At 37.5% G+C, this 141,774-nt stretch overlaps 20 protein-coding genes, 1 long non-coding RNA gene and 1 pseudogene across 24 annotated transcripts in view; 6 read left to right on the top strand and 16 right to left on the bottom strand.

The window, feature by feature from the left end:
* The window catches only part of LOC131798682 (RYamide receptor-like), a 984-nt gene extending 43 nt beyond the window's left edge, over positions 1–941 (bottom strand). Inside the window, exon 1 of the mRNA XM_059116359.2 lies at positions 1–941. This exon is cut by the window's left edge and continues 43 nt beyond it. Coding sequence (XP_058972342.2) covers positions 1–941 — 941 coding nt within the window.
* A 1,829-nt stretch (positions 942–2,770) lies between these two features.
* Positions 2,771–3,616, top strand: LOC131798690 (RYamide receptor-like). The gene has a single exon (XM_059116365.2). The coding sequence runs from the start codon at positions 2,771–2,773 to the stop codon at positions 3,614–3,616; it is 846 nt and encodes a 281-aa protein (XP_058972348.1).
* A 484-nt stretch (positions 3,617–4,100) lies between these two features.
* Positions 4,101–4,814, bottom strand: LOC131791740 (neuropeptide FF receptor 1-like). Its single transcript, XM_059109120.2, has one exon. It carries the CDS (start codon positions 4,812–4,814, stop codon positions 4,101–4,103), a length of 714 nt encoding a protein of 237 aa, XP_058965103.2.
* Positions 4,815–6,204: 1,390 nt separating this feature from the next.
* Positions 6,205–7,228, bottom strand: LOC131791741 (substance-K receptor-like). Its single transcript, XM_059109121.2, has one exon. The coding sequence runs from the start codon at positions 7,226–7,228 to the stop codon at positions 6,221–6,223; it is 1,008 nt and encodes a 335-aa protein (XP_058965104.2). The 3' UTR covers positions 6,205–6,220.
* A 6,640-nt stretch (positions 7,229–13,868) lies between these two features.
* Positions 13,869–15,227, bottom strand: LOC131791746 (substance-K receptor-like). The gene is made up of 2 exons (XM_066173696.1): positions 15,139–15,227; positions 13,869–15,010 (listed from the first exon to the last, which is right to left on the bottom strand). Exon 2 carries the CDS (start codon positions 14,959–14,961, stop codon positions 13,948–13,950), a length of 1,014 nt encoding a protein of 337 aa, XP_066029793.1. The 5' UTR covers positions 14,962–15,010; positions 15,139–15,227; the 3' UTR covers positions 13,869–13,947.
* A 5,704-nt stretch (positions 15,228–20,931) lies between these two features.
* On the bottom strand, positions 20,932–22,566 carry LOC136283972 (RYamide receptor-like). Its single transcript, XM_066173585.1, has one exon. It carries the CDS (start codon positions 22,554–22,556, stop codon positions 21,465–21,467), a length of 1,092 nt encoding a protein of 363 aa, XP_066029682.1. The 5' UTR covers positions 22,557–22,566; the 3' UTR covers positions 20,932–21,464.
* A 6,298-nt stretch (positions 22,567–28,864) lies between these two features.
* Positions 28,865–29,905, bottom strand: LOC136284031 (RYamide receptor-like). The gene has a single exon (XM_066173769.1). It carries the CDS (start codon positions 29,861–29,863, stop codon positions 28,865–28,867), a length of 999 nt encoding a protein of 332 aa, XP_066029866.1. The 5' UTR covers positions 29,864–29,905.
* A 14,649-nt stretch (positions 29,906–44,554) lies between these two features.
* On the bottom strand, positions 44,555–45,498 carry LOC131798676 (neuropeptide SIFamide receptor-like; annotated as a pseudogene).
* A 1,386-nt stretch (positions 45,499–46,884) lies between these two features.
* Positions 46,885–47,868, bottom strand: LOC136283642 (RYamide receptor-like). Its single transcript, XM_066172827.1, has one exon. It carries the CDS (start codon positions 47,866–47,868, stop codon positions 46,885–46,887), a length of 984 nt encoding a protein of 327 aa, XP_066028924.1.
* Positions 47,869–51,019: 3,151 nt separating this feature from the next.
* Positions 51,020–52,332, bottom strand: LOC131791745 (RYamide receptor-like). Its single transcript, XM_066172826.1, has 2 exons — positions 51,906–52,332; positions 51,020–51,510 (listed from the first exon to the last, which is right to left on the bottom strand). Exons 1-2 carry the CDS (start codon positions 52,330–52,332, stop codon positions 51,020–51,022), a joined length of 918 nt encoding a protein of 305 aa, XP_066028923.1.
* Positions 52,333–54,890: 2,558 nt separating this feature from the next.
* LOC131798680 (QRFP-like peptide receptor) lies at positions 54,891–55,937 on the bottom strand. Its single transcript, XM_059116356.2, has one exon. The coding sequence runs from the start codon at positions 55,935–55,937 to the stop codon at positions 54,891–54,893; it is 1,047 nt and encodes a 348-aa protein (XP_058972339.2).
* Positions 55,938–58,005: 2,068 nt separating this feature from the next.
* Positions 58,006–64,237, bottom strand: LOC131798679 (QRFP-like peptide receptor). The gene is made up of 3 exons (XM_059116355.2): positions 63,723–64,237; positions 59,195–59,256; positions 58,006–59,067 (listed from the first exon to the last, which is right to left on the bottom strand). The coding sequence occupies exon 3, from the start codon at positions 59,016–59,018 to the stop codon at positions 58,011–58,013; it is 1,008 nt and encodes a 335-aa protein (XP_058972338.2). The 5' UTR covers positions 59,019–59,067; positions 59,195–59,256; positions 63,723–64,237; the 3' UTR covers positions 58,006–58,010.
* A 9,646-nt stretch (positions 64,238–73,883) lies between these two features.
* On the bottom strand, positions 73,884–75,091 carry LOC131793444 (RYamide receptor-like). The gene has a single exon (XM_059110861.2). It carries the CDS (start codon positions 75,089–75,091, stop codon positions 74,093–74,095), a length of 999 nt encoding a protein of 332 aa, XP_058966844.2. The 3' UTR covers positions 73,884–74,092.
* Positions 75,092–82,921: 7,830 nt separating this feature from the next.
* On the bottom strand, positions 82,922–83,959 carry LOC131793431 (QRFP-like peptide receptor). The gene has a single exon (XM_059110846.2). It carries the CDS (start codon positions 83,957–83,959, stop codon positions 82,922–82,924), a length of 1,038 nt encoding a protein of 345 aa, XP_058966829.2.
* A 2,154-nt stretch (positions 83,960–86,113) lies between these two features.
* On the top strand, positions 86,114–93,852 carry LOC131793430 (universal stress protein Mb2028c). The gene is made up of 8 exons (XM_066172825.1): positions 86,114–86,219; positions 86,949–87,029; positions 87,336–87,436; positions 87,971–88,163; positions 89,007–89,117; positions 90,871–90,951; positions 92,223–92,323; positions 93,490–93,852. Exons 1-8 carry the CDS (start codon positions 86,156–86,158, stop codon positions 93,688–93,690), a joined length of 933 nt encoding a protein of 310 aa, XP_066028922.1. The 5' UTR covers positions 86,114–86,155; the 3' UTR covers positions 93,691–93,852.
* A 2,623-nt stretch (positions 93,853–96,475) lies between these two features.
* LOC131793429 (octopamine receptor beta-2R-like) lies at positions 96,476–97,498 on the top strand. The gene has a single exon (XM_059110844.2). It carries the CDS (start codon positions 96,476–96,478, stop codon positions 97,496–97,498), a length of 1,023 nt encoding a protein of 340 aa, XP_058966827.2.
* Positions 97,499–98,202: 704 nt separating this feature from the next.
* On the bottom strand, positions 98,203–106,801 carry LOC131793425 (ciliogenesis-associated TTC17-interacting protein). The gene is made up of 12 exons (XM_059110841.2): positions 106,620–106,801; positions 106,438–106,505; positions 103,148–103,212; positions 101,659–101,779; positions 101,259–101,314; positions 100,745–100,834; positions 100,117–100,177; positions 99,898–100,001; positions 99,684–99,808; positions 99,243–99,322; positions 98,936–99,024; positions 98,203–98,663 (listed from the first exon to the last, which is right to left on the bottom strand). Exons 1-12 carry the CDS (start codon positions 106,640–106,642, stop codon positions 98,448–98,450), a joined length of 1,098 nt encoding a protein of 365 aa, XP_058966824.2. The 5' UTR covers positions 106,643–106,801; the 3' UTR covers positions 98,203–98,447.
* A 46-nt stretch (positions 106,802–106,847) lies between these two features.
* Positions 106,848–109,381, top strand: LOC136283841 (uncharacterized). Its single transcript, XR_010718945.1, has 2 exons — positions 106,848–106,948; positions 108,171–109,381. It is a non-coding gene; the product is annotated as an uncharacterized lncRNA (long non-coding RNA).
* LOC131793424 (tRNA-dihydrouridine(47) synthase [NAD(P)(+)]-like) lies at positions 107,379–116,272 on the bottom strand. 2 transcript variants are annotated; one of them, XM_059110839.2, is made up of 15 exons: positions 116,102–116,272; positions 115,016–115,688; positions 114,888–114,929; positions 113,808–113,897; positions 113,606–113,668; positions 113,277–113,393; positions 113,099–113,164; positions 112,557–112,673; positions 111,770–111,866; positions 111,263–111,341; positions 110,567–110,614; positions 110,239–110,326; positions 110,042–110,094; positions 109,770–109,898; positions 107,379–108,238 (listed from the first exon to the last, which is right to left on the bottom strand). In XM_059110839.2, exons 1-15 carry the CDS (start codon positions 116,260–116,262, stop codon positions 108,154–108,156), a joined length of 1,908 nt encoding a protein of 635 aa, XP_058966822.2. In that variant the 5' UTR covers positions 116,263–116,272; the 3' UTR covers positions 107,379–108,153. The 2 variants fall into 2 exon arrangements, with proteins under 2 accessions (XP_058966822.2, XP_058966823.2); XM_059110840.2 differs by having other exon boundaries at positions 115,025–115,688.
* A 195-nt stretch (positions 116,273–116,467) lies between these two features.
* Positions 116,468–118,600, bottom strand: LOC131793439 (BTB/POZ domain-containing protein 6-A-like). Its single transcript, XM_059110856.2, has one exon. It carries the CDS (start codon positions 118,593–118,595, stop codon positions 117,285–117,287), a length of 1,311 nt encoding a protein of 436 aa, XP_058966839.2. The 5' UTR covers positions 118,596–118,600; the 3' UTR covers positions 116,468–117,284.
* Positions 118,601–120,918: 2,318 nt separating this feature from the next.
* On the top strand, positions 120,919–123,174 carry LOC131793447 (uncharacterized). The gene is made up of 3 exons (XM_059110864.2): positions 120,919–120,995; positions 121,936–122,057; positions 122,671–123,174. The coding sequence occupies exons 1-3, from the start codon at positions 120,981–120,983 to the stop codon at positions 122,972–122,974; spliced, it is 441 nt and encodes a 146-aa protein (XP_058966847.1). The 5' UTR covers positions 120,919–120,980; the 3' UTR covers positions 122,975–123,174.
* Positions 123,175–125,350: 2,176 nt separating this feature from the next.
* Positions 125,351–134,968, top strand: LOC131793449 (tyramine receptor Ser-2-like). 3 transcript variants are annotated; one of them, XM_059110865.2, is made up of 2 exons: positions 125,351–125,454; positions 133,639–134,968. In XM_059110865.2, the coding sequence occupies exon 2, from the start codon at positions 133,685–133,687 to the stop codon at positions 134,894–134,896; it is 1,212 nt and encodes a 403-aa protein (XP_058966848.1). In that variant the 5' UTR covers positions 125,351–125,454; positions 133,639–133,684; the 3' UTR covers positions 134,897–134,968. The 3 variants fall into 3 exon arrangements, with proteins under 3 accessions (XP_058966848.1, XP_066029739.1, XP_066029738.1); XM_066173642.1 differs by lacking the exon at positions 125,351–125,454 and adding an exon at positions 127,752–127,806; XM_066173641.1 differs by lacking the exon at positions 125,351–125,454 and adding an exon at positions 131,558–131,906.
* The last annotated feature ends 6,806 nt before the right edge of the window (positions 134,969–141,774 follow it).

The following is a 141,774-nucleotide window of genomic DNA, read 5'->3' as shown; positions in this document are numbered from 1 at the left end:
TTAAGACCCTGGCGGTAATGTTCAATGAATATAAAACAGATACAGGGGTTTACAGCACAGTATGAGTACATCAAAAATCGGACAATCTGCGTGAAATAATGAAATCCACAAGACCATATCACTGTTTTGTCTGATGAATAGAAGTACACCAACCACCAGATACTGAGTGGCAGCCAGCCCATTGAAAATGCTGACACGATAGCAATAGAGGTCTTCCCAACGATTTTCGCTCTCTTTAAACGTTGTTCTCTCCCGCTGACTGATTGTTCGCCCGCAGTTTTCTGAGATTTGATTGTTAAAGCGATGGTAAGGTAAAGTATGGTGATCAATATTAATGGGACATAAAAGACGACGGCGATCATTGCCACAGTATAGTGTTTGAGGTACGGAGACCACAGCGGCGTACATTCCAGCCCGTCTGGATACTCTAAAACCTCAAAGAAGAACAGAATCGGGCACCTAACAACCATGGCAATGATCCAAGTGGCGAGAATGAAGAAGCGGCACTTGTTTAAACTGATCAGTGGGGAACGGAGGGGAAAAACTACAGTTCCAAATCGATCGACTGCGATAAGAACCAGACTCTGAGATGAAACAACAGTGGAGACTTCTATTGAGAAGGAGGCAAGCTTACACAATGCCTGCCCGAGAGGACCGCTGACCAACCAGGAGTCGCTGATGAATAATGAAGCTATATCACGAGGAAGCATGGAAATCGGATACACCAGATCTGACATGGCCATGTTTGCAATAAAATAGTTGACTGGCTTTTTCAGGGATTTCGTCTTGTAGACAATTATTCCAATAAAGATGTTTCCAACCAATGAAATTAGAGATATCGGAAAAAAGACAGCGATGTAAGCGATCCTTAGTACTTCGTAATCAAAGCAGGACGACACGCTCTGTGTTTCATTTACCACAGCAGTCTCATTCACCGTCATTCTTGGAGCTGAAATACTAGTTCTTCTTCAGAGCAGTCCTCAGGAAGCTACCTATATCCTCAGTAAAGAAAACAAAGCTGACTCACAGTTTTTACCGAGTTACTCTTTCAAAATAGCTGCATCCACTCTGTAAAACCAATCAACGTTTGGTCGTTTGGGGGAAACAATCTTATTCAGGTACGGATCCAAAAGTTATTCTCGACATATAAATTTCTGGAAGAAAGATGTTTTCGTCTTGTCACGAGCGTGCGACAAAGAAAAAAGTCTTAGTCCCTTTGCGGCATCCGATTATCGGTTTTTCCTTCGGCCAACAGTTCTCTGTCTGACTCTGAATCCTACCTATGCTTTATGAAAGAAAACACAGGTGATTGTTTACATATATACTGATAATATTAATGAATTCATAAATTTCGTCAGAGTCCTTAGTCGTATGCCAAGAGTTCTTAATTGAAAGGCTGCCTAAACCCTATTTAAATAAAGTAGAGACGACTGTCTACGTATACATTAAAAATTGATTAACTAAGTATCTTCAGATATCATTTTACTTTCAGTTAATTTCGACTTATAGTCTGTACTCAAAAAAAGATTTTGAATTCTATAATTTTTTCTAACCTTTTGGTATGATTGGTAAATGGTGAAAACAACAATTTTAGAGAAATGTATTTAAATATTGAAGAGTTTTAAGCCGTCATGCAAATTTCCTTGAAAATTCTTTGAGCTTTCTATGAGAAAGGAAGTTGTTCTAAAACAGAGAAGTTTAAGCGTGACGTTAACGGCAAATAGTATTGCAAAAGGCGACTATGCAACGTTTTTCCGTCTGCTTTCAGCTTTTTGCACTTTTAAACGACAAAAATTCGCACAAGCCGTGAACAAGATTAGCCTTCTCTTCTAATTTTACTCAAGATATTTTGGAGGATTACAGCAAATATGATATCTCTGTTGCTTTAATAGAATCGACTGCATACACTCATCAAGCTTCTGTGCTTCGGCGAGGCTAGCTATTCAAAATGTAAACATCGTCGAGCGAAAAATTTCAGTCCCCGCGGTGAAACAAGGAAGAACAAAAGGACGAGAGAGTGAAAACGAATAAATATCGGTTTTGATAAACCGTATCCCTGAACTTGTTTCAGGCAAACGATAATTTCCCCTTTTTTAACCAATCTTTGGCTCTGAACTCAAACTTTTAGTAAATAAAAGCAGAGTGACCGAGATTTTGAAAGTCATCACAAATATTAACGAGATTCAGTTTCGAGATCGGATAAAAGGTTTTGAGACTCTCGATTTTGGGAGGTATCCGATTCACATCGTCTGTCATTTTGTAGGGCATAACTCCTGGATCTACGTCTCGAGAAAAATATCATCTGTTTCCTCCAAACGTGCGGTCGTTCATTGTTGTACTTAGTGGATTTATCTTTTGAACGAACCTTCGCCAAAACTCACAAGAGATTCAGTCACGCTACAAAGACAAGGTATGCGAAGCTGTTTTTCTACTACTTTATACACGGTTTTGGGCAATGAATAACTCATGATACTTTTCAGAGACTGAATGAAATGTTTTCGGTTGACTCCTTTTAGAAACCGTGCTAAGCAACTGTTATAAGTGTCTTTGGACACAAGGATTCGTTTCTTTCTTTTGTATATCAATTTATAATTCTCTAAAACTGATTTCACCACTGATCGTCTTACTACTAAGTATTTTTATGAAGGTGGTAACAATAACTCTCATGTTAAATGTTATTTGTTAGTAATCAGCTTTGTTTTCTTTATTGAGAATATAGATAGCCTCCTGAAAACTGCTCTGAAGAAGAACTGGTATCTCAGTCCCAAGAATGTCGGTAGATGAGACTGTAATGATAAATGGAACACAGACTGTATTGTCCTACTTTGATTACGAAGTACTAAGGATCGCTCACAGTGCTGCATTTTTTCCGGTATTTCTAGTTTCATTAGTTGGAAACATCCTTATTGGAAAAATTGTCTACAAGAAGAAATCCTTGAAAAAGCCAGTCAACTTTTTTATTGTAAACATGGCCATGTCAGATCTGGTGTATCCGATTTCCATGCTTCCTCGTGACGTAGCTTTATTGTTCATCAGCAGCTCCTGGTTGGTCAGCGGTCCTCTCGGCCAAGCATTGTGTAAGCTTGCCTCCTTCTCAATAGAAGTCTCCATTCTTGTTTCATCTCAGATGCTGGTTCTTATCGCAGTCGATCGATTTGGAACTGTGGTTTTTCCCCTCCGTTCCCCACTGATCAGTTCAAACCAGTGCCGGTTCTTCATTCTCGCCACTTGGGTCATTGCCATGGTTGTCAGGTGCCCCGTTTTGTTCTTCTTCAAAGTTTTGGAGTATCCAGACGGTCTGGTATGTACGCCATTGTGGTCTCCCTACTTCAAACACTATACTGTGGCGATGATCGCCGTTGTCTTTTATGTCCCATTAGTTTTGATCACCATACTTTACCTAACCATCGCTATAACAATCAAATCTCAGAAAACTGCGGGCGAACAATCAGTCAGCAGAAGAGGACAACGTATAAAGAGAGAGAAAATCATCCTGAAGATCTCTATTGCTATCGTGTCAGCATTTACAATGGGCTGGCTGCCACTCAGTATCTGGTGGTTGGTGTACTTCTATTCATCAGACAAAACAGTGATATGGTCTTGTGGATTTCACTAAATTTTTTTTATTTATTGTACCTCTTTTTTATTTCGACTGATAACATAACGAGTGACGAAACCAATCTCTGAAGTCTGTTACATGCCATGCAAACGGCCCGGTCAAATTTTTTATAAATAAAAACAGATGATAATATTTACCTTACAATCATTAGCAAATCAAAAATAGATTTTTGATGGAGTTTATCAAGAAATTAATCCCTTTGTGGGCGTGAATAATTTAAGAAAATAGCTTGGGAATCAAACCAAGGTGTAATTTGATTAAGCGTTTGACCAACAGAGAAGCAACTGAAGAGATTTTTAAGACCTTGACGATAGTTTCCACAAATACGGCAATAACCCCAAAGAATTGAAAGCCACACGATGATATTGTTCTGACTGAAGAATAGAGGAACAACAGCCACCAAATGCTGAATGGCACCCCCAACATACTGCGAACACCAATACAATTGCAATGCACATCTTCAGAACATTTCTTTCTCTCTTTAACGTTGTTCTCTAACGTTGACCGATTGCAAGCCTATAATCCTTTTGGTTTTTATTTTTAAAGCAATAATAAGGTACAGAATGCCAATAAAAACCAAAGGAAAATAGAGATATATAATAGTCATCGCGGCAGAAAAGGTTTTTTTAAGTGAAGACTCTCCAACTGCCGCTTTCCACCGCCTCACACACGCCAGCCCCTCTGGATGCTCCACAACTTTCCAAGTAAACAGGGATGGGCAGAAGACAACCATAGCGATGATCCGAGTGGCGAGAATGAAGAACCGACAGCGCTTTGAACTAATCAGTGGGGAACTAAGGGGAAATACCACAGCTCCAAATCGATCTACTGCTATTGTAACGAGACTCTGAATGGACACAGCACTTGACACATCAACTAAATAACCAGACAGCTTACATAATGCTTGGCCAAGAGGACCATCGATCAGCCAGGTATTAGTATTCAACTGAACTAAAACCTGAGGGATCAGGAAAATAGGAAACAGCAGATCAGATATGGCGATGTTTGCAATAAAATAGTTGACGGGATTTCTCAGACCTCGGGTTTTGTACACAACAATTCCAATCAAGGCGTTTCCAGTCAGCGAAACAGCAAATACCAGACAGTAAGCAGAAGTGTAACTAATTCTTTCTACTGAGAGGTTGGAGCAACTCGCCATAGATTGTATTCCAGTTGCCGCCACGTTTGCTGACATTCTCACAACAAAGAGATAAGTATCTTCTTCAGCCGGCAGTTTTGCGACTCAGAAGATTACCTACCTATACTCTATTGACATAAAATACGCGTACAGCGGATTATTTACATAATTGTATAATAAAATCATATTCAGACCTGATTATCTACATAGAAATTAAGAACAAGTCTCAGTAAGAATCAAACATCTTGGGAAATGCAAATTTTCAACCCTCCTTCAAATTTTGCATGCAGTTAGGCTCTCAAGGGAGATGCACAAAAATGCCATTTTTAAAGGTTGCAGCACTCTTGTTGAAAAATCATAACAAAGTCCGAAATAAAAGATTTAATGAAATCATAATATCCACCTTCCAAACAACTCATTATCCACACGCAAATCACAACTCGTCGTCTCCAAAACTCTGGATTGCTTCATGTCCTTCAGGAAAAAGAACAGCGATTTCATCACCATTATTTTACATACCTTTCTCCCGGATATCTTTACAAACTTAAAGAAAGATGAGTATAACGCAATCTCCCAGTGATTTACACGAGAAGAAGTCAAAGGTCTCTTTGAGTTTCCCCTGAGGTGGCCGGCTCACCAGGAAGAAACAGGAGATCGTTCGGTCCAACTGAACGTTAGCCTGCGGGGATCACCAAGCTAATAACTGACAAGATTGTGCCCTTTGGTTCATCAGTGACAGCATTAATTATTTCAAATCTGTATTTCTCGGTCGTATAATATCCTATTACTTTGCGAATCATTTGCAACCAATCCTAAAGTTAAGAGAGTAGATCCGATTCTGAAAAGTTTGTTCACCATGATATTCACCTGAGAAAAGACTTTCTGATATTAAAAGAAAGTTTAAGGCAACTGGAGTTCTCGATGGCTTTGAGGCAGTTAATATTGGATCAAAAAATTTCAAGTAATAAATAGATTTCCTGTTTCACAGACGAGAAGAAAAGTGATGCTTCTTTATTTTATTTAACATCGTGTTTCCATTCTGCATTGTCATCTTGAAAGGGAATACTATTTCATATCATGACAATTATGGTAATGATACAAACTCGACTCAGCTACTGATAAACATTTTAGATGTCTTTTGTCCACTACATCATATGTGTCTCCTAATGTGTAACGTTTCGGTCAAAAGACTCCTAAATTTCAAATAAAGTCCTTAAATTAGGTGATCAGATTAATATAGCTCACAAAAACATTCGTTGTGCAAAAGTTCAAACAACGGTTTGACCTTTGAACAAAGCTTCTCTATTGACAAGTTTATTTATTTTTCGTTAATTAATGATTTAAAAAAATGTAACTTTCGAATCTTTAATTACCTTGCTGACTTTATCGTAATCTGAAACTAAAACACTCAGTAAAAAATTATTCCTTAGGTGAAATAAAGTTTTAGAGTCCTGGGGGTCACACTACGGTGCATCTCGATCAACGTCAGAACCAAAAGAAGAGCAACTGAGAATATTCTTGAGACCTCGACTATAATGTCCACCAAAGCATATACAGATCCAAGGGTTTATCGCACAGTTCGACTTGGCTAGAAATAAGGAAACAGACCAGAAGTAATAGAAGCCACAAGATGATGTTATTGTTCGGTCTGAGTTGAAGAACATGAACCAAACAATACTTAGGGGCAGCCAGCACAATGCAAACCCCAACACAATGGCGACGGACAGTTTAAGAACATTTCGCTTTCTTTTCAAGCGTTTTTCTCTTGTGTTAGTTGATTGCTCTCTTGGAATCTTCTGGGATTTGATTTTTAACGTAATGGCAGAGTAAAGTATTGTGATCAAAACCAAAGGGACATAAAAAATTACAACTTGCATCACCAAAACGAAGTTTTTGTAGGACGACGACTCTCCTAATGCGTCCTCCCAATCAGCCACACACGCCAGCCCCTCTGGAGACTCGACAACTTTCGAGGCGAACAGCTTTGGGCAAAAGATAGCCATAGCGATGAACCAGGTGGCGAGAATGAAGACCGGGCATCGCTTTAAATTAATCAGCGGGGAACAAAGGGGAAACATCACAGCTCCAAATCGATCGACCGCTATTAAAACCAGGCTTTGAATAGACACAATAAAGGACAGATTAGATGCATAGATACTCAGCTTACATAACACTTGACCAAGCGGACCGCCTATCAGCCAGGAGCGAGTGTATGTCAAAACCAATTCACGAGGAAAAAGGAAAATCGGAACAAGCATATCGGACATGGCCATGTTAACAATCAAGGAATTAATAGGCTTTCTTAGAGTTTTTGTCTTGAAGACAATAATTGCGATGAAGGTATTTCCAACCACCGAAACAAGAAATAGCAAGCAGTAAGCAAAGGTTTCACCGATTCTTCTCGCCGTGGGGTTGAAGCAGCTCGACATGGACTGTGTTCCATTCATCGTTGCACTCACGTTTTCTGACATTCTTGAGAGATCTGTTCTTATTCAGTCAGTGGTTAACTGGAGGCTGCCTCTACTCTTTTTAAAGAAAACACAGCGGATTATTTAGACAAACTTTAAAATTGTGTTATTTCGCTCCCTCCATGCGAACCGTCATACTGTATTCATTGGAAAAAATCGAAAAACAGTAAAAGAGTGCACTTACCTTATGAAAAAACCTCACAGTTTTAGCCGAACTATTCTTTCAAGAAAGCTTCATCCACTCTGTAAAACCAATCAACAATTAGTTATTTGAAGGAAAAAATCTTTTTCAGGTACGGATCCAAAAGTTATTCTTAACATAAAGATTTCTGGAAGAAAGATGCTTGCGTCTTGTGCTAAGGAAGGAATTGATGAAGTTTAAAAAGCGCAAAACTTCTTTCAGTTCTCGATCAACCATTTTCTTAATTCAGTCAAACCCTAATGTCCCACCTCTTTGATATCTCTGTTTATTTCTCATGTCAAAAAATAAACGAATGTTGTTCTTTCCATTACTCTCAATATATTTTCATATCTTTTCGTCTAATAACCATTTCAGGCATACTCATTCAAAATACACGTTAACTTGCTTTTGATTGTAAAAAAGAGGATTTTAATTATATGTTTTCGGGTCTTTAACAAGGCGGGGACGGGTTAAGTTTTCACGAACACAATGGTCATGAAAGAGCTGTGGCTACGTGATGTGTTTTGTCTTTATTAGCTAGAAGCTCCGTGTGATCAATTCGATCTTATTTCTATCTGATCCTTTTTCCTCTTGGGAAAATTTCAACGACAGCACTCTACAGAAATTAACGATTGGTTCATACGTCAGCGTGCGTTCATCGAGATATGAAGCACGCGGAAAGTTTGGAGAGCACAAAAGATGTGTAAGAGTTGGTCGAGGCGTAGCCGAGAGCAACTCTAGCTTCTTGAGTGCTCTCCAAACTTCCCAAGTGCTTCATATCTTGATGAACGCACAGCTGACATATGAACCAATTGTTTTATAACACTTTCAACCCGATGGAAAATTTTTTTCCTCGAGGGATTTGTTTGTTGACGTCATGAGCGTGCACAAAAGGAATATGAAGTACGCCCGCGCAATTGAATTTGAGTAGACAAATTTACGAGCTATGTTATAAAAAGGTTTACAAAATATGTACCTAGAATTATATATATATCAAACGGTCATTAAGCCATAATTATTCCAAATAATGGTTTAAGCCGTCATGCAAATTTCCTTAAAAATTCTTTGAGCTGCCAGTTAGGTATATACATGAAGTCGTTCGGTCTGAATTGACTTTTTTCTGAGGATTTTGAAGATGTTGGTTTACTTCAACTTTCTTGGCCGGTCATTTTGAATGAGCAAGTGCCAGAATACCAGTAGGCAAGATATCTGTGCGGATGATTTAAGTTTAGCGCTAATTGAAATAAAACTACGATTAGTGCTGGAAAAGATCAATCTTAGAAATTGAAGTTCCGTGTTCTTCTTGAATCATAATGTCATTGTTTTGGAATGACTTTCTAGATCATGTACATAAACCCTATTAACTACAAAAACAATAGTTACAAAACAACCTTATGGTAAATTGTCTCTGTAATAATAACCTAATAAATCGGTCTTTATCTTCAAACAACCTTGCATATTGCGAGACTACTTTTTGTGTAAACATTCCTTTCTGGGGATTTCCAACTGTCAGTTAAATTAGTAAGTCACTTTCTATTAAAGAATTTCGAAATTCTCTTAACGGTGACAATTTTTTTCCACGTGTTCCGGCCATTTTTGTCGCGTAAAGCCGCTCTGTCAAAATTTTGCATTTTCTTTCGTTCGGTTTAAAAAGCATAATAGCGAATGGAATATAAATAATTGAAAATAGCTGTCGGGGCTCAAACTACAAAAAGCATCTGGGTCAACCAGAAAGAAATCAGCTGAAGAGATTCTTAGGGCTTTGACAATTATTTCCATAGAAAGCGAAACAGATTAGTAAAAAAAATTAAAATTAAAATTAAATAAAAAAGTTGAGTGATTTCGTCTTGTAGACAGTTATTCTAATAAAAATATTTCCAACTAATGAAGCTAGAAATACCGGAAAAAATGCAGCACTGTAAGCGATCCTTAGTACTTCGTAATCAGAGCAGGACAACACGTACTGTGTTCCATTTTTCATTACAGTCTCATTTACCGACATTCTTGGAACTAAGATACCAGTTCTTCTTCAGAGCAGTTTTCAGGAGGCTATCTATATTCTCAATAAAGAAAACAAAGCTGATTACTAACAAATAACTTGCAAAAAAGGTAAGTATAAACGTGAGAGTTATTGTTACCACCTTCATAAAAATACTTAGTAGTAAGACGATCAGTGGTGAAATCAGTTTTAGAGAATTATAAATTGATATACAAAAAAAAAATAAAATAAACCCTTGTGTCCACGGACACTTATAACAATTGCTTAGCACGGCTTCTAAAATGAGTTGATCGAAAACATTTCACTCAGTCTCTGAAAAGTATCATGCGTTATTCATTGCCCAAAACCGTGGGCGAAAAAAAAGAAAAAAAAAGTAGTAGAAAAAGTGTTTCCCCTTCCTTATCTTCGTAGCGTGACTGAATCTCTTGTGAGTTTTGGCGAAGATTCGTTCAAAATCCAAATCCACTAAGTACAACAGTGAACGACCGCACATTTGAGGGAAACTGATGATATTTTTCTCGAGACGCAGATCCAGGAGTTATGCCCGACAAAATAACAGATGGTGTGAATCGGGTACCTTCAAAAATCGTGAGTCTCGAAACTTTTTATCCGATTTCGAAACTAAATCTCGTTAACATTTGTGATGACTTTCAACGTCACGTTCTCTCTGCTTTTTTTTTCGGTACCGAAGCCTTGTAATAGTCGAAGACCTCTGTAAAAAGGCAAACAGAGGAGCTTAAAGTTGTGAGCGACAAAAATCTGGGGAATTTAATATTGCTTTCGCTGGAAATTATAGCAAAGAAAATTCGATACATCATAGAATCGAACACTAAGGCAGTCTCCCATCTCTTCCTGTCATTGATTTCCTCCCGATAATCTGAACAAAGTGAAGGTAATAGTTTGGTATTGTATGGCTAAAATTGCTTATTTCTGGACCCATATTTTCCAGCCGCCACCCATGAAAAATTTTTGTCCTGACAGTATTTTTTTTCTATTTGCAAGAAAGTTTTTGACAGAATGCCACTACTGTTGTTGAATCTGTTCGATAATCAGTGTGTCTCTTACGTCAGTTAGGAACTATGTACATTTTATGGCCTTTCTGATACTGAAAAGTACACACAATTCGTGATGTATTCATGAATAAGCACAATATCATTGACAGTTTTTTTAATGACATGTTCCGGCCTTCCAGTGTAGGGAAAAGCTGCAGGTGTCCTATCTTGGGCTCAAAAAGTGAAATTGTAGTTAGAATGTACACAGACAAAATGAGCTGTGTTTTTCGTTTTTATTATTTGGTTCACCAAATATTGGAAAAGTGAAGAGACATCGAGCATTGGAACTTAGCCATCGGATTTGGAATCAGATGGGAATCCAATTTGTAAAGGTTACAATTTATTTTAAATAGCAAAGTATTCGGTCAACTTCTTTCAAATCTAATGGACAAACTGAAAGAGACCTCAAGCTCAGGTGCCAGCCCTGGAACTAAAGTGAAGAACAAGCCTTCCTTTGTGCTGTGAGTCAATTACTTGCTAACTGTGAGGAACCGATTAAATAATTTTGAGGCACTGTATACTCTTACCCTGACCTATCTCGACTTGCCACCTCCTCATCTGATTTTTAATATATGATTGGTCACAAATAAAAAGCACTTTGTGACCACTCATGTGTTACAAATCAAAATACGTCACGATCATGTTAAAAATCTTGTTTTTATTTCTTTTTTATGTAGACTGATAACATAGCGAGTAACGAAACCAATCTCTGGAGTCTGTTACATGCCACGCAAAACGGCCCGGTCAAATGTTTTGTAAATAAAAGCAGATGGATAAAATTTGCCTTACAATCATTAGCAAATGAAACATAGATTTTTGATGGTGGTTATCAAGAAAATAGGAAACAGCAGATCAGATATGGCCATGTTTGCAATAAAATAGTTGACGGGATTTCTCAGACTTCGGGTTTTGTACACAACAATTCCAATCAAAGCGTTTCCAGTCAGCAAAACAGCAAATAGCAGACAGTAAGCAAAAGTGTAACCAACTGTTTCTACTGAGAGGTTGAAGCAGCTTGACATAGACTGTGTTCCAATCGTCGTTACCGCCATGTTTGCCGACATTCTCAAAACGAAGAGGTAAGTTTCTTCTTCAGCCAGCAGTTCTGCGACTTTAAAGATTAACTACCTACGCTCTATTGACATAAAACACACACACAGCTGATTATTTACATATATAATAACATTGTATATCTGGACCTGATTGTCTATATAGAAATTAAAACTGTTTAATTTTATGAAGCACCTCCAGACCTTAATTAGTTTTAGTCTTAATTCGCACTCTGTCTCCAAAACTTCCCGAGATTAAAAAACTGCGTTATCATACATGTCAATAGTTACCCGGAATGGTATGGTTAAAAATATTCTATAATTGGTATTATAATGTTAAATTATAAAAATAATAAGAAAAAACCAATGTACTCGATATCAGTGATTATAACAGTTCTGAGAAATACGTCTTCGTATGTTAAGGAAATACGTGAATTATTGTCTCTCGACGGTTGTAACAGTCACCATGATGACTTTTAGGTGAAAACAAATGTATTTAGCTTCTGTCCGATTTACCTTCAGATTAAGGAAAGGAACCACCTAATTGCTTTCATGGTGTAGATTGGTCTTGCCTCCACCAATCTGTACTCGCCACCACCCCCGACTAAGGTTAGAGCAAATCTCTTGAAGTCGTAGCCTCTAACTGCAGAGCTTAAAGTAACAGTTGTAAGCAGTGAGAAAGTTTTTTGGTCAATGAGGGTTTGAGTTGATATCACTTTACATGCAGAGGATTGAGAGACTTTTTCTCTGCCATTTAAATTTAGCTCGTCAGCTCTACTCGTTGATTTTTAAGGTTCATTATCAAAGTGAACGTTTTGTTAGTAAGTCAACACGACTCTTTCTCCCTCGTCGACTCTCTGTCTGGGTTTGCAGCCTGCACCTGTTGTTTTGATGAATGTCTACAACATGAATTAAACCTAGTTTTGTTTTTTAGTGATGGCTATTGTGGCTAGTAACCAATCACAAAACAGCACTTTGCACAAGTGACAAAGATCACCAATGCCACACACTGGGTGTAGTTCAAAGATTTTATGTCCATTTACAAACCCAGTTTGAGTTCAATTTCGAACGACTTATCACTTGGAAAAAACTCTGGTACAGGAGGAAACATTTTCACAAAAATCATCTTTGCAGGCGACGCCAATTGTCGCTTGGACTTGTACCCCCCGTTATGTCACCGTACACATGGAGTAGTCATTTTTCCTATCATTTTTTCTCTCAAAATCATTTCTAAATGGTTAAGAATATATGAAAGTCATATATTTGAACTGCGGATAAAGACGTGAATGAAAGTGATCCTCGCAGTAATGTACACTACTTAGGCAGTAGTGGAAATAAGGCCTGAAAAATATTTCAGGCCTGTACGGGATTTGAACCCATGACCTCTGCGATACCGGTGCAGCGCTCTACCAACTGAGCTAACAAGCCAACTGGGAGCTGATGTTGGTTCTAAATAAACCCGTGGAGTGAGCCTTTTATATCAACTCATTGACTGAATTCGAAGGGATCATGTATCCTTTTCCTTTGCGAATCATTTGCAGCAAATACTAAAGTTAAGAGAGTAGATCCGATTTTGAAAAGTTTGTTTACCTTTATATTCACCTTATAACCGACTTTCTAAAATGAAAAGGAAGTTTAAGGCAATTGGAGTTCTCGACGGCTTCGAGGGAGTTTATTGAATGAAAAATTGCAATTAAGCTTTAAAATAGATTTCCTGTTCTATACACGCGAAGAAAATTGATGCTTTTTTTTCTGCCTTTATTTTATTTACCATCGTGTTTCCATTCTGCAGTGTCATCTTGAAAGGGAATACTACTTCAAATAATGATCATGACGATTATGGTAATGATGCAAACTCGACTCGGCTACTGATAAACATTTTATTTCATCTCTTTTTGTCCAATGCATAACATCACATTTGTCTTCAATGTAGTACGTTTAAATAAAGTCCTTAAATTAAGTGATCAGATTAATACAGCTCACAAAATAGTCATTGGGCAAAAGTTCAAACAACGGTTTGACCGTTGATGAAAGCTTCTCTATCGATAAGTTTATCTATGTACATTTTTATAGTAAGTGAGCTGACAAAGGAAGATAAGAATACTTAAAATGTGTTTGCAGTATTGGAGTGTTGCATAGAGGGAGTTATAACGTCTTTCTGATAACTTCTATATGCCATTTTCAGCAATAAAACAATCAATTTTTAACCAGAACCAGTCCTTATTTTGATATATCACGTCTTAAAAGACATCAAGCGGACAATTTACACCATTCCTTTTGATTAATCAATAATTCAAAAAAAATAAATTATGCTTTTTCAATAAGACGTTTCACTTTAAGATCTTTAATTACTTTGCTGACTTTTTCGTAGTCTGAAATAAAAACCTTCAGTAAAAAATTAATCCTTAAGTGAAATAAAGTCTTAGGGTCCCGGGGTCGCACTACGGTGCATTTTGCTCAACGTCAGGACCAAAAGAAGAGCAACTTAGAAGATTCTTGAGACCCTGACGATAATTTCCACCAGAACATACACAGATCCAAGGGTTGATCGCGCAGTTCGACATAGCTAGAAATAAGGAAACATACCAGAAGTAAAAGAAGCCACAAGATGATGTTATTGTTCGGTCTGAGTTGAAGAACATGAACCACGCAATACTTAGGGGCAGCCAGCATAATGCAAACCCCAACACGATGGCAACGGACAGTTTAAGAACCTTTCGCTCTCTTTTCAATTGTTTTTCTCTTATGTGAGTTGATTGCTGTCCTGGAATTTTCTGGGATTTGATTTTTAACGTAATGGCAGAGTAAACTATGACGATAAATACCAAAGGAACATAAACAAATACAACTTGCATCACCAAAGAGAAGCTTTTGAAGGACGAAGACTCTCCGAATGCGTCATTCCAATCACGCACGCACGCACGCGACAGCCCCTCTGGAAACTCGACAACTTTCCAGGCGAACAGGTCTGGGCACCAGATAGCGATAGCGATGATCCAAGTGGCGAGAATGTAGAATCGGCATCGCTTTGAATTAATCAGCGGGGAACGGAGGGGAAATATTACAGCTCCAAATCGATTGACCGCTATTAAAACCAGACTTTGAACAGACACAGTAAAGGACACATTAGGTGCATAAATAGTGAACTTACATAACAATTGACTAAGCGGACCACCTATCACCCAGGAGTTAGTGTATAACAAAACCAAATGATCAGGAAAAAGGAAAATCGAAAGAAGCAAATCGGACATGGCCATGTTAACAATCAAGAAATTAATAGGCTTTCTCAGAGTTTTTTTCTTAAAGACAATCATTGCAATGAAGGTATTTCCAATCAACGAAACAAGAAAGAGCAAGCAGTAAGCAAAGGTTTCACCGATTCTTGTCGCTGTGGGGTTGAAGCAGCTCGACGTGGACTGTGTTCCATTCATCGTTGCAGTCACGTTTTCTGACATTCTTGAGAGATTAGTTCTTATTCAGTCAGTGGTTATCTGGAGGCTGCCTCTATTTAAAGAAAACACAGCTGATTATTTTGACAAACTTTAAAATTGTTTTATTTCGCTCCCTCCATGCAAAGCGTCATACTTTATTCATTGGAGAAAAACCGAAAAACAGTAAAAGAGTGCTCCTACCTTACGGAAAAACCTTCTCACAGTTTTTATTGAAGTATTCTTTCAAAAGAGCTGCAAAACCAATCAAAAATTCGTCGTTTAAGGGAAACAATCTTTTTCAGGTACGGATCCAAAAGTTATTCCCGACATGTAAATTTCTGGAAGAAAGATGTTTTCGTCTTGTCACGAGCGTGCAACAAAGAAAAAAGTCTTAGTCCCTATGCGGAATCCGATTATGGGTTTCTCTTTCGGCCAACAGTTCTCTGTCTGACTCTGAATCCTACCTATGCTTTATGAAAGAAGACATAGCTAATTGTTTACTTATATATTGATAATACTAATGAATTCATAAATTTCGTCGGAGTCCTTAGTCGTATGCTAAAAGCTCTTAATTGAGAAGCTGCCTACACTCTATTTAAATAAAGCAGAGACGACTGTCTACGTATACATTAAAAATTGATTAACTAAGAATCTTTAGATATCATTTTACTTTCATTTAATTTCGACTTGCAGTCTGTACTCAAAAATTTTTTTTTAGGTAAGGAATAGAGTCAGTTGAAATAAGATTGTCAAGAACGAAAAATGATTTTGAATGCTATACTTTTTTCTAACCTTTTGGTATGATTGGTAAATGGTGAAAACAACAATTTTAGAGAAATGTATTTACATATAAAAGAGGAAAAACAAGTCGTTTCTAGGGAAGGTTGTTCAACTCAAGGCGTGATCTGAATCTAAAGGCAGACATTAATAAAGCACATGATAGAATGGCGAATACCGAAATAGAATAATTTAGTGATGTTGAATGACAGTTGACAGCTTGTCTCAGAATCATCACGTATGAGCAAACGATAATTTCCCTTTTTTAACCAATCTTTGACTTTGAGCAGTTTTCAGAGAACTACCTATATTCTCAATAAACAAACAAAGCTGCTTACTAACAAATAACTTTTATTAACTTTCATTAACTGCCTTAAGCCAAACTTCTTTTACTGAGTCGGATTTAATTTTCTATGAGGAACAGCTCCAAAAGATTTTTCCCATAGTAAAAAGTCCTTTCCTTACTCGCTTATTAACTTTTTTTCTGTCTTTATTTTGTATTTTTTTTATTTTACAAAAGCTGTAAGCAAAGTTGAATCCGATTCTCTTTCTCTCAGTAACTGGATTTAAGCAGCTCGGTACCTGTGTTCCATTCATCGTTGCGGTCACGTTCGCCAACAGCTCTGAACTCTATCTTTTTTAAAGTGAACGCAGTGATGATTTGCATAGATATTATTATTGTTCTAAATTGCATACGTTAGCTTCTCTGGAAATTTAATATCGACAGATGTACCCTGAACCTTCATTTTAATTAGCAAAAGTATCTACAATTGTAGTTTGAATAATTGTACTTTAAATAGAAATATCATTGGCCTCAGGAACATTTGTAGAAAGTTCCATTTTCTTCTGTTTCCGCATCTTGACGTGTATGTACAACGCTTTCAATACATATCATGAATTTGTATTTCAGTCACTTGATGATAATTGTTGTGGTTGTTTCTTGATCACTTATTTGCATACTACTTTCGTAACAGACGATTGACGAATGTCAGTTTCCCATCCAGGATAAGTCGTGAAACGCTAATATGAGCTAACAAAAGGCGAGGAATGTATCAAGTTATGCGTATCTTTTTTCTTTTGTGCACGAAAACAGCCCGGTAATTGAGGGACGGAAAACGGGGAAAAAGGAAATAAAACGAAAGCTGGCGGCTTCCTTTCCCTGCGAGACGTAATCTGAATTAAAAAGGAGATAAATGTTTAGCAAATGACTGGAAAGCAAAAGCTAAAATAGCGTTATTTATTGAATTACGTTTGACAGCTGACTCAATGTGATGGCGGCTTATAATAAGTGAAGGAAAATGTTCTATGATGTAGTACACACTATTTTAAAAGATTATAGAGAAACCAAGAGATTCTTTTGAGAAAAACCTAGTAAACTGAAATATTTGATTTTACTGTTTTCCATTTTCATAAACGACCGCATAAACTTCAACAAAACCACAAATGGAACGCAGACAACATCGTGCTTCGATCCTACAGCAAGAAGAATCGGATACACTGTTACTCACAGCCTGATCTCTGTAGTTTCACGAGAGAAGTTCACAAAGTCTGACGTTTCAGGCGTTTCTGCCTTTGTTGGTCCTGACATACGAAAGTTTGAAGAGAAGACAAATTTTAAGTCACCTCTCATTATACTTTGAAAATGAAACCCGGGTACCACCTGGAGCCTGTAATAAAAAAGCCATTTCGTCACTCTTGACATCGCATCGAACTTTCAATTTTCGAAAAAAAAGGAAAAAATAAAAAGACCAAAGCTATTAATTTAAGTCAATATCGGCATTCATTCTATTTTATCTTTTTTTTTATGTTTCTTTTTCCACCAGAAGCATTTGGGAAATTTTCATACAATTACACGAGAGCGAATTTCCGACACAGATGACTTTATTTCACAGATCTGACATTTTTTCGATTCTGACGGCCAAAGCGTAAAGGAAAAAGAACTTTTTAAAATTCGTCCCCCATTATGCTCTATGTCATCTGAAGCTTGTAATAAGAAGCGATTAAGTTTCGTCTATCTTTATTTGAACATGTTCACATCTACGAATACAAGAAATCCTCGCAGTGTAAAAGAATCCGTGATCTCTTTCATATCATTAACTAATCACGATTGCTCAACAATCTTGTACTAAATAAGTGAGTCATGGAACATTGGCAGCCCTTTCTCTCATTTCAATTAAGAAATACAAAATGAAACTTTATTGAAACTACGTCCGAGGAAACCTCCGCGTGCCATCTTTTATGCGCCTGCCTCCCCGCCTGTCTTTGCTGACTGTAAGCCTCCGACAGGCGAGATTCATGAAGAAATTGAGGAGAGGGAAGACAAGGAAACTTGATATATTGATTGTTACTAATCGAAATAAAGAAAAGAGATCTGAAAGACGTCAACAAGCGGACTCTATTTGAACAGAATTGTTTACTCAGTTGCAAGAGAATATTAAATGTTTATATTCTCTTGTCTGTAGCTTTCCTCTTTCAGATATTTTTCCACCCACAATATACGATTGAGAGAATCAAATATTTGATAATTGCGTCAGGATGTCGCCAGCATATCGCGTCCTATTTTTGAAACTCCATGTAAGTGTTTGCTAATGTTTTACCAGTATGAGCACCTGTTTTAACAAACGAGGCCAAATGGAAAGCTTCCCAAAAGCAAGCAATATATGATGCACAGTATATGTTTCCTCACCAAACAAAGTTGGTGATTGAGCGTTCGGAACTTAGAAAATTTGGATTAATACATCTGGTTTGATCGTATCTTCTATGAAGTGATTGATAAAATGATAAGTTTCTCCCTGTGTTCTGTATGGTATTTATAATATAATCCAAATGAAGATGATATTCCATATCCGACAGGAATTAAAACCCTTTCTAATGCACATGACTGTAAGATTTTATCAGATACTACTTGATTAATATGTTTTATTCATAGTTGTTTCTAATGCAACGTTGACAGAATTCCTTAATGCATATCAACGGTTCACCCCTAGGAAAAAATGTTTTTACGGCAACAGATTCGTTTCTAAACCCTGAAGTGTGGATGTTCTTTACTTTTCATAATGAAGTATTTAATTTAGTTTCAGTTCAGTTTACAAACAATTCTTATTATATTCCAAAGCGGCTGCCATGATACATTGCATCTTTATTAGCCCTGGCAACTCACTCAGCAGCCGAGGAGATTGTTAAGACCTTGGCGATAATTTCCACTGAAAATAAAACAGATGCAGGGGTTCATAGCGCTATTTGTTCGACTCAGTAGCAGAGCAACTTGCTCTAATAACTGTTTGAATCCACAGGACATTGTAGCATTGTTTTCATCTGCAAACATACGTACTAATACAAAAATACTGAATGGAATCCAGCATACAGCGAACCCTAACACAATAGCAATGGAAAGCTTCAGCGCATTTCTCTCCCTTCTCAAGCGCTGAATTTGAGCGTTCATTGAGTGTTCGCCTGGTCCTCTCTGGGACTTCAGTATCAAAAAAATCGCAAGATATAGAATAAACATCAGAACGAAGGGAATATAAAAAGATGTAATAAAAAGTGCCATAAAGTATTTTGTCACCGACGAGGAATCGTCAAAGACACGCATCCATTGCCGCACACACTTGTACTCATGATCATATTCGACCAGCTTGAACGCGACCAGATACGGGATGAATGTAGCCATGGCAATGATCCACGTGGCGAGAATAAAGAAGCGATACAATTTTGAACTGAAGAGCGGGGAACGGAGGGGAAATACCACAGCTACAAATCGATCCACTGCTATGAGCACAAGGCTCTGAATTGACACAGCAGAGTTGCATTCATTGTTGCGCTCAAGTTCGTGGACATTTCGAAGACGCGTTCTTCAGTCACCGTTAAAGTCAAGTATTATCTTATGGAAGTCACAAACACCTCTATTTGTATTACCGCTTGCTGTGGAAGTGATGTGAAAATTTGAATATTTCATTTTGATGATTCACACTGAAACCAATTATTTTAGGTCTTTATATGGGTTTGTTGTTGTTTCCAGTTAATAGCTGTTTTTAAAATTGCCGTCGGCAACCCTGGTGGAGCCGGAAAGAAGGAGAAATCTAGAAGAAAGTTTCACAGTTTTCTACGTTATCACCCGCTAATTCGTTACCAGTCGACGGGACACTTTTAAGACAAAATAAAAGCGCTTTAGGGCCTGAAAAAACCGAGTTCTAATTTTTTTGAAATTTTTCTTTTATGTGAATTGGTTTTTACACATAATAAGCTAAATATTTACGCCAAAAAAATTTCGTGTCATGGGCACTTTAACTCTAATTACCTAGAATTCTTTAACTCATTTCGGCAGGTGAAAAAGGAAATTGTAAAAGGGATGTTTGAATTTTTAAATTGTTTGGGTTTATATGGATTTTCCGGTTAATAGCTGTTTTTAAAGTTAAAAATAATCGACCTTAGCGCCTAGCGAGTTCTCCTTAACCAATTTTATGTGCATTGAAAGTAAGATTTGGCGCCTAAAAAGTATCGCAATGAAGCGCGCGGCAAAAACGATCATATTACATAGCTGTGACGTAGAAAACTGTGAAGACACGTCGGTAACTATGGTGGAGCCGGAAGTAGGACAAATCTAGAAGAAAGTTTGACAGTTTTCAACGTTATCACCCGCTAATTCGTTACCAGTCCACGGGACACTTTTAAGACAAAATAAAACCGCTGAGAGATTATCACTCTGAAGCATGATGAAGCACTCTTTACTTTTAGTGTTTGGGCTTAGCCTGTTAAAAGCTGCATTCTAGCAAAACTCTTAGTAATGAAAGTCACTTTCAAAACATCAGTATAATCTATCAGGGATCGCAGTTTTCCGCCGACAATGAATTCTCATATAAGTTCGTGGTTAAATCGACGTCGTGCATGTGCGTAAAACAAGGATCGCCTTATTTATTCGAGTAAACGCCCTAGGCGCTTGATACATTTTGAGACCTTCAGAGTGAGCGCTTATTCGAGAAGGGCGCTTATTTGATATTTTTCATTTTCAGCAAGTATTTAGTTTATTTCGCCACAAAATGATAAATAATAACAATACGCGAAAATGTACCATAGGCAGTGAATTTCGAGATTGTAAGGAAATATTTAATAGAGGCTCTCGATTGGGTTAACCGTTAGACTCCAACGCCAAAGCTTCTTCTTTAATTTATTACACTTTGCCGCTACAACGTTTACAGTTCCCTTTCTGATTAACTCCAACTCTAAAGCTCCTTATTTAATTAATAACGCGTTACCGCTACAACGTTTACAGTATTCCCTGACCAGTTGAAAATACATACCGGCTGTCTTTTTTCGGGTGCCAAGTCAAAAATTTCAGAAGCAATATAGCGAGGCTCTTCTAAAAGGGATTACGAACAGTTTCAACAAGTCAGAAAAAGAAGGCCAGAGTTGTAAAATGTGGAAAGTGTACTGTCACTAAACAGTAAATCAGTTGATGGATGGGTTAGGCCGCACTAGCTACTTCGCTAGAGTAGTTATTAGGGAGCTTAAGCATCAACGGCAGACGCGGACGGCAGCCGCAAGTTAAAAGTTCTTATTCCTTGCGGTCGATGAATTAGCGTCAAATCGCGCCAGATTTAGTTCCATTCTTTCTCCTGTTGCCGCCCGTGTCTCAAAAACGTCTCTGCTCAAATTCTCTATAAATAGGAATAAAGAACTGGTGGGCACGTTCAGCCACATCAATGCGCGGATAAATCCAAACAGCATGCAGAAGGCTGGGGAGAAAACGATAACTAAGCAGCTTCGCCTGTAGGAAAACAACCGATGAGATTCTTGAGACCTTGACGATAATTACCACTGAAGATAAAACATATGCAAGGATTTACAGCACAGTAAGAGCGCGCCAGAAGAAAGGCAATAGTTACAAAGTATCGCATGCCACAAGATGACCATATAGCTATGTTTGATGAATAAAGGGACAGCAAGAGGCAGATGCTGAGTGGCAACCAGCATACGGCGAACACCAAGACAATGGCAACGGACATATTAAGAACATTTCTTTCTTTCTTCAAACGCCGTTCTCTTGCGTTAGTTGATTGCTTCCCTGGAGTCTTCTGCGATTTAATTCTTAAGGCAATGGCAAAATAAAGTATGGCAATCAAAACCAAAGGGACGTAGCAGACAACAAGGATCAATCCTAGTAGGTAGGTTTGCCACGATAGGGACTCTCCAAATGTGTCATTCCACTGAAACACACAAAACAGCCCCTCTGGATACTCGACAACTTTCAGGGCGATCAAATATGGACAATGGACTGCCATGGCGACGATCCAAATGACGAGAATGAAGTACCGGCACTGCTTTGAACTGATCAGTGGGGAACGGAGAGGAAATACTACAGCCCCAAATCGATCCACTGCGATCAACAACAGGCTCTGAACTGAAACTAGAGTTGAGACATCTAAAGTGAATAGACTTAGTTTACACACCGCTTGGCCAAAGGGACCGCTGACAAGCCAGTAGCCGGCCGTGTTTATCTCTACAAGAATTATTGGAGGAAAGCTGAAAATCGGGAACAACAGATCGGAGAGTGCCATGTTGACAATCAAAATGTTGATTGGTGTTCTCAGAGTTTTCGTCCTATAGACAATTATTCCAATGAAGGTATTCGCAGCCAGCGACACAACAAATAGCAGACAGTAGGCGACGGTTCCTCCAATTCTTGTCGCTGTGGGGTTGAAGCAGCTCGACATGGACTGTGTTCCATTCACCATTGCTGTCACGTTTGCAGACATTTTTCGATACCAAGAGATCAGGTTTTTCTTCAGCCAACAGCCTTGCGGTGGGTACCTAAACTCGACTGGATGAAAACACAGCCTATCCATCTTATATAGATCAAACTTTCACATATTTAATTAATGAACATACCTAGGAAAATTCTAGAAAATCGACAGTCTTCACCTGAGACCTCTAACTAAGAAAAGTATGGTTGGAATCAGCTGTTGTCCGAAATTAAGCAATCGATATGCTTTTTCAAATATTGTCGGCAAAAGGGACAGTTTTCTCAAGTTTATAAGCAGGAGCCCATCCTATATGAGTTTATATAATCATTATCAATATTGTTCCAATGGCTCTAGAAATAGCCCAGCCAAGGATTTTTACTGATATAGAATAACGGTTGACAGCTGGTAGCGAAAAGATCTACAATCTTCTTTTCAATTCAGAGTTTACTTTCAATTATGTTGCCATCGAAAGTTTAATCCAGCCTGAGCTTACTCATTAATCTTGTTGCTCAGTAAAACTTGTTGGAGTTTTAACAAAAAATTTCACGAAGTTGTAATAAAAAGGAAAGAAACAGCCAGGACAATGCCGATTTCCTATATGCGAGAAAAATGGTATGGTTTCATAAGTCATCAGGGGAATTTGCAATAATTTAACAAATTTGCATGACAGAATTCATATGGCTTACGATGTAAATTTTTCCTTTAATCTTGTTTTTGTATTCGAGCAAAGATCATATTTCCGTAGCTTTAACCGACTTAAACGACCGCATACGCTCATTAACTGTCTGTGCTTCGGCGAGACCGTCTATTCGAAATGTAAACATCGCTGAGCGACAAAATTCAGTCCCCGCCGTGAAACCAAAGTACAGGTGATATGACTATCAAAGAAGAAAAAAAGGACGAAAGAGTAAAAAAGAATAAATATCGGTTTCGATGAACCGTATCCCTGAAGTTGTTTTAAGAAAAGGATAATTTCTCTTTCTTTAACCAATCTTTGGCTCTGAGCAGTTCTCGGAGGGGCTACCTTTAGTCTCAATAAACAAAACAAAGCTGATTACTAACAAATAACTTTCATTTACTTTCTTTAGCTTAACTTCCTTTACTGAGTTGGATCTAGTTTTCCATGAGGAACAGATCCAAAAGATTTATCCCACAGTAAAAACTCCTTTCTTATTCGCTCATTAATTTTTTTCGTGTCTTTATTTTGTATTTTTTTTTTTATTAAAGCTGTAAGCAAAGTTGAATCCGATTCTCTTTCCCCCAGTAACTAAATTTAAGTAGCTCGGTACCTGTGTTCCATTCATTGTTGCGGTCACGTTCGTCGACATTCAGCCAACAACTCTGAACGCTATCTTTTTTAAAGTGAACGCAGTGATGATTTGCGTAGATATTGTTATTGTTCTAAATTGCATACGTTAGCTTCTCGAAAAATTCAAGAATATCGACAGATGTACCCTGAACCTTCATTTTGATCAGTAAAAGTATCTACAATTGCAGTTGCCTGAGATGAAAGAGTTGGGAATGATCTCATTTGGATAATTGTACTTTAAACTGAGAAATATCATTGGCCTTAGGAACACGCATTATAAATTTGTGCTTCAGTCACTTGATGATAATTGTTGTGGTTGTTTCTTGATCGCTTGTTTGCATACTATTTTCGTAACAGACGATTGACGGATATAAGTTTCCCATCCACGACGAGTCGTGAAAAACTAATATCAGCTAACAGAAAGCGAGGAATGTGTCAAGTTATGGGAATCTTTTTTCTTTTGTGCACGAAAACGGCATGGTAATTGAGGGACGGAAAACGGGGAAAAAGGAAGTTTAAACGAAAGTTGGCTGCTTCCTTCCCCTGCTAGACGTGATCTGAATTAAAAAGCCGATAAATGTTTAGCAAATGACTGAAAGAAAAAACTGAAATAGCGTTATCCTGGCCTCAGGAACAGTTGTTGAAAGTTCCATTTTCTTCTGTTTCCGCACCTTGACGTGTATGTAAAACGCTTTCAATAATAAATTTGTGCTTCAGTCAATTGATGATAATTGTTGTGGTTGTTTCTTGATCGTTTGTTTGCATACTATTTTCGTAACAGACGATTGACGGATGTCAGTTTCCCATCCAGGATAAGTCGTGAAAAACTAATATCAGCTAACAGCGAGGAATATGTCAAGTTATGCGTATCTTTTTTCTTTTGAGCACGAAAACGGCCTGATAATTGAGGGACGGAAAACGGGGAAAGAGGTTAAAATGAAAGCTGTCTGCTTCCTTCTCCTGCGAGGCGTGATCTGAATTAAAAAGCCAATAAATGTTTAGCATATGACTGGAAAGCAAAAACTGAAATAGCGTTATTTATTGAATTACGTTTGACAGCTGGCTCCATGTGATGGCGGCTTATAATAAGTGAAGGAAAATGTTGCAAGATGTAGTACACAGTATTTTAAAGGATTATAGAGAAACCAAGAGATTCTTTTCAAAAAAACGCTGAGTAAACTGAAAAATTTAATTTTACTGTTTTCTGTTGCCATAAACGACCGCATAAACGCACTTATGTTTTCAAGTTGTAAATATTACTGAGCGACAAATGTCATGCAGTCCCGGAGGTAAAGGCAAATTATAAAGTGGCCGGTGATATGAGTGCTAAGGAAGGAATTGATGAAGTTTAAAAAGCGCAAAATTTCTTGCAGTTCTCGATCAATTTTTTTTTCTTAACTCGGTCAAACCCTAATGTCCCATGTACTTCTTTGATATCTCTTTTTATTTCTCATGCCAAAGAATAAACAGATGTAATTCTTTCTATTGCTCTCAATATATTTTCATCCCTTCGTTCAATAACCATTTCAGACACACTCATTCAAACAACATGTTTACTTCCTTTTAATTGTAAAAATAAATGATTTTAATGATATGTTTTCTGGTATATAAAACAAGGCGCGGACGGGTTAAGTTTACGCGAACACAATGGTCATGAAAGAGCTGTGGTTACGTAATGTGTTTTGTCTTTATTAACTGGGAGGCTACATGTTATCAATTCGATCTTATTTTTTTTCTGATCCTTTTACCTCTTGGGAAAATTTCAACGACTGCAGTCTACAAAAAAATGTTTACAAAATATGTACCCAGTTTTATATATATCAAACGACCATTAGGCCATAGTTATTCCAAATAATGGTTTAAGCCGTCATCCAAATTTTCTTAAAAATCCTCTGAGCTGCCAGTTAGAAGTCGTGCGGTCTCAAGTAACTTTTTTTCTGAGGATTTGTTTTTGTTTTTGTTTTGGTTTTTTTGCGGGGTCGATTGAGTTTTATCCCGACCTTTAAACTTCGTCTCAAAGAGATTATTCAAAAGTAGTAATAATGAGCCCATTTTTGTTATATACCAGCAGTAAGGCTGATATATTGTGTATCTGCACCAGAAACATCGTAAGCTGGTGAGCTAACAAACTACAAAAAAGCATCTAGGTCAACCAAAGAGAAATCAGCTCAAGAGATTCTTAAGGCCTCGACGACAATTTCCATAGAAAGTGAAACAGATTAGTAATGGTAATGATAAGACTGAGTGGAGTCCAATTCAGTCTGTAATCATACGAGTGATTAACAAAATCGAACGAAAAGCGAAGCGGGAGTCCGATTTGTTAATCATGAGTATGAGTACAGACAGAATTGGAAAACAAAAAGTGAAAACAACAATTTAAGAGAAATGTATTTACGTATAAAAGAGGAAAAACAAATCATTACTAAGAAAGGTAGTTCAACGCAAGGCGTGATCTGAATCTAAAGGTAAACATGAATAAAGCACGTGATAGAATGGCGAGTACCAAACTAGAATAATTTAGTGACGTTGAATGACAGTTGACAGCTTGTCTCAGAATCATCACGTTTGAGAAAGAAAGTTGTTCTAAAATAGAGAAGTTAAACGTGACGTTAACGGCAAATAGTATTGCAAAAGGTGACTATGCAACGTTTTCCGTCTGCTTTCAGCTTTTCGCAGTTTGAAACGAAAATAATTCACACAAGCCACGAACACGATTACTGTTATTCTCTAATTTTACTCAAGATATTTTGGAGGATTACAGCAAATATGAAAACTCCGTTGCTGTAAACGTCTTAAACGACCGCATACGCTCATCAACCTTCTGTGCTTCGGCGAGGACTATTCAACTGTAAACATCGCCGAGGGACAAATTTCAGTCCCTGCAGTAAAACCAAAGTGCAGGTGATATGACTATCAAAGAAGAACAAAAAGACGAAAGAGTAAAAAAGAATAAATATCGGTCTCGATGAACTGTATCCCTGAAGTTGTTTTAAGCCAACGATAATTTCCCTTTTTTTAACCAATCTTTGACTTTGAGCAGTTTTCAGAGAACTACCTATATTCTCAATAAACAAACAAAGCTGTTTACTAACAAATAACTTTCATTAACTTTCATTAACTGTATTTAGCCAAACTTCTTTTACTAAGTTGGATTTACTTTTCCATCGTAAAAGCTTAGCCTGTTAAAAACTGCCTTCTAGCAAAACTCTTGGGAATGAAGGTCAATTTCAAAACATCAGCATAATCTATCAGGAAGGGATTTAGCTTATTCGAGGCGGGCGTTTGTTTGATTTCATTAATTTTCAGCAAGTATTTAGTTTATTTCGCCACAAAATGATAAATAATAACAATACTCGAAGATGAACTATAGGCAGTGAATCTCGAGATTGTAAGGAAATATTGAATAAGTTATACTCCTCTTAGAGGCCCTCGATCGGGTTCACCGTTTGGCATAAAAATCAGCCAAAAAATTTAGGCGTTAGGCGGAAAAATTGACAAATTTTAACCGTTAGTCGCAAAAAAAAAATAAAAGTAAAATTTTCTTAGTAATCACAAAGAATAGAAGTTACACGTTAGCAGTAAAATGGCCGACATTTTAACCGTTAACCATCGCCTTTTGAAGAGCCTCCTCCTAGACACTTTTTTTTTGGCAAGCAGGGGGGTGGGGAGGGGGAAGCAGAAGGAGAGGGGAGGGTGCATAATCGAGGTGAGGCGTTAATCCAATAAATACGGTACTTGAGAGGAATAACTGTAATAACAATTTAGCTTATGAGAGAAAAACCAGTCCGCATAGCTTTTTTTGATGTTATTTATTTCATCTTGGATTTAAATCAGACTTTATTTTTTATCATCGCGTTATAACAGCTTATTGATCGAAAAAGATCTTTCATTTACAGGCAGAGTCCAAAATATTGAAAATAATTGTTATATAAACATTAGAACCGGAAATCCTGAAGCGAAAGTTCAAACAATTGTTGGGGCGTTTGAAGTAAACTAGCTTGCATGAGCAAACTAGACAAATGGTACCAAGAATTTTGGTTCACAAGAAGCTTCTTTTTTAATTAATTACACGTTGCCGTTACAACGTCTACATTATTACCTTTCTGATTAAATCCAACGCCAAATCTTTTCTTTAATTTATTTCACGTTGCCGCCACAACGTCTACAGTATTCCTTTTCTGATTAACTCCAACTCAAAAGCTTTAAATTATTACACGTTGCCGCTACAACGTTTACAGTATTCCCTTTCTGATTAACTCCAACTCTAAAGCTTCTTCTTTAATTTATTACACGTTACACGCTACAACGTTTACAATATTTCCTTTCTGATTAACTCCAAACCTAACTTCAACTGATTTCGGCGACAATTTCAACTACGACTAACAACCATTAACCAAAAGCTACGCACTTAAATCTCATTTGAAAGTGGGCAAAAGTAAATATATAGTTAAATATGAATAAGATAATGTCGCAAATTAATGACATTACAATTTGGGAGAGACGACTAAAGCTGACGTGTGTTTTAAGGAGATCCCACATTATCTCAATAATGCCTATTGTCACTTTGCATGAATAGTTGAAAATACATACCAGCTGTCTTTTTTTGGGCGCCATGTTAAAATTTCAGAAGAAATATAGTGAGGCTCTTCTAAAAGGGATTGCAGAACAATTTAAACAAGTCAGAAAAAAACGACCGAGTTGTAAAATGTGGAAAGTTTACTGTCACTAAACAGTAAATCAGTTGATGGATGTTTACGGCGCACCAACAACGTCGTAAGTGTAGGTATTAGGGAACTTAAGCATCAACGGCAGATGCGGACGGCAGCCGGAAGTTAAAAGTTCTTATTTCCGGTGATAAATACATCTTTTTGGTCAGTTCAATTTGGTACAAAATTCAAAAACAAATACCTTAAGGTCGATAAATTAGCGTCAAATCGCGCCAGATTTAGTTTCATTCTTTCTTCGGTTGCCGCCCGCGTCTCAAAAACGTCTCTGCTCAAATTCTCTATAAGTAGGGAGAAAGAACTGGTGGGCATGTTCAGCCACATCAATGCGCGGATAAATCCAAACAGCATGCAGAAGGCTGGGGAGGAAACGATAACTAAGCAGCTTCGCCTGTAGAAAAATAACTGATGAGATTTTTAAGACCTTGACGATAATTACCACTGAAAATAAAACAGATGCAAGGGTTTACAGCACAGTATGAGCACGCCAGAAGAAAGGCAATAGCACCAAAGTATTGCATGCCACAAGATGACTTCATAGCCATGTTTGATGAATAAAGGAACAGCATGATGCTGATGCTGAATGGCAACCAGCATACGGTGAACACCAAGACAATGGCAACGGACATATGAAGAACATTTCTTTCTTTCTTCAAGCGCCGCCTTCTTACGTTAGCTGATTGCTCGCCTGGAATCTTCTGCGACTTAATCCTTAAGGCAATGGCAAAATAAAGTATAGCGATCAAAACCAAAGGGACATATCTGGTAACAACAAACAATCCCAGAAAGTAACTTTCAAACGATAGGGACTCTCCAAATGTCTCATTCCACTGCCACCGACAAAACAGCCCTTCTGGATACTCGACAACTTTAAAGGCGATCAAATGTGGGCAATGGACTGCCATGGCGACGATCCAAATGACGAGAATGAAGTACCGGCACAGCTTTGGACTGATCAGTGGGGGACGGAGAGGAAACACTACAACTACAAATCGATCCACTGCCATAATAACCAGACTCTGAACTGACACTAGACCTGAGACATCAGAAGTGTAGGAACTCAGCTTACAGAGCACTTGGCCAAGGGGACCGCTGATAGGCCAGAAGCCGCCTGTGGTTAAAGTTAAAAACAACCGTGGAAAGAGGAAAATCGGAACCAACAGATCGGAGATGGCCATGTTTACAATCAAAATGTTGATTGGTGTTCTCAGAGATTTCTTCCTATAGACAATCATCCCTAAGAGGATATTTCCAAACAAGGACACAACAAATATCAGTGAGTAAGCGAGGGTTTTACCAATTCTTGTTGCTGTGGGGTTGAAGCAGCTCGACATGGACTGTGTTCCATTCATCATTTTGGTCACGTTTGCCGACATTTTTTCAATACTAAGAGGTCAGGTTTTTCTTCAGCCAGCAGCCTTGCGGTGGGTACGTAAATTCTACTGGATGAAAACAAAACTATCCATCTTATATAGATCAAACTTTCACATGTTTAATTAATGAACATACCCAGGAAAATTCTACAAAATTGGCAGTCTTCACCCGAGACCTAACCAAGAAAAGTATAGTTGGAATCAGCTGTTGTCCGAGATTAAGCAATCGATATGCGTTTTCAAATATTGTCGGCAAAAGGGACAGTTTTCTCAAGTTTATAAGCAGAAGCCCATCTTATACGAGTTTTTATAATTATGATCAATATTGTTCCGATGGCTCTAGAAATAGCTCAGCCACAGATGTTTACTGATATAGAATAACGGTTGACAGCTGGTAGCGAAAAGATCTACAATCTTCTTTTCAATTCAGAATTTATTTTTAATTATGTTGCCATCGAAAGTTTAATCCAGCCTCGAACTAACTAATTAGTCTTGTTGCTCAGTAGACTTGTTGGAGTTTTAAAGAAAATTTTCACGAAGTTCTAACTAAAAGGAAGGGTACAGGACAATATAAGGCCGACTTCTTATGTGCGATAAAAAATGGTATGGCTTCATAAGTCACCAGGAGAACCTGTAATAATTTAATCTTTTAGGTTAGGCATTGAGTCAGTTAAAATAGGATTGTCAAGAACAAAAATGGTTTTGAATTCTCTAATTATTTTTAACTTTTTGATATGGTTGGTACTGGTGAAAACGAGGAAAAACAAGTCATTTCTAAGGAAGGTCGTTCCACACAAGGCGTGATCTGAATCTAAAGGCAAACATGAATAAAGCACATGATAGAATGGCGAGTACAGAAATAGAATAATTAAGTGACGTTGAATGACAGTTGACAACTTGTCTCAGAATCATCACGAATGAGAAAGGAAGTTGTTCTAAAAAAGAGAAATTAAAGGTGACATTAACGGCAAATAGTATTGCAAAAGGCGACTATGCAGCGTTTTTCCGTCTACTTTCAGCTTTTTTGCACTTTTTGAAACGAAAAAATTCACACAAGTCACGAACAAAATTACTGTTATTCTCTAATTTTACTCAAGATATTTTGGAGGATTACAGCAAATATGATATCTCCGTTGCTGTAAACGTCTTAAACGACCGCATTCGCTGATCAACCTTCTGTGCTTCGGCGAGAACTCATCAAATGTAAATATCGCCGAGGGACAAATTTCAGTCCCCGCGGTAAAACCAAAGTGCAGGTGATATGACTATCAAGGAAGAACAAAAAGACGAAAGAGTAAAAAAGAATAAATATCGGTTTCGATGAACCGTATCCCTGAAGTTGTTTTAAGCAAACGATAATTTCCCTTTTTTTAACCAATCTTTGACTTTGAGCAGTTTTTAGAGAACTACCCATATTCTCAATAAACAAACAAAACTGTTTACTGACAAATAATTTTTATTAACTTTCATTAACTGTCTTTAACCAAACTTCTTTTACTGAGTTGGATTTAGTTTTTTATGAGGAACAGATCCAAAAGATTTTTCCCATAGTAAAAACTCCTTTCCTTCCTCGCTTATTAACTTTTTTTTTTCTGTCTTTATTTTGTATTTTTCTTATTTTATAAAAGCTGTAAGCAAAGTTGAATCCGATTCTCTTTCCCTCAGTAACTGGATTTAAGCAGCTCGGTACCTGTGTTCCATTCATCTTTGCGGTTACGTTTGCCGACATTCAGCCAACAGCTCTGAACGCTATCTTTTTTTGTAATTAAACGCAGTGATGATTTGCATAGATATTATTATTGTTCTTAATTGCATATGTTAGCTTCTCTAGAAACTTAAGCCTATCGACAGATGTACCCTGAACCTTCATTTTGATTAGCAAAAGTATCTACAACTGTCGTTGCCGAGATGAAAGAGTTGGGAATGATCTCATTTGGATAATTGTACTTTAAATAGAAATATCATTGGCCTCAGGAACAGTTGTTGAAAGTTCCATTTTCTTCTGTTTCCGCACCTTGACGTGTATGTAAAACGCTTTCAATAATAAATTTGTGCTTCAGTCAATTGATGATAATTGTTGTGGTTGTTTCTTGATCGTTTGTTTGCATACTATTTTCGTAACAGACGATTGACGGATGTCAGTTTCCCATCCAGGATAAGTCGCGAAAAACTAATATCAGCTAACAGCGAGGAATATGTCAAGTTATGCGTATCTTTTTTCTTTTGAGCACGAAAACGGCCTGATAATTGAGGGACGGAAAACGGGGAAAGAGGTTAAAATGAAAGCTGTCTGCCTCCTTCCCCTGCGAGGCGTGATCTGAATTAAAAAGCCAATAAATGTTTAGCATATGACTGGAAAGCAAAAACTGAAATAGCGTTATTTATTGAATTACGTTTGACAGCTGGCTCCATGTGATGGCGGCTTATAATAAGTGAAGGAAAATGTTGCAAGATGTAGTACACAGTATTTTAAAGGATTATACAGAAATCAAGAGATTCTTTTGTGAAAAACCTAGTAAACTGAAAAATTTAACTTTACTGTTTTCTATTGCCATAAACGACCGCATAAACGCACTTATCTTAAGTGCTCTGGTGAGGTCAGTTATTCAAGTTGTAAATATTACTGAGTGAAAAATGTCATGAATTCCCCGAGGTAAAAGCAAATTATAAAGTGGCCAGTGATATGAGGAAGGAATTGATGAAGTTTAAAAAGTGCAAAATTTCTTGCAGTTCTCGATCAATTTTTTTTTCCTAATTCAGTCAAACCCTAATGTCCTATGTACTTCTTTGATATCTATTTTTATTTCTGACGCCAAAGAATAAACAGATGTTATGCTCTCTATTGCTCTCATCCCTTCGTTTAAAAACCATTTCAGGCACACTCATTCAAAAAACATGTTAACTTGCTTTTATTGTAAAAAAGAGGATTTAATTATATGTTTTCTGGTATATATAACAAGGCGCGGTCGGCCGAGTTAAGTTTTCGCGAACACAATGGTTGTGAAGGAGATGTAGTTAAGTGATGTGTTTTGTCTTTATTAACTCGAAGCTACATGCGATCAATTCGATCTAATTTTTATCTGATCCTTTTACTTCTTAGGAAAAATTCATCGACAGTAGTCTACAAAGAAATGTTTGCAAATCATGTACTTAGAATTATATATATCAAACGATCATTAAGCCATAACTATTCTAAATAATGGTTTAAGCCGTCATGCAAATTTCCATAAAAATTCTTTGAGCTGCCAGTTAGGTATATACATGAAGTCGTGCGGTCTGAAGTGACTTCTTTCTGAGGATTTTGAAGATGTTGGTTTATTTCAACTTCCTTGGCCGGTCGTTTTGAATGAGCAAGTGCCAGAATATCAGTAGACAAGATATCTGGTTGTTTTTTTTTTGTTTTTGCTTTTTTTTTGCGGGGTCGATTGAGTTGTTTCCCTACCTTAAACTTTGCCTCAAAGTGATTATTCAAAAGTAGAATTAATGAGCCCCTTTATATTATATATCAGCAGTAAGGCTGATATATTGTGTATCTGCATCAGAAACATCGTAAGCTGATGAGCTAATAAACTACAAAAAAGCATCTGGGTCAACCAAAGAGAAATCAGCTAAAGAGATTCTAAAGGCCTCGACGATAATTTCCATGGAAAGCGAAACAGATTAGTAATGGTAATAGGACCGAGTGGAGTCTAATTCGGTCTGTAATCATACGAGTGATTAAAATTAAAATCGAACAACTGCGAAACAGGAGTCCGATTTGTTGATCACGAGTATGATTACAAACAGAATTGGAAAACAAGAAGTGAAAACAACAATTTCAGAGAAATATGTTTAAATATATAAGAGGAAAAACAAGTCATTTCTAAGGAAGGTAGTTCAACGCAAGGCGTGATCTGAATCTAAAGGCAAACATGAATAAAACACGTGATAGAATGGCGAGTGCTGAAATAGAATATTTTAGTGATGTTGAATGACAGTTGACAGCTTGTCTCAGAATTATCATGTATGAGAAAGGAAGTTGTTCTAAAATAGAGGAGTTAAGCGTGAAGTTAACGGCAAATAGTATTGCAAAAGGCGACCATGCAACGTTTTCGCGTCTGCTTTCAGCTTTTTGTATTTTGAAACGAAAAAAATTCACACCAGCCATGAACAAGATCAGTATTATTTTTTAATTCTACTCAAGATGTTTTGGAGGATTACAGCACATATGATATCTTAGTTGCTGGGGATGCTTAGAATGTAATATATATGTTAATGATCAGACGTTTTTCCTTACATCGAGTGTAGCAAACATATTTTTAAATAGAGTGAAAGAACCCGCGAGAGGAGTGCTACCTGAGGAAGACACTCAGGATCTCTGAGCAACAAAAATGTTGACAGAAGTAAACGCAACCACAAATGGAACACGAGAAACGAGCTGCTTTGATTCAACAGCAGCCAAAGCCGGTACAACCACAGTTCTGTGTGTGCTCTTCGTAGCTTCGCTGGTTGGAAACATATTGATCGCACTGGTAGTATACAAGACGAAAACCCTAAGAAAACCCATCACCTTTTTTATTCTAAACATGGCCATGTCCGATCTTCTATTTCCGATTTTCCTGTTTCCACGTATTGTGACCGGGTTGTACGTCGATTTCTGGCTGATCGACGGGCCTTTCGGCGAAGCGATGTGCAAAATATTTTCTTACTCTATCGAGGTTTCCGTTCTTGTGTCTGGTGGCTGTTGATCGTTTTGGAGCTGTGGTATTTCCTTTCCGTTCTCCCTTTATCAGTTCTAAGTTGTGTTGTTTCTTTATTCTCGCCACTTGGATCATCTCCGTCGCTATCAAGTCCCCAGAACTGTTTGCCTGGAAACTTATTGAGAATGGAAATGGGTTCGCTTGTAAGTTGCGATGGAAGGACGCGTTTGAAGATTCATTTCCCTATGAAAGCTTCATTTTAGCATTGAGTATTGTATGTTGGTATATTCCTTTGGTTTTGATCGCCATACTCTACGTCACCATTGTGTACAAAACTAAATCCCAGCGGACCCCAGGCGAGCAATCAGTGAACGTAAGAGAACAACGTTTGAAGAGAGACGGAAATGTTTTTAAGATGTCTGTTGCTGTCGTGTTGGTGTTCACATTGTGCTGGATGCCTACCACCATCCGGATGTTGCTAAGCCTCTATTCATCAGACAAAATTATGATATCATCTTGTAGTTTCCGATACTTCGAACATATCACCGTTTTTCTGGCTCAATCAAACTGTGCTATAAACCCTTGGATCTGTTTCATTTTCAGTGGAAATTATCGTCAGGGGCTTAAAAATATCCTCAGCTGTTTGTACAGGACTAATCGAGTTGAACTCCCTAAAGTTGAATTGAGGAACTATAGATGTAGCACTAACTTGTAAAAAACAAAAACTGAGAATCTAGAAAAAGAAAATAAAAATTCGAATGAAAGTAAAAGAAGAAGCAGGAGGAAAATGGAAAGAAATATAATAGAGTTTGATAAACTGGAGCTTGTAAAAACATTACAATAGTTTGGAGTGTAAATTAGAAATTCATTTTTAAGCCATAGATGGTTATAGATGTGAATTAAGTGAATGATCTACTTCTCTGTAATATCCCATCTGATCTGGCTTTATTTTTACGAACTCAGAAATATGCTCATACTCAGACGGCCCCGAAGAGGACGGAGCAAAACAAAAGGTCTAATGAGTAGAACAAATAGCTCAGTACGTGCGTTTTAAATTTCCTACAATTTTTTAGCTGTCCTCTGCAAAACATCAACGTGAAATGACCAAAAATTTGCGTTCACTGAGAACGGAAACCCCGACGGCAAATTTGGAACTCGATACCGCTCTCATACGTTATGCTGAAGTTGAGATGCGGCGCCGTTAGTGACGATAAACACATCTACCCATTTGTAGACTTCGCAAAACCCCAACTAAAAATATAAATTCATTTGTTAAACTACATGTTCTTGCCGCCAGGATTGTTTAAGGTTAAAACGTATTACGTTTTGAAATACAGCATGTAATCGAAGTTTCCCGATTCCAGTTCACATATTAAGATCGTTAGTGGTACGAATTGATGGTTTCAGTAATTTTTGTGTGGGATTTCCCACACTTTGTTAAGGCCCGCGAAATTTATTTCTTTATTTCTTTATTTATTTGTCCACGAGAGAGAAGTGCTTGTCACGTGGTTTCTATTTGCGTTCAGTGAGCCGTGAAGACTGGATTCCAGTCGGCGTTTTTTCATAGTGTATTGTACGGCGGCCATTTCTCTTCTCAGTCGTTGGGTTTTGGAGAACTTATTCGGAATTTCATATTTGTTTCTTGGGGATTTTCGTTTCCAAGGTAAGGATAAGTCATTTCATATTTTCACGGGTTCTTTGCGTGCTTTAACTTTTCAATTTTGTTGTGGGAGCTTCACGATTAAGCTCTCACGAAAGGCGATTACGTTTGTACACCTGGTTTGTGTTCTTTCTTTCATAATCTGAGGCGTTTGTTTCGTTATTTCTTCAGGTGTCTATAACAGAAGATTTTTTCACGTAAGCCAACATGCTGAAACGCGGCTTGTGTTCAGTGCAGGTTGCACAGGAGCTTTTACATTTTCACGAGCCAACATTTATCGGCTTTGACCTTCGGTGCGGGTTGTGCCAGATTGAAAGGAGTCATTGTACTCTTGCAAGCCAACATTTGTCGGCTTGAATGTATTTGTGCGGGTTGCGCTTCAAAGAGTCTCAGGGAGTCTCAAAGTGTCTCACGAGTGTCTCAAAATGTCTCACGAGTGTCTCAAAGTGTCACAAACTGAAAGAAACTATTGTTTGCCTTGAACTGTCAAGAGTGTTATCTATTTTAATAAACTGAGTTTCTAGTTAGTTGGATTGTTGTTGTTGCTCGCTCAAGCACACAAGTAAATATGGGGATCTCCATTGACCAATTCCGTTCAAGGATTGGATCTCATGAAGATTTACATCCTGATTTAAGTGAAAACTATGACCTCTCTGATGATCTCAACATTCCATCAACATCGCTGAATAATGAACCACTGATATTGAATGAATTACCTGATTTCGATTTTCATCAAATGGTCCAGACACCTGATAAAGAGCAAAAAGAATTTTTTATCACATTTTACATCAGATTAAAACCTCAGAAACCCCTTTCTACTGCTTCCTCAGTGGAGGGGCTGGTGTTGGCAAATCGCATTTAACAAAAGATTTGTATCAGGCAGTGCTTAAGTATTATAACACTAGAGCTGGTGATGATTTTCATCAGATCAAAGTTATACTATTAGCTCCAACTGGTAAAGCTTAAGGGTAACACTCTTCATAGCACTCTGGCCATTCCTGCCAATCAATCACTGAGAAATTACAAACAGCTTGATTCAAGTAGACTAAACACTTTAAGAAGTCAATTGATTTTTGTTGATGAAATCTCAATGGTAGGAAATGGTAATGGTAATTTGCAATACAGCTAAACAATAGGCTTAAAGATATAAAAGGCTGTAGAGAGGATTTTGGAGGTGTGAGCATAATTGCTATTGGTGACTTATTCCAATTAGAATCTGTTATAGATGCTTATATTTTCAAAGACCTCAAAAATGTAGATTTATGCTGTTCTTTCTCCCAGTTTATGGCATAAACACTTTAAAATGTTTGAACTTAAAGAAATCATGGGTCAAAGAGACAGCAAATTGTTTGTAGAATTACTTAATAGGTTGCGTAAAGGTAAACACACAGTAGCTGACATTGCAAAACTTAAAGAGAGCTATACAAGAAGACATCAACAACCCAATAGATGCACCTCACTTATTTATACAGAATGCTAAAGTAGATGAATTTAATCAAAGGACCCATAATGCAGCCACAGGAAACAAATTCACAATAAATGCTCAAGATAGTGTTATTGGAGCTATCTCTCCAGAGCTAAGAAACAAAATACTACGACAAATACCCAATGATCCAAGAAAAACAAAACAGTTAGCCTCAACCCTTTGTCTTGCTGAGGGTGAAAGAACACACCTTGTCATGAATGTACGAACCGAAGATGGCATGACAAATGGTGCTGGAAATGTTGTTAAACTAGTTCAGTTACATCAACAAACCAAACCATCTGGTATTGTATGGGTACAATTTGACCAGATGTAGGTCAGAAAACAAGGAATGAAAAAAGACATTTGTATGTACAAGGAATTGAACACACATGGACCCCAGTAAACCCTGTGACTACACAGTTTGCGGTAGGTAGAAACAGAACAGCACAAGTTGTTAGAAAACAATTTCCACTGCGTCCCGCAGCAGCAAAAACAATTCACAGGTTACAAGGTGATACTGACAGTAGAATTGTTGTGGATTTTAGTACCAGAAATACTATTCCACACATACATTATGTAGGACTCAGTAGAGTGACTGCTATAGAAGGCCTATATATTTCTGATTTGTGTGAAAGCAAGATTGCTGTTAATCCAGATGGAGAGATTAAGAACAACTGCAAAACTTAAGCTTTGCATCTCCCTCTCCATGACATAACATTTTCCCTTCTTAAACTGTGTTATCTTAATGTAAGGTCTCTTCACAAACACATAGAAGATATACATAAAGACTTAATTTATCTAAGTGCTGATATCAATATTTTCACAGAAACAAGATTTAATTCTCAAGATAATAATGACACGTATGACATTGCTGGTTATGTTCTCTTCCGTAATGATAACCTTAATTCCAGCAATGGATCAAGGTCTTATTGTGGTACAGCTGTGTACAGTAAAATCCCATACTTACCTGGATACCCCTATTGTCACAATATACATGGTGTTGAAATAACAGTAATTAAGTTAGCAAGTCTTTGGGATTGGATAATCATAGGGATACATCACTCCCCAAACGTGCCTGTAAGACAACTTTATGAAGCAATAACTGAGGTATTAAATAACATTTCACCAGACAACAATATCATTATTGGAGACTTTAATATAAATTGGCTTGTTGAAACAGACAGAAGACCTTTGTATAATTTACTAGTGAGGGATAACCATTACAAACAGTTCATATCAACTTATACAACTGACAACAACACAGTAATTGATCATATATATACAAATATATCTAACATTGATATACAAGCAGATGTTTTAGAAACATATTTCAAAGATCATAAAGCTGTTTGGGCCTCATTTCACGGTGTCCTCTAACAAATTACTTTATCATGATGTACATTGTTTTTAAGTTAAGAGAGCAACAAAAGAAAGCAGTAAATAGTTATGAAAAGAGTTGTTTCCCTTTTTTCAGAGGAATTTGTAATGAGAAACTCGCAAAACTATTAATAAGGAAATGCTGCTTATTCATTTGGTACCAGAACAGGCCTTTTAAAATTAAGTTTGAAGTCATCTTTCTAAGAGTTGTCCAGTTTAACAACCATTTACAAAAGACAAAAATAAACTACATAACACACAGTCTTGAAATTTCAAGGCAGCTCCTTCAGCATCTTGGCTAATTTCTAACTGCAACCTTTATTGACAACCCTGCATTAAACAATTATTCCACAGTTAAATCTGCAAACCCTCCTGAAATACTCCAGGATACCAAAAAAAACAACAACAAGCAAACAAACATATTAGTGAAGTGAGAAAACAACCACATGCGTGACTTTCACGTAATCTAAAATTCGTGATTGCTGCATTCCCACGTGCGTAAAGTGCTTGTAACTTATGGGAAACACACGCATGTTACACCAGAAAAACCCGCGTGTAGCAGAAGAGGCCGATTACTCGCAATTTCTCGTAGTTTTGAATTTCCCTTTTGTTTTTCAGAACACCCATATACCTGTACTTTTTTACACCGATGCGACAGAAATTAATTGGAAAAGCATTCCTTGAAATAGGAAGTCGTCCTGTATTTTCAGCGAAAAAGATCGTCAAGTGATCAAAGCAACACCGGCCAGATTATAGTCACGTGCTCGGCAACGACTTCTTGAAAGCGATCATCTTTCATTCTTACCATCAAAACAGTCACGTTTGCATAGAAGAATAACAAAACGAAACGATTACAACGGAAAGACCCAAATTGGCGTAGAAAGAAATAATGCTGCAAATTACCATTTTTTTTATGTCATGGGTACATGTTTCCGTGGGAATTTCTGTGTCAACAGCTTGCTGTCACTCACAAAGTCTTCGTGATTCTCGCTGGTCCTCGTTATGTTTAGCGCATGGACGATTCGAAGACCCTTCAAATTTGGTTTTTAAGTTGATCATAGCACTAATCTGAAACATTTGAAGTCCATTTCAATATAGTAAATGTCGAAACAGGCGTGTAAAGACAATAAATATCGCAACGATCAGTGCAATCATAATAGCGCCAGGACTTTGGACTTACTTCTTCGGAAGGATAGATCTCGAGTTCGAAGCCGACTAATTCCGACTAATTACGACTAATTACGAAGAGTCCACGCTAATTTGCATATCGCAGAGCGCCCATAAGAACTCGTTTCTACGCTATCGTGTATCCACGAGTTAAACAGTAGTAGCAGAATTTTTTTCAATGACTGTTACGAAAATATTTACTGTTCCAAGTATTTCCAGTATTGCCGTATAAACAAATAAATAGCCTAAGCCACCAAGAGGTAATTTATTTGTTGAAGACGATTACCAAACATTCAAAAACACCCCAAAAAGCTTCCAGGGAGGGAGGGAAAGGCATATTGCTTGATAAAAGTATAAGTTAATAACCCAGATCCCTCCTGTGAATCTGTATTTGTTCAAATAATTCCCGCGCAAAAATTACTATTCAGGCTGTTGATTCCAGGCCTAATATCACCCCTGTGGTACAGTTGACTCACGGTGAGCGACAGGTTTGCTTCCGCTCAAAAACCCCTTGCAAACACTTTGTCAATGAAATCCCACACAAGTACGCATTGCGGACCTATTTTTATTTTTCTCAGTGGTCATTTGGTTTTAAGACGTTTGTGAACTGAGCACGTCAACGGAAAAAGACCCCCCATGGATGTTTGCATTGAAAACGCCGCCTAATTACTATGTCTTTTGAAAGACCTGCCGATGAAATATGTCAAAGCCACGGTATTTACACATAATTTTTATGCACAGGGCTCAACCCTAGTTAGCAATTTGAATCCGATAAGCTTGTGCCTGATGGTACTTTGTTCACGAACTTCCTTTCAGCTGAGCGGATGATTTAAGTTTAGCGCCAACTGAAATGACTAGTGCTGGAAAAGATCAATCTTAGAAATTGAAGTTCCATGTTCTTCTTGATTCATGTTGTGACTGTTTTGAAATAATTTGATAATAAAAAACCTTTCATTCGCCCTATTTAACTACAAAAACAATAGCTACAAAACAGCCTTACGGTAAATTATCTCTGTCATAGTAACTTAATTAAGCGGTCTTTATCTTCAAACACCTTTACATATTTCGAGACTACTTTTCGTGTAAACATTCCTTTTTGGGAATTTCCAACTGTCAGCTCAATTAATAAGTCACTTTCTATTTAACGAATTTCGAAATTCTTTTAACGGTGAATGCTTTTTAATCAAAGTATTCCGGCCATTTGTATCGTAAAGCCGCTCTGTAAAAATTTTGCATTTTCTTTCTTTCGATTTAAAAAGCATAATAGCAAATGGAGATAAATAGTTGACTTAAACGACTGCATAAGCTCATCAACCATATGTGCCTCGGTGAGTCCATCTAGTCAAAATGTAAACATCGCCGAGCGGCAAATTTCAGTCTCCGCGGTAAAACCAAAGTACAGGTGATACGACTATCAAAGAGTAAAAAAAAGAATAAATATCGGTTTCGATGAACCGTATCCCTGAGGTTGTTTTAGGCAAGCGATAATTTCCCTTCTTTTAACCAATCTTTGGCTCTGAACCCAACTTTTAAAATAAGAACTGCATGAACAGACAAAGCAGCGTAATTTTGCTTGAATTAGTTAGTTTATATTGAAGTCCATTCAGACAGGAATACGCTTCTTGCTTTATGTCTTGTACATCTTTTCGGGGAGTTAATTTCACTAACTTGTTAATTTATTTTCGTCACCAAAACTCCCATGAAGTTTCTTGAGGTTAACATTTGATTTTTTGACATGCCGCTGAATGCAAATGAGCGATCAGTTTCAAGCGGGACCAATGAACCTTTTTATCATCATAGTTTTTTAAAAACATCAAACTGACAATCGACAAAGTTCACCTTTGTTAAGGCCTATTTACACGGTACGACTTTGTCGCATGCGACAAGCTTACGACAGGCCCACGACATGACTTAGGACAATTTACACGCGCACGACATTTTCACCTACGACATGCCAAAATCGCGTGCAATTCCACCCGTTTCGACCGCGGTCATTGTTTCAATAATTTGCAAGAGAAGGAAAAGAACCTCTTCCTCGCTCCGCAGTGATATCACATTCTCTGTTTCCTCATCTGAGAATGTATTTTTCGCTTTGGAAGCAGTCTTCGACTTTCCGGAGGCGACTTCCTCCGCCATTTTGACGCAAGAAAATTTTACCTTCCTCCCCTACTCAGTAGAAATTTGTCACAAAATACGTCATTTTCTATCAATTTCGGCTACGATTGTCGCAGTGTTTTAAAACATGTTTTAAAACATGTTTTAAAATCCTACGACATTTTTCGTGACTTGCACGACAGTCGTAAGCGAGTGGTAGGTTTGATTTACACGATACAATTCGTGTCGTAGGCCTGTCGTAAGCTTGTCGCATGCGACAAAGTCGTACCGTGTAAATAGGCCTTTATTCAACTAAGAACTTTTAGTAAAAATATATTTTTTTACTGTAAACTTGACTTTCCTTAAGTTCTGATTAAAACGGTCAGTACGAAATTTATCCTTGATTGCGACTGATGAGCATTTTATAGTGCGAGGCTTAGCTATGGCGGCGCAACCTGATTAGCCCTTAGCGCTATGGAGAAGCAAATGAAGGGATTTTTAGGACCCTGGCGGTAATGTCCAATGGAAATAAAACAAATGCAGAGGTTTACAGCAAAGTATGAGTACATCAAAAATTGGACAATCTCCGTGAAATATTAAAATCCACAAGACCATATCACTGTTTTATCTGATGAATAGATAATGTTTCTTTTTCCACCAGAAGCATTTGGGAAATTCTCATACAATTACACGAGAGCGAATTTCTGACACAGATGACTTTATTTCACAGATCTGACATTTTCTTGATTCTGACGGCCAAAGTGTAAAGGAAAAAGACATTTTTAAAATTCGTCCCCCATTATGCTCCATGAAAACTGGGTGTCATCTGAAGCCTGTAGTAAGAAGTGATTAAGTTCCGTCTGTCTTTATTTGAACATGTTCATATCTTTTCGTCTGTCTTTATTTAATTTGAATATGTTTATATTATATATGAAATCTTAATCAGAATTATAGGGGGGTAAAGTGTAAAAGAATCCGTGATCTCTTTCATCTCATTAACTAGTCATGATTTCTCGACAATCTTGTACTAAATAAGTGAGTCATGGAACATTGGCAGCCCTTTCTCTTCTTTCAATTAAGAAATATAAAACGAAACTACGTTCAAGGAAACCTCTGCGTGCCATCTTTTATGCGCCTGCCTCCTCGCCTGTCTTTGCTGACTGTAAGCCTCCGACAGGCGAGATTCATGAAGAAATTAAGGGGGAGGGAAGACAAGGAAACTTTATTTACTAAATGTTACTAATCGAAATAAAGAAAAGAGATCTGACAGACGTCAACAAGCGGACTCTTTTTGAAGAGGTAATTTAGTGTTAACAACTGGGTTGAAAACGTAAATTAGCCACCGTAAAGGGTAAAAAAGGGCTAACGCTCGAAACGTCAGCTTTTTTACCCTTTACGGTGGCTAATTTACGTTTTCAACCCAGTTGTTAACACTAAATTACCTGCTATACTCTCCCACCGACGCAGCACCACAGTTTCTTTAGAAACTTACCCCTTTATCTTTTCGAACAGAATTGTTTAATCAGTAGCAAGAGAATATTAAATGTTTATATTCTGTTGTCAGTAGCTTTCCTCTTTCAGATATTTTTCCACCCACAATATACAATTGAGAGAATCAACTATTTGATAATTGCGTCATGATGTCGCCAGCATATCGCGTCCTATTTCTGAATCTCCATGTAAGTGTTTGCTAATGTTTTACCAGTATGAGCACCTGTTTGAACAAACGAGGCCAAATGGAAAACTTTCTTACATTGTATTCTTACCAAAAGCAAGCAATATATGATGCACAGTATATGTTTCCTCACAAAACAAAGTTGGTGATTGAGCATTCGGAACTTAGAAAATTTGGATTAATACATCTGGTTTGATCGTATCTTCTATGAAGTGATTGATAAAGTGATAAGTTTCTCCCTGTGTTCTGTATAAAATTTTTTAATATAATTCAAATGAAGATGATATTCTATATCCGACAGGAATTAAAACCCTTTCTAATGCACATGACTGTAAGATTTTATCAGATACTACTTGATTAATATGTGTTATTCATAGTTGTTTCTAATGCAACGTTGACAGGATTCCTTAATGCATATCAACGGTACACCCCTAGGAAAAAAATGTTTTTATGGCAACAGATTCGTTTCTAAACCCTTAGTGTGGATGTTCTTTACTTCTTATAATGATGTATTTAATTTAGTTTCAGTTCAGTTTACAAACAATTCTTATTATATTCCAAAGCGGCTGCTATGATGTTACATTGCATCTTTATTAGCCCTGGAAACTCAAAAGCGGTCGAGGAGATTCTTAAGACCTTGACGATAATTTCCACTGAAAATAAAACAGATGCAGGGGTTCACAGCGCTGCTTGTTCGACTCAGTAGCAGAGCAACTTGCTCGAATAACTGTTTGATTCCACAAGACATTGTAGTATTGATTTTATCTGCAAACAAACGTACTAATGTAAAAATACTGAATGGAATCCAGCTTACAGCGAACCCTAACACAATAGCAATGGAAAACTTCAGCGCTGAATTTGAGCGTTCATCGAGTGTTCGCCTGGTCCTCTCTGGGACTTTCAAAAAAATCGCAAGACATATAATAAACATCAGAACGAAGGGAATATAAAAAAATTTAATAAAAAGTGCCATAAAGTATTTTGTCACCGACGAGGAATCGTCTAAAACACGCATCCATTGCTGCACACACTTGTACTCATGATGATATTCGACCAGCTTGAACGCGAGCAGATACGGGATGAATGTAGCCATGGTGATGACCCACGGAAACGGAGAGGGAATACTACAGTCCCAAATCGATCCACTGCGATCAACAACAAGCTCCGAACTGACACTAGAGTTGAGACATCTGTAGCAAAGGAACTCAGTTTACTCATCGCTTGGCCAAGGGGACCGCTGACCAGCCAGTGGCAAGCTGTGTTTATCTTTACAGAAATTTTAGGAAAGTGGAAAATCGGAAACAACAGATCGGAGATTGCCATGTTTACAATCAAAATGTTGATTGGTGTTCTCGGAGTTTTCGTCCTATAGACAATTATTCTAATGAAGGTATTCGCAGCCAGCGACACAATAAACAGCAGACAGTAGGCTAACGTTTCACCAATTCTTTTTGCTGTGAGGTTGAAGCAGCTCGACATGGACTGTGTTCCATTCATCATTTCGGTCACGTTTGGCCACATTTTTTCGATGCCAAGAGATCAGGTTTATCTTCCGCCAACAGCCCTGCGGTGGGTACTTAAACTCTGCTGGATGAAAACACAACGTATCCATCTTGTATAGATCAATCAAACTTTCACATGTTTAACTAATGAACATACCTAGGAAAATTTTAGAAAATTGACAGTCTTCACCTGAGACCTCTAAAGTATAATTGGAATCAGCCGTTGTCCGAAATTAGGTAATTGATATGCTTTTTCAAATATTGTCGGCAAAAGGGACAATTTCTCAAGTTTACGAGTTTTTAAAATCATTATCAATATTGTTCCAATGGCTCCAGAAATAGCCCAGTCGCAGATGTTTACTGATATAGAATAACGGTTGACAGCTGGTAGCGAAAAGATCTACAATGTTCTTTTCAATTCAGAATTTATTTTCAATTATGTTGCCATTGAAAGTTTAATCCAGCCTGAGCTTACTCGTTAGTCTTGTTGCTCAGTAGACCGGTTGGAGTTTTAAAGAAAACTTTCACGAAGTTGTAATAAAAGGGAAGGAAACATCCGGGACAAAGCCGATTTCCTATATGCGAGAAAAATGGTATGGTTTCATAAGTCACCAGGAGAACTTGTAATAATTTAACAAATTTACATGACAGAATTTTTCCTTTAATCTTGTTTCTGTATTCGAGCAAAGATGATATCTCCGTTGCTTTAACCGACTTAAGCGACCGCATACGCTCATTAACCTTCTGTGCTTCGGCGAGGCCATCTATTCAAAATGTAAACATCGCTGAGCAACAAAGTTCAGTCCCCGCGGTAAAACCAAAGTACCGGGTGATATGACTTTCAAAGAAGAACAAAAGGACGAAAGAGTAAAAAAGAATAAATATCGGTTTCGATGAACCGTATCGCTGAAGTTGTTTTAGGCAAACGTTAATTTCCCTCAGTTTTTTTAACCAATCTTTGGCTCTGAACCCAAACTTTTAATATAAGAACTGAACAGACAAAGCAGCGAAATTTTGCTTTAATTAGTTACTTTATATTGAAATCCATTCAGACAGAAATACGCTTCTTGCTTTAAGTCTTGTGCATCTTTTCGTGGAGTTAATTTCACTAACTTGTTAATTTATTTATAACACCAAACTTCCCTGTTGAAAGTACTCAGTTTACTGACTCTCCGAAGAAGAACAACTGAACTTGAATTAAGCGGTCAACTTGCATTGTGACCGCTGAATACAAGTTCGACTATAGTACCGTTAGTTTCTAAAGGTGCTACAATGTTGACATATTTTTCAACTGGCTGTGTGAAAATCAAACTCCATGCAAAGAAAAGTAACTTCTCCTCCGTGGACATCAAGACATCACCTAGATTTTATAGTGCGGAGCTTAAGCTACGGCGGTGCAACTTGATTATGGCGCCCTGGGCGCCGTAGAGAAACAACTGAGGAGATTTTTAAGACCCTGGCGGTAATGTTCAATGCATATAAAACAAATGCAGGGGTTTATCGCACAGTATGAGTACATAAAAAATCGGACAATCTCCGTAAAATAATGAAATCCACAAGACCATATCACTGTTTTGTCTGATGAATAGAAGTACACAAACCACCAGATACTGAGTGGCAGCCAGCCCATTGTAAATGCTGACACGATAGCAATAGAGGTCTTCCCAACGATTTTCGCTCTCTTTAAACGTTGTTCTCTCCTGCTGACTGATTGTTTGCCCGCAGTTTTCTGAGATTTGATTGTTAAAGCGATGGTAAGGTAAAGTATGGTGATCAATATTAATGGGACATAAAAGACGACGGCGATCATCGCCACAGTATAGTGTTTGAAGTACGGAGACCACAGCGGCGTACATTCCAGCCCGTCTGGATACTCTAAAACCTCAAAGAAGAACAGAATCGGGCACTTAACAACCATGGCAATGATCCAAGTGGCGAGAATGAAGAAGCGGCACTTGTTTAAACTGATCAGTGGGGAACGGAGGGGAAAAACTACAGTTCCAAATCGATCGACTGCGATAAGAACCAGACTCTGAGATGAAACAACAGTGGAGACTTCTATTGAGAAGGAGGCAAGCTTACACAATGCTTGCCCGAGAGGACCGCTGACCAACCAGGAGTCGCTGATGAATAATGAAGCTATATCACGAGGAAACATGGAAATGGGAAACACCAGATCTGACATGGCCATGTTTGCAATAAAATAGTTGACTGGCTTTTTCAGGGATTTCGTCTTGTAGACAATTAATCCAATAAAGATGTTTCCAACCAATGAAACTAGAGATATCGGAAAAAAGGCAGCGATGTAAGCGATCCTTAGTACTTCGTAATCAAAGCAGGAAGACACGCTCTGTGTTTCATTTACCACTGCGGTCTCATTCACCGACATTCTTGGAGCTGAAATACTAGTTCTTCTTCAGAACAGTCCTCAGGAAGCTACCTATATCCTCAGTAAAGAAAACAAAGCTGACTCACAGTTTTTACCGAGCTACTCTTTCAAAATAGCTGCATCCACTCTGTAAAACCAATCAACGATTGGTCGTTTGGGGGAAACAATCTTATTGAGGTTCGGATCCAAAAGTTATTCTCGACATATAAATATCTGGAAGAAAGATGTTTTCGTCTTGTCACGAGCGTGCCACAAAGAAAAAAGTCTTAGTCCCCATGCGGCATCCGATTATCGGTTTCTTCTTCGGCCAACAGTTCTCTGTCTGACTCTGAATCCTACCTATGCTTTATGAAAGAAAACACAGGTGATTGTTTACATATATACTGATAATATTAATGAATTCATAAATTTCGTCAGAGTCCTTAGTCGTATGCCAAGAGCTCTTAATTGAAAGGCTGCCTAAACCCTATTTAAATAAAGCAGAGACGACTGTCTTCGTATACATTAAAATTTGATTAACTAAGTATCTTCAGATATCATTTTACTTTCAGTTAATTTCGACTTATAGTCTGTACTCAAAAAAAGATTTTGAATTCTATAATTTTTTCTAACCTTTTGGTATGATTGGTAAATGGTGAAAACAACAATTTTAGAGAAATGTATTTACATATTGAAGAGGTTTAAGCCGTCATGCAAATTTCCTTAAAAATTCTTTGAGCTGCCATGCAGGCTATAGACATGAAGTCATGCTGTCTGAAGTGAATTTTTTCTGGGGAGTTTGAAGATGTTGGTTTATTTCAACTTCCTTGGCCGGTCATTTTGAATGAGCAAGTGCCAGAATACCAGTAGACAAGATATCTGTGCGGATGGTTTAAGTTTAGCGCTAAGTAAATTAAACTACGATTAGTGCTGGAAAAGATCAATCTTAGAAATTGAAGTTCCGTGTTCTTCTTGACTAATGAGGTCACTGTTTTGAAATGACTTTCAAGATAATTTACATAAACCTATCATTCGCCCTATTTAACTACAAAAACAATAGCTACAAAACAACCTTATGGTAAACTATCTCTGTCATAATAACTTAATTAATCTGTCTTTATCTTCAAATACCTTTGAATATTGCGAGACCACTTTTCATGTAAACATTCCTTCTCGGGGATTTCCAGCTGTCTGCTTTATTAATAAGTCACTATCTATTTAAAGAATTTCGAAATTCTTTTAACGTTGACGTATTAATCGACGTATTACGTCCATTTTTAACAATCAAATCTCAGAAAACTGCGGGCGAACAATCAGTCAGCAGGAGAGGACAACGTTTAAAGAGTAAAGCCGCTCTATGAAAAATTTTGTATTTATAGAATAGCGAATGGAAAATTAAAAAAATGAAATAAGCTGTCAGGGCTCAAACTACAAAAAACATCTGAGTCAACCACAAAGAAATCAGCTAAAGAGAGTCTTAAGGCCTTGACTACAATTTCCATGGAAAGCGAAACAGATTAGTAATGGTAATAGGACTATGTGGAGTCCAATTCGGTCTGTAATCATACGAGTGATGAACTAAATCGAACGACTGCGAAGTGGAGTCCAATTTGTTAATCACGAATATGATTACAGACAGAATTGGAAGACAAGAAGTGAAAACAACAATTTTAGACAAATTTATTTACATATAAAAGAGGAAAAACAAGTCATTTCTAAGGAAGGTAGTTCAACCAAAGGCGTGATCTGAATCTAAAGGCAAACAGGAATAAAGGACGTGATGGAATGGCGAGTACCGGAATAGAATAATTTAGTGATGTTGAATGACAGTTGACAGCTTATCTCAGAATCATCATGTATGAGAAAGGAAGTTGTTCTAAAACAGAGAAGTTTAAGCGTGACGTTAACGGCAAATAGTATTGCAAAAGGCGAATATGCAACGTTTTTCGGTCTGCTTTCAGCTTTTTGCACTTTTAAACGACAAAAATTCGCACAAGCCGTGAACAAGATTAGCCTTCTCTTCTAATTTTACTCAAGACATTTTGGAGGATTACAGCAAATATGATATCTCCGTTGCTTTAATATAATCGACGGCATACACTCATCAACCTTCTGTGCTTCGGCGAGGGTAGCTATTCAAAATGTAAACATCGTCGAGCGACAAATTTCAGTCCCCGCGGTGAAACAAAGAAGAACAAAAGGACGAGAGAGTGAAAACGAATAAATATCGGTTTCGATAAACCATATCCCTGAACTTGTTTCAGGCAAACGATAATTTCCCCTTTTTTAACCAATCTTTAGCTCTGAACTCAAACTTTTAGTAAAAGAACTGAACAAAATAAACAGCGTAATTTTGCTTGAATTAGTTACTTTATATTGAAATCCATTCAGACAAAAATACGTTCCTTGCATTTAGTAATGTACATCTTTTCGGGGAGTTAATTTCACTAACTTGCTTATTTATTTACGTCACCAAACTTCCCTGTTGAAAGCACTGCGTTTACTGACTCTCAGAAGAAGTACAACTGAACCTGTATTAAGCGGAACCATATTAAGTGGTTATCCTGTATTAAGGGGTAATGTCAAAGTCCACAATTTGCTTTCCCTTAATCGCTGTAATTTTCACCTCTATTTAACGGTCACGTCTATTTAGCTGCCATGGTCACCCAACGGCCTGTTTGTACTGTCCTCCACCTGTATTCAACGTCACTTAAAAAGGAACCACTAAAATAAAACTAAGAATAATCTTTCAAGTAAATTTTGATCCGTGTTTATCTCCCGAAATCAAAGTGGTATTTTTGAGCGAGATTCTGTACATTAGTTGGTCAGTTCTGACATGAAGTGGCGTTGTTTATAGTGTTTTTATGATACCCCTTTTCTGTGATGCCTGTATTAAGCGGTCAACCTGTACATAGCGGTCATCCCGCCTTTCCCCGTGAGTGACCGCTGAATACAGGTTCGAATATAGTACAGTTAGTTTCTAAAGATGCCATGATGTTGATATACTTTTCAACTGGCTGTGTGAAAATCAAACCCCATGCAAAGAAAAGTAACTTCTCGCCAGACATCAAGACCTTACCAGGTTGACCTTCCCTAAGTTCTAATTAAAACGGTCAGTACGAAATTTATGCTTAATTGCGACTGAATAGCATTTTATAGTGCGGGACTTAAGCTAGGGCGGTGCAACTTGATTAGCCCCGGGCGCCATAGAGAAGCAACTGAAGAGATTTCTAAGACCCTGGCGGTAATGTTCAATGAATATAAAACAGAAACAAGGGTTTACAGCACAGTATGAGTACATCAAAAATCGGACAATCTCCGTGAAATATTGAAATCCACAAGACCATATCACTGTTTTGTCTGATAAATAGAAGTACACCAACCACCAGATACTAAGTGGCAGCCAGCCCATTGAAAATGCTGACACGATAGCAATGGAGATCTTCAGGATGATTTTCTTTCTCTTTAAACGTTGTCCTCTCCTGCTGACTGATTGTTCACCCGCAGTTTTCTGAGATTTGATTGTTAAAGCGATGGTAAGATAAAGTATGGTGATCAAAACTAATGGCACATAAAAGACAACGGCGATCATCGCCACAGTATAGTGTTTGAAGTAGGGAGACCACAGTGGCATACATACCAACCCGTCTGGATACTCCAAAACTTTAAAGAAGAACAAAACCGGGCACCTGACGACCATGGCAATGATCCAAGTGGCGAGAATGAAGAAGCGGCACTGGTTCATGAGGGGACGCAAGCGGCCTCAACTGTAAGTAATTTTTAGAAATGCTAGGATATTATACAAGCATTCCTAACATTCCGAGCTGCGCCAGAGTGTCAAAATCTGTGCGTATGTCACAGAAATGTCACTGGGCCTAAAGTACGCCAGATAAGGGCGAAGAAAAAGTTTGGATATGTTTCTCTTTATAATCTACAATGTAACGCAAAGAAACCGGCCGAGGAATAAAGAAACTATTGATTGCGTGTGAAACAAAAGCATTAGCTGATGACATTTTGATATCAGGCATTAATTCATTTATCCTCTCATATTTATTTGCCCTCATCTGGCGAACTGATCAGTGCGGAACGGAGAGGAAAAACTACAGCTCCAAATCGGTCGACTGCGATAAGAACCAGACTCTGAGATGAAACAACAGTGGAGACTTCTATTGAGAAGGAGACAAGCTTACACAATGCTTGCCCGAGAGGACCGCTGACCAACCAGGAGCTGCTGATGAATAATAAAGCTACATCACGAGGAAGCATGGAAATCGGATACACCAGATCTGACATGGCCATGTTTACAATAAAAAAGTTGACTGGCTTTTTCAAGGATTTCGTCTTGTAGACAATTATTTCAATAAAGATGTTTCCAACCAATGAAACTAGAAATACTGGGGAAAATGCAGCACTGTAAGCGATCCATAGTACTTCGTAATCAAAGCAGGACAACACGGTCTGTGTTCCATTTATCACTAGTCTCATTTACCGACATTCTTGGAACTGAGATACCAGTTCTTCTTCAGAGCAGTTTTCAGGAGGCTATCTGTATTCTCAATAAAGAAAACAAAGCTGATTACTAACAAATAACTTGTAAAAAAGGTAAGTATAAACGTGAGAGTTATTGTTACCACCTTCATAAAAATACTTAGTAGTAAGACGATCCGTGGTGAAATCAGTTTTAGAGAATTATAAATTGATAAACAAAAGAAAGAAAAGAATCCTTGTGTCCAAAGACATGCACTTATAACAGTTGCTTAGCACGGTTTCTAAAAGGAGTGAACCGAAAACATTTCACTCAGTCTCTGAAAAGTATCATGAGTTATTCATTGCCCAAAACCGTGTATAAAGTAGTAGAAAAAGAGCTTCCCATACCTTATCTTTGTAGCGTGACTGAATCTCTTGTGAGTTTTGGCGTAGGTTCGTTCAAAAGGTAAATCAACTAAGTACAACAATGAACGACCGCACGTTTGGAGGAAACTGATGATATTTTTCTTGAGACGCAGATCCAGGAGTTATGCCCGACAAAATAACAGACGGCGTGAATCGGATACCTTCAAAAATCGAGAGTCTCAAAACCTTTTATCCGATCTCGAAACTGAATCTCGTTAATATTTGTGATGACTTTCAAAGTCTCGTTCACTCTGCTTTTTCTTTCGGTATCGAAGCCTTGTAAAAGTCGGAGGTCTCTGTAAAAAGGCAAACAGAGGAGCTTGGAGTTGTGAGCGACAAAAATCTGTGTATTTAATATTGCTTTCGCTGGAAATTTCATAGCCAAGAAAATTTGTTATTTCGTAGAAATAAACACTAACGCAGTCTCCCACCTCTTCCTGTCATTGGTTTCCTCGCGATAATCTGAACAAAGTGACGGTAATAGTTTGGTATTGTATAACTAAAATTGCTGATTTCAGGACCCATATTTTCCATCCGCCACCCATTAAAAATTTTCTTCCATACAGTATTTTTTTTTTCTATTCGCAAGAAAGTTTTCGCAGAAAGCCATTACTGTTTTTGGATCTGTCTGACAGTCAGTGTGTCTTATATGTCAACTAGAGGCTGTGTACTTTATGTGGCCTTTCTGATACTGAAAATTACACAAAATTCGTGATGTATTCATAAATAAGCACAATATAATTGACAGTTTTTTTAATGAAATCTTCCGGCCTTTCGGTGTAGGGAAAAGCTTAAAGTCGCATTATGAAAAGCTGTGTGTGTCCATTCTTGGACTCAAAAAGTGTAATTGTAAATAGAATGTGCACAGACAAAATGGGCTGTCTGCCTTTCTTTTTTTTTATTTGTTTCACCAAATATTGGAAGTGAAGAGACATCGAGCATTGGAACTTAGCTATCGGATTTCAAATCAGATACAAATTAGGAATCCAATTTGTAAAGGTTAAAATATATTTCAAACAGTAAAGTATCCGGTCGACTTCTTTCAACTCCAATGAACAAACTTTATTTTATTAGCTTCGCCAACTTAATATAAAATATACATGAACAAAACAAAAAATGTAAATGGTACAATACAGACAGGGACTCAGCAACAGCTTACGCCAATTACTGCAGGCCCGGAACACATAAAATTGAAATAAAAAATTGCAATAAAGATTAATGAGTAGTTAGTAGCAACAATCAGCGTTTCTTGTCAGTTTACGGGCTTTGTTGCAACTCGTGCAGGTAGACTTAAATGAGCGAGGATCTTCAGGGTCAATGATTTACAGAGTGATTGATTATAATAACTGATTAGGTGTGCCTTGAATGAACCGAAAGAGATAGTTACAGAAAGACCAATGTCATCAGCTAGAGCGTTCCATATTCTCACTTTGCGGATGAAAAAAGACCTCTGATGTGCAGCTTTTTTACATTTTTTGGGAACAAATAGAGTTACATTTGTGTTGCTACTGGATCCAGTCGCTCTTGAGAGGGTGCGCCTGGTCGGGAATAACAGTAGGGTTAACCTTAACTAGCTCAGTCACAGATTTAAATAAAAAAACTATATCTAGATACTCATGCCTGAAGGACACGGAAAGAAGGGTCAGTTTAATAGGATTCCTCGCAGAGGAAAGGCAAGTTGAGGATATATTTTGTAGCCCGGCTTTGAATCCGTTCTATCTTTCGACAGGGACGCCCTGAAAGAGACTTCAAACTCAGGTGCCGCCATAGAACTAAAGGGAAGAAACAAGCCGACCTTTGAGCTATGAGTCGATAACTTGCTAATTGTGAGGAACCGATTAAATATTTTTACCCTGACCTATCTCGACTTGCCACTTCCCCGTCTAAATTTTATTACACGATTGGTCACTATAATAAAAAGCTCTCTGTGATCACTCATGTGTTACAAATCAAAATACGTCACGATCATGCTAAAAATCTCGTTTTTATTACTTTGTTATGGCGACAGATAACATAACGAGTAACGAAACCAATCTCTAAACTCTTTTACATGCCATGCAAACGGCCCGGTCAATAAAAACAGATGATAATATTTACCTTACAATCATTAGCAAATCAAAAATATATTTTTGATGGAGGTTATCAAGAAATTAATCCCTTTGTGGGCGTGAATAATTTAAGGTAATAGCTTGGGAGTCAAACCAAGGTGCAATTTGATTAAGCGTTTGACCAACAGAGAAGCAACTGAAAAGGTACTTAAGACCTTGACGATAGTTTCCACTGAAAATAAAACAAATGTAAGGATTGACAGCACAGTTTGATCGCCTCACAAATACAGCAATAACCCCAAAGAATTGAAAGCCACACGATGATATTGTTCTGTCTGAAGAACACAGGAACAACAGCCACCAGATGCTAAATGGCACCCAACATACTGCGAACACCAACACAATCGCAATGCACATCTTCAGAACATTTCTTTCTCTCTTTAAACGTTGTTCTCTAACATTTACCGATTGCAAGCCTATAATCTTATTGGCTTTCATTTTTAAAGAAATAATAAGGTTCAGAAGGCCAATAAAAACCAAAGGAAAATACAGATATAAAATAGTCATCGCGGCAGAAAAGGTTTCTTTGAGCGAAGACTCTCCAACTGCCGCTTTCCACCGCCTCACACACGCCAGCCCCTCTGGATGCTCCACAATTTTCCAAGTAAACAGGGATGGGCGGAAGACAAGCATAGCGATGATCCGAGTGGCGAGAATGAAGAACCGACCGCGCTTTGAACTAATCAGTGTGGAACGAAGGGGATATACCACAGCTCTAAATCGATCTACTGCTATTAAAACGAGACTCTGAATTGACACAGCACTTGATACATCAACTAAATAACCAGACAGCTTACACAATGCTTGGCCAAGAGGACCATCGATCAGCCAGGTGTTGGTATTCAACTGAACTAAAACCTGAGGAATCAGGAAAATAGGAAACAGCAGATCAGATATGGCCATGTTTGCAATAAAATAGTTGACGGGATTTCTCAGACTTCGGGTTTTGTACACAACAATTCCAATCAAGGTGTTTCCAGTCAGCAAAACAGCAAATAGTAGACAGTAAGCAAAAGTGTAACCAATTCTTTCTACTGAGAGGGTGAAGCAGCTCGACGTGGACTGTGTTCCAGTCGTCATTACCGCCATGTTTGCCGACATTCTCAAAACAAAGAGATAAGTTTCTTCATCAGCCAGCAGTTCTGCGACTCTAAAGATTAACTACCTACGCTCTATTGACATAAAACACACGCACAGCTGATTATTTACATATATAATAACATCACATATCCGGACCTGATTATCTACTTAGTAATTAAAACTGTTTAACTTTATGAAGCACCTCCCGACCTTTATAGTCTTAATTCGTACTCTATATCCTTAACTTCCCGAGATTAGAAAACTGCGTCGTCATACATATCAATAGTTACCCGAAATGGTATGGTTAAAAATATTCTATAATTGGTATTATAATGTTAAATTATAAAAATAATAAGAAAAAACCAATATGCTCGATATCAGTGATAATAACATTTTTGAGAAATATGTCTTCGTATGTTTAGGAAATACGTGAATTATTGTCTCTCGACGCTTGTAACAGTTTACCATGATGATTTTTAGGTAAAAAAAATGCATTTAACTTCTGTCCGATTTACCTTGGGATTAAAGGGCTGCCAACTCTACCAAATGCAAGCTATTCAAACGGATACTGATGTGTAACGGGAAAATATACCATTGAGTCTACTGTTCAAACCCAAACTTAGCTGCTTACGATGTGACTAGAGTAAAAAAATAAGCTCACTTTTTTCCTCTGTTGCGAGAAAGCAGCTGGCTGACGGAAAGGAACCACTCAATTGCTTTCCTGGTGTAGGTTGGTCTTACCTTCACCAATCTATACTCGCCACCACCCCGACTAAGATCGAGCAAATCTATGGAAGTCGAAGCCTCTAACTGCAGAGCTAAAAGTAACGGTTTTACGTGGTGAGAAAGCTTTTTGGTCAATAAGCGTTTGAGTTGATATTACTTTACCTCCAAAGAATTAAGAGACTTTTTCTCTGTCACTGAGATTTAGTTCTTCAGCTGCACTTGTTAATTTTCAAGTTTCATTACCAAAGTGAACTTTTTGTAGGTGAATTTGACATGACTCTCTCCCTCGCCGACTTTCTGTCTGGCTTCACAGCCTGCACCTGTTGTTTTCATGACTGTCTACAACATGAATGAAACCCGGTTTCGTTTTTTAGTGATGGCTATTGTGGCAAGGAACATCAAGGAACATCAAATCGTCAACTCATTAACTGAAATCGAAAGGATCATGTATCCTGTTAATTTGCAAATCATTTGCAACCAACACTAAAGTTAAGAGAGTCAATCCGATTTTGAAAAGTTTGTTTACCTTGATATTCGCCCGATAACCGACTTTCTGAAATGAAAAGGAAGTTTAAGGCAACTTGAGTTCTCGACGGCTTTGACGCAGTTAGTATTGAATAAAAAAATGCAACTAAGCTTTTAAATAGATTTTCTGTTTCACAGACGAGAAGAAAAGTGATGCTTCTTTATTTTATTAACCATCATGTTTCCATTCTGCATTGTCATCTTGAAAGGAAATACTATTTCATATCATGACAATTATGGTAATGATACAAACTCGACTCGGCTACTGATAAACATTTTAGATGTCTTCTATCCACTACATAATATGTGTCTCCTAATGTGTAACGTTTCGGTCAAAAGACTCTTAAATTTCAAATAAAGTCCTTAAATTAGGTGATCAGATTAATATAGCTCACAGAAACATTCGTTGCGCAAAAGTTCAAACAACGGTTTGACCGTTGGACAAAGCTTCTCTATTGATAAGTTTATTTATGTACATTTTTATAGTAAGTAGGCTGACAAAGGAAGATTCGAATGCTTAAAATTTGTCAACAAGTCTCAGTATTAAATAGAGGGAGTTATCACGTCTTTTTTTGACGATCTGCAAATGCTACTTTTAGCAAAGACCAGAGTTAGTCCATATTTTGATCTATTATGCCTTAAAAAGACATCAAGCCGACAATTTACACCATTCCTTTTCGTTAATCAATAATTCAACAAATTAATTATGGTTTTTCAATAAGGCGTTTCACTTTAGAATCTCCAATTACCTTGCTGACTTGAAATGAAATGAAAACACAGTAAAAAATTAATCCTTAAGTGAAATAAAGTTTTAGAGTCTCGGGGGCCACACTACGGTGCATCTCGAGCAACGTCAGGACCAAAAGAAGAGCAACCGAGAAGATTCTTGAGACCTTGACGATAATTTCCACCAAAACAAATACAGATCCAAGGGTTGATCGCACAGTTCGACCAAGCTAGAAATAAGGAAACAGACGAGAAATAATAGAAGCCACAAGATGATGTTATTGTTCGGTCTGAGTTGAAGAGCATGAACCACTTAATACTTAAGGGCAGCCAGCACAATGCAAACCCTAACACGATGGCGACAGACAGTTTAAGAACATTTCGCTCTCTTTTCAAGCGTTTTTCTCTTGTGTTAGTTGATTGCTCTCCTGGAATCTTCTGGGATTTGATTTTTAACGTAATGGCGGAGTAAAGTATTGTAATAAAAACCAAAGGGACATAAAAAATTGCAACTTGCATCACCAAAACAAAGTTTTTGTAGGACAACGCCTCTCCTAGTGCGCCCTTCCAATCAGCCACACACGCCAGCCCCTCTGGAGACTCGATAACTTTCGAGGCGAACAGCTTTGGGCAAAAGATAGCGATAGCGATGATCCAAGTGGCGAGAATGAAGACCCGGCATCTCTTTGAATTAATCAGCGGGGAACGGAGGGGAAACATTACAGCTCCAAATCGATCGACCGCTATTAAAACCAGGCTTTGAATAGACACAGTAAAGGACAGATTAGATGCAAAGATACTCAGCTTACATAACACTTGACCAAGCGGATCGCCTATCAGCCAGGAGCGAGTGTATGTCAAAACCAATTTACGAGGAAAAAGGAAAATCGGAACAAGCAAATCGGACATGGCCATGTTAACAATCAAGAAATTAATGGGCTTTCTTAGAGTTTTTGTCTTGAAGACAATCATTGCAACTAAGGTATTTCCAACCAACGAAACAAGAAATAGCAAGCAGTAAGCAAAGGTTTCACCGATTCTTGCCGCTGTGGGGTTGAAGCAGCTCGACATGGACTGTATTCCATTCATCGTTGCAGTCACGTTTGCTGACATTCTCGAGAGATCAGTTGTTATGCAGTCAGTGGTTATCTGGAGGCTGCCTCTATTTAAAGAAAACAAAGCTGATTGCTTAGACAAATTATTAAATTGTTTTATTTCGCTCCCTCTATGCAAAGCGTCATACTCTATTCATTGGAAAAAATCGAAAAACAGTGAAAGAGTGCTCTTACCTTACGGAAAAACTTTCTCGCAGTTTTTACCGAACTATTCTTTCAAAAGAGCTGCATCCACTCTATAAAACCAATCAACAATTAGTAGTTTCCGATTATCGGTTTCTTCTTTGACCAATAGTTCTCTGTCTAACTCTAAATCCTACCTATGCTTTATGATAAAAAACACAGCTGATTGCTTACATATATATTGCTTAATACTAATAATTTCGTCAGAGTCCTTAGTCGTATGCCAAGAGCTCTTAATTGAGAAGCTGCCCATACTCTATTTAAAAAAGCAGAGGCGACTGTTTACGCAACATTAAAAATTGAGTAACTAAGAATCTTCAGATATCATTTTACTTTCAGTTAATTTCGACTAACAGTTTGTACTCAAAAAACTTTCTTTAGGTAAGGAGTCAGTTGAAGTTAGATTGTCTCCAAAAAAAACTGATTTTGAATTCTATAATTCTTTCTAACCTTTTGGTATGATTGGTAAATGGTGAAAACAACAATTTTTTAGAGAAATGTATTTATATATAAAAGAGGAAAAACAAGTCATTACTAAGAAAGGTAGTTCAACCAAAGGCGTGATCTGAATCTAAAGGCAAACAGGAATAAAGGACGTGATGGAATTGGGAGTACCGAAATAGAATAATTTATTGATGTTGAATGACAGTTGACAGCTTGTCTCAGAATCATCACGTATGAGAAAGGAAGTTGTTCTAAAATAGAGGAGTTAAGCGCGACGTTAACGGGAAAAATATCATTGCAAAAGGCGACTATGCAACGTTTTCCTGTCTGTTTTCGGCTTTTGCTCTTTGAAACGAAAAAAATTCACACAAGCAGTGAAACAGATCAGTATTCTTTTTTAATTTCACTAAAGATATTTTGGAGGATTACAGCAAATATGATATCTCCGTTGCTTTAAACGACCGCATACACTCATTAACCTTCTGTGCTTCGGCGAGGTCATTTATTCAAAATGTAGACATCGCCGAGAGACAAATTTCAGTCCCCGCGGTAAAACCAAAGTGCAGGTGATATGACAATCAAAGAAGAAAAAAAAGACGAAAGAGTGAAAAAGAATAAATATCGGTTTCGATGAACTGTATCCCTGAATTTGTTTTAAGCAAACGATGACTTCCCTTTCTTTAACCAATCTTTGGTTCTGAGCATTTCTCAAGAGGCTACCTATATTCTCAATAAACAAAACAAAGCTGATAAATAACAAATGACTTTCATTGACTTTCTTTAGCCAAACTTCTTTTACTGAGTTGAATCTAGTTTTCCATGAGGAACACATTCAAATCGTAAATACTCCTTTCCTTCCTCGCTTATTAACTTTTTTCCTGTCTTTATTTTGTATTTTTTTTTATTTTATAAAAGCTGTAAGCAAAGTTGAATCCGATTCTCTTTCCCTCAGTAACTGGATTTAAGCAACTCGGTACCTATGTTCCATTCATCGTTGCGGTCACATTTGCCGACATTTAGCCAACAGCTCTAAAGGCTATCTTTTTTTTAATTGAACGCAGTGATGATTTTCATAGATATTATTGTTGTTCTTAATTGCATACGTTAGCTTCTCCAGAAATTCAAGACTACCGACAGATGTACGATGAACCTCTCAGTTACTTGAGATTAAATAGTTAGGAAAGATCTCATTTGGATAATTGCACTTCAAATAGAAATATCACTAGCCTCAGGAACAGTTGTAGAAAGTTCCATTATCTTCTGTTTCCGCATCTTGACGTGTATGTAAAACGCCTTCAATACATGTCATAGATCTCTGCTTCAGTCACTTGATGATAATTGCTGTGGTTGTTTCTTGATCGCTTGTTTGCTTACTATTTTCTTATTTTACAGACGATTGACGGATATCAGTTTCCCAGCCAAAACGAGTCATGAAAAATAAGATCAGCTAACAAAAAGCGAGAAATGTGTGTCAAGTTTTGCTTATCTTTTCTTTGTTTGTGCACGAAAACGGCCTGGTAATTGAGGTACGAAAAATGGGGAAAAAGGAAGTTAAAATGAAAGCTGGCTGCTTCCTTCCCCTGCGAGGCGTGATCTGAATTAAAAAGCCGATTAAAGTTTAGCAAATGACTGGAAAGCAAAAACTGAAATAGCGTTTAACTTAACGTTTGACAGCTTATAATAAGTGAATTACGTTTGACGGCTTATAATAAGTGAAGGAAAATGTTCCAAGATGAAGTACACAATATAAAGGATTATAGAGAAACCAAGGGATTCTTTTAAGAAAAACCCTGAGTAAACTGGAAAATTTAATTTTCCTTTTTTTCGGTGCCATAAACGACTGCATGAAGGCACTTACCTTAAGTGCTTTGGTGAGGTCAGTTATTCAAGTTGTAAATATTATTATTACTGAGCGACAAATGTCATGCAGTTCCGGAGGTAAAGGCAAATTATAAAGTGGCCGGTGATATGAGTGCTAAGGAAGGAATTGATGAAGTTTAAAAAGCGCAAAACTTCTTTCAGTTCTCGATCAATTTTTTTCTTAATTCAGTCAAACCCTAATGTCCCATGTACTTCTTTGATATCTCTTTTTATTTCTCATGCCAAATAATAAACAGATATTATTCTTTCTATTGCTCTAAATATATTTTCATCCCTTTGTTTAATAACCATTTCAGGCACACTCATTCAAGCAACATGTTAACTTCCTTTTTATTGTAAAAAAGAGGATTTTAATCATATGTTATCTGGTATATAAAACAAGGCGTTGACGGGTTAAGTTTTCGCGAACACAATGGTCATGAAAGAGCTGTGCTTACATAATGTGTTTTGTCTTTATTAACTGGAGGCTACATGTGATCAATTCGATCTTATTTTCATCTGATCCTTTTACCTCTTGGGAAAAGTTCAACGACAGCAGTCTACAAAAACAGTTTGTAAAATATGTACCTAGAATTATATATATCAAACGGTCATTAAGCCATAATTATTCTAAATAATGGTTTAAGCCGTCATGCAAAGTTCCTTTAAAATCCTCTGAGCTACCAGTTAGGTATATACATGAAGTCGTGCGGTCTGAAGTGACTTTTTTCTGAGGATTTTGAAGATGTTGGTTTATTTCAACTTCCTTGGCCGGTCATTTTGAATGAGCAAGTGCCAGAATATCAGTAGACAAGATATCTGTTGTTTTTTTTTTTGCAAGGTCGATTGACTTCGTTTCAAAGTGATTTTTCAAAAGTAGTATTAATGAGCCCGTTTTTGTTATATTTGAGCAGTAGGGCTGATGTATTGTGTATCTGCACCATTGTAAGCTGGTGAGCTAACAAACTACAAAAAAGCGTCCAGGTCAACCAAAGAGAAATCAGCTGAAGATATTCTTAAGGTTCACGATTATTTCCATAGAAAGCGAAACAGATTAGTAATGGTAATAGGACCGAGTGGAGTCTAATTCGGTCTGTAATCATACGAGTGATTAACTAAATCGAACGACTGCGAAGCGGGAGTCCGATTTGTTAATCACGAGTATGATTACAGACAGAATTGAAAGACAAGAAATGAAAAGAACAATTTTTGAGAAATATATTTAAATATAAAAGAGGAAACACAAGTCATTTCTAAGGAAGGTAGTTCAACGCAACGCGTACCGAAATAGAATAATTTAGTGATGTTGAATGACAGTTGACAGCTTGTCACAGAATCATCACGTATGAGAAAGGAAGTTGTTCTAAAATAGAGAAGTTAAGCGTGACTTTAACGGCAAATAGTACTGCAAAAAGGCGACCATGAAACGTTTTTCCGTCAGCTTTCAGGTTTTTGCACTTTGAAACGAAAAAAATTCACACAAGCCATGAACAAGATCGGTATTCTTTTCGAAATTTACCATAGAAATTTTGGAGGATTACAGCAAACATGATATCTCCGTTTCTGTAGACGTCTTAAACAACCGCATACGCTCATAAACCTTCTGTGCTTCGGCGAGGACTATTCAAATTTATAATAAAGCTCGGATATAACACATACTGTCATTGGTTGAAAGAGCGTGCTCTATGAGAGTATAGAGCATAGAACTGAGCTAAAGCTGTCACGCCATCTGCCAAATCGTACTATGTTCGACCTTTTCCGGGACTTCTTTCTAGCTTTTATTTCATTAATAAAAGTGAAATTTCGAACCAAGCAAGCAAAGGTTTGCAAAAATGCCAGGCGCAGTAATCTACGTTACTGTAACGTGAGCAGAGACAAAAATCCTCAAAGATAAAACAAGATAGACAGTCCGAGTTTTTTTAACGGTCTTCACGCTCAGTTAGATTGCGAGTTTACGTACGGCAATAAAAATCAAACACAGCTAACACTTGTATAGTATATAAAGTTTCGATTTCAAATAGAAAAAATCAGGAATTATGAAAAATATAACCTGGCATAACTGTTAAAATTCATACTAATCATGACGGTGTCAGAGCGACTTAAGGTCTATCGCGGCTAGCTAATCATGGCGATCTTTGGTCATCGCAGTGGAGCAAGCCTCAGGAACTAAATCGACTACCCTTCGAGTGAAAAAATAAGAGCTTGTCCTGATTACCTTTCCGATGTGTTGAGTGGAAGGCCAGATCAGTCACTGCAACCGAGTTTTACGGCGCTGTCATTCCGAGCGATCTTTTTGTCTTAATGAATTCGGCTGTTGTTCATTCATAATACACTCGCCTTGAACAGTTTGTTTTCTACTTGTAATGTGAAACAACTTGCGTATTTTTGTGAGCCACGATTGGGCCGAATTTCACTGAACATTTCACTTTCAGATCCTGTATTAGAAACTAAAAAACTTCAGGCAAAAGTGTTAAATTCGACATGCCGAGCTATTTTAGTTTGTAAACTATTGCAGAATTTGAACTTTGATGGTTTTTGAACTTTGATGGTTTGACATTTTTGACAGCTTTAGTCTTGTACAGCCAATCAGATTATTTGAACCATTCTAAGAGGAATTCTGATTGGCTTATTGTAGCGTGCTTTATGAGAGTATAGAGCATGCTGACGACACTGTTGTTCGCTTTGGAAATAAGATTTGTTTTGAAAATTGAAAGTAATTCTTGAGGAATTTAACGGATTCTTTATTATAAAACAAATAGAGAAGCCTTGACTATGCTCTGTTCTGTTGTAAAGCACCTAGGAAGCGGCTAGAGCACTCAAGAAGTAGGGAGAAACACTCGACTACGTCTCGTGTTTCCCCCTACACTTCTTTCGTGCTCTAGCCGCTTCCTGCTTTACAACAGAACAGAGCACAGTCAAGGCTTCTCTATTTGTTAAGTAAACATCGCCGAGGGACAAATTTCAGTCCTCACGGTGAAACCAAAGTGCAGGTGATATGACTATCAAAGAAGAACAAAAGGACGAAAGGGTAAAAAAGAATAAATATCGGTTTCGATGAACCGTATCCCTGAAGTTGTTTTAAGCAAACAATAATTTTCCTTTTTTTAACCAATCTTTGACTATGAGCAGTTTTCAGAGAACTAACTATATTTTCAATAAACAAACAAAGCTGTTTACTAACAAATACCTTTCATTAACTTTCATTAACTGTCTTGAGCCAAACTTCTTTTACTGAGTTGGATTTAGTTATCTATGAGGAACAGATTCGGAAGATTTTTCTCGTAGTGAAAACTCCTCTCCTTACTCGCTTATTAACTTTTTTCCTGTCTTTATTTTGTATTTTGTTATTTTATAAAAGCTGTAAGCAAAGTTGAATTCGATTCTCTTTCCCTCAGTAACTGGATTTAAGCAGCCCAGTACCTGTGTTCTATTCATCGTTGCGGTCACGTTCGTCGACATTCAGCCAACAGCTCTGAACGCTATTTAACAAATAGAGAAGCCTTGACTGTGCTCTGTTCTGTTATAAAGCACGCAGGAAGCGGCTAGAGGTTCCACTTCTTGAGTGCTCCAGCCGCTTCCTAAGTACTTTATAACAGAACAGAGCACAGTCAAGGCTTCTCTATTTGCTCTATAATAAAGAATCCGTTAAATTCCCCAAGCATTACTTTCAATTTTCAAAACAAACTTTATTTCCAAAGCGAACAACAGTGTCGTCAGCATGCTCTATACTCTCATAAAGCACGCTACGATAAGCCAATCAGAATCCTTGTTAGAATGGTTCAAATAATCTGATTGGTTGTACAAGACAGAAGCTGTCAAAAGTGTCAAACCATCAAAGTTCAAAAACCATCAAAGTTCAAAAACCATCAAAGTTCAAAAACCATCAAAGTTCAAAAACCATCAAAGTTCAAAAACCATCAAAGTTCAAAAACCATCAAAGTTCAAAAACCATCAAAGTTCACCATCTGCGATAGTTTACAAACTAAAATAGTTCGGCAGGTCGAATTTAACACTTTTGTCTGAAGTTTTTAAGTCTAATCAGAATCTTGAAGTGAAATGTTCAGTGAACTTCAGCCGAATTATGGCTCAAAAAAACACGCGAGTTTTTCACATGACAACGTAGAAAACAAACTGTTCAAGGCGAGTGTTTTTTGAATGAACGACAGCCGAATTCACTTGAACATGAAGATCGCGCGGGATGACAGCGCCGCAAAACTCGGCTGCAGTGACTAATGTGACTTTCCACTCAACACATCGGAAAGGATATTAGAGCAAGCTCTTATTTTTTCACTCGAAGGGCGGCCGATGTAGTTTCTGAGGCTTGCGTTACTGTGATGACCGGAGATCGCCATGATGAGCGAGCCGCGATGGACTTCAGCATGATCATATTCGCTCTGCACCGTCATGATTAGTATGAATTTTAACATTTATGCCCGTTTGGTTATATTTTTCATCATTTCTGTTTTGTTTTTGAACACTGAACTTTATATACTATATGAGTGTTAGCTGTGTTTGATTTTTATTACCGTACGTAAGCTTGCAATCTAACTGAGCGTGAAAATCTTTAAAACTTGGAATGTCTATCATTTTGATTTTCCTTTGAGGATTTTCGTATCTGTTCACGTTTCAATAACTTAAATTACGGCGCCTGGTATGTTTACAAACCCTTGTTTGGTTCTTCTGTCGCTACTTGCCGGCTCGCTTGTTCCGAAATTTCACTTTCAATTATCGGAAAAAGCTAAAAAGAAGTCCCGGAAAAGATCGAACTTAGTACAATTTGACAGATGGTAGTTTTCGGAATTATAAAGCCGATCAGTTTGCAAATGACATCGCGCACATCCCATGGGATACTATGAACCTGATAGACGAATCCGTTGATAACAGACTCGATGCATTTAATGACTTGCTGTTGGCGTGTCGGGACGACCATGCTCCGGTTAAAACAGTGAAAATACGACATAAACCAAACCCATTCATCACGCAGGACATAAGGGATTTGATGAAGGCGAGAGACCACCTTCACAAAAGAGCGAGAAGGACTGGGACGAGGGAAGACTGGGAGGCTTTTAAGGAGCTGCGAAATAGAGTTAAATTTGTTTTACGGAAGGCGGAACGAGAGTACTACAATCATCAAATCTGTGAAAATAAGAACAACAGTGGGGCAATGTGGGAAAACTATTCGCAGTGCCCTCCCAAATAAATCAGGCCGCCCGAGCTTTACCAAGGACACAGATGCACTCGCTAATGAATTCAATCGCTTCTTTATATTTGTGGGACAGAAGGCCGCCGATGACTCTGCGGAGCTCGCTCGCCTTCACGGCCTACCAACTACTCCTGTCTATCTCGGTTCAACTCATTGTGATGAACTGTTTGACTTCAGAGCAATAACCAGTGAAGATGTGCGAAAACTGATTATGGCTATGCCTTCAAATAAAGCTCCAGGCTATGACAGGATTCCAGTGTTTGTGATCAAGGACTGTTTACCGTATTTATTACCAACTCTAACTGCATTGATAAACTCTTCTTTTAGCAACTCTGTTTTCCCTAAGGCCTGGAAGAAGTCGGAAGTAGTGCCACATCTTAAGTATGGTGATCACGAGATTCCTAGTAACAATCGCCCTATTTCATTATTGCCTGTACTTTCTAAAGTGACCGAAAAGATCACCCAGAATCAAATTATTTGACTCAACAAGGCAACCTCACCTGTCATCAAAGCGGAAACCGTAAACACCATTCTACTGAAACACTGAGTTTGCTTGTCACCGGTCATATATATAAAGCGATGGATAAAAAGGAGACCACGGCTATGGTCCTAATCGACTTGAGCAAGGCTTTTGACAGCATATGTCATAGAACTCTCCTCACCAAGCTGAAAGGGCTCGGTGCGTCAAATGAAGCGTCAAAGTGGTTTGAGAGCTATCTTACAAACTGAATGCAGTCAACACGACTCGGTACATCTCGCTCTAGTGAGTTAACCGTCACACATGGCGTACCACAGGGGTCCATTCTAGGGCCTCTTATGTTCAGCCTTTAATTGAACGACCTACCGTCCGTTGTTAAGTTTTCAAGCGTAGAGTCATATGTTGATGACACAAAGGTTTATCTTTCGTGTTCATCGAATAATATTGACTCCTGCCTTGCAAAAGTCTCGGAAGATCTCCGACTTATTGCCTCCTGGTGCTGTACGAATAAGTTGCTTATTAATCCAGACAAAACTAAACTTATTCTTTTTGGAACGAAACAGCTTTTAGGTGGGGTTCCTGATATCAGAGTCCCCTTTCTTGGACAACACTTAATTCCTGTGTCCTCAGTCAAAGACCTGGGTATAATATTGGACTCGAACCTTACTTTTAATGAACACGTTAACACCCTGACCTCGTCTCTTATTTCTACCCTATGCCAGATAAGCAGAGCTAGGCACTTGTTTTCCAAATCAGTACTTACCACCATTCTGAATTGTCTAGTTTTTTGTAAACTCTTTTATTGCTCGACATTTTGGTCTGGAACGTTTGCGCACAACATAAACAAATTGCAACTTGTACAAAACTTTGCTGCCCGTGTGTTGACAAACAGCAAGAAGTTTGATCACATCTCACCAGTGCTGCGGGCACTGTGTTGGCCTTCTATTAAGAACCAGTTATTAGTGCGTGATGTTATGATGCTATACAAAATATTCAATGGCCTTGCACCACCATATTTAGAGTGTTACGTCAACAAAAGATCAGCTATTCACGATTTGTTGATCACAAGTATGATTACAGACAGAATTAGAAAACAAGAAGTGCAAACAACAATTTTACAGAAATGTATTTACATATAAAAGAGGAAAAACAAGTCATTTCTAAGGAAGGTAGTTCAACGCAAGGCGTGATCTGAATCTAAAGGCAAATATGAATAAAGCACGTGATAGAATGGTAAGTACCGAAAAAGAATAATTTAGTGATGTTGAATGACAGTTGACAGCTTGTCTCAGAATCATCACGTATGAGAAAGGAAGTTTTTCTAAAATAAAGAATTTAAGCGTGATGTTGACGGCAAATAGTATTGCACAAGCCGTAAACAAGATCAGTATTCTTTTCTAGTTTTACCTAAGATATTTTGGAGGATTACAGCAAATATGATATCTCCGTTGCTTCAAACGACCACATACACTCATTAACCTTCCGTGCTTCGGCGAGGTCACCTATTCAAAATGTAAACATGGCCGAGCGACAAATTTCAGTCCCCGCGTTAAAACTAAAGTACAGGTGATATGACTATCAAAGAAGAACAAAAAGACGAAAGAGTAAAAAAACTTGAAATAAATATCGGTCTCGATGAACCGTATTAGTTACCTGAGATGAAATAGTTGGGAATGATCTCATTTGAATAATTGTATTTTAAATAGAAAAATCATTTGTCAAAGGAACAGTTGTAAAGTTCCATTTTCTTCTGTTTCCACATCTTGACGAGTATGTAAAACGCTTTCAAAACATATCATAAATTTGTGCTTCAGTCACTTGATAATAATTGTTGTGGTTGTTTCTTGAACGCTTGTTTGCTTACTATTTGCGTAACAGATCGACTATTGACGGATGTCAGTTTCTCAGCCAGAATGAGTCGTGAAAAACTAATGTCAGCTAGAAAACCAAGGAATATGTGTCAAGTTATGCGTATCTTTTCTTTTTTGTGCACGAAAATGGCCTTGTAATTGAGGAACGGAAAACGGGGAAAAAGGAAGTTAAAACGAAAGCTGGCTGCTTCCTTCCCCTTGATCTGCGTAATCTGAATTAAAAAGGCAATAAAACTTTAGCAAATGACTAGAAAACAAATACTGAAATAGCGTTATGTATTGAATTACGTTAGACAGTTGGCTCCGTGTGATGGCGGCTTAAAATTAGAGAAGGGAAATGTTCAAAGATATAGTACACAGTATTTTAAAGAATTATAGAGAAACCAAGAGATTCTTTTGAGAAAAACCTAGTAAACTGAAAAATTTAATTTTACTGTTTTCCTTTGCCATTAACGACCGTATAAACCCACTTATGTTAAGTGCTCTAGTGAGGTCAGTTATTGCAGCTGTAAATATTACTGAGCGACAAATGTCATTCTACCCCGAGGTAAAAGCAACTTACAAAGTGGCCGGTAATATGAGTGCCAAGGAAGGAATTGATGAAGTTTAAAAAGCGCAAAATTTCTTACAGTTCTCAATCAATTTTTTTTCTTAATTCAGTCAAACCCTAATGTCCCATGTACTTCTTTGATATCTCCTTTTATTTTTCATGCCAAAGAATAAACAGATGTTATTCTTTCTATTGCTCTCAATATATTTTCATCCCTTCGTTTAATAACCATTTCAGGCACACTCATTCAAACAACATGTTAACTTCCTTTTAATTGTAAAAAAAGGGTTTAATTATATGTTTTCGGGTATATAAAACAAGACGCGGGCGGGTTAAGTTTTCGCAAACTAAAAGGTCATGAAATAGCAGTGGTTACGTAATATGTTTTGTCTTTATTAACTGGAGGCTACATATGATCAATTCGATCTTATTTTCTATCTGATCCTTTTACCTCTTGGGAAAATTTCAACGACAGCGCTCTACAAAAACATGTTTACAAAATATGTACCCAGAATTATATATATAAAACGATCATTAAGCCATAATTATTCTAAATAATGGTTTAAGCCGTCATGCAAATTTCTTTAAAAAATCCTTTGAGCTGCCAGTTAGGTATATACATGAAGTCTTGCGGTCGTGCGGTAAAAGTGACTTTTTTCTCAAGATTTTGAAGATGTTGGTTTATTTCAACTTCCTTGGCCGGTCATTTTGAATGAGCAAGTGCCAGAATATATGTAGAGAAGATATCTATTTTTTTTTTCTGCGGGTTCGATTGTGTTGTATCCCGACCTTTAAACTTTGTCGAAAGTGATTATTCAAAAGTAGTATTAATGAGCCCATTTTTGTTATATATCAGCAGTAAGGCTGATATATTGTGTATCTGCAACAGAAACATCGTAAGCTGTTGAGCTAGCATTCAACAACTCGGGGCTCAAACTACAAAAAAGCATCTGGGTCAACCAAAGAGAAACCAGCTGAAGATATTCTTAAGGCCTCGACGACAATTTCCAAAGAAAGCGAAACAGATTAGTAGTGGTAATAGGACCGAGTGGAGTCTAATTCGGTCTGTAATGTGAGTGATTAACAAAATCGCACGACTGCGAAGCGGGAGTACGATTTGTTGATTACGAGAATGATTACAGACAGAATCGGAAGACAAGAAGTGAAAACAAAAATTTTAGAGAAATGTCTTTAAATATTGAAGAGGAAAAACAAGTCATTACTATGAAGGGTAGTTCAACGCAAGACGTGATCTGAATCTAAAGGCAAACATGAATAAAGCACGTGATAGAATGGCGAGTTTCATTAAGTGATGTTGAATGACAGTTGACAGCTTGTCACAGAATCATCACGTATGAGAAAGGAAGTTGTTCTTAAATAGAGAAGTTAAACGTGACTTTAACGGCAAATAGTATTGCAAAAGGCGACCATGAAACGTTTCTCCGTCTGCTTTCAGCTTTTCGCACTTTGAAACGAAAAAAATTCACACAAGCCACGAACATGATCAGTATTCTTTTCTAATTTTACTCAAGATATTTTGGAGGATTACAGCAAATATGATATCTCCGTCGCTGTAAACGTCTTAAACGACCGCATACGCTCATCAACCTTCTGTGCTTCGGCGAGGACTATTCCAATGTAAACATCGCCGAGGGACAAATTTCAGTCCCCGCGGTAAAACCAAAGTGCAGGTGATATGACTATCAAAGAAGAACAAAAAGACGAAAGGGTGAAAAAGAATAAATATCGGTTTCGACGAACTGTATCCCTGAATTTGTTTTAAGCAAACGATAATTTCCCTTTTGTTAACCAATCTTTGACCTGGAGCAGTTTCCAGAGAACTACCTATATTCTTAATAAGCAAACAAAGCTGTTTACTAACAAATAACTTTCATTAACTTTCATTAACTGTCTTTAGCCAAACTTCTTTTACTGAGTTGGATTTAGTTTTTTATGAGGAACAGATCCAAAAGATTTTTCCCATAGTAAAAACCCCTTTCCTTACTCGCTTATTAACTTTTTTCCTGTCTTTCATTCATCGTTGCGGTCACGTTCGCCAACAGCTCTAAACGCTATATTTTTTAAGTAAACGCGGTGATGATTTTGCATAGATATTATCATTGTTCTAAATTGCATACGTTAGCTTCTCTAGAAATTTAAGAATATCGACAGATGTAACAAAAAGCGAGGAATGTGTGTCCAGTTATGCGTATCTTTTCTTTCTTTGTGTACGAAAACGGCCTGGTAATTGAGGGACAGGAAACGGGGAGAAAATGAAGTTAAAATGAAAGCTGGCCGTTTTCTTCCCCTGCGAGGCGTGATCTGAATTAAAAAGGCAACAAAACCTAAGCAAATGACTGGAAAGCAAATACTGAAATAGCTTTATTTGTTGAATAACGTTTGACAGCTGGCTCCATGTGATGACGGCCAATAATAAGTGAAGGAAAATGTTCCAAGATGTAGTACGCAGTATTTTAAAGGATTATAGAAAAACCAAGAGATTCTTTTGAGAAAAACCAAGTAAACTGAAAAATTTAACTTTACTGTTTTCCATTGCCATAAACGACCGCATAAACACACTTATGTTAAGTGCTCAGGTGAGGTCAGTTATTCAAGTTGTAAATATTACTGAACGACAAAAATATTGAAAATAATTGTTATATAAACATTAGAACCGGAAATCCTGAAGCGAAGGTTCAAACAATTGTTGGGGCGTTTGAAGTAAACCAGCTTGCATGAGCAAACTGGGGGGAAGGTACCAAGAATTTTGGTTCACAGAAGCTTCTTTTTTAATTAATTACGCGTTGCCGCTACAACGTTTACAGTATTCCCTTTCTGATTAACACCAACTCTAAAGCTTCTTCTTCAATTTATTACACGTTGCCGCTACAACGTTTACAGTATTCTCTTTCTGATTAACTCCAACTCTAAAGCTTTTTCTATAATTTATCACACGTTGCCGCTACAACGTTTACAGTATTCCCCTTCTGATTAACACCAACTCTAAAGCTTTTTCTATAATTTATTACACATTGCCGCTACAACGTTTACAGTATTCCCCTTCTGATTAACTCCAACGCCAAGCTTTTCTTTGATTTATTTCACGTTGCCGCTACAACGTTTACAGTATTCTCTTTCTGATTAACTCCAACTCTAAAGCTTTTTCTATAATTTATCACACGTTACCGCTACAACGTTTACAGTATTCCCCTTCTGATTAACTCCAACGCCAAGCTTTTCTTTGATTTATTTCACGTTGCCGCTACAACGTTTACAGTATTCCTTTTCTGATTAACTCCAACTCTGAAGCTTCTTCTTTAATTTATTACACATTGCCGCTACAACGTTTACAGTATTCCCTTTCTGATTAACTCCGACTCTAAAGCTTCTTCTTTAATTTATTACGCATTGCCGCTACAACGTTTACAGTATTTCCTTTCTGATTAACTCAACTCTAACTTTAACTGATTTCGGCGACAATTTCAACTACGACTAACAACCATTAACCAAAAGCTACGCGCTTAAATCTCTTTGAAAGTGGGTGTAAGTTCATAAAGAAACTGTGATGGAGATAGAACAAGATAATTTGCTTTTTATCAACTGAGTAAATAATGTAAATTGGCCACTGAATAGCGAAACATTCTTTGTCTTACACTTTGTTGAAGGGCTAACGCTCGAAATATGAGTTTTAGAAACTCTTTCCGGTAGCTGATTTACACAATTTTCATTATATCTCATTTGCTTGTGTTTTCTTAACCTTGGAGTTGATACCTCAACGGTTTTAATCTTTGAAAAAATTTTCTCTACCTATAATAAGTAAACATATAGTTAAATTTGAATAAGACAATGTCGCAAATTAATGACATTCCAATTTGCGAGAGCAACTAAAGCTGACGTGTGTTTTAAGGAGATCCCACATTATCTCAATAACGTCTAGTGTCACTTTGCACGAACAGTTGAAAATACATACCGGCTGTCTTTTTTCGGGTGCCATGTCAAAATTTCAGAAGCAACAAAGCGAAGCTCTTCTAAAAGGGATTGCAGAACAATTTTAACAAGTCAGAAAAAAATGACCCGAGTTGTAAAATGTGGAAGGTTTACTGTCATTAAACAGAAAATCAGTTGATGGATGGGTTAGACCGCACCAATTACGTCGTAAGTGTAGTTATTAGGGAGCTTAAGCATCAAAGGCAGACGCGGACGGTAGCTGGAAGTTAAAAGTTCTTATTCCCGGTGATAAATACATCTTTTTGGTCTGTACAATTTGGTACAAAATTAAAAAATGAATACCTTGTGGTTGATGAATTAGCGTCAAATCGCGCCAGATTTAGTTTTATTCTTTCTCCGGTTGCCACCTGCACCTAAAAAACGTCTCTGCTCAAATTCTCTATAAGTAGGGAGAAAGAACTGGAGGGCACGTTCGGCCACATTAATCCTCAGATAAATCCAAACGGTATGCAGAAGTCTGGGGAGGAAACGATAACTAAGCAGCTTCGCCTGTAGAAAAGCAACTGATGAGATTCTTAAGACATAGACGATAACTACCACTGAAGATAAAACAGATGCAAGGGTTTACAGCACAGTACGAGTACGCCAGAAGAAAGGAAATAGTTTCAAAGTATTGCATGCCACAAGATGACCTCATAGCCATTTTTGATGAATAAAAGAACAGCACGACGCAGATGCTGAATGGCAACCAGCATACGGCGAACACCAAGACAATGGCAACGGACATATTAAGAACATTTCTTTCTTTCTTCAAACGCCTTTCTCTTGCATTAGCTGATTGCTTCCCTGGAATCTTCTGCGATTTAATTTTTAAGGAAATGACAAAATAAAGTATGGAAATCAAAACCAAAGGGACATATATGATAAAAACGATCAATCCCAGTAAGTAGGTTTGCAGCGATAGGGACTCTCCAAATGTGTCATTCCACTGCCACCTACAAAACAGCCCTTCTGGATGCTCTACAACTTTCAGGGCGATCAAATATGGGCAATGGGCTGCCAAGGCGACCATCCAAATGACGAGAATGAAGTACAGGCACTGCTTTGAACTGATCAGTGGGGAACGAAGAGGAAATACTACAGCCCCAAATCGATCCACTGCGATCAACAACAAGTTCTGAACTGACACTAGAGATGAGACATCTGAAGCGAAGAGACTCAGTTTACACGTCGCTTGGCCAAGGGGACCGCTGACCAGCCAGTAGCCGGCTGTGTTTAACTTTACAGAAAGTCGAGGAAAGGAGAAAATCGCAAACAACAGATCGGAGATTGCCATGTTTACAATAAAAATGTTGATTGGTGTTCTCAGAGTTTTCGTCCTATAGACAATTATTCCAATGAAGGAATTCGCAGCCAGCGACACAACAAATAGCAGACAGTAGGCGAAGGTTTCACCAATTCTTCTCGCTGTGGGGTTGAAGCAGCTCGACATGGACTGTGTTCCGTTCGTCATTGCTGTCACGTTTGCAGACATTTTTTGATACCGAGAGATCAGGTTTTTCTTCAGCCAACAGCCCTGCGGTGGGTACTTAAACTCTACTGGATGAAAACACAACCTATCCATCTTATATAAATCAAACTTTCACATGTTTAATTAATGAACATACCCAGGAAAATTCTATAATTCTTTCTAACCTTTTGGTATGATTGGTAAATGGTGAAAACAACAATTTTTTAGAGAAATGTATTTACATATAAAAGAGGAAAAACAAGTCGTTTCTAAGGAAGGTCGTTCAACCAAAGGCGTGACGTAAATCTAAAGGCAGACATGAATGAAGCACATGATAAAATGGCGAGTACCGAAATAGAATAATTTAGTGATATTGAATGACAGTTGACAGCTTGTCTCAGAATCATCACGTATGAGGAAAGAAGTTGTTCTAAAATAGAGGAGTTAAGCGCGACGTGAACGGGAAAAATATTATTGCAAAAGGTGACTATGCAACGTTTTCCTGTCCGTTTCCCGCTTTTGGTCTCTGAAACGAAAAAAATTCCCATAAGCAGTGAAACAGATCAGTATTCTTTTTTAATTTCACTTAAGATATTTTGGAGGATTACAGGAAATATAATATCTCCGTTGCTATAAACGACCGCATACACTCATTAACCTTCTGTGCTTCGACGAGGTCACTTATTCAAAATGTAGACATCGCCGAGGGACAAATTTCAGTCCCCGCGGTAAAACCAAAGTGCAGGTGATATGACTATCAAAGAAGAAAAAAAAGACGAAAGAGTGAAAAAGAATAAATATCGGTTTCGATGAACTGTATCCCTGAATTTGTTTTAAGCAAACGAGGATTTCCCTTTCTTCAACCAATCTTTGGTTCTGAGCATTTCTCAGGAGGCTACCTATATTCTCAATAAACAAAACAAAGCTGATAAATAACAAATGACTTTCATTGACTTTCTTTACCCAAACTTCTTTTACTGAGTTGAATCTAGTTTTCCATGAGGAACACATTTAAATCGTAAATACTCCTTTCCTTCCTCGCTTATTAACTTTTTTCCTGTCTTTATTTTGTATTTTTTATTTTATTTTATAAAAGCTGTAAGCAACGTTGAATCCGATTCTCTTTCCCTCAGTAACTGGATTTAAGCAGCTCGGTACCTGTGTTCCATTCATCGTTGCGGTCACATTTGTCGACATTCAGCCAACAGCTCTGAAGGCTATCTTTTTTTTAATTGAACGCAGTGATGATTTTCATAGATATTATTGTTGTTCCTAATTGCATACGTTAGCTTCTCCAGAAATTCAAGACTATCGACAGATGTACGATGAACCTTCATTTTGATCAGCAAAAGTATCTGCAATTACAGTTATTTGAGATTAAATAGTTGGGAAAGATCTCATTTGGATAATTGCACTTCAAATAGAAATATCATTAGCCTCAGGAACAGTTGTAGAAAGTTCCATTATCTTCTGTTTCCGCATCTTGACGTGTATGTAAAACGCTTTCAATACATGTCATGGATCTCTGCTTCAGTCACTTGATGATAATTGTTGTGGTTATTTCTTGACCGCTTGTTTGCTTACTATTTGCGTAAGAGACGATTGACGGATGTCAGTTTCCCATCCAGGAGAAGTCGTGAAACGCTAATATCAGCTAATAAAAGGCGAGGAATGTGTCAAGTTATGCGTATCTTTTTTCTTTTGTGCACGAAAACGGCCTGGTAATTGAGGTACGAAAAACGGGGAAAAAGGAAGTTAAAATGCCTTCAATACATGTCATAGATCTCTGCTTCAGTCACTTGATGATAATTGCTGTGGTTGTTTCTTGATCGCTTGTTTGCTCACTATTTTCTTATTTTACAGACGATTGACGGATATCAGTTTCCCCAGCCAAAACGAGTCGTGAAAAATAAGATCAGCTAACAAAAAGCGAGAAATGCGTGTCAAGTTTGGCTTATCTTTTCTTTTTTTTGTGCACGAAAACGGCATGGTAATTGAGGTACGAAAAACGGGGAAAAAGGAAGTTAAAATGAAAGCTGGCTTCTTCCTTCCCTTGCGAGGCGTGATCTGAATTAAAAAGCTGATTTAAGTTTAGCAAATGACTGGAAAGCATAAACTGAAATAGCGTTTAACTTATTTATTGAATTACGTTTGACAGCTTATAATAAGTGAATTACGTTTGACGGCTTATAATAAGTGAAGGAAAATGTTCCAAGATGAAGTACACAATATTTTAAAGGATTATAGAGAAACCAAGGGATTCTTTTAAGAAAAACCCTAAGTAAACTGGAAAATTTAATTTTCCTTTTTTTTGGTGCTATAAACGACCGCATGAAGGCACTTACCTTAAGTGCTTTGGTGAGGTCAGTTATTCAAGTTGTAAATATTACTGAGCGACAAATGTCATGCAGTCCCGGAGGTAAAGGCAAATTATAAAGTGGCCGGTGATATGAGTGCTAAGGAAGGAATTGATGAAGTTTAAAAAGCGCAAAACTTCTTTCAGTTCTCGATCAATTTTTTTCTTAATTCAGTCAATTGATATCTCTTTTTATTTTATTTTTATTTTTATTTTATTTCTCATGCCAAAGAATAAACAGATGTTATTCTTTCTATTGCTCTCAATATATTTTCATCCCTTCGTTTGATAACCATTTCAGGCACACTCATTCAAAACACATATTCAATTGCTTTTGATTGTACTAATGAGGATTTCAATTATATGTTTTTTGGTATATGTAACAAGGCGCGGTCGGGTTAAGCTTTCGCGAGGCAATGGTCGTGAACGAGTTGTGGTTGAGTGATGTGTTTTGTCTTTATTAACTGGAGGCTACATGTGATCAATTCGATTTTATTTTTATCAGATCCTTTTACCTCTTCAGAAAAATTTATCGACAGCACTCTACAAAGAAATGTTTACAAAATATATACCTAGAATTATATATATATCAAACGATAAATAAGCCATAATTATTCTAAATAATGGTTTAAGCGGTCATGCAAATTTCTTTAAAAATTATTTGAGCTGCCATGCAGGCTATAGACATGAATTCATGCGGTCTGAGGTGAACTTTTTTCTGGGGAGTTTGAGGATTTTGGTTTATTTTAACTTCCTTGGCCGGTAATTTTGAATGAGCGAGTGCCACAGTACCAGTAGACAAGATATCCTTTTTTCTTAAAGGGGTCGATTGAGTTAGCCCGACCTTTTCCCCTCTTCTCAAACTGATAATTCAAAGGAGGAGTTTCACTTCAGAGTCGTATTAATTAGCCCTTTTATGTTATATATCAGCAGTAAGGCTGATATATTGTGTATCTGCACCAGAAACATCGTAAGCAAGTGAGCTAACATGCAAGAGCTCGGGGCTCAAACTACAAAAAAGCATCTGAGTCAATCAGAGAGAAATAAACTAAAGAGATTCTTAAGGCCTCGACGATAATTTCCATAGAAAGCGAAACAGATTAGTAATGGTAAAGGACCGAGTGAAGTCCAATTCGGTCTGTAATCATACGAGTGATTAACTAAAAAGAACGACAGCGAAGCGGGAGTCTGATTTGTTAATCACGAGTATGATGACAGACAGAATTGGAAGACAAGAAGTGAAAACAAAAATTTTAGAGAAATGTATTTACATATAAAAAAGGAAAAAGAAGTCATTTCTAAGGAAGGTAGTTCAACGCAAGGCGTGATCTGAATCTAAAGGCAAACATGAATAAAGCACGTGATAGAATGGTGAGTACCGAAATAGAATAATTTATTGATATTGAATGACAGTTGACAGCTTGTCTCAGGATCATCACGTATGAGAAAGCTAGTTGTTCTAAAATAGAGAAGTTAAGCGTGTGTGAAAATCAAACTCCATACAAAGAGAAGTAACTTCTCCTCCGTAGACATTAAGACATCACCTGGATGTACATTTCATTTTCCCACTGCTCAGACAACTGTGGTAACAAAACGAAAACTCTAAGTTACTGTAAAATACCTCGGTTTTTTTTCTTTCCTTTACATCACATTTTAATTCTCAGTGTGTTACATTTTAGTCAAAAGACTCTTATTTTGAAGTATAGTCTTTAATATTTGTACCCAGAATAAATACATAAAACAACTGTTTAAACAACGGTTTAACGTTGCATAAAGTTTCTTGAGTTCAACAAGTTTTTCCGTTTTAAAAAATTAAGCTTTTACCTGACTTCTTATCTTCCTCTGATTTTGGACATGCAGCTGAAGGTAAATAATTGATCAGTTTCTAGCGAGACCAATGAACGTCTTTATCATCGTAGTTTTTAAAAACATCACGCTAACAATTGACAAAGTTCTTCTTTGTTATTCAACTGAGAACTTTTACTAAAAAGATTTTTTTCGCTGCCAAGCTGACTTTCCTTAACTTCTGATTAAAACGGTCAGTACGAAATTTATCCTTACTTGCGACTGGATAGCATTTTATAGTGCGGGGCTAAAGCTACGGCGGTGCAACTTGATAAGCCCTGGGCGCCATAGAGAAGCAATTGAGGAGATTTTTAAGACCCTGGCGGTAATGTCCAATGAATATAAAACAGATGCAAGGGCTTACAGCACAGTATGAGTACATCAAAAATCGGACAATCTCCGCGAAATATCGAAATCCACAAGACCATATCACTGTTTTATCTTATGAATAGAAGTACACAAACCACCAGATACTGAGTGGCAGCCAGCCCATTGTAAACGCTGACACGATAGCAATGGAGATGTCTAGAACGATTTTCTCTCTCTTTAAACGTTGTCCTCTTCTGCTGACTGATTGTTCGCCCGCAGTTTTCTGAGATTTGATTGTTAAAGCGATGGTAAGGTAAAGTATGGTGATCAAAACTAATGGGACATAAAAGACGACAGCGATCATTGCCACAGTGTAGTGTTTGAAGTAGGGAGACCATAGCGGCGTACATTCCAGCCCACCTGCATACTCCAAAGCCATAAAGAAGAACAGAATCGGGCACCTGACGACCATGGCAATGATCCAAGTGGCGAGAATGAAGAAGTGGCACTGGTTTGAACTGGTCAGTGGGGAACGGAGGGGAAAAAACTACGGCTCCAAATCGATTGACTGCCATAAGAACCAGACTCTGAGATGAAACAAGAGTGGAGACTTCTATTGAGAAGGAGCTTAGCTTACACAATGCTTGGCCGAGAGGACCTCTGACCAACTAGGAGCCGCTAATGAATAGTGAAGCTACATCACGAGGAAGCATGGAAATCGGATACACCAGATCTGACATGGCCGTGTTTGCAATAAAATAGTTGACTGGCTTTTTCAGGGATTTTGTCTTGTAGACAGTTATTCCAATAAAGATATTTCCAACCAGTGAAACTAGAAATACTGGAAAAAATGCAGCAATGTAAGCGATCTTTAGTGCTTCGTAATTGAAGCAGGACGATATGGTCTGTGTTCCATTTACCACTGTAGTCTCATTTACCGACATTCTTGGAACTGAGATACCAGTTCTTCTTCAGAGCAGTTTTCAGGAGGCTATCTATATTCTCAATAAAGAAAACAAAGCTGATTACTAACAAATAACTCAATGTACTTTCTGCAGCTAAACTTATTTTACTTAGTTGGAATTGTTTTCCATGAGGAACGAATTCAAAAGATGTTTTCCAGCGAAAACACTTTTTCCTTACTCACTTATTAATTTTTTTTTCCTGCCTTTATTTTGTATGCTTTTTCTTTTGAAAATGTGTTGGTCTAAAGCCTTTACTGTATTTGAGTTTTTGCGTTACAATCCCACCATGCCTAGAGCACCAAATAAAGACTGTTTACATAATTATTGTCGCATGTAGCCTCTCTACAACTCTCTAAATACATATTCACAATCTATTGTAAAAGATGTACTCCATAAACGTGAGAGTTATTATTACCACCTGCATAAAAATACTTGGTAGTAAGACGCTCAGTGGTGAAATCAGTTTTAGAGAATTATATATTGACATACAAAAGAAACGGAATGAATCTTTGTGTCCATCGTATCAAGAAATGGCCCATTGTTCCGGGTCAACTTTCCAAACAAAAGTCCTGAGTAATTGGTAGTCCTGAGGGACTTTGGCCGAAGGGAGGCGGAAAAGCTCGTAACAGATCGAGAAAATTATCGGAGTGACAATTTTTCTGCACTGGGGGAGTGGGTAGTGTAAATATGCACCAGTAAAATCAATCTCCATCGGTGTACCCAGGGGTAGACTTGACCCTCGTTTAGCGCATCGAGCCAAAGGTTCGCAAATTAGGCGATTAAAGACCTTGTTTCTGGCGCACAACTGTTTTCAAACGAGGCGCTCATCATTTTTAGAACCAGCATGTTTACCTAACACGAGGATCCTTCTTTGCAAAAGCGCCGAATTCGTGAAACCATGTTGATGATACAAGATATAATGATCAAAGGAATGATTTCTAGTTTTTGCGAGAGCATGTATTTGAGTTATTTTCGTTTTCAATCAAACGCGTGGCAAGATGAGGGTGTGATATTTTTTCTCTCACAAGTCTCACAGTGAAGAAGGTGCGAGTTTTTTTTATTTATCTTTTTCAAAAAAAGCAGGTCTCGAAACCTTTTATCCGATCTGGAACTTAATCCCGTTAACATTTGTGATGACTTTCAAAGTCACGTTCTCTCTGCTTTTTCTTTCGATACCGGAGCCTTGTAATAGTCGGAGATCTCTGTAAAAAGGTAAACAGAGGAGCTTAGAGTTGTGAGCCACAAAAATCTATATATTTAATACTGCTTTCGCTGGAAATTGTATCAAAGATAATTCGATATATCGTAGAAACAAACACTAAAGCAGTCTCGCACCTCTTCCTGTCATCGATTTCCTCGCGATAATCTGAACAAAGTGACGGTAATAGTTCGGTATTGTATTGCTAAAATTGCTGATTTCTGGACCTTTATTTTCCATCCGCCGCTAGTGTAAAATTTTCTGTCCCGACAGTATTTTTTTCTCTACTTGCAAGACTGGTTTTGGCAGAAAGCCATTAGTGCTAGTGAATCTGTTTGACGGTCAGTGTGTCTTGTACGTCAATTAGAGGCTGTGTACATTTTGTGGCCTTTCTGATACTTAAAATTACACAAAATTCTTGATGTATTCATGAATAACCACAATATAAATGACAGTTTTTTTAATGACATGTTCCGGCCTTTCGGTGTAGGGAAAAGCTGAAAGTCGCATTATGGAAAGCTGTGTGTGTCCTCTCTTGGGCTCAAAAAGTGTAATAATAATTAGAATGTACACAGACAAAATGGGCTGTCTTCCTTTCGTTTTTATTATTCGGTTCACCAAATACTGGAAAAGTGAAGAGGCATCGAGCATTGGAACTTAGCCATCGGATTTGGAATCAGATAGGAATCCAATTTGTAAAGGCTAAAATTTATTTCAAATAGTAAAGTCTTCTGTCAACTTCTTTCAACTCCAATGGAAAAACTGAAAGAGACCTCAAGCTCAGGTGCCAGCCATGAAACCTTTGTGCTGTGAGTCAACAACTTGCTAACTGTGAGGAACCGATTAAATATTTTTGAGGCACTACATACTCTTACCCTGACCTATCTCGACTTGCCACCTCCCTGTATAATTTCTAATACATGATTGGTCACAAATAAAAAGCACTTTGTGACCACTCATGTGTCACAAATCAGAATACGTCATGATCATGTTAAAAATCTTGTTTTTATTTCTTTTTTATGTAGACTGATAACATAGCGAGTAACGAAACCAATCTCTGGACTTTGTTACATGCCATGCAAACGGCCCAGTCAAATGTTTTATAAATAAAAGCAGATGATAATATTTACCTTACAATCATTAGCAAATGAAACAGATTTTTGATGGAGGTTATCTAGAACTTAATCCCTTTGTGGGCGTGAATAATTTAAGGTAATAGCTTGGGAATCAAACAAAGGTGCAATTTGATTAAGCGCTTGACTAACAGAGAAGCAACTGAAAAGATATTTGAGTCCTTGACGATAGTTTCCACTGAAAATGAAACAAATGTAAGGATTGACAGCACAGTTTGATCGCCTCAGAAATACGGCTATGACCCCAAAGAATTGAAAGCCACACGATGATATTGTTCTGTCTGAAGAATAGAGGAACAACAGCCACCAGATGCTGAATGGCACCCAACATACTGCGAACACCAACACAATTGCAATGCACATCTTAAGAACATTTCTTTCTCTCTTTAAACGTTGTTCTCTAACGTTTACCGATTGCAAACCTATAATCTTATTGGCTTTCATTTTGAAAGCAATTATAAGGTACAAAATGCTAATAAAAACCAAAGGAAAATACAGATATAAAATAGTCATCGCGACAGGAAAGGTTTCTTTGAGCGAAGACTCTTCAACTGCCGCTTTCCACCGTCTCACGCACGCCAACCCCTCTGGCTGCTCCACAACTTTCCAAGTAAACAGGGATGGGCAGAAGACAACCATAGCAATGATCCAAGTGGCGAGAATGAAGAACCGACCGCGCTTTGAACTAATCAGTGGGGAACGAAGGGGAAATACCACAGCTCTAAATCGATCTACTGCTATTAAAACGAGACTCTGAATTGACACAGCACTTGATACATCAACTAAATAACCAGATAGCTTACACAATGCTTGGCCAAGAGGACCATCGATCAGCCAGGTGTTGGTATTCAACTGAACTAAAACCTGAGGAATCAGGAAAATAGGAAACAGCAGATCAGATATGGCCATGTTTGCAATAAAATAGTTGACAGGATTTCTCAGACTTCGGGTTTTGTACACAATAACTCCAATCAAGGCGTTTCCAGTCAGCGAAACAGCAAATAGCAGACAGTAAGCAAAAGTGTAACCAATTCTTTCTACTGAGAGGTTGAAGCAGCTCGACGTGGACTGTGTTCCAGTCGTCATTACCGCCACGTTTGCCGACATTCTCAAAACAAAGAGATAAGTTTCTTCTTCACCAGCAGTTCTGCGACTCTGAAGATTACCTACCTACGCTCTATTGACATAAAACACACGCGCAGCTGATTATTTACATATATAATAACATTGCATATCCGGACCTGGTTATCTACATGGTAATTAAAACTGTTCAACTTTATGAAGCACCTCCAGACCTTAATTAATTTTACTCTTAATTCCCACTCTGTATCCAAAACTTCCCGAGATAAAAAAACTGCGTTATCATTCATATCGATATTTACCCGGAACGGTATGGTTAAGAACATTCTATAACTGGTATTATAATGTTAAATTATAAAAATAATAAGAAAAAACCAATATACTCGATATCAGTGATAAAACAGTTTTGAGAAATACGTCTTCGTAGGTTTAGGAAATACGTGAATTATTGTCTCTCAACGCTTGTAACAGTCACCATGATGACTTTTAGGTGAAAACAAATTCAATTGACTTCTATCCGATTTACCTTTCGATTAAGGGGCTGCCATCTCTACCAAATGCAAACTAGTCAAACGGATCCTGATCTGTAACGGGAAAATATGCTATTGAGTCTAATGTTCAAACCCAAACTTAGCCGCCCACGATGTGACCAGAGTGAAAAAATAAGCTCACTTTTTTCCTCTGATGTGAGAAATCAGCTTGCTGACCGAAAGGAACCACTTAATTACGTTCAAGGTGTTAGTTGATTGCTCTCCTGGAATCCTCTGGGATTTGATTTTTAAAGCAATAAACGTATAGCTATGAAAACCACAGGGACAAAAATGATGGCAGCGTGCATCGTTAAAGAGTAGTTTTTGAAGGACGGGTACTCTCCGAATGCGTCATTCCAATCACACACGCCAGCTCCTCTGGAAACTTAACAGATTTCCAGGCGAACAGGTCTGGGCACCAGATAACCGTAGCAATGGTCCAAGTGGTGATAAGGAAGTTATTATTCCACTATCATTTCATTTTCTAGTAAAATAAATTTTAATTTTCAGTTTGCGCAATACTTCCTACGTAGTTCTACGACCTTCAATGAATATCATGTCGATTGCCAAAGGCGTGCGTGAAAGAAACAACACAAGCGAAACAATTAATTGACAGAAGTATTCTTTGGAACATACAACAAAATCGGATTTACTTGAAAGTTTTTTAAAAAGTCAAGCCCAAAGTGTGAATTAAAAAAATCAAAGTCTAGAACCTTCGGCGCACCCATTTTGTTGCTCCGCTTTCCTTCCGCATTATTCCCCTGTTCTACAGACGGCGTTCTGTTGCCCTAATATGGTATAATGGCGTAGTAGTGGAATAGTTTCTTGATGAATGTTATTAACCACTCGTGCGATCAAGATGGCTAGATAGTGGCCAAGAGCTTTGTTCGCGTTTTCGTGGGCCGAGACGAAGTCGAGGTCCACAAAGACGAAAACAGGACGAAGCTATTATCCATGCAGCTATCTTGACCGAACAAGCATGGTCAATAACAAATGTATTATAAAACAAAAAGATTTCGCTTTAATAAGAATCAATAATCAAGAATGACTTGTTTATTCTGAGTGCCGGGAAAGAAAGCTAACTGTCTTTGTTGCAAAATAAACCCACGAAATTCGTTTAGTACGATTCCTTTGTCATTGTTTGTCAGCATTGCCAAGAGCTATTACCAAGTATTGCATAAAACCGAGTGGTAGCAAATAAGAACCCTTTCCTTATTGGAAAAAAAAACTTCCCACTAAGTGTAGAGTAAATACAAGGGTATGGAACGAAATTTAATCGTGAAGTTATCTACGAAGGCCCCAAGATAGGATACTTTTGTAGTCTACGGCTGATCCAAACCGAACTTGAATAGGCGAGGGTGACAGGCAAAAGGCATCCGGTACAAATTAACATGAACTGCCTGATAGAAATAAACATTTCCATCACACATTTTTCTCTTCTGACGCGCTGTTGTTTAACCATTGACCGATCGATTTTTTGCTTAGAGCCTTCTGGGAAATAAGTTGAAGGTGAAATCACAGCCATCGTCTATTGGAGGATATTATTATCATTCACAGGACATCGCGTGACTAAATTAATTTTATACAATAGGTCAAGATATAAATTGAACAAAACAACTTAGACGTGACGTATTTCCCTGACACCTTCGAGACTGCTGCGCTCCCGCTTATTATGTCTGGAAGACTTGTGGCAATTGCTGTGGATGCGAGCGAATACAGCGAAAAGGCATTTGACTGTGAGTATTAAAAAACACGTTTAAATCTATGTTCTACATGAAATCGTTACTGAATACGTTCCACGAGCTCAAAATGCGTTTGTAAATATTTAGGTCGAGTGGTAGCTTGTGTTTACGATAAGTTGAATTGTTTTCAAGTCAAAGGATGCGCACTTGTCGCGGCCAAAATAGTGCAGTCAATGTTTACCTTATGAATACCTTGTCTGAAGAGAATCTTTTGAAATTTAACTCACGGTTTTTACCTGAAGAGCGATAATGACACATTTGCGTGAGAATCTGCACGAACATGAATACATTAGCTTGCTTGTAGGTTTTGTGACATCGGAAGAAACGTGCCAATTGACTTGATTCGATACAACAATTTTCTTATATATTATAATACCCAGGGAGAAGTGAGAAGTCCTACTGAGTGGGAGGGGGGAGGAGAAGGAGAGAGCTCCGAGGCCAAAACGAGCTGAGAGGAGAAGAAAGAAAGACTTGCTATCGCATCTGTTTACCCGCATTTATATCGACACACGACATGTTTTCATCACGCATCTTGCTTAGACGTTGTGTTAATTAACCAAACTTTGTGGTCTGAATTCTCAGTCGTTAAGCATTTTGCGCTGAGTACTTATGTCAACGAGATGGTATTATTGTTGTTTCCTATCCCTCAAGATCCCTCTGTTTTAGCAAAGCTTAGATGTTTGTTTAGTTTCTTTTTTGTACGTCTTTGTTTATCCTGAACAGGGTTTATGACAAATGTTTATCATGATGGCGATCGACTGCTTGTGGTACACTCGCATGAACTGCAGCCCCCGGCTTTGCCTCGTAAGTAATATTTTTGCACCTAGAGTGAAATACGTCAGGTGGAGGCGTCGAAGGAGAAGTGTTTGAAGACCAAATTGTAATCCCTCCATATAAAATTTGAAATTTATGTACTTGGCAGGCTACTTTGCAGAAATTAGGGGTAATCCTTCGATTTTTGGGGCGCAATTTTTGTTTCGCTAAGACATAAAGCTTGTACAGATTTCTGATCAGGGTCAAGATTGGGCCAGAAAAGGTCAAGGGAGGCTGTGTACGCCCTCTGATGGATTCATATGAAAAAATAAACGTGTTTAATTGTTTTCTTTGAAGATATGATGGCCACGGACGAATGGCGCCGTGAAGTTGTGAAACACGAAAATATTATAAAAGAACTGGAGAAGAAATACGAGAAGAAATGCAAAGACTTGAAGGTAGTGTGTCTACTGGTGTTATTCAGAAAAAAAATAAAATCAGAAATGTAAAAATCCTTTTAATACTTCTGTTTCTGATCATAAAGAGATAAATCTCAATTTGCAACTGAGAGCACAGTAAATTTTCAAATAAGCCCCGCTCTCTGACAATCCCCCCTTTAATAATATTCTTTAATAATAAGGTTCCTTCTCCGACAATCTCCTCTCTCTCTCTCTAAAAATGCCACCCCTCTCCAACAAACTCCCCCCTCTCTTTCTCCAATAAGCTCCCTTGTCTGACAACCCTCCTCTCTCCAATAAGTCCCAGGCCTCTCTGATAAATTCTCTCCCAAATAAACTCCCCTTGCTGAAAATCTCTCTCTTTTTCTCATAAGTCCACCTTTTTTACAATAAGCCCTTCCCCCTCTCCGAAAATTCCCCTACTCTCCAATAAAACCCCCTATCTGATAAGCTCCCTCTCCGATAAACTCCCTCTCTCACAAATTTTCTCCTCTCTCCAATGAGTCCCCACTGTAATCATTCCTCTGTTTTTAGTTGTCAGCAAAGATTGTTGTAGAAGCTGGCTCTCCTGGAGAGAATATCTGTAAGGTTGTCAAGAAGGAGGGGGCAACTTTTATTGTGATTGGCTGCCGCGGTGTGGGAACAGTTCGCCGCACCATATTAGGAAGTGTGAGTGATTATGTCGTTCACCATGCCCACGTACCAGTGATAGTGGTACCAAAGGAATAGGGCGAACAGGCGACTCGCAGTACCCCCCTAGAGTGAGTTCCAGATGCATTTTAAAGATAGAGGAGGTTCTCAGCCCATTTCATTTTACTCTTTGACTTTTGTAAATAAGTATACCGATCGTGCGAGAACAACAGTGTTTGGTATTGAATTAGTTTGGTCATTTAAGGCCTGACTGAATTCTCCAAACAGAATGAAAACATACTATTCAATTATGAACCCAGCTAACAATTTTAAACAAGTCCTTTGTCGTACAAGAGGTCTTAACATATATTTCAAGAAGTGTTGGTCAAGGAACTGTGATTAAAATGTGTATACTTTTATCAGATATTCAGTAGAATATGTGTGGTTCAGTAAAAGATTTGTACTGTAAATTAAAACGCGTTCTTCAAAATAAAATTGGCTCTATTGTTTTGCTTTCGTCTGCACCGCGGTTTCAATTAAAGATACATCCTCTATTAATCTGTGAAAATTGAGTTAAAATCAAATGGTGTTGGTATTAAACTGAACTAAAACCTGAGGAATCAGGAAAATAGGAAACAGCAGATCAGATATGGCCATGTTTGCAATGAAATAGTTGACGGGATTTCTCAGACTTCGGGTTTTGTACACAATGATTCCAATCAAGGCATTTCCAGTCAACGAAACAGTAAATAGCAGACAGTCAATCTAAGAAATCCGAAGGGGTAAAAAATTTAGAACACAGCAATTCTCTAACCCTCCTCTCCCTGAAATAAAATGCCCGTCCTAGACATGCAAGTTCTCACGCGCGCTGTCACGCGTCATGCATTTGAGTGAACACATTGGCTGGTAAGACGCAAAGAGTAAACACACCTGATTTCAGTGATTTTCATTCGTCGTTCAGCTATCAAAGGCAACAACATGGCGAGTTCTGAAGCAAGAGTTGTGTGCATAGCAGTAGATGGAAGTGAGCATAGCGAGAAAGCGTTTAACTGTAAGTTCCCTAACTAAATTGATTAGATACAGTTGCTCAGGTACACTGAATAATGATATCGTAGTCACCCGAAATATCGGGAGATCTTAGAGGTGGTTCGCTTTCAAAGGATTTTTATTGGTAACGCCTCTTTGGACTTATTATTTTCGAATAGCGCAAATAGGACGGTAAAAAATTACTGTTTCGATCGAAAGATTCTCTATTGTATCATCTGTATTGGTAAGCGAACGTCAGTTTATTCCATAACCTTGGACGCGTGTGATCAATACTGTTTAAAAACAGCTGTTAACGCTATATTTTGACTAGACCACATAAAACGAACTCGAAAAATCAACAGCTCTTAAGGTAAATTAAGATGATCTAGAATTATGGAAAAAAATTGTCATCTAGCAAGTCCAGTTAATTTGCGTGTCCCTTATCACGCGTCGCTCCAGCCTAGATTATTACGGAAAACAGTCACGCTTGAATCAAAACTGGTATTCGTCAGTGTATCTAAGGAGAATCATTTTGCCTGTCATTTCTGTCTCTTAACGGTTTTAGCAGCATATTTACGGCTTGTAATCGCCCGAAGAGGTTGTTATAAAATGATGTCCACATTACATGTAGTGCAACGTGACAAAAATACCCCACCCTTGACAATCTCATAAACCTCCCAGATCAAATTTGTAATTCCCCTCACTGTCAACCATCAATTCTTATAATGTTAGTTCAGAGAATTTAGTATGGGATCAACTAATTATCCCAAAATTTATATTTTTCTTTATTCGAATCATTTATCTGGTTGATATTGTATTGATATTGTAAGGAGAAATTCTGTCCTGGTCACTCATGTGAGTTAAAGGGTTAAATTCTGTCTGACGAGTGCTATGGAGGAAGGAATTGATGCTCATTCTTGGAAATTTTAAAAACATTAGAAGCTTACAAATCAGGGGCTAAACATCAAGACCTGAACATTGACAGATCCACCCTAGCAGAGACTTGCCATTACTAATGGTTCGATGGCAGCTGTGTGTGCAAAGCTTTGAGGTGGGGAGGATGGTTTTGGTCACTTTTGTCACCTTTCTCCTAAGGATCTTTCTTGGCAGACATCATGCATGTTTTTAGGCTAAATTCCATGGTTGGAAGCCAGCTATGCCACAACTCAGCTAATGGGCTTTGTCTTTGTTAGTGAAGTGTGGTTCACTGCTTAAGGCACAGGGTTGGGGAAGGGTTTTATTTGACAATGGACAGAGAGTTAATATTAGTTTTGGAGCAGGTATATCTTTTTAAGAATTGGTGGGATTTTTTTTGTATCTTACTAATAATTATACATCAGAGGCAATCATATGAAATCCAATTAGTATACGTCGATGAAAAAATATTTTTAAATCCTCCTCAAAATTGTCTCTTTAGAGATGATGTATCTATAGATAAGTGGGAGTCAGGGAATTTGGTTGGTGTCCTTAATAGACAAAATTAATACACCCTGCTTTCTTCATTAGAAATCTTACTTTTGGAAATTTGAAAGTGGTCATGATAATTGTGGGAGTATTAAAACCAACAAATTTAGTTTTTCCAAGTTCTCTTTTAATTGAGATATCCTCTTCTTCCTTCATCTAATGGGTACCAGTATCTTTGATTTACTGAGCTGTATATTTTTACACAACCATTATTGATGACCCAAACTTTGAAACAGAATTATTTAGCACTTTGAAGACAAAGTCATGTGTAGCATTTTTTTCTCGTTATTTTCCATTATGTTTTCTGTTTGCAGGGTATAAAGATCAAATATACCGCAATGGAGATCGCTTGGTTGTGGTCCACTCTCATGAACTACACCCACCTGCCTTGCCTCGTAAGTAGATCTTTCAAATATCTGAGGTCATCTTCCAATCATATTCTCTATAAACCACTGTACATATGGCTAAAAATATACCAAGATTTTAAACAATGATCGAGGCCTTCACAGTTAAACAGAGCAAATCTTATCCACATAGCTGTTAGGTACTACTGTTGTTAAGACATATTTTTTGGGTATTTTCATTTCTGTTATTGATTTATTCCTCATTTTCTATCTCAACTGTCCCTCCAGCCATCCATTGAAGGCTTTATTATTGTTATAGTTACCATATTTATCTTTGTTCTTATTATAATTATTATTAGTAGTAGTAGTAGCAGTAACAGTAGCAGTAGCAGCAGCAGCAGCAGCAGCAGCAGCAGCAGTAGCAGTAGCAGTAGCAGTAGTAGTAGTAGTAGTAGTAGTAGTAGAAGTAGAAGTAGTAGTAGTAGTGGTAATGGTATTAGGACTGAGTGAAGTCCAGTTTAGTCTGTAATCATATGAGTTATGACAAAATTGGATGACCGCACACACAGGGGTCCAATTTGTTTATCACGAGTATGATTACAGATAGTATTGGACTCCACAAAGTCTTATTACCAATAAATCTTAAAAATACAATTTTTGAAAAATTCCAAAAATTGTGCTCAAAATTTACCAAATATTTTCAAAAAATTTACAACAAATTTTTGAAATCTTACCATTTTTTGTTGAGTTAAACTACAACTTTGAATGTGATTGGCTTATTGAACTGTTCAATAACAACTTTGTAAGTGAATCATGGAAAATAGGATTTTTAAACCAAGTGCAATGGAGGAAATTGTAATTTTTATGATTATTATCATTATTATATTGTTATTATTATTATTATTATTATTATTACTATTTAAGTAATTTTTTGTGCGCATTCACCATGATGAGAACCACATGTCAAGTTGCATTTATTTAAAAACTTTCACTTCAAATACTTTTTCTATCCTCCTCAAAAGGGTTTTTCTAAGTATGCCTTACTCAATGTGAAAAATCAGAGTTAAATTTTAAAGATCCACATGTGCCTTATTGACATACAGCGCGCGTGTGCATCCACGGCTAATGGAAGCTATGCAGGTAATGTAGTGTTAACAACTGGGTTGAAAACGTAAATTAGCCACCGTAAAGGATAAAAAAGCTGACGTTTCGAGCGTTAGCCCTTCGTCAGAGCGATCGCTCTGACGAAGGGCTAACGCTCAAAATCACGGTAGTAGCCATACGTTTTCCTCACCTCCCCAATTTTCCTTTGTCAAACCTAGATGCTATTGCTACAGAGGAATGGAAGAAGGAAGTCCTGAAACACGAACAGTACATCAAAGACTTGGAAGAAAATTTTAAAACCAAGTGTGAGGCAATGAAGGTATTTAGTTGGCATCACTCAGAACAGTGTGCACTTTTTTTATACTTAAGTACAATGTATATACACTGTATACTGACAATGCAGTTCGTCTGCCATGTTTTGAAAGCCCTTGATTTTCGCGTTTTAAACTAAACGCTTCATTCAGAAAATTTGTAGTATGCGCAAAAGAACTTTATAAAATAATTCAAATAGTACGCGCGCTCTGATTGGCCATAAAACCATTTTACATGAGCGTGCGTAGACACAGTTTTCGTTCCTCATTCATTAGTTATTTTATAAAAGAAATGTAAAATGGTTTCCGTGTTCTATATAGCCTGATATAAACACTTGGGAGGTTGGGAGAACACTCGATAAGCTGGAAACCACTCCGCTTTGCGTCGTGGTTTCCTACGCGTATCTCGTGTTCTCCCAACCTCCCGCGTGTTTACATCAGGCTATGTAAACACGGAAACCATTTTACATTTCTTCAATTGACTTGCTGCCTCCACACGTGTATCAAAAAAAGTATATGCATAAGCGCCCTATCATCAGTAGCAAAGCCGCTAAAAATTAACCGAATATTTCCTGTGGACTGATACAAGAGGGATATTTCGTTTCGAGGAAACATCCCGCATGGAGGAATCAGTCCGCGTATGATTGCGTTTTTTAACTCTCTAGACACTAGTAATGGCCAAGAGTTTCTCGCGCTTAGAGCTGGTAACGTGTTGTGTTTGTATCTAGTTAATAGTTTTCCAGCGCTTTTATCGTTCACTAGTCTTCTGTGCTCTTCACTGGCTGCACGTTATTCAGTGATTATGAGTCAAAAGGTGGAATTTCTTCACCCGTTTTCCCGCGCTTTTTATTAGTTACGAGTCTTCCTCCGCCTGTCAACAAGTTGTATGTTTCCCGTGCTAAGCCGTGCTAGGCACTGACTGGGTGTTTTCCTTCCCCTTTCCTTGACTAAAGTTTTCTTGCGCTTTTCAGTAGTTATACGTTCTAGAGTGTTAGACCCTGGGTTACGTGTTTTCCCGGATATTTTCCTGGTCACATGTCGTCCGTTGATTATTTTAAGAAATGCAAAAAGCTTATTATTTCTAAAAAACAATTGCAGTAAAAAGCTATACTTTGCCAAAATTTTTAGGTTAAAACACCTCATACCATGGTTATGTTGATTTTATATCCTCTAGGTTTCTGCCAAAATCATCATCCAAAGCGGACATCCGGGAGACCATGTTTGTAAAACTGCTCAAAAGGAAGGTGCTGCCTTTATAGTGGTTGGCAGCCGAGGAATGGGCACAATCCGTCGCACCATATTAGGAAGTGTCAGTGACTACATCATACATCATGCGCACGTGCCCGTGATACTGGTTCCTAAGGTGAAGAACTGACTGTACCCAACCTCTCCATTCACACTGAAAAGAAGCATTAAAGATGAAGGAACAGTCAGTAGTAGGATGAAAGAATGTAGCTTTTTTTACGATTGAATTCTCTTGAATTCTTTCGTTAGAAGTTGGTTGGGGATTCAAATAAACATTTTACTATTATGATAACCGTTTTCGTGTCTTGTTCTCCCCTTTGTTATGGAACAAGGACATTAACAGGATGTGTCTGTGTAGCTGGAAGATCTTAGGTTGGAATCCTCGCGTAAGTCGATTAAGAAAACTTCTCTCTGCTCAGCTGGCAGAGTACTTCACACCGAAAGTGCAAAGTCTAAGATCTGAATTCTCAAGAAGGTCGATCTAAACAATTTTTTTCGCTCAGCTGTTTGAGTATTTGATGGCAAAATTGCGAGATCTGGAGTTTGAAATCTTTGGGAGGTTGACCCAAGTATGTTTTCTGCTCAGCTTGCAGAACAGACCAAGACAAAATTAAATGTTGTTGTGAGGTTGGATTCCCCACAGTCATTAACCCAAATTTATTTTGTGCTCAGCTCATAAAGTAGCGAACAATTTTCTCGAAAAATTTTTTGAATATCAATAGTACAGGCGAAAATAGGAAATACAATCCCTGGGTGACATAGTCTACGTGTAGCCGTACCCTTCCCCCTTTAAGGTGAACCGTGTCACCATGGGGGGGAGGGTACGGCTGCAAGTAGGCTACACTTGACACAGTCCTCTGGTGGTTACAGCCGACGACCAAAATGGTTCTGGCCTACGGTTTGAGACCTATTTAATAGAGGGGGGACGAGAGGGTGGGGAAGGGCTTCCATACGACGAATTTTTGAGAGGAGTTTCCGTTACGGAATCGTCACTAGAACTGTACAGGTCAGCGGTTGACCATCAGACTGATAATGCTAAAGGAGCAGTTTGAAATCTTATTCAAGATTCCTTTTTGATTTCGTCTCGGCTTGTGATGGAAAAGAAAGTCGTCTCTATTAAACAAAATTCTTCACTGGACGTCAAGTAACTACTAAGAGGGCAAAAGATCTTTCTTACTAAGAAGCAAAAGAACTTCCCACCTCAAACGCTTCATAACTTGATATATTTAGCTGGCGGCAAAATTTGTTCAGAACAGTTGTTGTATAAACTGTTAAAAAATCACTGGTTTTTCGGGCTTGGAAATAATGTTTTGATCTTCTATGTTACTTTAGTTTTTCATGCAAAATTGTAATGGAAATGAGCAGTCGTTTATTAGCCAGAGGTAAGCGAAAAATATGTAGTTTGGTTACAGAAGAACCCTCCAACCGTGATGCAACATTACTGAAACGAAACGCATCGACTGATTACTTTCGAAAAACAAAGCTATCAAAAAAAATGCCAAACTGCAGCTGCATCTGCCATCATCTTTCGATTTCAATTTTAAAAATTGAAAGGAGACAAACACTGATTAAAACGTTAGCAGGTTCCTGCTGAAAATTGTGTCCGGTTTCATGTTAACCCCCTGAGACAATTACCTTCCCTTTCAATTTAAAGAAACAAAAACTTTTAGACAAAACAAATACTCGACGAAAAACCATTGTAATATTCTTCCGTCTTTGGTGATTTCCCGACAGAAAAAAATATACTCAATTACAACGTAATTTTTAAAATCTCTTTTTGTACCGGCATTCCAACCTCTTTTGCTCCCCTTGTTATTAAGTTAAAACAAAAGGCCTTTGTTATTATAATTATTTGCGTTGGGAATTATAACTTTACGAACGAAATTGGAAAGCTTTTCGATTCACCTAATCTCAGCACACATGATTGTAAAAATTTAAAACGATTCGCTAAAAGGAAGCTAATGTTTCTAATAGTGTCTTGTACTTCTCTTTCGTTTAATAATTTCCATCGTTCAGTAACCTGTAATTTTGATTCAGCTGTCTGTATTCCTTGAAAATAAGAATCGAAATAAGAATCTATTGTCACACTTTAGAGCTCATTAATCCACTTTTTCACCTTTTCTTTTGTTAATTCGAAGTCTACGATTGCTCTATTAAGAGGCAGAAAATCCAATATATTTCAAATGCGCTCCGGGAATAAGATCAATAACTTGAAAAGCTCCTGATGGCCTGTGGCTGTAAAATAATGGTACTAGGCCAGATTTTCCTCCGTTTTGGTTGAAGTTGTCTTATTGATAATAAACTTGGTTTGCCTCGGGAGAACGATCAAAAAGAATTCATCAAGAAAAAACCCGAGAATTAATGTAATTGACTTGCTCTGAGGTAGGTGTGATTGGGTTGGAAATAAAATATTCGTTTATTCGTTTTCCCTGTCTTTCTCGAGTTATTTGCACAAAAACTTGTTACAAGGTAAACGATGTTTGAATTAGTGGCTAGACGTGAGACCATATTTTTGGTTTTCTCGCTGTGAGTAAATTTATGAATTCGCTCTTCAGCATCTGAATTTTTTTCGGGAACGCATTTTGCAATTTCCCTCAAAAAGCTGGTCCAACATTAATCTATATTGCAAGCAAAGAGATGATTAACATACGGCGGTAATGGATTGTTGGTTTTTCATCAGCTTGGGATTGAAGTGTTGTGGGAACGTACACGAAACCGGATGATTAAAACAATCAGTTTGATGAACTATCCAACTTGTTTCACCACGCGGCGTGAAAAACAAGTTCACAATCGCTGAATTGAAAAAAAAGGGGCAAAAACAGGAGTTTCACAAAATAATTATAACACTCATCCGCGCCACGAGACACTGGATGCTTAGAGTACCTGACGCGAAGACAAGTCTGTGTGTGTTTACAATGAGTGAACAGTCTTCAAACCTGAGTGCAAACTGGAGTTCCTCATCTATCCAAAATGGGGCATACTCCCGGATTGAGTTGGCTTCTGCATGCACGCTTGCATTTCTGAGTCCCATAACAGTGGCCACAAACATTTTGTTAATCACCACAATTATCAAAGATCCTCTTAACTATTTCAAGAAACCGACAAGTTATTTTGTTCTTGGTCTTTCGATAGCAGACCTTTTGTGTGGCTTGCTGGTTGAGCCGTTTTTCGCCTTATACTTTTTTGTACGCTACTTTACAGCCGGCGATAAATTTCAAGTCATTTCACACACGCTTTTTGTAATCAGCTCAATCATTTCGACAGCCTCGCTGAATGCTTCCTTCGTGATGGTGCTGATGCTGTCTTTTGTACAGTTTATTGCCATAGAATATCCTTACAAATACAAGATTTGGATCAGAAAGAGATTTGTACTCTCATCCGTTATGGCAACATGGTTGTACTTCACCGTATTCAGCCTCTTACCTGTTTTAGGTATGGATCAAGTCTTGTTTTTCAAACTGAATTTGACACTGCATTCCACAGTTATCTCAGCGATACTCGCCGTTCTTCAGATTTTAATATATAGGGCTTTTAAAGGACACTTGCAGGTTCACAAAATCACTCGAACGACCAGTTTATTATTTCATCTTCACAGCAATACCGCATCTCCGCAAAAAACTAGCGGAAAAAGACTTCTACAAACTCGCAGCCGCAATTACGACAGAAATTTTGTTCTGATGACGTTTTACCTCGCTGCAATATTGCTCTTTTCGGCTTTTCCACACATTGGTGTATTTTACGTTTTCTTGTACAAACAATACCGGAACCAGAAAGAGGAAGTCATTTTGAATATTTTGTTAAGAATAACTGATCTATTTCTTTTCGTAAAGGCTGCTGCCGATGCATTCATTTTCGCGTGGAGACTGCCATCTTACAGAAAGTCCATACGCTTTTTACTGGCGAGAAAACACAATCCTCAAATCGAGACAAGTGTTTAGTTTATTTCAATACAATTTCGTCAAAAGATTTTGTTTTCCAGCCTGATTTGAAACAATGAAAGGACATTAAATTAAATCTCCGCGCATTATGCACTTGGCAAGCAGATAGGAATCATGTGATGATTCAACGTTTCACACATGTAGTCAGTGAGGGTACTTTTCTTAGAGCTTATGGAAGCTCCTAAATTTTGTGCTCACAGATCTTTTGTACATCAAGGATGCCACATCACAACACACCGTCCCAGACTCTTCTCTTCTTTAGTACATATGATCGAAAGAAACGGTTCGTGAGTGCGATTGTCCCTGGGGATGAGCAACAACTGCCTCTGAGACAGTTATCGTTACCAAATATGATACGATTGAGTTCTGTTAACATTTCTTTCACTTTTTCCCAAGTTCACGAATCTCCGGTGGAAATTAAGGAATAGTATTTGCCGCCACTTTATCATGTATCAAAAAGTGCGCGTTTTCAAAGGAAATCGCTGAGGACTGGATGGGGGCTTAATACGCAGAGGATGCCCTCACGCCCTTTTTTTTATTTTCCACATTTTGAGTGGAGGCATGAAATGAAGAACAAAAATGAGTTACGGAACACTACTGTAAGGGAAAGTACAATGTGGCAAGCTTTAAGCTCAAAGGGTACATTGTTCAGTCACCGTCTTTTGAAAAGGTTTATCTTTCGAAATAAACAAGAAGAAACTAACTTGGTGAGCCATGAATCCTTTAATTAGAGACAAATGACTACTTAACGCTTCTCACCCATATTTGAGCTGATCAACTGCTAAAATCACCACCGAGAACACACTAATAAAAATTTCATGAGGTAAGGAAAACATTGTAACTTAAACTATATGAATTCTCTTTTCGTATCATGTACAATATTGACAGAAGCTGCTTGTCTGAAGGGGGTGCGAGGAAGGACTGCATGAGGCCAAGTATCTCAAAGTCCTCAAGGCATAGAGGAAGGTCGTGCAGGACCTGGAGAAGAGCGAGCGAATGAAGGTACAGAGGGCGCGGCTGTAGAAAACGCGCCAAAAAACTCAGAGGCGAAGCCGGTGACGTCATCAGGTTTTCGAAGCAGTAAGAATTGCAGAAAGTCGGCAAGGAGAGCCCGCAGCTCTGGATGCCTTCTCATGTAGGTTGCGTGATCGTCAGCCAACTCCGCCTGAAAACACACGAGAGGTGTAAAAATCAGTTCTAACAGTCCTGAAGCCTGTTTTTAAAGATGAACATTATGATTCTGCAAAAATGTTCTCAGACCTAACTTTATAGGAAATATGCAGCACACAAAATGGAGAATTAATTATGAGATACTGAGAGTCAAAGAGTCAAAACTTAGCAAAGCTAACACTGTGTATCTCCTTAATATGTCGTAAGTCGTTTACGCTCTCACCACAACTTAGTTACATACAAACAGACTAAAATAGTTACCCCTACCTTTCGGTCTAAAAAACGCGAAAATAGTTGCATATCTTCTTCCCATTTGAGTGGTTTAACTTCTGTTGTCTCTTCTGATAAGTCTGTATCTAAAAAAATTTGCAAAAATATTATGACTAAAATAATCTGTAAACAGCGATCGCAATAGATCTCAGGGTTTATTTCCAGTTTAACAACTTCTTGACGCCATCTCTCTTTGTAAAAAATACAAAATTCTGAAAAAAAAAAAAAAGCAAACAAAATACTCGAAATAGCTAGTCACAACTTGGAATAACGAGACGAATAATCTTGTTTCATGTACACTAACTTGTAATCTGATGTTCCTCTGGAATTCTTGACAAGGTCATGGTCACCCCAGAACCCAGCTGTGTTCGACTTGCGAGATGCCTACAAGAAAGAGTTCTCTAAACACACTCGCCTTTAAAAACTTTCAGTCAACTTAAATTTCATGAGTTTCACAGTCTCCATTGTTTTCCAAAAGTGTCTTTGAGTCTAAGATACATCTGGCCTTTTGGAGTTATGGGAGAAAAATTTATCGAAAATGTAAATTAGTGGAGGCAAATCAACCTAGTTGGCTGATAACAAAACACAGTGGAGAAGCTGAACACGAGACTACTGAGAAACAAATTGAATTTCCGGTCAGAATAAGGGAATTGAACCTGGAAGCTTAAGATTTCACACTCAGCACCTTAAACCACTAAGCTATGCCTCTGATTAAAACAAAGAAAAATGTTACACTAAAACTCACCCTGTCGACAAGAAGTACGATTCCCAAGTGGTAGGCGACTCCTCAACTGAATGAATCGTACGATTCAGTCCTACCGCATGAACTTGTTGCAAACCAATTCTCCTCTCTGACTTGCCAAGCATTTTCTGTGAGGGAGTAAAGGCAAGATGCTAAATTTCTTCTCCCGAAACAAAAACACAACAATATAAAAACTCAATGTGATGCAGATTCGTACATAAGATGAAGTACACAGACTAGTTGTTGAGTCAAATGCAACAAATGTCATGTCCTCGGGAACTCCTCTTTTTACCATGATTCTCTGTAGCAACAGATTAGAACCTGCAAAAAAATACAGATAAGTAAATAATGCATGTCAAGAGACAATGGTCACATGAATGAAAGAGGAAACAAACACAGAAATGAATGAAAACTCCATATGAATATAGAAACTGACCTTCAGATATAAAACCCTGGAATAATTCTTTCTTGAAATATTTGTCAGTTCTCTGCATTTCCTACAAGAAATGAAAATTATCAAAGCAAGCCAGAAAACACAGGTAAAAAATTTTTCGGCACAGATTGAATAATTTGTCTTTAAGTAAGATGTGTGGATTGATCCAAATATGTTTTTACAAAATTCAACTGCAAAAAGAAAAATATCATAAGGCCACAAACTCAATTCCTAGATTCTTCAGAGCCTCTGTTGAGGTCTATGGTGTATTAGTTGCATGTACCAAGAACTTTAAAATGCTAGATGTCTTTTGATCAAGTGTCATACAAGCAAATCCAAAGTTGTCAAAAAAGGCCATAGTGAACAAGGAGAAATAGCTTAAGATGCCCCACAAACTTTGAGTAACAGGCTAGCATGCCAAACACAGTGAAAAGGAGGGTAACCAACACACAACTGATCTACTTTTGAATTTTGGACTTATTCCACCCCACTTACAGTGGAGAACTAAACATTTCTCCCTCTATCCTCCTTTGACTCTCTGACCTTGGATTGAGATGTCCTTTTTTTTCCTTTTATCTTACTTCACTTATTCATTTATCTATTTATTGTTATACTTCAAAAGATGACTTACATCTCCTTGTGATTCAGTCTTCTTTACAGAGTATGTTCCATCCTCATCCAGTACAATAAGAGTCTTTTTATCCAGAGGGTTATCTGGTATCTACAAACATATCAAAAAGTCTCTTGAAAAGTAGTCTACAGCAAGCTGATTTGATCAACAGTTTCTTGATCAATCTCTCCCCAGCAGTGTGAAGTGACTGATGCATATTGACAAACTGCTCTTAACTGGCTTTCCTTATATTTAAGCAAAATTTATTATTACAAAGATGTCGGATCAAAATATCCCCCAATTTTTTAACCATACTTCCCATATGATAAGAATCTCTGTTCAAAATATAATTCAAAACATGGAAGCATTTTGCAGTCATTGCAGAAAAAGGGGCAGTTATTTTTAAATAAACCACTTACCCACATGGGTTTAAAATCTCCAAGTGAAAACTCCATTGTACACTAAATTTGCCTCATATGTTTATCAGAAATTCATCTGTGTAATAATAATGAATACAGTTTTGTGAAGTCCTTACCTTGACATATTCATAATGGGTTTGTTCAAATGTCTGAAGAGATCTTCCAACATAAGCTGTAACAAAAACAAAACAGTTACAGTAATGAAGTAGAATTGTTTCCATACATTGTAGAGTCAGTACAAAAGTAAATATCACATGAACATGAAGATCACCTTTTCAACCATCCATTAACCCTTCCCACCCTAACATCAGTAAGCATATTCTCCATACTGTTCTCTATATTTCCTAAGGTGCTAGCAAGGAGAATTTGTTTAACAATCAAGAGCTTCTTTTCGTGGGTGATCATTACCTTCATTCCTGCGACCTTAATGTATGATTCAAGGGTGAAATCGTAAGGAGCAATTAGATGCTAGTCACTCTTAGTGTTCAAAGGGCCAACACGCGATTAATAGCTAACCTGTTACTGATGTCCCAATAGGTACTTGATCTATAGACCCATGGCTGTTAGCATGAACAAGATAACAAGGCTCTCCTCTCCACATAGTGTTTTCCACAGTTATTGTCATTTCACCTATTTCCTAGAGTGAAGAAAAGCCGCCTCAAATATCATTGGGAACTACCTGTACATGTAAATAAAATTACTGCTATTTTGTTTCCACTAGCCAGGGTCTACTTAAAACTATCATTAAGAACATCATGCACTCTAAACAAAGATACACTGATGTTTTAAAGTCTAATTTGTCTGTGTTGGTGTTGCTCTACTTCAGTCTATGGATGGTCTTCAAAACTTGCAGAGCTATATCAACTTTATTGAAACAATTGAGCAAAGACTGTCCACTTTTGTTCTTTGCAGTTCTTATCTTGCATCTTAAATAAAAGAAAAAACCTGTTTGTTTTTTTATCATAACAAAACGTTATACAGACAAAAGCAATGAACCTTTGAATAGGAGAAAAGAGAAATTTGAGTGTTGTAAAATAAAACCAGAGTAATTATATCGGTCAGTTTAGAAGAAAGGTAAATATCACTAAAAGCCATTTAACCCATTGTCACCTTGTTGTTTACATCAAGTGAGCATTAATCAGACCTCTAGATCCATTCTTCAATAGTTAACATCTTTGGTGGTAAAGTTCATGCTTCACTCTATAAACCTATCATTAAGTATGCCTATTTTGTTGTCAAAATTTTGAAGGTTCTATAACATTCTTGCCAAGATCTTCAACGATCTTCCATTTCCTTGCCAGGATCTTCAAGGATCATTGACATTCTTGTCAAGATCTTTAAGGATCTTCAAATCTCTTGCCAAGATCTTTAAATTGCATGTCAAAATCTTCAAGTATCTTTCTTTTTGTTGCCAAGATCTTCAAAGATCTTTCAATTTCTTGCCAAGATCTTTAAGAATCTTCAAAATTTTCAACAAGATCTCTGAAGATTGATGACAAGATTGTTCAGGATCTTGGCAGGAAAGTTATAAAAGATCCATGAAGATCCTTGCAAGAAAATAGAGATCCTCAAAGATCTATAGTAACAAGAATTTGGAAGATCCTCAAAGAATTTTCAAATATTTTTAAAGAATCTTCAAAGATCTTGTCAAGATCTTTAAAGATCTGTACAAGATCCTCAAGGATCTTGGCAAGAAAATAAAAGATCCTTGAAGATCTTGACAAGAACTTTGAAGATCCCTGAAGATCTTGGCAAGAAAATGAAGATCTTAACAATAATTTTAAAGATCTTCAAAGATTTTCCAAAGATCCTCATGAAGATCCTTAAGAGGATCCTCAAAGGTCCTCAAGAAGATCTTGTAAGATCCTTAAAGATCCTTGAAAGATCTTCACCAGGGAACGACAAATCAAAGTTAAAACAAGGATGGGAATTAACACTAGTGGTGAAGTAGATTGGTTTTAGTTTGAATAATTCAACATAGAAAATATTACAAAGATGGACTTACTCTGCCAGTCTGAGATGTAGTCACCAGTGAGTCAGAAAACAACAATGACTCCCATATCTCATCATCTGTGTGAAGAAAAATAAAGGTTCAGTTGAGAAAAACTGATTAACCCTTTGATTGACCTCTAAGAGTGACTGGCTTCTAATTTCTCCTACAGTAACACCTTCCAATCTCACATTAATCACAAGAATAAAGGGTTTGATCACCAACTAAAGAAGCTATTAATTGTTACCTGTTAAAATTCTCCTTTTCAGTACTTTAGTATACAGAACAGTATGGAGAATTTGCACATATGGGAATTACAGTGTGAAGAGTAAAACTTAGGGTGCTGTAACCCTATTATGGATTTTCAAACCCACAACACTCCACACCAGACCACAAATTAACCCTTTACACCCAGACATCAATGACCATATTCTTCATTCCCCATAATGTCTATACATTTCCTTTGATATGAACTAGACAAACATGATTAACAATCAAAGCCTCTAACGGTGGTGATCTTTCTTTTAGACTCATGATCTTTATAAATCATTAAGCAGTATAATACTGTAAGAATAAACTAGATGCTGGTGACTCTTATGACCAGGGTTAAAATTGTTAAATTCCGCTTTCTACTAGCTTAACCATGCAATGTATGCTTATGATTTGTGTCTGTCTTTTTTGCGTCTATATTTCCTTTTCACCCTTGTTTATATAATTTACTTACTACAACAATATCATTATTAAATATTATCACTTTATTGTAGGCAAGCTTGTCATGTTTTCTTTTCAAAAAAATGAATGTCATAATGTCACAATTTTTTCCCCAAATGTTATGAGTGATAAGGTTCATTTTAGGGCAATTAATGCTCCAACTTTGTTATATGCTATACTACATCAAAAAAACTTAAGACAACATACTTAACAGTGACTATACTGAGAAAAGTACCTAGATAGAAAATAGTCCATTTTAGGGTTTTGTGTGTGGTTGCCAAGCCTTTGAACAGGGGTGAGGCTTAGGGTGACCTTGTCATGATACAAACCTTACTGCTTTCAAATGTAAATTACTTTCTTATCACCCTATCTAGATATTGGTAGTGGCTGATCCATCTTTAGTTTGTAGAGTGCCCTCTAAACTTCCCAAATGCTTTATATCTGTATATACGTCAATGAACACACAGCTGATGTATGAATCAATTGTCAATCAGTATGGTACTTTGTATGATGTGTGAGAGGAAGTTTAATTTTTCTTTGCTTGACAGTACACACATCATCAGCAAACTCAATGGGAATGTAGCACACACTTGCACAACTGAAATCCTTTGGAAAACATATGAACTTAGTGGTTTTTGTTGTAAAGGGTGTTGAGAAACCTTTGGGGTAAAGGCTATTACTACATTCCGTGCACACAAAATCATTAACTTCTAAGGAATGCATCAAACATACAAATGTTGAAGTGGGTTGTTTGCTAATGGTACCAGGTTGAAGTTAGTATAATGAATGAGACTTTGTGATATTAACAAACCGCTCCTTTTGATGCCAGCCCACTGGCTGCACAATGAGAGAAAGACAACAAGAAACACATTAAGAAAGAATATATAGCACACTCTTCCTTTTCTGGCTGAGGAAGGTTATTTTAGCAGATGTAAGGTTTTCCATCAGATTGCTCAAAAAATCCTTGATCAACATTTGAGTCTTGTTTTATATTCAATCTCAAGATCTATCTGCCCAGTGATGCATGCATATTAGACATAAAAGGATAACAAACATAACTCTGATTGACAAAGAAGAATTTTTTATTACTAAAGGAGTTTCATTAAAGATGCTGGTTTCATTTTTTTGTGCATAGGAGAACACACAAAGACACTGATCTCTCCCACCACATAATTATGCTATAACTGGTTAGAAATTTATATTTAGCGTCAACCAAAAAAAGTCATATGAACGGACGAATTAACTTGTTTGTCTGTACAATTTGCACAAGATGAAATAATTTAATTTATTTAACCACACGGGATAGAAGTGTACAGTGATAAATACATTTTAATTGAAAGGACACCCATTTCTAATTTTTTTATGTCATCAGAAACCATATCAAATGTAAGCTTTTAAAAGCTTTCTTGAAAACTAGATTTCTTTTTTCATTCTTAACAAGTCTATTCTTAACAACAGAAATAATTCTGTTTAGAACAAAGAGTTAGTTTGGAACCATTAAAATGAGCTGTTCAAGTGACAAAGATTTGAATAACAATGTTGGTCATAAACCGGTATCCCACCTGGCTTAATATTGTGAAATTACTCAAACGACCTCATTTTTTTTCTTTGCTTTTATGTAATTATTTGAAAGAAAATCAAAAGCAAGGTGGCAATTTTAATACAAGTATGTCCGATAAAAAGCTTTCTTGAGAACGCAACATTTCCAATTGCTATATATGTTTCTAATTTTAGACGATGGTAAACGAAAGATATCAAGTTCCACATGAGCAATTCAAAAACTCTAAAATTCGTGCTATCTTTGCAATACAAGCCCTTGATACTAACTGTTGCGAAAGCAAAGAGATCGAGTTTCGTACAACTTAATACGTCCATTGTCATATTTATTCAAATCAAAAACAAATGTTTCATTGAGACTTCTCATCGCCCTTTTGTTGCCGTCGGCTATCAGTTTGTGCGGAAATTTACATTCAACTTTATTTGTACTATCGTTCGTTTGATCAAAAACTCTTAACTTAGTTGGTGTATTCATTTCCCTAATCTCGTAGGAAAAGTGGATTAAAAAGATTTTCTTCGGAGGAAGGCTCATTTGAATTTTTTTCCTCTAATCAATATTGACATGTGTTGTCATATTTTTCGACATTCAATCTTTTATTGAAATGCTCCGGGAATCAATGCAATTTGGTATTTAACGAACTAACAAAACATTCCTCACTGTGCTTCCTTTCAGCTGGATAAAACATCCTCAGATGAAACCCAAAATGAAACATAAGTTTAAACCAAACCTTTCAGTTTTAATTTAGCCCCCAAGACAACGACACGTTTAAACAAATGTATCGCTAGGAAGCTAAAAGTCTACGAAATACACACGAGGGGTTAAGTTGATGCAAAGTGCATCTTGCATTTAAGAGACTGACAGTTTTTTCAATAAACTCAAGACGACAAGATTTCTACGATTCGCCAAGCAGGTTGTTCGTGGCATAATTCTAAGATGATAAACGAAATTTCAAAACTATCCAAACTTACAACAGACAATAACATCGTCAAAATAATGCAAGGGCAAGTGCTACTTAGCCCAAACTTTGATCGCTTACCTACACTACCCAGATATGCCACCGCTTTCTCGCTTGCTTTCGCCAGGGAAGCGGTAAACTTTTCGGCACTGAAAATACAGAGAGGAGCTCAAATTAACATAGCTGATTTTTATCCGATAAAATAAATACAGTGCGGACGAAGATGACAGCATCGCGTCGACAAATTGGCGCTTCGATCGTACCTTACTCCGTTTTCTGTGTCCATTTCCTTTGTGTGACAAAAGAACCAGCTGAATTCACTGCTTCACTTATTGATCAACATCTTTAGAAACTGAAGAGAAGAAAAGCGTCCATATCACAAGTTACTCAGCATTGCCAACAGGCTCCATATCAATAACAAATTCCCGCGCGGGGAATTGAGACCCTGTAACCTTGGCGACCGTTACGTCATAGACGTGAGTGAAGCCCCGATGAGCGAAGCAATCATATTCGAGTCGTCACTGTGACTCTGATTTTGTTGGTGAAAGAGTCATCTATTAGCCATTACAATCGAATGGCATGGCAAAAAAAGGTAGATATTTTTAATTTTTTACGGAATGGGGCTATTGAAAAAATATTATATGTTGTGATTGAATGGACGAGATATCACACTTTCATTTTCCAAGATCTTATGTAACTTCCGCGTTGTGCGACGTTGTAAAGGAAATTAAAAACGCGAATTGTCACCAGATCGTGAAGAGGCCTTGGGCTACATCTTTCAAAGTAATTGACAAGTTTCCTCCCTTTATGCAAAAATAACTGATGCAAACTAATCCATTGCTTAGTTATTTGACACATTAGTATCGAGGGGGTTGGTACAGTGGATTGGTGCCATTTTGCCCACGAATATCAAACATGCAAAAGCCATAAAATTCAGATTCTATCAAGAGGAAAGAATTTGGCACACAATATGGCTCAACAATTCAAATATGAATTAAAAAAGCAGTTCCAAATTTTCACAGTTATTTCAATTAATCATTTTTATTGTCTTAGTCACTCAATACCCCATTATTGCGCGTAGACCGAGTTTTATTGCTCTTGTACAAAACTCGCTGAGTCATGGAGGAACTTTCTGTGACAATTCAAGCTAGTACAACACTACAATCATTTCCTTGACCAGTAATGGCCTCATAAAATACACCACACATAATTTTGACAATTTTGGAGAAAAATGAACCATTACTCACAGTTTTAGAAAGCAACCACATTACAAACGATCCGAACAGCTGCTGAGAACATTAATAAATCACTGTTTGGTCTGGATATTTTTGTAAGTCTTCAAAATTTTGGTTTCTGTTTGATTGGAATGGGTCCAGGGTTTATCAGGTTTTTGGCTCTTTCATCATTTTTTCCACTCCACCAATCATAGACATTATACATTATATTTAAGATTTGGAAGCACCATAATGGACTGTTTTGAAGATGACATCCATACACCATGTGTTCACTTCATTTTTTTTTACCATTGACTACATTTCAGTCCATTCATTAACTTTTCCTCCAAGAAAACAATAAAAGAAAATCAATGCCTACCAGATCTTCAAAAATATTTATGAAAAAGCTGAACATTTTAACCAGATATCTACATTTTGATATGATCTTTAATCCTGGCGCCCCAGGCAGTTATAATGCATGACAAAGAAGATGATAAGCACCCCTCAAATATTTGTGGATACTATCTTTAAACCTACAATTACTGTAGCTGATTTTCATTGAGAAAGTAAAAGTTCTATTATTCTATCCTTCGGTTTCAGTGTAGGAGTTTGACTTGTGCTTGGGTATGAAGCAGAATCCAGAAGGGACAGGACCTAAGAGCATCTCACTGGAAAGAAAAATGCAAAGAAAAAAATTATCAGATTCTTATCATTTTGCACTGATAATTCATCAGACATTAGCAGATCACTTTCCAAAATTTGTAGTAAAAAAATTTTAACATTTCTTTAATTTGAAGAAAACAGCAAAACCATTGGCATCAACTCCAAAAACAGCCCAGAAAGCTACATGTCAGTGTATATTACCCTATGCAGTCATCCTTGTTAAATAATATTTCAATCTTTCTCTTTCTTTATCAGAGTTTAACATTGATGGTCTTTCAAAACGTATTGCTTTACAAGAACTTTATATCACTGCTTTTTGTGATCTTAAAAGTTATTTTCAAAATTATGTGATGATGATCATGCATTCTGTATCCTTTTCCAGCAAAATTACACAGTCTAGTGAACCACAAACTTTTTATTGTGAAATTCAAATGACGAGAAGGCCCACAAAAAATAATTTAAGCAATTAGAGTTCAGCTTTTAGCTGGTTTTGCTTATTATAACTAAAATAAGCCATTTACATCCTAACATCTGCGTGCATATTCTCTATAATGTTCTCTTTGCAATTCCTAAGGTCCAGACAAGTAGAATTTGTTTCCCAGCCGAGAGCTTCTTTCATTTGTAATCATTTCCTTTATTCTTGTGACCTTAATGTGTAATTCAGGGGCAATGTTGTCAAGAGAAATTAGATGCGGGTTTATTCTCAGGGATCAAAGAGTTATAAAAAATGCAGTTCATGCAGTACAGTCAAACCTCAATTATCTGGATCTCGATTATCCGGATTTCTTGATTATCCAGACTTTTTCTCCAAAGCCAGTTTTGTCATGAAAATTTATTAGTCATGATCAAGATCTGTAGCCATATTCTTTAAAACTAGAGCATTGAAAAGTGAAGTAAATGCAAGTTTGTTTGGCTTTCAAAAAGCAAAAGTAACGCTTGCATGCATTGTGACTAATGAAGAACATTTGAATGAGTTCTGATGGGCTAAAAGTTACTTTCTTGCTAAGAGAGATTTCACATGCAATTGGCTTGTTTGGCATGGTATATATGTGAGATAAACAAGCTACACAGTGTCATGAATGTTTATTCACGATCATCTAGTCCATTTGTGTTTTGTTCCACAATTAAATGTCACTTTTGTAATTTAATCAGTTGTTGTTCCTCATTAATATTCATATTCTCGATTATCTGGACTCTCAATTATCTGGACTATTTTGTCAAGTCCCAATGAGTCCAGACGATCAAGGTTCGACTGTACTATCCCTTTGCACCCCTGGCTGGAGAGACTGAGGCATGGTAGGAGTAAAGAGTCTTTCCCCAAGACTCATCATGAAAACCCCACCAGGTTTCCCACCCAGACCTCTTGACCAAGAGTCCAGCAGACCAACTGTTGGGCTACTGTACCTCACATTAAATTAATGGTAAACAGGTGAAGCATTTATTTATAAACAACATATATACCTGCCACAACATACAAACAATGGAATTACCAGAATAAATTGAAGAGGTCAGACAGTTCTGCATGTACTACTTTACCTTATTTTAACCCAATCAGCAGAGTTTCCACTTGACAACAAAGTTTCCAGATCATTTCGACCAAAGTATGGTGGAGGTTTTTCATTGATTCGCTGTGGGAGCCGTTCAAGCAGACCTGTAGGAATATACCTAAGAAAATTATCAAGTTAGGAGGAATGCTACACTTTTTGAGTAATCTGTATATTATTTGAAATGCAGTCAATTCCTGTTTGAACTTTTTGTTGAACTTTCTAGGCTGTAAGCATATTTATTTACTATCTGCGCAGACTTACCGACATTGAAATGAAAGCCACTCAAGAAGAAACCGCCTTGTGTTTTCAACTCCCTACAGGAAATAATAACAAAATATCCTCATCTACACATGTTGCTGAGTGTGTAGCCAGTTGTGACCAAATATTCACATTATTTACCTGAATGTAAAAAACAACTAACAACATACATGTCTGGAATTAATTTAAGGAAAACATACCATTGTATCAGATCCCCAGTGCTCCAAGCCAAAATTGGCAAAATCCCGCAGCATGTCAAAACGTTCATTGGATGATATGTCCCAGTGTCTGAAAAAAAATAAATCACCGTTCATAAGAAAAATGCATACTCTACAATAGCACCATACTAAACAGCTATCAAAATTTCAAACTCCACCAGCTATACATAGATTGTACTCCTGGAAATTTTCAAGACATGCAATCTTTGCAAGACATGGTTGCCATTATGAAAGAAAATTAACTGTAATTTTTCATTTTATAAAAGCATCAACTATAAACATCCACTCTGATTAACGAGAAAGTTCCTACCTGTTTTCTTTTATCTCTGTAAATATCCATGGTTTAATCAGAGCCCCTCTGAAAACAAAGTTGAAACTATAAGCCTTGTGGATTCAAAGGGTCTCCTTGCCATCTATTATTAATAATATTACATCATTTCACCCTTTTCACTTCCATGATCTTTTAGTAATTCTCCTCAATGTCTGTCATACAATTCTTATGGTGTTAGTTATGAGAATTTGGTATTGGATCAACTAGTCATCCTCTAATTGATTTTTTTAAATTCTCATCACTTGACTACTTGATATTGTATTGATATTGTAAGGAGAAATTCTCTCTTGGTCATGCATTAGATTTGAAGGGTTAAATACTGTAAGAATCTTACACTTCTATATCTAGTAATGTTTACTTGGATTAATAACTATCTGATGATAGTCATCTCTATGATGGTGAATAAAATCGTTTTATACTTAAACACAAAATAATACTAAAAATAATACCCTCCTGTAGGTAATTCCAAAGTATCTCGTAAGAATTTCATTGTTTTCAAATCAATCACCATACAAATTCATGAAAACATTCACTTGTATGTAAAACTATGCAACCATTTGAACCAAACATCACAAAATATTACACTGCATCAAGTAATAAAAAAAGCTAAGTAATACTATTATTAATATGAATTTCCTTAATATTACAAATCCAAGGAACTAATAGGCATTGTACCTTGCAATCATCAAACCAGATACTCCAGTTTGCTCTCTTCGTAAAACAGCATCTTCATAGGAAAGGATGTCTCCATTTCCTGAAAATAACAGAACAATCAGTAACTTACTTTAAAATCTTGTACATTATAAAAAAAAAAATTCTAGATGAAAGCTATGAATGCTGCAGTTAATTTGTTTAACCCTTTACACCCTAACATCAGTATGCATATTCTCCATACTGTTCTCTATACATTTCCTAAGGTGCTGACAAGGAGAATTTGTTTGACAATCACGAGCTTCTTTACTTGGTGATCATCTCCCTCATTCTCATGACCTTCATGCTTGATCCAGGGGTGATAGTTTGAGGAGAAATTATATGTTTATCACTCTTAACACTCCTAAATGCATGTACGAAAGGTTTCTCAGGATAATTTCACCTTGCGGAATATTGAATATCAAAAGTTAAATCCTACATTGAAACTGTTTCAAAAGATAGAGAAAAAGTAATAAAGTAAAATTATCTTACCAAAGAGAGGCATTGGTGCAGCAGCCTTAGCACACTCACTAATGTACTCCCAGTCAGCTAGTCTTGTGTATCGTTGTTCCCTTGAGCGTCCATGGAGCTTCAGAAAAAGAAAAAAAGAAAAGGTTTTTCTCAAGCCTAGAGCACAGCAGCAACATAAATATCAACCAGTCACAGCACACTATTAACAGCAAATTACAATTCCATTTGAAAAAAATAGAATCATCAATAATTATCATTAATTATAGTTATGCTGAACTGTAGAACAGCTTACTCCCTCCTGGAAGGCTTGGAACTTTGATTTGACACACACCCTGACTGACAGGTTTGACAAGCACAGATTACACCCAAATTTCAAATCTTTTGTCTCTCAGGCATTAGGCCAATAGCAGTGTTGCAACTTCTTCAGATGATGGTTTATATCTGGTTACTTATTTCCCCACTCCTCTACACTTAAGGTTTACATGACAGCTTGCTGGTAACTATTTATCATTTTGCTAGGACAGAACGAAATAGTTTACTTGGCCAAGAATGCATAAGAAGTGAAACAGCCAGAACTCTTGATCTGGATGTCAGTATGCAACCATTAAACCTTTCCCTGAGGCAGAAAGAAGCAGTTTGAGAGTTCAAAACTCAGTTTACCCAACCAAGAATGCATAACATGTGAACCAACCAGAACTCTTAATCACAACATGAGTTTGCATATGCTGAATGATGATTAGACCATTACATGTTCTTTGTCCTCAATTATTATGATTGTCTTTAGCCAATTTGTTTCCAATTTACTTACAGTTGCCAGTGAAACGCCCCATGTCTTAAGATTGGAAATGAGCTTGTGTGCATTCCATGAAGTTTTCTTATCACTGATGCCAGTTCTCATTTTCACAGTCAGAGGTATATCCATGACCTTGAAGGGAGACAAAAAAAAAATATATAAAATGAAATTGAAAAGTAAAATACACCAATTGATATCTACACTATATAAGTTAATAAGCTCATAAAAGTAGTCCTAAGTACTTTTATTTCAAAGTCTATAACTTAAGATAATGTTTTGCCATTCATAACTAAAAAATAAGATGTTGATTGACCTTTTAAGACATCCACCAATATTAATCATTATGAACTTTTTAATTGTGCCAACAATGTGCAAATTTATATATTAATAAGTAAATCTTTAATAACAATTATTCTTACAGTGAAATAAAATGCAACATATTCACTTCCTTGTTAACAATACACTACCAGAATTTCCTTCGAAAATCATTTTTTTATTGACAGAAAAGAAAAACATATCAGTGCTTATTTCATAAAAAGCTTTCCTAATCTACTTACATAGTTCATTCCTCTGACAATCTGCTCAAATTTTCCCATGCGGCCCATCAAAGCACTTCCAGCTCCCTGTAGAACCAAGGGCAAATATCATCTTTTCATCCCATCCATAAAAAACACAAAGATTTATTCCCAACATGTCTTAAAAGCCACAAAGTTTGCACCCCTCAATTCATCATACCTGTTTAAATACTAAGTCAATGGGGCAACCAATATTGATATCCACAAAGTCAACAGGGACATCATTCTGAAGGAGCTCAGCACATTTTGCCATCGAGTCAGGAAATGAACCACATAGCTGCATATATAACAGAAAATTCAGTATTCTGACAAACAATATAAAATATAACAAGTGATATTTACTCACTATAATCATCATATAAACAAATTGTTTTTTCGTAAAATTATTGTAACTGTATTTGGATTTTGGTAAACTTCAGGCTACAGACTGGAAAAAAAAATCAAAAGGAATTATAATAGTACTTTGCAAACTAAAGATAAGTCCCTTACCTGTGCACCAAAAATGTCCTCAGAGCTATGGCGCTTCAGCAAGGCCCATTCTGACATACTGCCCTACAAGGACAATTTGAGTTTCTTCATTTTTCTCACTATAAATATACTTAAAACATAACTAAAAACAAAATCAAGAATCCTTTAGGAATGCAAATCGAGATAACATTGTAAAATAATTTTATTAGCCAAAGAGACTGACCTGAAGTAGTTTGGTACACATGGCCATTTCACTGCAAGTTATATCTGCTCCAAACTGTTTGCAAACCCTGCGAAACGGCAGGTTACCAACCTACAAGGGCAGTAAATAATGATTATGGATATATGAAAATCATATATGTGTACTGTGGTGAAGAAACAAATATAAAAGATCCTTGCACCTATGAACACTACTGAACTAGTACTTGAAATAAGACCTGAAAAAAATTCAGGCCCATGTGGGATTTGAACCCATGACCTCTGTGATACCAGTGCAGCGCTCTACCGACTGAGCTAGCAAGCAAGTGCAGTGTTATTAAATACAGGTAAGACATAAAGGTAGATGTCTTATCGAGTTATCTTCTTGGCTGGAGCTATTAACTACAAAGTACAAGTAAAATAGGGCTGACATGAATTGCAAATCAAGCCTCTATTTGTTTGAAAAAAAAAGGTGCACAGAGTCCATGCATAATAGATTTAAAGAAAGATGTTTTTTGTATCATCAAGAGTGTGGGACAAAGAGTCCTAATAATAGATTTTTTGTGAAAGCAAGGGTCAGAAACGACAGTACAAAAAAGTAACTTACAAGAAGGCCTCAAAATTTGACAAGGAACAATTAAGTTAAATCAACCAACGTTAATTATCAACATTGCTTTTCATTCAGCCAATGGTTTGAATATTTCTCTAAATAGGAAACTTACAAAAATTTCAAAGCAGGATTCTAAGAAAAATCTTTAATCTAAAAAGTTTGAGCTTCTCTTTGGTTTAAAAATGTTGGAACTCTGGAAATTATCCTTCATCCAGAGTCTGCCCTGAGAATGTGGGTAAAACTCTAGTAAGAGAAAAAATAGTAAGACTACTCAGAGTTTATTCTAACCAGGGTCTGGTCAAAACAGGAAAAAATTTTCCTTTTTTTTTCCCTTGGAGCTGACTGGTATTCACAGCATTTATCACTGATTGCTGAACTGTTATACATGTATACACCCATTATGATCAAATAGTTAACAATGTGTCACTGAAAAATTAAACACCAATACAGTCCCATCAGCTTCACACAATAAAGTGGTTGGAAATTATAACTTACAGTTGTTAGTGGTGCCAAATACAGCTTGTCTGCAAAATTGATCTGAAAGGAGGAAAAAACAGGACCACCAACAGTTATTCAGTGACAGCTTATATTCAAAGCATGTGTCCTATTGAATGAATAGTTACCGTACATGCCTTTTTCTTTTCTTGTGGTCTAAGTTTGATGACATCTTCGTCTGTGATGGCTCCTGCACTTTTGGGACATGGTCTTTGCAAACTTCCAAGTTCACTGTATTCTTTACCTTCGGCTTTCACTTTTGCAAGCTGTGCCAGGAATATGTCTGCTTTGGGAAACTCATACTGTTTTTTCCTCAATGAAAATGTGAGCTCTTTGCTTAAAACAGTCCTTGTCATTGAAGGGGCAGTCTCTTTGTACAATGCCTCATTTACAATGTTTTCATAATTCTGGGAAATATGTTTCTTCCCATACCTACATGTTATTCCATATATACATTTTCCATATTTCTCAAAGTTCACACAGGTTTCTCCAATATCAGGCAGCTTATGATCTGTCACATACTTTTCAATGTCATGCAGATATCTACAATTCTCACCATATGCACACAACTCTCCCTTGACTACACTTGTGCACAACTGCTGGCTAAAGTCAAGTTTTGCTGCCCGAGGTCTGGCTTTGTTCATTCCACGTTTTTTCTTCTTTTTAGAAGGTTCTCCTGCTTTGTTGTTATCACTCTCATCTTCACAAACAGGTCTCTTTTTCTCAGCTTCATTGCATGATGCTTTACTTTCATCTGAACTCACTTTATTTGCAGCACTTTTTGAAACCTTCTTTAAATACCTGTTTGAAAAATTGAGAGGAAAAGAAGAAAAACTGAGGGGCAAGGCAGGCAATAGGTTTGAAATTAAAAAGAAAATAAGGAATAGTAGGTGGCCAGGTTGTCGGTGAAGCCATATCATTTTGTCAGTTTATCGTTAAGACTAAGAATGATTCAGATAAAACGGTTAGGTTATACAGAAAGTCTTGCGTAACTCCGACTAAACACAGTCTGAGATTGTGGGTCACACTGATGGTTACTTCAAGGAGAAGGCTTACCACAGAACGAAACAAACCAAAGCAAGCAAAAAACACAAATACCAATTAACTTGTGGAATAGATGGACAGCGTACAGCGTACAGCGTACAGTGTAACCTTCACGCAAGCTCCATTTCTGTAGCAGCCACGTGCAATTCAAAACGTTTGAACACACTTACTGAGTCTTGATAGGTGCTACCCCAGGCCGGAGTTTGACACCAGGAACCAACGATACAGATTCTAGATCTAATCTTGTCTCTACCAATGTGTCAGATTGAGAATTATCACCACCATTAGTCGTTTCTGAAGGAGAAAATCCTTTCCCTACATCGTCCGCCATATTGAAACAATTCATTCCCAGGGCCTGCAGTTGGTTTCCATATAGAACTCAGGCTCTCGCGAAATATTCCAGGAAACTAAACTTAAACGTCACAGTTGTTTCAATCTCTAATTGGTAGAAAAAAATACTCCTGCGCGCTTGCCGAGTTCTAATTTCCCGCCATATTATTATAAAAGACCAGTCTTTCCTTTACCTTTTAATTTTTCTTTTATTTACATTGTTAACTATTTCATCATTTTCCTTTTTTTTCCCTTGGAGCTGACTGGTATTCACAGCATTTATCACTGATCGCTGAACTGTTATACATGTAGAGACCCAGTATGATCAAATTTTTTACAAGTTACTTGACAAAGTCAAATTGAATATGCAATATTGCAATTGTTTTTAAGTCTGGGAATAGCCTAATTAAAAAATTATGTCTCTACTGTATGTTGATTTCAGTTTTAACAAAATTAATCACAGCCAATGCAGAAATTTATAAAATCTCCATTTAAAGTCTGGTGGAATAATATTCGTTATTATACAAAATGATTCAACTGATAAATATTTGCGATCAAAATGCAGCAAAATGATGTTTCCAACGTTTCTTTCTAGGCTTATCTTTGTCATGACAATACAACTTGCATGATAGAATACACATGAATAAAAAATCTTTTAAAATGAGACACATTTTAAACAAAATATCCAATAAACATTGGGAACAAATACTTGAGACATGATTTGCAGCCATCAATATCAAAATTACATACTAAATTTTAACGTTCTTGCTCTTAAATGTTTGAAAGAATTCAATGAAATTTCAATGTTATTGAATTGAGGCAATTGATCATAAAACCAAATAGGGTATTTTAGAAATTGTTTTTGTACTTAGAAGTAAAAACAATGGATATTCTTATCAAACAAAGCTCTCCCTAAAGGTATAGTTTTGAAAGGATGAATCATTATCATGCATAGTTTATTATAAGTGACTAAACTTAATGAGGCATGCAGTGCTTAAGGAATAAATTTTTGCTGTCTTCTTCTTAAAGCTGAAAGATAATTTCAGGGATTTGCCCAGCAGATGCTGATGTACCATTGGGGCTAGTGTATTCAATAAAGGTAAACGTCACGCCCTCTGTTTCAACAGAGGAAAATCCGTCTCTTCCACTTTGAGAACATGGTCCTTGTAACATCAAGTTTATTGTGTACACTTCATTCTTGTCGACTAAATAGGGTCTATCGAACAGAACGTCGTGTAACAAAGCGCTTGTACCAGAAGAAAATATACGTTCACCGTCAGCGAGGACTTTGGTCTGTTTCAGGAGTTGCACGCTGGCAGTATAATCACCTTCAAGTTTGCTTGCGCCGTAAACTGCTATCCCTTTGATGTGAACCGATCGGTTCACCATGAATTTTAAAGCGTCGCATTTTCTTGTGTCACAGAACCAGTCATTTCCGCAACAGCTCTTAAATCTAGAGCATCTTAAAGTCTTCTTCAACAAAGTTTCCCTAGGTTTTCGAGGAATTTTAGAGAATTGAAGTTCGGTTTCGCGGGTGGAAAAGAAGTATAAAAATATGTTGGTTGTTTCTTCATAGGAAAGCATTCCAGATCTGGCAACTTCGTCAGCAAATTCTAAGGGCGTCATCAGAGGAAATCTTATAAATTTCATGGCTTGCGAAGACACTGCTCTCTTGTTGTCAGAAATCGGTTTAATGCCTTGGCGACGACATTCATTCTCTGACCAAGAATTTATAGCTTTAAACATTTGAATCTCTTTAACCGATATTGTGTTTCGTTGTACCAGAAGCGACAGTGTTTCTATTTCAAGCTCTAGGAATGCCTCTGATTCTAGAACTTGAGTCGTGTATGTGTCTATCACCTCCCAGCACCTCTTCTGCAGTTCTTCTTTTCCTAAATACCTTGCATGGCTCAGAACCGTTAGAACATTCTCGGGATTTAAACTCGCTTCGACATAATTGATACACTTGGCTGCTAACACCGGCAACATGTACTTCTCTGCTAAATAAAGAACTCCAAGGGCATTGTCCAGCGTCAAAATTGCTTCGTCTGTATAAATGAAGCGCAGAAGTTCCATAAAACATTCAACCTCGGAGTCACTAACGGCCACGTCTGATCCCTGTTCAGCCATTCGACCGTAAAACATAGCAAAAAACACTGGGCTACTGATGGCTAAAACGTATTTATGACCAGGAATTCGGACTTTATCTTTACCCACCATGAAGTGCACATCACTGAGTATCTCATTATTAAACATCAGTTCATTCCTTTCCCGTACGGTCGTTGCTTTGAGCTGGCATTTCTCAAAGCTCGGTATCTCACTCGCGGACGCCATCTTTGTTGTTGTGGTTTGCCGATAATTTTTGAATGAACAAAAGATTATGTAACTTGCTTTGATTTATGGGTAATGTACATGTGTTGTCACGCAATCACGCAATTATAGTGTGTTGACATTCAGTCTTAGACATATAATTGTTGAGAAGGAATAAGACACAATCATTAAAAGGAATTTGAATGAGTCTCTAGCAACGCATATAGAAATAACAGCAGAAGTTTCCTCAAGGGCATTATGCATTAATAGCCATGATTAACGAACACCGCCTTCTATCACATTGAGTATAACGGTTTTAATTAGCTTTAGGCAATATTATGAAAATAACAAAAAAATCTGCACTGAAATAAAACAGAAAAACCATAAAAATGAACGACTCACAACTAAGAGTAAAAGTAAAGCGAGTAAGCAATCCTTGAAGTCTTCTGAAATATTCCAAATGTAAAACGAAGAAATTTCTCACGACGGATCCGGAAACAATTTCTCTGCCCACTCACTCACTTACCCATTTAAGAAATGCATATCAAATGCTTGGGGAGGCATTCTAAAAGCCTAGAAACCCCGTAGTTTTGCTGTATCAAGTATAAACAGACGCTATTCACAACAAAAGACAAAGCCAGTATTCATTCTTCAGAATTTAAAATAGCGAAAAATACTAATTATTCGTGCATTTATTCAAGTCATTCGTGATAAACACAGTTGAAGGAGAGGGAACAGTGAAACCCATCAAAACACTCAGGACAGGATGTCACCTCTTGTGATCAATTATCAATATATACAGAAGTTGACAAAGGGCTGAAGAGTGTCTTAAGTAAAACGGACAAGGTTTTCAATACGTCTGTCGACAACGTCCGCCAACATTACACAATTGACGACCATTAATTTATCAATATTAGTTTTCCGTTCTGGGTCATTAAGTGCCCTGGCATTGTAAAGTTAAAAGAGTTCGTTTTTAAAACAATAAAATTTCTGAATAAAAAACCAATTAAGAAAAAGGGCGCCTTCTCTCGGCCAATTCCGCTTAAATTCAATTGGGCTGATCAAATTGTCTCAAAGATCTTTATTGCTGCATTTCTTTCCTGGTATAGCTTGCTTGACGCAAAAATTTGACGTTTGTTCCGCGGGCTAATTTCGTTTCATACATGCGTGCAAAATTTCTCAAGGCCAAAGGAAGGGCTGATTCAAACGGGCACCGCTGGTTGGTCAAGGCTTGCAAGAGAGATTACAGGGTACTGCTGTCTTCGCCTTCTTTCGTGGCCTCACGTCTGTGTACCTTGTGTATCTGTGTTTCCGCAAAGGTGATTTGAACTTCCTGGCATCCACATCTTGCCATTCGTGGGCGAGTAATAGCCACTTTTCTTTGAAAAAGAAGCTATCAACACATGGTTTTCAAAGTTTATTTTATTGCTTTCAGTTATCACTAACTGAGATTACTGTAGTTTGTTTTTGAGTACTACTTGTGTTTGATTCCGAGATCATAAGGATCACGAATCCAACTTGAATCGTAAAATTTGCTCCTAGAGGGAGGGGTTATTTCCCTTTTTTATCTCTTAAAAGAGTACTCTGAATACGAGATAAACAGCTTTTACCCATCGATGGTTCGAGTTCTTACTTTGCATTAAACAACCAATTTCAAGTAGCTGTCGAGTTTGAAACGCATTACAAGTTTCAAATTCTCTTATCATAAGAGCGCAAAACTTTGACAAAAATTGCAATTACTTTCTCCATTAAGCAAAGAACCGTCAAAGTTTTACTGATAAAATTACTCTGTAACCTCTCTCTGGCATTTAAAAGTGCAAAAGTCATTTGCGATGAGTGAATCGAAGAGAGCAGGCATTCATCCTCTTGTTAAAACCAAATAAATGTTTATAAAAAGTCTCTTAAACTCTCTGATTTTCAACTAGAAAAGTCGCATTTTATCGATAAGTTTCAAGAACCTTTTTTCTCAAAATGAATCGGATCACGTTTTACGAACGTGTCTCTAGTAAAAGGCTTGATATAGTTCAGGCTGCAAAGCTCGGGTTATAACGAGGGTTCTTGACATTGTAAGCTAAATGTCTCCAAGATTTATAATTACCACAAAGTACCCTGTAAATGATCGAAAAAAATATGAAATGATAGCCTCTCTACTTGATCGTGTGTAAGAAATTTAATTGTCATCTGATAAGCATGAAAAAACCAATAGTCGGTTGATGAGGGAAGTATACGGCTGCCATAGAAGTCCAAGCATTTACAAACTTCTGTCACACTCACAATATAATTACTTTTTTTATTATCAACTTTAAGAAATCAAATAATACTAGAATGCGTCTATAAAAAGCACAGTCGTGACCCTGTGCTGCATAAAAAAATTATTTGTCATCGAACAAAAGCAAACTTTGAAACAAGATGTTCTCTGCAAAGGTAAGAAATGAGAGTTTCACTGATGTAGTGAAGAATAATTTGTCCTTTCTGTACGAGTATGTCAGTTCAGGTAAGGGTATGTGAAAGCCGTAAATGCTAAAGCCAAGATTAGATAGAATTGGATTGTGTTCGAAGATAACTTCCACCGGCAGGTTGGAAGCTCAGAGAAACTTGTGAGGGGTATCTATTCAGTTAAGGAAGTTTCTCAGTTTTTTAAAGGGATTAATAGTCATGCATGAGGGAGGAACTATCTCCCTGCCTGCCTCAAACAAACATTGTTATTTCCTCAACTGCTGTAGCCATCCATGGCGTATAAGTTAGTGCAGGTAGTCATTTCTGTAGTTTGGTTACTTTTTTGTTTTTCATTTTAAGCGCGTCAAAGTTTCTCATTCGGGAATATTTGCGCAAAATCAGCCTGTCTGTATCTACGATCAGTTCAGCATTCTGAAAGTTGGTAGTAAATTCGCACCCTTAGCCTGTTTTCTTGTGTCGACGCACGTTGCCCTCGGGGCAAATAATTATTGCAGGTGCAAAATTAAAAACTGCGACACGCGCAACTACAAGGGAGAGCAAAAGGCATGTTTGAATTCCAAAATCAAGCAGAACGGTCAAAGTTTGCGCTTGTGCGAACGTTGTGATGGCGAAGAGGCGTTCGAAACAAAAAGCCGGTCAGGTAAATAAACAGCAGGAAGTGACTCGCTGTGAAATAAGATATACAGATATGTATGAATGTTTCAAACTTTTTTACGGCAGACTTTGAGTGATAGGGGTTGTTTCTCATGTTTGCCTTTGAATTTTTTGCGGGAAATTGGCGTACAGCCGGCCAGTTGATCTTTCTGTGAGTGTCTCATGTTTGACCGCTGTGTTGTGGAGAAGAGTCCGAATCAGTTTCGAACTCCGGATTCCAACGACTGTTTACGATAGTTCTTTTCCTTTCTAGTTCCTACTGCCTTTTTTGATGACCTACTTGACAGTGGGCTCTCTCCAGCCGATGAATGGGTTAAATCAAGATTTTCAAGGTCACTTACCTCCAGCTTTGGAATCAGCAAATGACACTTTGAGGTAAACTCCCACGACAAAAGTCGTAGGCATTTATGTCAAGCAAAAACCATCACCTGATCTTCCTTCCATGCACATCTCTGATTTATCTAAGAATTGTTACTGAGCAGTCTTCATTCGAATTTGTCATAGAAACAATGGAAAAAAAGCCACATTTTTAAGTTGCCAGACATAAAAAGAAAGAATTAAATTTTATTTTATTTTTAATTTTCATCAAGTCTGAGGGCAATTGATGTCCGCACTTTCCACTCACTTTCCGTGTGACTCAAGCAGATGAATTAAACCTTCACTGCAAGAGTGATACACGACATTTAAACTACAGACATAAGTTGTCACAAATTTTATGTTCCCGTTCATGTTCCTCCTTCAATCAAAGATACTCTACACGCCCGTGATGTTTGTTGATTGTAGAGGACGTAAAAATATTAACAGGATTAATACCCTCAGCAATTTGTTTCTGCCTACGGCAATTCAGATTACAATAAATTCTTCAATGATATATATCCGCTGATAGGGCCGAAAAACAAAAGTGATTTGTCATACTCTCCTTATAAGTGGTACACATTACGAACGTGAGTGTACAAGTTCAATAATGTATTTTCTCTCCATTCCACAGCACTTCCTCTCACGTTGCAAAGCGATTCATAAACTCTCGTGCCTGTCGTGAGATCTTCTCAAGTATCGACCCTCAAAAGTATTTCCAAAGCAACGACATCTTTTTTCCCAGGTTTGTCCACACCGTGAAATGCGAAGGCACTCCAGACAATCCAGTGCACTGCGGTTCAGCGCAAGGGAGTATGCGCTGTTTGACCAGAATGAGCGACGTGAAGGTCATGCGCATACCAAGTTCGGGACAGTGCTCCTGGCGCAGACCCGTTATGATCAGGAATGTACCTGTAGGATGTTATTGCGAGTATTAAGTTACTCAAAGTGATTACAAGGAACTTCAATTTTACACATCTCATTAAAAGGCATTATTTAAATGAAGTGTTATTGAGAGAGTACAAAAAATCTCTCATACATATGTACTAGATTATTATGATAGCAAACTTTAAGATATCCGAGCTGATATGCAATGTAGAGTTAAAAAAAATAGATAAATAAAAAAAAACAATTGTCATTGGTCTCCTTAGGATTACTAGGACTCAGTGGCAAATGTAGTGTCGTCACCCCGCTGTCGTATCCAGATGGTGGCTAAAAGTATTGGGCATGGATGAAGTATAAATATGGGTACGAGACAAACGCTCACATTGTTTCACATAAACGCGCTGTATTTCATGTGTAAAAAGTTGCGTAACACCAACTCTTCTTCAGGTACACTTAAGTAGCGTTTCAATACAGGTTTTAACAATGAGAGAGGCTTGGGGTTTGTTGTAACTCAAACTTGACTCATAAAAGGGCAAACTTACTCTCTTACGCTCGTTCGGAATTCATGCCCGCGTTAACGGAGGATGTGGTTCAATAATCGTAAGCTGGCTTTTCCGAATAGAGAATGTATTGTATTCTGATTATTAAGACTGATAATTCGATAATCCGGGAAAAATGGAAGGGAATTGTCCTTAGAATATCCGTACCTGTGTCGTAAGCTTACCAACATCCTCCTCTGCACTTGAAGAATAACATAACAGTGGCGACAAAATGCCAAGAGTCGCCGGATCTTAAACAGACCCTGATAAGCGACATACTTGTGAAAGGAAAAAAAGACGCGCAAAATTGTTCCTAATGGCAGTAAATAAAACGCGTCAGAAGAAAAGCCGAAAATTGTGTTTTAAATTCGATTATAGTCAAGGAAAACGAAAATTTCCGATGATCGATTTGACACTTGAAACCAGAATCATCTAACGACTTTGATAAAACACGGGTGAGCGTAAAAGGGCCTTTACATGCAAATTGATTTGTCATACACAACTGTATCATGTTATCATTCATTACTCTTACGAGTGTTAAGAACAGGGAACACTTTTTTAATGCAAAATATTCCTTATTCTACTGCTATCCCTGAGAGTTTTTAAGGGTGTCATGCGTCCAAACATTATGACGGATTTTGTGTAGCGACTTCATAAGTAGCTATATCGATTAACTCGGTCACGTCAGATTTTGAAAAGTCTTGACACTCCACTGGGCGTCGTTAGGCTTCTGTGCTCATTGAAATTAGCAACAATTGGCATGACAACGAATCAATAGCGACCTCACAGACTCGGATCTTCAGCTTGGCGAAAAAGTTCCAATTGCAAGTTACGTTGATAATCACCACAACATGCGTAAATATAGGTTCATAGGAAAATTATCTATCCCAAGTGAGAAACACGCATATTGATTCATATATCGTGGCATACATCCCAGTTTTACCCGGTGTTTTCAATATAAATGCCTTTAGTGGATACTAAAATAGTGAACTGCGTTGAAGACGCGCTCTGATTGGCTACTCAAACTCCGAACATCCTTTGCTTTCACCTCCAAGCAACTCACGTGGGATTTAAGCCTGAATATATTGTAATCGTTGCTGGAATAAATGAGTTAAAATCATCTTTTTGCGGTAAAAGATTTCACTGTTTTTCATTTTATACTAAGACAACTATTCACCGCAGTGTCGGTAAATATTTCTGCCACTACAAGCCACTCCACTTCGATGAATGATTGTTGTTGTCCTCCAGTTTCATCCGGGAACATAATCAGTCACGTGACGCTTTTAAACTATCTGCGCGTAGGCAAAAATACTAGATGGATTTTAACATCCAAAAACGTCGTTTACCGCAACAATAACAAACAGGTGCATTACCAGGGAGACCAAAAGTTACCATAGGCAAACGAAATATGATATGATATTAGAGATGTAGTTAAGTTCTAACTTTCAATCTGAAAAGCCCTTTAATATCAAACTTTTCGACGGAAGAGACTCATAAAAACTCGAGTGATTTTTTTTTTAGGGCCGATAACTGAGTTTGAGCTAATTTACTTGAGGTGGTTACGGTGCTTTCTCGCTATACATAAATTAAGTGTTTAATATATGAAAAAAAGTACAATAAGAGGATTAAAAACCCATCTAATGAGATAATGAAAGTGTCGGTTAATAAGACAGAATTCTGTCCGCTTTTCAGTGGCTTTAATGTCCTAATCATATAAGAGCAGCTCTAACTTGCATAAATTTGCCAATCAGATCACTGCGTTCATTGCTTGGCAGCAGACTCACGAAAAAACAACACTCACATATAGATATTTAAGAGTGACAATAACATCTTAGCTGCTGATCAGTTTCATCGAGTTTCGTCGCTCGCTGATACCTGTGTATTGAAGAGCAGATTCCAAATTGAAGTGCAAGGTCCTATCCGTTTGCTCACAGCAAGACACAGGAAACCAATTTGCCAAGTTGTCATGCACCATTGTTCCTTTTAAAAACATCGTAAGTAAGACTGTTGTTTTGTTTTCTCCTGGAGATAATAAATGTTAGTCATCTCTATCGTTCCGACAGAACGCTAACAAAGCTATTGATGAGAAGAAGCTGAAGCAAATACATGTGAATTCAACGTAACAAACTTTTAGACGCCATCATAATTGCATTTGAATTCGACGTAAGAGTAAAGAAAAATTGTGATGTAACAAATTGTCCTATCGAATAAGAAAAATTAACATCAGTTTCAATGCCAGTTTTGCATTTTGCAACTGAAGTATGCTAACGATGCAGTGAAAGATAAATTATTGAACGAAAGAAATTTTTCTTCTCCTAAAAATATTATTTGCGGCGTTTAAAAATATCAGTAATGCAGTTTCGCGGTAAATAATCTATGTTATCCCTCAAAACAATTTGGAAATTTTCACGCTTTCGTCGAAGCACCAAAATTACACCAGATCTTATGATTTTTTAAAGACACAGCTAAGCTAGGATGAAAAATTTTTTCAAGTAATGACATCTTTCGATACGTTTCGCCGAGGTGAAATTTTGGGAGCTCGGTGCACGTGAAACAGATAAGAGGTTAATAAGCTACTCCTGTGCTTAGGCATGAGAAATATTTTCTTCGCTCCTCGGTGGCACTGAGGGAGTTGCAAGAATATTGCCTGAAAACACGGATGCATTTTTCATACGCGTGCAGGCTATCACGTACTCGCCAACTGACCCAAGAAAACTTAAAGTACTGGGGCAGTGAGTAAACTATGCACCCATGACCCATGACCAGACAATTTTGTTTATCCTAATTTTGAACTAGCATACCTGTGCGGATTGCAAGCTGCAATGTTCCGATCATTAGCATTGAAAAAAGTACACAAATACATATGAAAAACAACTAGGAGGTGGTCATTTATACAATCGAACTAGAATTCAATAAAATGTTGGTTTTTGTGGGGCGAGAGAAAGAGGATAACCTGGAGATAAACCCTCCGGTAAAAAACAAGAACAAACGAAAAACTTTATTGGATGTAAGACGATAAATGAAGATTACAAACGGAATTCAAATGTCTGGAGGTAAATGCTTTCCGGCGCCATCGTTCCATCTCTCATCCCAATCTCTAGGGCCTCTTAGGACGATTTCGTTTTATCTCAACAAAGTCACCAATGCTCAAAATGTTATCTTTTCCATAACCAAATGCTGGCTCCGCATGTTTGTGCTGTATGAATAACCCAATTCTCCTTATGAGGCAAGGATACGGCACGCCCTAGACTATAATTTCATGAAGCTAAACTATTTAAACTCGCCTTATCAAATCAAATCAAATTTTATGGAGCTTTACGGTTACGCAATCATCTGTTGTATTCCAGGAACATTGCACATCTGCAAGGTTCTTCGTCATTGCTACGTTACTCATGATACACGTACGCACTGCCCACTATGTCAAGGGACAATCAAGGAAACATAGCTGGGCATCATAAAGCTAGCTTGTCTCCCGCTGCCTTTTCAGCGGATCTCCGGCCTGATTCAATTGCACTTTCTGACTTAATTTCCTCCTTCTTGTGCTCTTTTGTCGTATTTGTGAGAGGAAGGACCATACAATGTGACACATGAGCACTGGTTTGCGAGAAGTAGGAGCTAAAAAATGCAATGAAGACTTCATCTTCGTGCTGCAGTAAAACAAATTATCATAGAGATTGCCTTATGGAATAAAAATAGGAGGTTTATTGACGAATAACTTATTCGCCAAGCGTAGCGTCAAAGCAGAAAAAAAGTACGATAAGCTTCTAAATGTACAGGCTCTCCTCTATGCTTGAGCAGGACGGAGAGAATTTCCGACTTTCGTGCGCTGTGGTTATCCATTGACTAGGGCTAAAACTGTTTTTAAAAGGTTGTGCGGTGAAATTCAGCGAAATTACCTTTATCCAATAGGATTTGCGTTTAGATGTAAAGGTCGCTGTGCACAGGCATGCACCAAGATAAGTTGTTTTTCATGCTTTTAAGGGGCCACCATTTCTGTTAGTTTTTTTAAAAGAGCAGACGCTTTTTCTGCCTGAGGAATCTGCGTAACAAAGAACCTTGTTTAAATAGCGTCACATCTCGTTAAGTCCTCCAAGGCGAAAGTAAACAACAGACTTAGACACAGGTGTTAAAACATAGATTTTTTGGAAATAGGCCAATCGCATAAAGAGGGATTTTGATAATAATCCTCATATCGTACTTTTAAAAGATTCCAGCGGCAAGGGCAATACTTTTATAGGGAGTATTCACCTGATTTCGTTACAACTGCGCAAAGCTCTATTCATGGTCAAAGGAGATTGTTAGCTATTTCAAATAACCAATAGAACAGTGTTTCTTGTTACTGCAAGGTAAGTAGTTAATATACACTTTTGGCATCGCAATAAATTCGTAGGAGAAGGTCAGTCAGTTTGGTTTGCATTATTTTTTCGCTTTTAAACTTGCATAATGCATGCATTCTGTGTGCTCTTGCTTGCATTCAAACTTCTTCAGTGGTATGTAATACGCACAGCTGATTTAAGGATCTTGTCGGGTAATGGCTCATCATAGTTTTGTTACTCTTGTTGTGTCTGTGAATGTGCTCATATTACCAAAAATGAATGAAACACAATAACAACCGGAACAACTTTATTTAAATGACCTATTGATCTAAGTATTCTGTCGGGTGTTTTTGTGATACAGCTGAACATTCTCTGCGTCAGAAACTCTGGCTTTTTAATAGTACTGTAGGGGAAAAGACCTGAACTTGCGCTTCTCTTTCATGAATTGTTGTTTTTGGCGCTATAGAATCACTGCGGAGCTGCTGACCATGTAGACAGAACATAGGGTTTTTTTTTGAAGAACGGCAGTTATAAAGATATAACTGGCATTATTAAGATATTTTTGGCATAAAACCAAGAAACATGCATCAAGAACCAAATTATCTTGTTTACATGAGATTTTACCGACCATTGATATATCGACTTAATTTATTTGTTATTGATTCGTCTAGTTGTTTACCAATTTTCTGAGAGGAAAGAAAGACTTTCAATCGGCTAGCAGCATTCCAAGGGGAAATCTCCGGCATAGGCTAAAAATGCCAGAATAAACTCCTCGCGAAGCCTTTGGTGCTTTTTTAATCTCTCGAAAATTATAAATATTGCATCGGGTTTTCTTTGCTAAGTATTACGCTAATTTTACAACCATAACGACCGGGACACAAATCCAATTTAGTTATGAATTGCTTTACTCAAAGAGACATTTGTACGCCCCGGAATGTGCGGCTTTCAGAGGGTTTCAAGCATCAAAACAAGTCGTACAGATGCGAGACTTTTCGGAAGACGGTTGTTATCGGTCGAAATCTCAGCGCTGGTCTCGAAACCTCTCTTATAGTGGCCTTTATTTCATATCTGGGAAGTGTTTGTGGAAATTGTTTCACTAAAACTCTAAAGACTTGTTACAAATATGTCGGACTTATGATAATCAAGCTCGGCCAATGTAACAAATGAAAAGCAACATAAGCTCTCAAACGTCATTGTTTGGACAAACATTCTAATATCGTTAGTCGCACTTAATATCTTTAAGAGTTTTGTCACAATAAGCGGCTTAAAAATCGAGAAAAAGACAATTGATAGTTAATTGATCTTATAGCTTTCTGTCACCAAAAACAATTTAAAAAATTGTGTCTAATTAGCTCTTATCTGGTAATTACAGAGCTTTACAAGTAATTAAAAGAACTTCTTTCAGAAAAACAAAGCAATTGATAAATTCTCATAATTATTCTAATACACAAAAATTCTACTAGCCCCCAAAAGAGTCAAGAAAAATGGGTAAAGAACTGTGACCTTAAAGTGGTGGAGGATTTGAGCTGGAGATCGATTTATTTACTACCAAAGTTGTGTACGCTCAGTACTAAGATAAGGAACTTCCAGTTCAAATTTCTCCACAGTCGAATAGCAACGAATTCCTTTCTATCTAAAATAGGTATTTCGGAGATTGCTCTCTGTTATTTGTGCAAAACAGACAAGGAAACATTAATCCATCTTTTCTGGGAATGCTCGGTAAGGAAAACCTTTTGGGGAAGAGTTCATTGTTTCTTCGTTTCAATTCATTTGATACCAGCTTCACACGTTTTGGATATCTATTTAACAAATAGAGAAGCCTTGACTGTGCTCTGTTCTGTTATAAAGCACGCGGGAAGCGGCTAGAGCACGAAAGAAGTTGGGAATACTTGACTACGTCTCGTGTTTCTCCCTACACTTCTTTCATGCTCTGACCGCTTCAAGGCTTCTATATTTGTTCATTGGAAACGCGGCAAAGAGTTCTCCATTGCTTTTGTAAAGTATATTTCTTAAAAATACAAGCGTGTTTGGAACGTCAAAACCGTGTTTAGACTATATACATAGACGCTCATTTAAACAGTTTTGTTGATCACGCACTTCAATTCTTTAAAACTGCAGGAGTCTTGCTGCTGTTTGCATTTCAATCCGAAACGAAGACATCATAAACCCAGTTGCCCATAAAAAGAAGCCTATGGAAGGAACGTTTCTTGAAGCCTTTCTTGTGAAATGAACGGCGAGATTTTAATTTCGAATTCGGCAAGACAATTTGCTCTTTTTAAAAACATTGATATTCTTTGCACTGAAGTAGCTGATCCAATACACTGAACTATAAGACTCGTACATTGATGGCTTTGCAAGAATTTCCTCATTTGAACCAATCAGCTCTCCCCACTTCTTGAGTTTGTTTTATAATAAAGAATCCATTAAATTCCCCGAGCATTACTTTCAATTTTCAAAACAAACTTTATTTCCAAAGCGAAGAACAGTGTCGTCAGCATGCTCTATACTCTCATAAAGCACGCTACAATAAGCCAATCACAATCCTTGTTAGAATGGTTCAAATAATCTGATTGGCTGTACAAGACTAAAGCTGTCAAAAGTGTCAAATCATCAAAGTTCAAAAACCATCAAAGTCCACATTCTACGATAGTTCACAAACTAAAATAGTTCGGCAAGTCGAATTTAATACTTTTGCCTGAAGTTTTTAAGTCTCTAATACAGAATGGTATGTTTACAAACCTTTATTTGGTTCTTCTGTTGCTACTTGCCGGCTCGCTTGTTCCGAAACTTCACTTTCAATTATCGGAAAAACGCTAAAAAGAAGTCCCGGAGAAGGTCGAACATAGTACAATTTGGCAGATGGCGTGACAGCTTTAGCTCAGTTCTATGTTCTATACTCTCATAGAGCACGCTCTTTCAACCAATGACAGCGCGCGTTATATCCGAACTTTATTATAAGAATGTTTAGGTTTTAGCCGGAGAGAAAGATGATATTTTAGTAAGCCATTGTTTTCTCCTTGCAAAGTATTACATTTATCGCTGTAAATTTAAGAACATATCTCCATCTATCAGAGAGTATGCGCAACAACTGAAATATAATTTAGAAATTGAAAAACAAATATCTATCTTGACTGATTCACAAAATAAATTTCAACAGAAGTGGGACAAAATACTTCATGCACTATAATTGCTATATAGTTTGCGGGCGGGCTCCAAATATGAGCCTGCTCGCAGGCTATATCTTACTCTCCTTATGCTAATCTTAAGCCAATGAAAATCAATTTTTGCTAAACGTTGTACTTTTGGGTTTTTTATTTTTTCAAGCTCTTACTCTTATCAATCCCACCCACAATTTAGCCTTTTTGTCTTTCGTGACTGTTAATTTTTTGTGAATAAGTTTTCTCTTTTTTATGAGTACTGTTTAACAAATAGAGAAGCCTAGACTGTGCTCTGTTCTGTTGTAAAGCACTTAGGAAGCGGCTAGAGCACGAAAGAAGTGTAGGGGGAAACACGAGACGTAGTCGAGTGTTTCTCCCTACTTCTTTCCTGCGCTAGCCGCTTTCTAAGTGCTTTACAACAGAACAGAGCACAGTCAAGGCTTCTCTATTTGTTTTATAATAAAAAATCCGTTAAATTCCCCAAGAATTACTTTCAATTTTCAAAACAAATCTTATTTCCAAAGCGAATAACAGTGTCGTTAGCATGCTCTATACTCTCATAAAGCACGCTACAATAAGCCAATCAGAATTCCTGTTAGAATGGTTCAAATAATCTCATTGGCTGTACAAGACTAAAGCTGTCAAAAATGTCAAACCATCAAAGGTCATATTCTGCAATAGTTTACAAACTAAAATAGCTCGGCATGTCGAATTTAACACTTTTGCCTGAAGTTTTTTAGTTTCTAATACAGGATCTGAAAGTGAAATGTTCAGTGAAATTCGGCCCAATCGTAGCTCATTAAAATATGCAAGTTATTTCACATGACAAGTAGAAAACAAACTGTTCAAGGCGAGTATATTATGAATGAACAACAGCCGAATTCACTAAGACAAAAAGATCGCTCGGAATGACAGCGCCGTAAAACTCGGTTGCAGTGACTGATCTGGCCTTCCACTCAACGCATCGGAAAGGTAATCAGGGCAAGCTCTCATTTTTTCACTCGAAGGGTAGTCGATTTAGTTCCTGAGGCTTGCTCCACTGCGATGACCGAAGATCGCCATGATTAGCTAGCCGCGATAGACCTTAAGTCGCTCTGACACCATCATGATTAGTATGAATTTTAAAAGTTATGCCAGGTTATATTTTTCATAATTCCTGTTTTTTTCTATTTGAAATCTAAACTTTATATACTATACAAGTGTTAGCTGTGTTTGATTTTTATTGCCGTACGTAAACTCGCAATCTAACTGAGCGTGAAAACCGTTAAAAAAACTCGGACTGTCTATCTTCTTTTATCTTTGAGGATTTTTGTCTCTGCTCACGTTACAATAACAATCGCTCAGACACCGTCATGATTAGTATGAATTTTAACAATTATGCCAGTTTGGTTATATTTTTCATTATTTCTGTTTTTTTCTGTTTTGTTTTTGAACACTGAACTTCATATACTATACAAGTGTTAGCTGTGTTTGATTTTTATTACCGTACGTAAGCTTGCAATCTAACTGAGCGTGAAAATCTTTAAACTCGGAAAGTCTATTTTGTTTTTCCTTTGAGGATTTTCGTATCTGCTCACGTTTTAATAACGTAAATCACGGCGCCTAGTATGTTTACAAACGTTTGTTTGGTTCTCCTGTTGCTACTTTCCGGCTCGCTCGTTCCGAAATTTCACCTTCAATTATCGGAAAAAAGCTAAAAAGAGGTCCCGGAAAAGGTCGAACATGCTACAATATGGCAGATGGCGTGACAGCTTTAGCTCAGCTCTATGCTCTATACTCCCATAGAGCACGCTCTTTCAGCCAATGACAACGCGCGTTATATCCAAACTTTATTATAAAAGTAAGTAGTGTACGCAATGTACGTAGAGAGTTCCGTGAAAGGAACCTTAATGTAGTTAATGTAAGTATTATGTTGTAAAAAAAAAAAAAAAAAAAGTGTGAAGCAGCTGGAACTGAATCCGCCGCTTCGAAGCCATCCTTTGTGAAGACAGAGTAAGAATGATGTTATAGAAGGAGCAAAGGATTTACATTGACTTTATTTCTCGAAGAAATAACCCCATAATTGCAGAGCGACCGTCTTTAGGTTAAATGTGATTGCGTTTATACGAGTTTTTTGAAACCCTATCAGCTTCAATGACTCTAGCAGGCGAACCTTTTCGTTCGTGGCACGGTCGGAAAGCGATGCTTTCTGAGTGAGACAAGAAGTGCCAAGAGTAATTGCCCGTCACTACCTGCGCTAGCTAGGCCCTTAGTAAGTACTACATGCGGTTTTCGTCATAAGAATAGGACTAAACAGCTAGCCGTCAAAGGGTATAACGTGATCGCGATGGGTTTACGAGTTTCAATATCAAGATTTTCCAGAGTTTGAATGCTTAAGTCAGGACGTAATCAAAGGTGTATACCAGAATGAACATAGAAACAAGTTTAAACACCTTCACCAAACCCTATTACCCCAAGAGACCTCACAATAAGATTTGATTGTTATTATTATAATTATTAGTATTATTATTATTAAGTTTTAATGTACCACTTTTTTGCCCGTCAAATTTATCCGAAAGGAAAGTTAAACTTAGAGAAAGAAAACCCCTTCTGATCGTTCTGTTCTCCTGTGCAGCATCATTTTCCGTGACCCGAATGGTCCTTTGACGTGTCTACTTCTACAGCAATACTTAAAGAACAAATTTTTTTTTTTTTTTTTTTTCAGAAACTTAAAAAATACTTAGCTCAAGGGCACTGCATTTGGATTCAAGATGAATGACTCACAACATACAGGAAATGTTACTAGCAGAGGTGACCTTGAGTTTATTGCCATAACTGCCATATTGTATGTCTTTATAATCATCGCTTCACTTCTAGGAAACATCATAGTATGTGTGGTCATACTCAGCACCAGATCCCTGCGGCGATCTGTCAACTCGTTTTTCATCCTCTCGCTAGCAGTTTCTGATCTGACGACAACATGTGTGGTGATACCGTTCGACTTGGAACGTTTAATTTCAAATGGCAAATGGCAACATGGTGAGGTAATGTGCAATGTTTGGACAACAACTTACCTACTGGCAGTGCCAACGTCTATTCTAAGCTTGTTAGCTCTGACAGTTTATCGATACCGACTCCTACAAGACCCTCTAGATAGCTACAAATCATCACCACTAATCACACGCAGGCGCGCCTTAATAGTCGTCTGCTGTTTATGGGGATACTCCATGCTCTTTTCACTTGTCCCGGTCTTTGGCTGGAAAACGTACCCAACAAGTGTCTTTAATGGATACTGTCATTTCAACGTCTCTTGGATTTACTCAGTCTTGAGCTCGATGATAAATTTTGTGACGCCAGTTATGACTGCTTCCATCCTAAACTGCAGAATGTTCTGCCTTGCTTTAAAGCTCTCCCGCAAAGCGTTGAGGGTCGATGAGCGTTGTGGTAAAAACCGACACAGTTCAAGCTACAGTACAGCGATTCAAAACTGTTCACTCTATGAGCGTGAAAACACCGAGTCACCACTGAAATCCAAGCCTTCGAAACACCTCTACAAACCACATCTTGTTGATGATAGGGTGTTATACCAATCTGCACAACAGGAAGACTTCCTTCTTAAGAAACTACAAAAGCGCAACAGTCGCGCAGCTAAGACAACCTTTTTGATCGTTTTTTCCTTCGTATTCTGCTGGTTTCCGCACACATTATGTAGCATAACGTTTAGCATTTGCAAACAGTGTTTCATCAATGTCCCATACAATATTTATACGTATGTGACGGGCTTTTTTCTCGTGTTGGGTTATCTGAATTCGGCCTTGAATCCAATTTTATACAGCTTTCGCAGTCCAGAGTTTCAGAAAGCTGTCAAAATATTTCTCGTGAAGAGGTCTACCTCATCGAATAAGCATTCGGGGAGAAAATTATCACACCCTCGATTGAGCATTACAAAGAGCACCAGTGTGGATCGGGAGACTAGGCTCTAGTCAAACAGCAGAGACCGCCAGTCATCATGGTCATCAAGTTTCTAGGTTACCTTTTTATCTCTGAAAAGTCAATATCACCCTAAGTGCTCAATAATCATAACTTGACAATAAATTTAAGCCATTTTCAATTAAATGTCAGAAGTAATTTAAGATTGCATTCGGTTTTGTTTACTTTGTTCTGTGATTGGTTCAGAAAACTTGCTTCACTCTCTCAACCAATCGAATGGTATCGAGTGGCTTTTGCGAGCATTTTCGAGCATGCGAGCAGTGTGTTTATTTTTGCGAGCACGAGCAGTTGTCAATTCTTTCTTGCGAGCAGCGGGCACTTAAGAAAATAAAGATGGCGAGCAGCGAGCCCTTTAGTAAAATACAGATGGCGAGCAGCAAGCACTTCGAGTACTTCGTAAATATTTCGTTAGCCGGAAAAACACAACAATAGGTGCAAAGCTAAGGCGGTTAAACCAGTCCCAGTATATACATCTTATCCAATTGTGCCCTGCTTGATGCCAAATTACGTCACTTAGCTTCACGTGAGTCAGTCAGGGTGGGCGCTCAAGAACTTCAAGAGCTCTCAAGGAGATCTATTAGATCCAAAGCCCGCGATCTAAAGTTTTTCATCTCTTTCTAACCCGACGCTAAAATGGAAGGTATGTTTTTCTTTTTTTTTTCGGTCATATGGTTCTTATAAAATGTAAATAACGTGACATTCGGTCTAACAAGCATTTCGGGCTTTGGTTTCGATGATCGGCAAACTGGTTTCCCGCTGATTGACTGAAAAAGATTCAACGCAATGAAGCTTTATTTATTTGGAGGCCTCTAGAATCTAACCAATTACAGCCGTACAGATCTGAAAAGCTCCAATGGTAGCTCTGAAGGTCAAATAGAACTGGTAATAGTAGTATTTCTCTAGATTACTTTCTACCTTCGCGAGTGCCTTTCGAGGAGACTTCTTACATTTTGTGTTTCCGCGCGACATGGAGACATAGTTTCTAGACATGTATCCTCGTTTGGCTAGGCCTTTAGTTTTTGATTGAAATAATTAAAACAACATTTCATTCAAGAATTTCCCTGAGCCGGTGAAGCACAAACGACCGAGGGTTGTTATTAATGTTATTTTGAGTAATCGGGTTTCACATGCCGCCGTTTGGCATCAGATTATAATGTAACATAGTACATAATTATTTATGTATAAAAAATAACTACAAAGCAGGATAAACGAAATTTCGAGCAATCGAGCATATGTTAACGAAAATGCGAGCGTGCGAGCAGTTTCAAAAATTTTGCAAGCACAAGCAAGCGAGCACCCGTGTAATTTTTGCGAGCAACTCGAGCAAAGGCCAAATTTTGTGAGCACTTTTTAATTGAATGGGACCATTCGATACCCCTCACATGCAAAGCTAAAACTAAACACGAATTAGTCACCCATGTTTTCCCCCGCTTTTGATTTGAGTTCTCATTGGTTCTTTAAGGTATTCCCTTTCTTCTAATAGGTCGTTACGATAACTGTGGTTTTGCGCTAAGTATGATGTCCCTGAATAAAACTCAGTAAAATTGTTCGTTAATATGCGTATCCAATCATAGCTGATGTGGGCGGAACAAACATCAAACATGCACGTTGAACAAAAATTGATATTTTTATTGCCTCCAAGCAAGAGATGTCTCATCGTGGTTTTTGTTTCCTCGTGTAAACAAAACAGGAAGACCAGGGGCGAAGGAACACTGCCAAATTGCGAATATTTCGCTCGCACACACATTGCAATGAGGCAAAAATGTCGAACTGGCATTTTTCAGGGTGCAAAATTGTTCCGCGTTCAACTGATTGTTACGCGTTCAACTGATTACGTTACGCGTTCAACTGATTAACCAACCCATAAAAACGTTTTCAGAGCTGCCCGTTTTTTACCTTTTCAAGTTTTGATAAAAATAAATTTCCATTTATTCAGCCGGTTTCTTTTCTTGAGAATATTTCAAGATCATTATCAGTGTTTGCTGACAAAAAATGGACATCAGTTGTATCAAGTGGTAGAGTGAACTGCGAATGACTTTATCAATCGATTAGCATGGAAAATTTACTCTGGGCGATGACGTCTAAACATCTTGATTAAATTTAAAGTCATCTGAAACTTGCCCCCGTGTTAGAGACATGCCATGAGAAAGTCAAACAGTAATCAAGACTCTCTATTGAGATCCTAAGAACTTTCTAAAAGACAGGTATGATCCAAAAACTTTGTCTTCCAATTCATTTCCAGAAATGCGAGGGTGACACACTTTGAGTTACTATAGTTAGCAACAAATGGTGATTTTGTTTCCGGCCGAGGTGCAAGGCAGTGCTCTGATGACAATGATAAACCACTCAATTTCGAAGTTGATTTTCGCCTCGAAATTACCATCTTCTTTTTCATATTTTGCCTTAAAACAAATGACGACCTTATCATCCAGAGACCATTTTAGCTTTCAGAATAGTTGACTTGTAAGGACGAAGGGCGGAGAGCAGAGTTAGCTTTCTCGAGATGTCTACAATAGTTTTATTCCAGCAAACGAGCCAGAGACTACTTGGTTCTATTAACTGAGTTGATAATGTGAATTGCCCTCTAAAACTGATGTGACGAGCGTTAGCCCTTCTTAGGGCGAAGGTCTCGGGGCCTACTGTTTTCTTGCTTGCTCATTCAGTAAAAACTAACAGTTCGTTTCCGCTCAGTGCGTCGGTCGTATGGATGTCTGGCTTAGTAAAAATTAAAGCTGACCTCGAGGCTAAGTCACTAAAACATTTTAAACCTCAAAATAGTTACAGAGATTACGCGGATATAACCGAGACTGACGGGAGGAACTGGTCAAACATGAATCTGCCAGAACGTTATTTTTGGAACAGAATATTCGCCATTCCTAATCCTTTGAAAGATATTTGATAAAATGATCAAGATTTGATAATGAAAACAATATAATTCTGCGCTGTATGACCATTATCAAGGAACATCTTTCTCCTGGTTCACAGAGAATGTTAATTTAAAGGAAATAATGAATAAATTTTGAAGCGTTCTTTTGAGTTCTTTCCGTGAAATGACTGTGATCACGAGTATATAGTATATGGAGTATAGAGTATATGGTATAGGAAAGACCAAACGTCAGTTTGGTACGCGTTTGAGAGAGCATCAAAAAGCGGTCTTCTTTTGCAAAAAAGAAAATTCAGCTCTGTTGGAGCACACATGCCTGACTATTCATACAATTGGGTGGGATAATTCCAAAATTATCACCTCTTATCAACGTTACCACAGGCGCCTTTGTTTGAAAGCCTAGCATATGAACTCCGCCCACGCTCCTTTAAATCGTGATGATGGCGGCTTACTTCCTGACGCCTATTTACACCCTGTCAGAAATAAGGGCAGCTAATTAGTGAACATATTGAAAGACCTCTTGTTGCAGCGTTTAGATCACCTCTGATGAAGGCACAAGACAGGAGTATCGAAACGTTGGGTCTATGAATTGTACCTTCTAGGTTACATTCATTAAATTTTTAAACCAGATTAGCAACAAACCTTGTCTAACCTGAGAATGTTTTGCTGTAATGTGTAAAGGTCGGAAATTACGAATTACCTTCATTTGGAGTTCAACAACAGCTTTTATCTGAAACACAAATTGACAGGAGATAGAGTACTCTACGAGCGGGGTCGTTTTTCGCTTAAGTTTTTTTCCTTTTTTAATGGTATTCTGCAGACAAGTCAGCGCAGTCAAAAGCACCACGCATATTGAGCAAAGTCAATTAAAAAAAAAAAATTCAGAATATCTTATCGAATCAATTATTATATTTCATCCCAGTGACAGTCGGTAACGAGTCTTCATCTGAGTTCTTTCTAAAATGCCCGGAGACATTGTCAGTTTGCAAATGCATTTCAAACTGATTTGAAAAGGACGGTTTAGTTACTAACAAAATTTGATTAAGATATCAGAAGTGTTGATGCAATTATCATTACAGAACGAAAAACATTGCGTTTCGAACAACATTAATCGATTTTTCGAGCTAATCAGATGCTAATGAGATACATATAGCAATACCCCCCTCCGTTTTCATTTTTGCAGGCTTAGCAAAGAAAAAAGGTTCTTGTTCGCCATGAGTGAGTCAGAAAATGCGATTAACTCGACTGCTTAGCCTGCCATTCACGATTTGCATCACTGCAATAGATCGTTCTTGATTTCCAGTTGACAGTATCAGTTGACGAATGCATTTTAAACTTTCTGTAAAATAATGGCTTAGTCACTTAATGCTGGTACATGTATGCATATTTGTAATTGTCACAGCCAGCGATTTCCCCTACGTTTTCCATTTTCATGGGCCTTGCAAGGAAGAAAGGTTCTTGTTCACCATGAATGAGTCAGAAAATGTGACTAACTCGACTGCCTCACCTGCCATTCACAGTTTTGGTGTTTCACCAATTATAATCACATTTTCCATGCTTTCACCTAATTTGTCCGCTATTTTGTTTGGTTATGCTTTCGTGACTCCCCTGTAGATCAATTCCGCACTCAATTTCAACTTTCTGCTTTGTTTGGGATTAATTGATGCGTCCTTAACTAATACACGTGCTGAAATTTTGCATACATGGGTGACATTGTAAATTGATCGTTATGGGAAATTAGCCTCGCTTGTAAAAGGCCGATGAGAGAGTGAAAATTCATCATTTAGTAAGCCAGGCCACTCTGAGATCCCAAGGACATTAAAGACAGGTATGGTCAAGAAGATTAAACAGTTCCCGAGTTCGAGCGTGACACAGTTGGCTTACTAGTCAGCCATAGAGGTAATCTCAGAGGGTGATTTTGTTATCGAGGTACTAGGTAGTGGTCGAATTTCAATCATAAACATTTCTGAAGTTGGTTATATTATCATCAAGAAACGGCAAATTCGTCTTTTTTCATGTTGCATGAGTATTGAATATTATAACAACCTATTAAAACGTCCAGTGGCCATTAAAGGTCTCAGGATGGCTGACTTTTAGGGGCTGAAATGTTCATTGCTAGCATCAGCGATTTGTCGAGAACGAGCCAACGAACCCGCAACAATTTTAGATCATTGACTATAGTTTTATATGAGAAATGGAACCTAGAACCGTCTTTCGCTAGCTCCTCGAAGACAGTAAAAGTCACGACGCCTGGAAATCATGATAAAAAAACGCTTCAGAAGAGCTTTTAGTCCTAGTACCTATCACATTCTTACCTGCTTTTTCGCAAAAAAACAAAAACAAAAACAAAAAAAACAAAACAAAAAAAACGGTGCGTTTCCCTACAGTATGCCATGAGTATGTCTAGTAAAATTCAAAATTTCAAAACAGTTTACAAAAAGTATTGGGGGCTCAGTCGGGAAGAAATAGTGAAAAAAAAACCGATTTGCGAGACTTTTATTTCTAAACGAACAGACTATTTGCCTTTCCTAATGCCTTGTAAACATCTTCTTTGTATACTTAACCCTTTCACTCCCACAAGTGACCAAGACAGAATTTCTCCTAACAATGTCAATACAATATCAAGCAGGTAGGTAATGAGAATAGAGAAGAATATCAATCATGGGATTATTAGTTGATCCAATACCAAATTCTCTGAACTAACATCATAAGAATTGTATGGCAGATAGTAAGGAGAATTACTAATTAGATCTTGGGAGTGAAAGGGTTAATTTATGAAACGATCGAGAACTGTTAATAACAAGAATATTATTCGTCAAAATCTAAGTATCATCCGATAAGATATCTCTCCTCTTGTAGTGATAAATCTCTTTAGATAGTAAGCATGTTCGTATGAGGTAAATTAGTGCTGAAGAATTATTTTGAGGAAAACTAAATGGATGTAAAAAAAAGCTTTTTTATGGTCTAAATTGATCTTTTATTCCATTTTCACCTGCTGGTGAGCTCATGGAAAAAGGCCTGGGAATGCCTTTCTGCATTACCATAGTATTGCGCAAAAATTACAAATTACCTTAGTTAAATACCCCAATAGCTGTCATCTGTTTTCTCGCAGCAATTTCGTAGCGACATATTGACGCTGCACACGATAAAATACTACTTCAAACAACTATTGTTTCCGAAACGATCAGACAGGATTAAGGCGATTGTTTTAAATTATGGGTTTCATAACTTTCAAGAAAATTCGGCAAATAAACAAGCTCAGTCAAATACACCGCTCGCATTAAACAAAGTCAGTTTTTGAGTTGCAAAATTTCAGTCTTCAGAATATCCCATCTTTTTGAAAATCTGCATCACTTCGATAGCCTATTTTAAACTTTCATCTGAGATCGTTATTGATTACCAAATAACATTATTATACAATTGACTTATTACGAAAACTCTAATTGGTCGAGAGCATACAATCAATTGCAATATTCAATAGCGTGTGAAGTTGACATCATAACCCAATATCTGCAGCACATATATTGGGTTCGAGTTCAAAGTCTGCCTAGTTTTCAAGCCCTACGACCGTGTAGTGTTCGCAACCTTTTTCAGACTCTAAGGGAAGTGTTTTCTCTTGCAGACCGTTTGAAAATGTATAATAAAACAATTCTTGAATTCGGTTTTCGCATGTTATCATGAATTATGCAACCTCCTGTCTGCGTTATCTGTTTATGATTCATGAAATCATACTCAACCTCATCCAAAACTTGCTTATCATCAGTTGAAAATGCATTTTGAACTTATTCTAAAAGGATGGCTTAGTTTATTATCAAATGTTCAAGAGATGAAAACTGTAAGCGAAAACACGACAGAAAAACAAAAAAATATTCCCCGTTTTATGTATGCAACATTTAATTTTGGATGTTAGTACATGTATACATATTTGTAGTTGTCACATGTTTAGCCAGCATGTCTCCTACTCTTTTCACTTTTGCAGGCCTAGCA

The sequence above is a fragment of the Pocillopora verrucosa genome, chromosome 10 (genome assembly GCF_036669915.1).
Source record: "Pocillopora verrucosa isolate sample1 chromosome 10, ASM3666991v2, whole genome shotgun sequence".
In the NCBI taxonomy this organism is placed as follows: Eukaryota; Metazoa; Cnidaria; class Anthozoa; order Scleractinia; family Pocilloporidae; genus Pocillopora; species Pocillopora verrucosa.
The sequence above is the reverse complement of the archived record's forward strand: the minus strand, read 5'-3'. Positions and strand labels throughout refer to the sequence as shown.

Coding starts and splice junctions, on each gene's coding strand:
- LOC131798690 (XM_059116365.2), top strand. CDS start 2,771: ATGTCGGTAGATGAGACTGTAATGATAAATGGAACACAGACTGTATTG.
- LOC131791740 (XM_059109120.2), bottom strand. CDS start 4,814: ATGTCAGCAAACGTGGCGGCAACTGGAATACAATCTATGGCGAGTTGC.
- LOC131791741 (XM_059109121.2), bottom strand. CDS start 7,228: ATGTCAGAAAACGTGAGTGCAACGATGAATGGAACACAGTCCATGTCG.
- LOC131791746 (XM_066173696.1), bottom strand. CDS start 14,961: ATGTCAGAAAACGTGACTGCAACGATGAATGGAACACAGTCCACGTCG.
- LOC136283972 (XM_066173585.1), bottom strand. CDS start 22,556: ATGGATAGGCTGTGTTTTCATCCAGTCGAGTTTAGGTACCCACCGCAA.
- LOC136284031 (XM_066173769.1), bottom strand. CDS start 29,863: ATGTCGGCAAACGTGACCAAAATGATGAATGGAACACAGTCCATGTCG.
- LOC136283642 (XM_066172827.1), bottom strand. CDS start 47,868: ATGTCGGTGAATGAGACCGCAGTGGTAAATGAAACACAGAGCGTGTCT.
- LOC131791745 (XM_066172826.1), bottom strand. CDS start 52,332: ATGAGACTAGTGATAAATGGAACACAGACCGTGTTGTCCTGCTTTGAT. Junction 51,511..51,905: donor GATCAGTTCGCCAGATGAGG/GCAAATAAATAT, acceptor TCTTCTTTAAAG/TTTTGGAGTATCCAGACGGG.
- LOC131798680 (XM_059116356.2), bottom strand. CDS start 55,937: ATGGCGGTAATGACGACTGGAACACAGTCCACGTCGAGCTGCTTCACC.
- LOC131798679 (XM_059116355.2), bottom strand. CDS start 59,018: ATGTCAGCAAACGTGACTGCAACGATGAATGGAATACAGTCCATGTCG.
- LOC131793444 (XM_059110861.2), bottom strand. CDS start 75,091: ATGTCTGCAAACGTGACAGCAATGACGAACGGAACACAGTCCATGTCG.
- LOC131793431 (XM_059110846.2), bottom strand. CDS start 83,959: ATGACGACTGGAACACAGTCCACGTCGAGCTGCTTCAACCTCTCAGTA.
- LOC131793430 (XM_066172825.1), top strand. CDS start 86,156: ATGTCTGGAAGACTTGTGGCAATTGCTGTGGATGCGAGCGAATACAGC. Junction 86,220..86,948: donor CAGCGAAAAGGCATTTGACT/GTGAGTATTAAA, acceptor TATCCTGAACAG/GGTTTATGACAAATGTTTAT. Junction 90,952..92,222: donor ACACCCACCTGCCTTGCCTC/GTAAGTAGATCT, acceptor TGTCAAACCTAG/ATGCTATTGCTACAGAGGAA.
- LOC131793429 (XM_059110844.2), top strand. CDS start 96,476: ATGAGTGAACAGTCTTCAAACCTGAGTGCAAACTGGAGTTCCTCATCT.
- LOC131793425 (XM_059110841.2), bottom strand. CDS start 106,642: ATGGACACAGAAAACGGAGTAAG. Junction 100,178..100,744: donor AGACTGAATCACAAGGAGAT/GTAAGTCATCTT, acceptor CATTTCTTGTAG/GAAATGCAGAGAACTGACAA. Junction 98,664..98,935: donor CGCGTTTTTTAGACCGAAAG/GTAGGGGTAACT, acceptor GTGTGTTTTCAG/GCGGAGTTGGCTGACGATCA.
- LOC131793424 (XM_059110839.2), bottom strand. CDS start 116,262: ATGGCGGACGATGTAGGGAAAGGATTTTCTCCTTCAGAAACGACTAAT. Junction 113,165..113,276: donor TTGACTTAGTATTTAAACAG/GTATGATGAATT, acceptor TTGGTTCTACAG/GGAGCTGGAAGTGCTTTGAT. Junction 110,095..110,238: donor ACTGGGGATCTGATACAATG/GTATGTTTTCCT, acceptor TATTTCCTGTAG/GGAGTTGAAAACACAAGGCG.
- LOC131793439 (XM_059110856.2), bottom strand. CDS start 118,595: ATGGCGTCCGCGAGTGAGATACCGAGCTTTGAGAAATGCCAGCTCAAA.
- LOC131793447 (XM_059110864.2), top strand. Junction 122,058..122,670: donor TCAGCAAATGACACTTTGAG/GTAAACTCCCAC, acceptor TCCATTCCACAG/CACTTCCTCTCACGTTGCAA.
- LOC131793449 (XM_059110865.2), top strand. CDS start 133,685: ATGAATGACTCACAACATACAGGAAATGTTACTAGCAGAGGTGACCTT.